General features: G+C 57.8%; 2 long non-coding RNA genes and 18 pseudogenes across 3 annotated transcripts; all 20 read right to left on the bottom strand.

The window, feature by feature from the left end:
- Positions 1 to 3,427: 3,427 nt before the first annotated feature.
- LOC122688760 lies at positions 3,428 to 3,546 on the bottom strand (annotated as a pseudogene).
- A 6,290-nt stretch (positions 3,547 to 9,836) lies between these two features.
- LOC122688759 lies at positions 9,837 to 9,955 on the bottom strand (annotated as a pseudogene).
- Positions 9,956 to 16,236: 6,281 nt separating this feature from the next.
- LOC122688758 lies at positions 16,237 to 16,355 on the bottom strand (annotated as a pseudogene).
- Positions 16,356 to 22,635: 6,280 nt separating this feature from the next.
- LOC122688756 lies at positions 22,636 to 22,754 on the bottom strand (annotated as a pseudogene).
- A 6,287-nt stretch (positions 22,755 to 29,041) lies between these two features.
- On the bottom strand, positions 29,042 to 29,160 carry LOC122688755 (annotated as a pseudogene).
- A 6,284-nt stretch (positions 29,161 to 35,444) lies between these two features.
- On the bottom strand, positions 35,445 to 35,563 carry LOC122688754 (annotated as a pseudogene).
- A 6,277-nt stretch (positions 35,564 to 41,840) lies between these two features.
- On the bottom strand, positions 41,841 to 41,959 carry LOC122688752 (annotated as a pseudogene).
- Positions 41,960 to 48,234: 6,275 nt separating this feature from the next.
- LOC122688751 lies at positions 48,235 to 48,353 on the bottom strand (annotated as a pseudogene).
- A 6,275-nt stretch (positions 48,354 to 54,628) lies between these two features.
- Positions 54,629 to 54,747, bottom strand: LOC122688750 (annotated as a pseudogene).
- A 6,279-nt stretch (positions 54,748 to 61,026) lies between these two features.
- Positions 61,027 to 61,145, bottom strand: LOC122688749 (annotated as a pseudogene).
- A 6,279-nt stretch (positions 61,146 to 67,424) lies between these two features.
- LOC122688748 lies at positions 67,425 to 67,543 on the bottom strand (annotated as a pseudogene).
- A 2,189-nt stretch (positions 67,544 to 69,732) lies between these two features.
- Positions 69,733 to 88,852, bottom strand: LOC122688486. Of its 2 annotated transcripts, XR_006339473.1 has the most exons (5): positions 88,788 to 88,852; positions 81,069 to 81,154; positions 76,072 to 76,154; positions 74,710 to 74,795; positions 69,733 to 69,776 (listed from the first exon to the last, which is right to left on the bottom strand). It is a non-coding gene; the product is annotated as an uncharacterized LOC122688486 (long non-coding RNA). The 2 variants fall into 2 exon arrangements; XR_006339472.1 differs by lacking the exon at positions 69,733 to 69,776 and having other exon boundaries at positions 74,701 to 74,795.
- LOC122688747 lies at positions 73,800 to 73,918 on the bottom strand (annotated as a pseudogene).
- On the bottom strand, positions 80,169 to 80,287 carry LOC122688746 (annotated as a pseudogene).
- LOC122688745 lies at positions 86,525 to 86,643 on the bottom strand (annotated as a pseudogene).
- Positions 88,853 to 92,892: 4,040 nt separating the features above from the next.
- On the bottom strand, positions 92,893 to 93,011 carry LOC122688744 (annotated as a pseudogene).
- Positions 93,012 to 95,193: 2,182 nt separating this feature from the next.
- LOC122688487 lies at positions 95,194 to 107,937 on the bottom strand. Its single transcript, XR_006339474.1, has 3 exons — positions 107,873 to 107,937; positions 100,152 to 100,237; positions 95,194 to 95,237 (listed from the first exon to the last, which is right to left on the bottom strand). It is a non-coding gene; the product is annotated as an uncharacterized LOC122688487 (long non-coding RNA).
- LOC122688743 lies at positions 99,252 to 99,370 on the bottom strand (annotated as a pseudogene).
- Positions 105,611 to 105,729, bottom strand: LOC122688741 (annotated as a pseudogene).
- Positions 107,938 to 111,968: 4,031 nt separating the features above from the next.
- On the bottom strand, positions 111,969 to 112,087 carry LOC122688740 (annotated as a pseudogene).
- Between the last annotated feature and the right edge of the window lie 5,257 nt (positions 112,088 to 117,344).

Raw genomic sequence — 117,344 nt, 5'->3', positions numbered from 1 at the left:
AGAAGTCCTTTTTCGAAAAGTTACAAAAAAGAAAAAAGGCGGAAAATTATGCCAATAAGGCACCACATGATGATGCAAAAAGATGGATACAGACAAGGAAAGAAGGAATAAAAACTAAGCATTATGCTAATGGGAAACCATCATGCAAGTTAATTCGGGGGGAGGGGGGAACCTAATGGAAAACACTTGCTTCTATGCCATAAACCATCTTCGAATTCAGGTTTCATTGGATTTTTCACGATAAACGTTTCATCACCTATACGTTGGCTTGTCGTCTACTTTGTGCAAAAGCCTGGAGCTCCTAACTACTAGGGGGTCTCCCATCCAAGTACTAACTAACCCTGCTTAGTTTCCCAGATCAGAAGACATCTGGCCCGTTCAGGGTGGTATGATCTCATCAGAGGGAGGCGGCTGGCGCCAGGCGCCTTCAAAGCCCTGCGCTGCGCCTCCCTCTCGCTCTGACGTGCCGGTCGAGCCGGCCCGGGCCGCACCTTTCCACGGGGCGCGCGCTGCACTTGAGCCGCACGACCAACGACCGAACTCGGGCCGGCCAGGCCCGGCAGCCCGGCCGACGCCGCCCCGTCCCCGCACACCGCCGCCCTGGCAAGCAAGCCTGGCCCGGCCCGGGGGCCCGGAGGGTTGCCGGGACCACGAGCGGCCGGTCAGGCGTGCAGGCCTGGGCTGCGGGTTGGCGTGAGGGGCGCGGAGGTCTGGGCGCCCACCCACCCTGGGCCTCTCCAGGCCCGCCCCCCGCTCGGGTCCCCCACCCACCCCTCCGGATCGCTGCTCAGGCCCAAGTGGCCCCAGAGGTGTCTGGCTTGCGGGCGGGCCGGCCGCCGCCGGCGACTGGAGCGCGGCAGCCCCGCCCCTTCGCCCGACCGCGGCCCCCCCTTGTCCCCACGCCGCCCGCCAAGCACAGGACCTTCCTGAGAGAGCGGACGAGCGACAGGCAGGGGCACGGACACGGACACACACACACACACTCGCACGCACCCAGGCCAAGGGAGACAGCCGGCCGGCGCAAGCTCCTCAGCCACAGCCAGACCCACAGCGCCTGTGAGAGGCCGGGGGTCAGGAGACTCAGAGGCAGAAAGAGATGAAGGTTCAGAGACAGACTCCCAGACGGCGAGAGGGAGATGAAGACAGACACGCGCGCGGACACACACACACACACACACACACACACAGAGGTGGAGACAGACAGAGGGAGACAGACCGACTGACAGAAGGCAAACGGGAGACAGACACGGGAGAGAGGATGGCATCCGATCCGAGACAGACACACTGGCACAACCGTGACCACCCCAGAGAGAGGCCCTGCGGAAGAAGCCGCTTCCCCAAGGGAGGGGGCGTTCCCTTGGGGCGGCCCAGGCTGGACGCGGTGCCCTGGGGCTGGCAGTCCCCCGTGGGGTCCCCAAGACTTCCTCGCAGCTGAAGTCTCAAAGGTCCCCTTCAGCTTGGCTCCCTAAGGCAAGACCCAGCCCCCGCCCCCAGACCAGAGGGTGAGTGTGTGAGAGTGTGTGTGTGAGGGTGTCGGTGGGCGAGGCTGTGGTCAGGCCGACTGGGGGCCGGGTGCATACCCACGATGGACGGGGGAGGGTGTGGAGGCGTGGGGGTGGGGCTGGGGGTGGGGAATCTGTGTGGTCCTCTTGCTGTCTCTCTCTCCCTCTTTCTTCTTCTTCTTTTTTTTTTAAAAGGTAAGATGCTTTTATTGAAATATTGGGAATATTCTCTGTACAGCAGCAGTCTCACTGAGAGGCAGTTTTGCCTCCCAAGTAACATTTGACAATGGTTGAAGACATTCTTGATTGTTAAATCTTGGGGAGGGGTGTTATGAGTATCTCATGGGTAAAAGACACAAATGAAAAATACTTCGGTTCAATTCTAAACACAGAGAATGTGCCAAATTCTCAAGAAACATTGTTCATACACTTAATTGACTTAATTTCCAAGGTCCTTATGCCTAGAGTAAGTAATCCAGAAACCACACCGTTTCTCGCCTGGCTTTACGCGGGACACGTGGGAGAACAAAAAGTAAGGTTTCACTCCATTCAATGACCTTAGTTTTCTCAGATGCAGTTTTCATAAGCTCACAAACTCCCGACCCACTCACCCTCCCCTGGGGTTGCAAATCTCTCCTTGGAGAAGCCAAAACAAAGAAAGCCCAATCCCGCACGGTGATCAGCGAAGTGCTGAGGAAACCCTCCCTCGGGGTTTCAAGGCGCTGCTCCCGCAGAGGGCCTGCCCACCTAATCACTGCCGGGCAAATGAAGGAGTCCAACCTGCTCGAGAAACGCTCACTCAAGGGAGGCTTTGACCGCCAGAGCCCCGGGCCCAGACCCCACAGAGAGCAATCCCTCCTCAGAGCCTCAAGGGCCAGGCCTCGGGGCCCGCTCCCCCAGGGCAGAAGGTGCGCGCTAGGGCGCGAGACTGGGGCGCCGAGAGGGCCTGGGACGCCCCGCGCACCCGCCCACCCGCCCTCCCAGAGTGGAGGAGGAGCCCGCCGGTCTCCGGCCTCCACCACCCCGGCCCCCGACTTACCGCGGTGCGCTGGGGGAGGGGAAGTGTCAGGAGTGAGGGGCTAGGCCGCACCACCACCCGCCGCTCAGAGAGCAGCGCGCGGCCGCCACGAAACCGTCGCCGCCGCCGTCTCCAGCACCGATACCGACCGCCGCCGCTCCGGGCGCAGCGCGTAGGGGGCCCGACTGCGTCGCACGCCGCCCGCCCGCCGTCAGAGGCTCGCTGCGCGCGCTCCGCCCTCGCTGTCTGTGCATTGGCTGACGCCGCCGCCACTCTACCTACATCCGCCCTGTTCTTCACTGGACCACGGGGCTTTTGAAACCGAACGTGAGGGTTGTGAGGGTGGTCTCTGCCAGACTAGGACTCTCTCCCCTCTTTCTGAGTCTCCCTTCCCTGTGCTTTGCAGCTCTTCACCTGTCCTGGGCGGGGTGTGTCTCTGTGTGTGTCTTTGTGTGTCTGTGTGTGTGTCTGTGTGTGTGTGTGTGTGTGTGTGTGTGTGTGTGCGCGCGCGCGAACGGTCGCCTGGGAGTACCAGGCTGGGGCTCGGGCTGGGGCAGCCCCCGGGATTGCCTGAGGCATGCCAAGGGAGCCCCAGATGGAGACCCGACTGTCATCTGGTTTCCTGGAAGCCAAATCCGGAGGCAAGCCAGGCCTGCGGCGGGAGTCGGGGCCCCGGCCACCCACCGGGGGAGGGGCTGGGGCTGCGGGGACCCAAGAGTTGGGCTGCTGCTGTCTTCGAGGGCCGCCGGCAGGCCGGCTGGCCGGCCGGCTGGAAGGCAGGCGACGGCTCTGAGCGCGCCGGGTGCGAGGGGCCAGGGGCAGGTGGGGCGAGGGGCCAGGGGCAGGTGGGGCTCGGGGCGGCCAACCGCGCCGGGGGAGCCAGGGCTAAAGGACAGGGGAGGCAGGAAGCCTACAGCACCCGGTATTCCCAGGCGGTCTCCCACCCAAGTACTAACCAGGCCAGACCCTGCTTCGCTTCCCAGATCAGACAAGATCTGGCGCGTTCAGGGTGGTATGGCCCTAGACGGAGGTGGCTGCAGCCAGGCGCCTTAAGAACCTTAAGAACCCTGCGTTGCGCCTCCCTTTCGGTCTGACTTGCCTGCCGGTCAGGCCAGCCGGCCACACCTCTCCAAGGGCCGCGGGCTGCACTTGAGCCGCACGACCTGCGACCGGACTCCGGTCGGCCAGGGCCGGCAGCCCGGCGGCCGCCCGACGCCGCCCGGCCTCCGCACACCGCCAAGCCCGGCCAGAACCCGCCTGGCCCGGCCCGGGGCCCCGGAGGGCTTCCTGGACCCCGAGTGGCCGGCTGGCCGTGCATGCCTGGGCCTGGGGTTGGGGTGAGGGGCGCGGAGGTCTCGGCGCCCTCCCGCCCTGGGCCTCTCCAGGCCCGCCCCCTGTCGGCGCCCGCGCCCACCCCCACCCCCCGCCCCACTCGCCTTCCAGGCTCAGGGCCACGTGGCCCCGGAGGTGTCTGATTCGGGCCCGCCGCGGACCGCGGCCCTCGGTCCTCTGAGCCTCCCGCGGGCGTAGGCGTAGCGCAGCCGGGGCCCTGAGTGCCCATCCTGCCCGCCACCTGCCCAGGGCCCAAACCCACCGCGAGCCACCTGCGCGGTCCACCCCAGTGCCTCAGCCCCACCCCTTCGCCCCACCGCGGCCCCCCTTGTCCCCACGCCGCCCGCCAAGCACGGGACCTTCCTGAGGGCCTTCACACTCTTCCTTAAAGAGTTCTACGTGAATTGAAGACAGGATCTACTGGATTGTCACCAACTGCTAAAACAGACAGACAACAGTTACTTTGATCCTTCTTGCCTTACTGTGAGCTGTGATGGTAGGGAACCTCATGGCTGCTGCACTCAACGCTTTCATTCATTCTCTTGTTTCAAAACAGGGATTCATTGAGCTGCATGGGAGATGAATTCTGTCATTAGAAACGTTGCCACCAGGCTTAAGAAATATATTTATAACTCATTTCTTTCAGGAAACAGGTTTCAAGATCTCCATCAGAAGTCTTTTATTAAGATAAATCACAGCTTTGTCAGTTTCTCCAGAAGTACTCTTATTTTTCACTCCCAAGGAGAAGCGCACTAATAGAACTAAATGAACCTAGTAGGTTATTTTCTCTCTAATGGCACCTGTCTTTATTCATAGGAGTCCGGTCTACGTATTTCCTGGGCTTCCCTGGTGGCTCAGGTGGTGAAGAATCTGTCTGCAATGCAGGAGCCCTGGGTTCCACGGCTGGGTTGAGACGATCGCCTGGAGAAGGGAATGACGACCTCTTCCAGTATTCTTGCCTAGAGAATTCCACGGACAGGGGAACTTGGAAGGCTACATAGTCCATGGAGTCACAAAGACTCGGACACAACGGAGCAACTAATACACGTATTTTTTACTATTTGCTTCGTAGAAGCAATCGTTCATAGCCTTTTATAGCACTTTCTAAAGAACGTGTGGTGCCTTTTTCTTTGTTGTAAGCTGCACTAGGTCTTGGTTGCCACACATGGGATCTTTAATTGTGGCGGGCAAACTCTTACTTGCAGTGTATGGGATCTAGTTCACTGGCCAGAGATGGAACCCAGGCCCCTGCATTGAGAGCAGCCACTGGATGACCAGGGAAGCCCTCTAAAGAACTCTTCAAGTGCAACTTTCCGGATGTTCGCAGCAGCTCCGGGCAGTCCTAGTGATGACACTGCTCTGCACTCTCGAGCCCGTGTCCTCCCCGAGGGACACAGGGGCCAAGCGAGCAGACAGATGCTACCCCAGCGTCAGACCGCAGGGCCAGACTGGCTGTGTAAACTCCCTTCCAGTGATGTCCTCTTTTTACCGTTCCTCTGGTAAATTCAGTACTGCTTTCCTTGGAGCGTGTGTTTAAAAAGGAAATCCTAGATGTGTTCCAACATTACTGCCCACTTTGAGGTGGATTGATATCTACCTAGGACTTGTTTATTAAACCCACCTGCCTGAGTACTGTGACTTGATTGGAGTTTTCTTGAAGTCACTCCTGAAGCATTGTGATGGTTTTGTCTGACATTAATAGATTTTTAAAAATGATACGTGTTGGCGTATGGCTATGAAGAAAGGGGAGAATCTGTTGCTATTGCAAACCAATTATGGAGGCAACTTAAAAAGGAAATCTGAATTGTAACTGTGTTTCTATTTATGTAAAATACGGTCCTTACCTTGCAGTCTGTAGTTGATGTGCACAGACACAGCAGTGGCTCGCGGGTTGCTCTTCTGCCATCTTCCTGTCCTCCTTCAGTCCCTGCATGTGTATAGGAACTTCAGTGAGATAATGGGGCATTTAACAGAGATTGCTCTGCGCAACACTGTCTTTAGTGTTTCTATTTTAAATTTGCTAGGCTGTTAATTTATATGCAAATAAAAGACACAATAAGAGAGTTCTGTGCCTATTGTGTATACGTAACCTGAAAGTAAATGCAGGATATTGATCCCAGAGGGAAAATAAGTTAAGAGCGTCTGCGTTCAAAGATGTTTGAAAGTTCTTATTTCAGGCTGAACCGTTGTTGGTGACCCGTGAAAGTCGCTCAGTCATGTCTGACTCTGCGAACGCAGGGACTATACAGTCCGTGGAATTCTCCAGGCCCGAATACTAGAGTGGGTAGCCGTTCCCTTCTCCAGGGGGTCTCTGCAACCCAGGGATGGAACCCAGGTCTCCTGCATGCCAGGTGGATTCTTCACCAGCTGAGCCACCAGGGAAGCCTGAACACTTATCAGCAGTTAAGGATTTCACAAATGCTAGATTGGAAAGATAAAATAATAATTCTGCTACATTAAAACAGATTTTCTTAAGTTCAAATTTTTTCAATGCAGTTGTAGGGAAGAAGTCTTTCCCCCTTATGGACATATCAGTATGTTAATGCCTAAGAAGTCCTTTTTCGAAAAGTTACAAAAAAGAAAAAAGGCGGAAAATTATGCCAATAAGGCACCACATGATGATGCAAAAAGATGGATACAGACAAGGAAAGAAGGAATAAAAACTAAGCATTATGCTAATGGGAAACCATCATGCAAGTTAATTCGGGGGGAGGGGGGAACCTAATGGAAAACACTTGCTTCTATGCCATAAACCATCTTCGAATTCAGGTTTCATTGGATTTTTCACGATAAACGTTTCATCACCTATACGTTGGCTTGTCGTCTACTTTGTGCAAAAGCCTGGAGCTCCTAACTACTAGGGGGTCTCCCATCCAAGTACTAACTAACCCTGCTTAGTTTCCCAGATCAGAAGACATCTGGCCCGTTCAGGGTGGTATGATCTCATCAGAGGGAGGCGGCTGGCGCCAGGCGCCTTCAAAGCCCTGCGCTGCGCCTCCCTCTCGCTCTGACGTGCCGGTCGAGCCGGCCCGGGCCGCACCTTTCCACGGGGCGCGCGCTGCACTTGAGCCGCACGACCAACGACCGAACTCGGGCCGGCCAGGCCCGGCAGCCCGGCCGACGCCGCCCCGTCCCCGCACACCGCCGCCCTGGCAAGCAAGCCTGGCCCGGCCCGGGGGCCCGGAGGGTTGCCGGGACCACGAGCGGCCGGTCAGGCGTGCAGGCCTGGGCTGCGGGTTGGCGTGAGGGGCGCGGAGGTCTGGGCGCCCACCCACCCTGGGCCTCTCCAGGCCCGCCCCCCGCTCGGGTCCCCCACCCACCCCTCCGGATCGCTGCTCAGGCCCAAGTGGCCCCGGAGGTGTCTGGCCTGCGGGCGGGCCGGCCGCCGCCGGCGACTGGAGCGCGGCAGCCCCGCCCCTTCGCCCGACCGCGGCCCCCCCTTGTCCCCACGCCGCCCGCCAAGCACAGGACCTTCCTGAGAGAGCGGACGAGCGACAGGCAGGGGCACGGACACGGACACACACACACACACTCGCACGCACCCAGGCCAAGGGAGACAGCCGGCCGGCGCAAGCTCCTCAGCCACAGCCAGACCCACAGCGCCTGTGAGAGGCCGGGGGTCAGGAGACTCAGAGGCAGAAAGAGATGAAGGTTCAGAGACAGACTCCCAGACGGCGAGAGGGAGATGAAGACAGACACGCGCGCGGACACACACACACACACACACACACACACACACACACACAGAGGTGGAGACAGACAGAGGGAGACAGACCGACTGACAGAAGGCAAACGGGAGACAGACACGGGAGAGAGGATGGCATCCGATCCGAGACAGACACACTGGCACAACCGTGACCACCCCAGAGAGAGGCCCTGCGGAAGAAGCCGCTTCCCCAAGGGAGGGGGCGTTCCCTTGGGGCGGCCCAGGCTGGACGCGGTGCCCTGGGGCTGGCAGTCCCCCGTGGGGTCCCCAAGACTTCCTCGCAGCTGAAGTCTCAAAGGTCCCCTTCAGCTTGGCTCCCTAAGGCAAGACCCAGCCCCCGCCCCCAGACCAGAGGGTGAGTGTGTGAGAGTGTGTGTGTGAGGGTGTCGGTGGGCGAGGCTGTGGTCAGGCCGACTGGGGGCCGGGTGCATACCCACGATGGACGGGGGAGGGTGTGGAGGCGTGGGGGTGGGGCTGGGGGTGGGGAATCTGTGTGGTCCTCTTGCTGTCTCTCTCTCCCTCTTTCTTCTTCTTCTTTTTTTTTTAAAAGGTAAGATGCTTTTATTGAAATATTGGGAATATTCTCTGTACAGCAGCAGTCTCACTGAGAGGCAGTTTTGCCTCCCAAGTAACATTTGACAATGGTTGAAGACATTCTTGATTGTTAAATCTTGGGGAGGGGTGGTATGAGTATCTCATGGGTAAAAGACACAAATGAAAAATACTTCGGTTCAATTCTAAACACAGAGAATGTGCCAAATTCTCAAGAAACATTGTTCATACACTTAATTGACTTAATTTCCAAGGTCCTTATGCCTAGAGTAAGTAATCCAGAAACCACACCGTTTCTCGCCTGGCTTTACGCGGGACACGTGGGAGAACAAAAAGTAAGGTTTCACTCCATTCAATGACCTTAGTTTTCTCAGATGCAGTTTTCATAAGCTCACAAACTCCCGACCCACTCACCCTCCCCTGGGGTTGCAAATCTCTCCTTGGAGAAGCCAAAACAAAGAAAGCCCAATCCCGCACGGTGATCAGCGAAGTGCTGAGGAAACCCTCCCTCGGGGTTTCAAGGCGCTGCTCCCGCAGAGGGCCTGCCCACCTAATCACTGCCGGGCAAATGAAGGAGTCCAACCTGCTCGAGAAACGCTCACTCAAGGGAGGCTTTGACCGCCAGAGCCCCGGGCCCAGACCCCACAGAGAGCAATCCCTCCTCAGAGCCTCAAGGGCCAGGCCTCGGGGCCCGCTCCCCCAGGGCAGAAGGTGCGCGCTAGGGCGCGAGACTGGGGCGCCGAGAGGGCCTGGGACGCCCCGCGCACCCGCCCACCCGCCCTCCCAGAGTGGAGGAGGAGCCCGCCGGTCTCCGGCCTCCACCACCCCGGCCCCCGACTTACCGCGGTGCGCTGGGGGAGGGGAAGTGTCAGGAGTGAGGGGCTAGGCCGCACCACCACCCGCCGCTCAGAGAGCAGCGCGCGGCCGCCACGAAACCGTCGCCGCCGCCGTCTCCAGCACCGATACCGACCGCCGCCGCTCCGGGCGCAGCGCGTAGGGGGCCCGACTGCGTCGCACGCCGCCCGCCCGCCTTCAGAGGCTCGCTGCGCGCGCTCCGCCCTCGCTGTCTGTGCATTGGCAGACGCCGCCGCCACTCTACCTACATCCGCCCTGTTCTTCACTGGACCACGGGGCTTTTGAAACCGAACGTGAGGGTTGTGAGGGTGGTCTCTGCCAGACTAGGACTCTCTCCCCTCTTTCTGAGTCTCCCTTCCCTGTGCTTTGCAGCTCTTCACCTGTCCTGGGCGGGGTGTGTCTCTGTGTGTGTCTTTGTGTGTCTGTGTGTGTGTCTGTGTGTGTGTGTGTGTGTGTGTGTGTGTGTGCGCGCGCGCGAACGGTCGCCTGGGAGTACCAGGCTGGGGCTCGGGCTGGGGCAGCCCCCGGGATTGCCTGAGGCATGCCAAGGGAGCCCCAGATGGAGACCCGACTGTCATCTGGTTTCCTGGAAGCCAAATCCGGAGGCAAGCCAGGCCTGCGGCGGGAGTCGGGGCCCCGGCCACCCACCGGGGGAGGGGCTGGGGCTGTGGGGACCCAAGAGTTGGGCTGCTGCTGTCTTCGAGGGCCGCCGGCAGGCCGGCTGGCCGGCCGGCTGGAAGGCAGGCGACGGCTCTGAGCGCGCCGGGTGCGAGGGGCCAGGGGCAGGTGGGGCGAGGGGCCAGGGGCAGGTGGGGCTCGGGGCGGCCAACCGCGCCGGGGGAGCCAGGGCTAAAGGACAGGGGAGGCAGGAAGCCTACAGCACCCGGTATTCCCAGGCGGTCTCCCACCCAAGTACTAACCAGGCCAGACCCTGCTTCGCTTCCCAGATCAGACAAGATCTGGCGCGTTCAGGGTGGTATGGCCCTAGACGGAGGTGGCTGCAGCCAGGCGCCTTAAGAACCTTAAGAACCCTGCGTTGCGCCTCCCTTTTGGTCTGACTTGCCTGCCGGTCAGGCCAGCCGGCCACACCTCTCCAAGGGCCGCGGGCTGCACTTGAGCCGCACGACCTGCGACCGGACTCCGGTCGGCCAGGGCCGGCAGCCCGGCGGCCGCCTGACGCCGCCCGGCCTCCGCACACCGCCAAGCCCGGCCAGAACCCGCCTGGCCCGGCCCGGGGCCCCGGAGGGCTTCCTGGACCCCGAGTGGCCGGCTGGCCGTGCATGCCTGGGCCTGGGGTTGGGGTGAGGGGCGCGGAGGTCTCGGCGCCCTCCCGCCCTGGGCCTCTCCAGGCCCGCCCCCTGTCGGCGCCCGCGCCCACCCCCACCCCCCGCCCCACTCGCCTTCCAGGCTCAGGGCCACGTGGCCCCGGAGGTGTCTGATTCGGGCCCGCCGCGGACCGCGGCCCTCGGTCCTCTGAGCCTCCCGCGGGCGTAGGCGTAGCGCAGCCGGGGCCCTGAGTGCCCATCCTGCCCGCCACCTGCCCAGGGCCCAAACCCACCGCGAGCCACCTGCGCGGTCCACCCCAGTGCCTCAGCCCCACCCCTTCGCCCCACCGCGGCCCCCCTTGTCCCCACGCCGCCCGCCAAGCACGGGACCTTCCTGAGGGCCTTCACACTCTTCCTTAAAGAGTTCTACGTGAATTGAAGACAGGATCTACTGGATTGTCACCAACTGCTAAAACAGACAGACAACAGTTACTTTGATCCTTCTTGCCTTACTGTGAGCTGTGATGGTAGGGAACCTCATGGCTGCTGCACTCAACGCTTTCATTCATTCTCTTGTTTCAAAACAGGGATTCATTGAGCTGCATGGGAGATGAATTCTGTCATTAGAAACGTTGCCACCAGGCTTAAGAAATATATTTATAACTCATTTCTTTCAGGAAACAGGTTTCAAGATCTCCATCAGAAGTCTTTTATTAAGATAAATCACAGCTTTGTCAGTTTCTCCAGAAGTACTCTTATTTTTCACTCCCAAGGAGAAGCGCACTAATAGAACTAAATGAACCTAGTAGGTTATTTTCTCTCTAATGGCACCTGTCTTTATTCATAGGAGTCCGGTCTACGTATTTCCTGGGCTTCCCTGGTGGCTCAGGTGGTGAAGAATCTGTCTGCAATGCAGGAGCCCTGGGTTCCACGGCTGGGTTGAGACGATCGCCTAGAGAAGGGAATGACGACCTCTTCCAGTATTCTTGCCTAGAGAATTCCACGGACAGGGGAACTTGGAAGGCTACATAGTCCATGCAGTCACAAAGACTCGGACACAACTGAGCAACTAATACACGTATTTCTTACTATTTGCTTCGAAGAAGCAATCGTTCATAGCCTTTTATAGCACTTTCTAAAGAACGTGTGGTGCCTTTTTCTTTGTTGTAAGCTGCACTAGGTCTTGGTTGCCACACATGGGATCTTTAATTGTGGCGTGCAAACTCTTACTTGCAGTGTATGGGATCTAGTTCACTGGCCAGAGATGGAACCCAGGCCCCTGCATTGGGAGCAGCCACTGGATGACCAGGGAAGCCCTCTAAAGAACTCTTCAAGTGCAACTTTCCGGATGTTCGCAGCAGCTCCGGGCAGTCCTAGTGATGATACTGTTCTGCACTCTCGAGCCCGTGTCCTCCCCGAGGGACACAGGGGCCAAGCGAGCAGATAGATGCTACCCCAGCGTCAGACCGCAGGGCCAGACTGGCTGTGTAAACTCCCTTCCAGTGATGTCCTCTTTTCACCGTTCCTCTGGTAAATTCAGTACTGCTTTCCTTGGAGCGTGTGTTTAAAAAGGAAATCCTAGATGTGTTCCAACATTACTGCCCACTTTGAGGTGGATTGATATCTACCTAGGACTTGTTTATTAAACCCACCTGCCTGAGTACTGTGACTTGACTGGAGTTTTCTTGAAGTCACTCCTGAAGCATTGTGATGGTTTTGTCTGACATTAATAGATTTTTAAAAATGATACGTGTTGGCGTATGGCTATGAAGAAAGGGGAGAATCTGTTGCTATTGCAAACCAATTATGGAGGCAACTTAAAAAGGAAATCTGAATTGTAACTGTGTTTCTATTTATGTAAAATACGGTCCTTACCTTGCAGTCTGTAGTTGATGTGCACAGACACAGCAGTGGCTCGCGGGTTGCTCTTCTGCCATCTTCCTGTCCTCCTTCAGTCCCTGCATGTGTATAGGAACTTCAGTGAGATAATGGGGCATTTAACAGAGATTGCTCTGCGCAACACTGTCTTTAGTGTTTCTATTTTAAATTTGCTAGGCTGTTAATTTATATGCAAATAAAAGACACAATAAGAGAGTTCTGTGCCTATTGTGTATACGTAACCTGAAAGTAAATGCAGGATATTGATCCCAGAGGGAAAATAAGTTAAGAGCGTCTGCGTTCAAAGATGTTTGAAAGTTCTTATTTCAGGCTGAACCGTTGTTGGTGACCCGTGAAAGTCGCTCAGTCATGTCTGACTCTGCGAACGCAGGGACTATACAGTCCGTGGAATTCTCCAGGCCCGAATACTAGAGTGGGTAGCCGTTCCCTTCTCCAGGGGGTCTCTGCAACCCAGGGATGGAACCCAGGTCTCCTGCATGCCAGGTGGATTCTTCACCAGCTGAGCCACCAGGGAAGCCTGAACACTTATCAGCAGTTAAGGATTTCACAAATGCTAGATTGGAAAGATAAAATAATAATTCTGCTACATTAAAACAGATTTTCTTAAGTTCAAATTTTTTCAATGCAGTTGTAGGGAAGAAGTCTTTCCCCCTTATGGACATATCAGTATGTTAATGCCTAAGAAGTCCTTTTTCGAAAAGTTACAAAAAAGAAAAAAGGCGGAAAATTATGCCAATAAGGCACCACATGATGATGCAAAAAGATGGATACAGACAAGGAAAGAAGGAATAAAAACTAAGCATTATGCTAATGGGAAACCATCATGCAAGTTAATTCGGGGGGAGGGGGGAACCTAATGGAAAACACTTGCTTCTATGCCATAAACCATCTTCGAATTCAGGTTTCATTGGATTTTTCACGATAAACGTTTCATCACCTATACGTTGGCTTGTCGTCTACTTTGTGCAAAAGCCTGGAGCTCCTAACTACTAGGGGGTCTCCCATCCAAGTACTAACTAACCCTGCTTAGTTTCCCAGATCAGAAGACATCTGGCCCGTTCAGGGTGGTATGATCTCATCAGAGGGAGGCGGCTGGCGCCAGGCGCCTTCAAAGCCCTGCGCTGCGCCTCCCTCTCGCTCTGACGTGCCGGTCGAGCCGGCCCGGGCCGCACCTTTCCACGGGGCGCGCGCTGCACTTGAGCCGCACGACCAACGACCGAACTCGGGCCGGCCAGGCCCGGCAGCCCGGCCGACGCCGCCCCGTCCCCGCACACCGCCGCCCTGGCAAGCAAGCCTGGCCCGGCCCGGGGGCCCGGAGGGTTGCCGGGACCACGAGCGGCCGGTCAGGCGTGCAGGCCTGGGCTGCGGGTTGGCGTGAGGGGCGCGGAGGTCTGGGCGCCCACCCACCCTGGGCCTCTCCAGGCCCGCCCCCCGCTCGGGTCCCCCACCCACCCCTCCGGATCGCTGCTCAGGCCCAAGTGGCCCCAGAGGTGTCTGGCTTGCGGGCGGGCCGGCCGCCGCCGGCGACTGGAGCGCGGCAGCCCCGCCCCTTCGCCCGACCGCGGCCCCCCCTTGTCCCCACGCCGCCCGCCAAGCACAGGACCTTCCTGAGAGAGCGGACGAGCGACAGGCAGGGGCACGGACACGGACACACACACACACACTCGCACGCACCCAGGCCAAGGGAGACAGCCGGCCGGCGCAAGCTCCTCAGCCACAGCCAGACCCACAGCGCCTGTGAGAGGCCGCGGGTCAGGAGACTCAGAGGCAGAAAGAGATGAAGGTTCAGAGACAGACTCCCAGACGGCGAGAGGGAGATGAAGACAGACACGCGCGCGGACACACACACACACACACACACACACACACACACACACACACACACACAGAGGTGGAGACAGACAGAGGGAGACAGACCGACTGACAGAAGGCAAACGGGAGACAGACACGGGAGAGAGGATGGCATCCGATCCGAGACAGACACACTGGCACAACCGTGACCACCCCAGAGAGAGGCCCTGCGGAAGAAGCCGCTTCCCCAAGGGAGGGGGCGTTCCCTTGGGGCGGCCCAGGCTGGACGCGGTGCCCTGGGGCTGGCAGTCCCCCGTGGGGTCCCCAAGACTTCCTCGCAGCCGAAGTCTCAAAGGTCCCCTTCAGCTTGGCTCCCTAAGGCAAGACCCAGCCCCCGCCCCCAGACCAGAGGGTGAGTGTGTGAGAGTGTGTGTGTGAGGGTGTCGGTGGGCGAGGCTGTGGTCAGGCCGACTGGGGGCCGGGTGCATACCCACGATGGACGGGGGAGGGTGTGGAGGCGTGGGGGTGGGGCTGGGGGTGGGGAATCTGTGTGGTCCTCTTGCTGTCTCTCTCTCCCTCTTTCTTCTTCTTTTTTTTAAAGGTAAGATGTTTTTATTGAAATATTGGGACTATTCTCTGTACAGCAGCAGTCTCACTGAGAGGCAGTTTTGCCTCCCAAGTAACATTTGACAATGTTTGAAGACATTCTTGATTGTTAAATCTTGGGGAGGGGTGTTATGAGTATCTCATGGGTAAAAGACACAAATGAACAATACTTCGGTTCAATTCTAAACACAGAGAATGTGCCAAATTCTCAAGAAACATTGTTCATACACTTAATTGACTTAATTTCCAAGGTCCTTATGCCTAGAGTAAGTAATCCAGAAACCACACCGTTTCTCGCCTGGCTTTACGCGGGACACGTGGGAGAACAAAAAGTAAGGTTTCACTCCATTCAATGACCTTAGTTTTCTCAGATGCAGTTTTCATAAGCTCACAAACTCCCGACCCACTCACCCTCCCCTGGGGTTGCAAATCTCTCCTTGGAGAAGCCAAAACAAAGAAAGCCCAATCCCGCACGGTGATCAGCGAAGTGCTGAGGAAACCCTCCCTCGGGGTTTCAAGGCGCTGCTCCCGCAGAGGGCCTGCCCACCTAATCACTGCCGGGCAAATGAAGGAGTCCAACCTGCTCGAGAAACGCTCACTCAAGGGAGGCTTTGACCGCCAGAGCCCCGGGCCCAGACCCCACAGAGAGCAATCCCTCCTCAGAGCCTCAAGGGCCAGGCCTCGGGGCCCGCTCCCCCAGGGCAGAAGGTGCGCGCTAGGGCGCGAGACTGGGGCGCCGAGAGGGCCTGGGACGCCCCGCGCACCCGCCCACCCGCCCTCCCAGAGTGGAGGAGGAGCCCGCCGGTCTCCGGCCTCCACCACCCCGGCCCCCGACTTACCGCGGTGCGCTGGGGGAGGGGAAGTGTCAGGAGTGAGGGGCTAGGCCGCACCACCACCCGCCGCTCAGAGAGCAGCGCGCGGCCGCCACGAAACCGTCGCCGCCGCCGTCTCCAGCACCGATACCGACCGCCGCCGCTCCGGGCGCAGCGCGTAGGGGACCCGACTGCGTCGCACGCCGCCCGCCCGCCTTCAGAGGCTCGCTGCGCGCGCTCCGCCCTCGCTGTCTGTGCATTGGCTGACTCCGCCGCCACTGTACCTACATCCGCCCTGTTCTTCACTGGACCACGGGTCTTTTGAAACCGAACGTGAGGGTTGTGAGGGTTGTCTCTGCCAGACTAGGACTCTCTCCCCTCTTTCTGAGTCTCCCTTCCCTGTGCTTTGCAGCTCTTTACCTGTCCAGGGCAGGGTGTGTCTGTGTGTTTCTGTGTGTGTCTTTGTGTGTGTCTTTGTGTGTCTCTGTCTGTGTGTGTGTGTGTGTGTGTGTGTGTGTGTGCGCGCGAACGGTCGCCTGGGAGTACCGGGCTGGGGCTCGGGCTGGGGCAGCCCCCGGGATTGCCTGAGGCATGCCAAGGGAGCCCCAGATGGAGACCCGACTGTCATCTGGTTTCCTGGAAGCCAAATCCGGAGGCAACCCAGGCCTGCGGCGGGAGTCGGGGCCCCGGCCACCCACCGGGGGAGGGGCTGGGGCTGCGGGGACCCAAGAGTTGGGCCGCTGCTGTCTTCGAGGGCCGCCGGCAGGCCGGCTGGCCGGCCTGCTGGAAGGCAGGCGACGGCTCTGAGCGCGCCGGGTGCGAGGGGCCAGGGGCAGGTGGGGCTCGGGGCGGCCAACCGCGCCGGGGGAGCCAGGGCTAAAGGACAGGGGAGGCAGGAAGCCTACAGCACCCGGTATTCCCAGGCGGTCTCCCACCCAAGTACTAACCAGGCCAGACCCTGCTTCGCTTCCCAGATCAGACAAGATCTGGCGCGTTCAGGGTGGTATGGCCCTAGACGGAGGTGGCTGCAGCCAGGCGCCTTAAGAACCTTAAGAACCCTGCGTTGCGCCTCCCTTTTGGTCTGACTTGCCTGCCGGTCAGGCCAGCCGGCCACACCTCTCCAAGGGCCGCGGGCTGCACTTGAGCCGCACGACCTGCGACCGGACTCCGGTCGGCCAGGGCCGGCAGCCCGGCGGCCGCCCGACGCCGCCCGGCCTCCGCACACCGCCAAGCCCGGCCAGAACCCGCCTGGCCCGGCCCGGGGCCCCGGAGGGCTTCCTGGACCCCGAGTGGCCGGCTGGCCGTGCATGCCTGGGCCTGGGGTTGGGGTGAGGGGCGCGGAGGTCTCGGCGCCCTCCCGCCCTGGGCCTCTCCAGGCCCGCCCCCTGTCGGCGCCCGCGCCCACCCCCACCCCCCGCCCCACTCGCCTTCCAGGCTCAGGGCCACGTGGCCCCGGAGGTGTCTGATTCGGGCCCGCCGCGGACCGCGGCCCTCGGTCCTCTGAGCCTCCCGCGGGCGTAGGCGTAGCGCAGCCGGGGCCCTGAGTGCCCATCCTGCCCGCCACCTGCCCAGGGCCCAAACCCACCGCGAGCCACCTGCGCGGTCCACCCCAGTGCCTCAGCCCCACCCCTTCGCCCCACCGCGGCCCCCCTTGTCCCCACGCCGCCCGCCAAGCACGGGACCTTCCTGAGGGCCTTCACACTCTTCCTTAAAGAGTTCTACGTGAATTGAAGACAGGATCTACTGGATTGTCACCAACTGCTAAAACAGACAGACAACAGTTACTTTGATCCTTCTTGCCTTACTGTGAGCTGTGATGGTAGGGAACCTCATGGCTGCTGCACTCAACGCTTTCATTCATTCTCTTGTTTCAAAACAGGGATTCATTGAGCTGCATGGGAGATGAATTCTGTCATTAGAAACGTTGCCACCAGGCTTAAGAAATATATTTATAACTCATTTCTTTCAGGAAACAGGTTTCAAGATCTCCATCAGAAGTCTTTTATTAAGATAAATCACAGCTTTGTCAGTTTCTCCAGAAGTACTCTTATTTTTCACTCCCAAGGAGAAGCGCACTAATAGAACTAAATGAACCTAGTAGGTTATTTTCTCTCTAATGGCACCTGTCTTTATTCATAGGAGTCCGGTCTACGTATTTCCTGGGCTTCCCTGGTGGCTCAGGTGGTGAAGAATCTGTCTGCAATGCAGGAGCCCTGGGTTCCACGGCTGGGTTGAGACGATCGCCTGGAGAAGGGAATGACGACCTCTTCCAGTATTCTTGCCTAGAGAATTCCACGGACAGGGGAACTTGGAAGGCTACATAGTCCATGGAGTCACAAAGACTCGGACACAACGGAGCAACTAATACACGTATTTTTTACTATTTGCTTCGTAGAAGCAATCGTTCATAGCCTTTTATAGCACTTTCTAAAGAACGTGTGGTGCCTTTTTCTTTGTTGTAAGCTGCACTAGGTCTTGGTTGCCACACATGGGATCTTTAATTGTGGCGTGCAAACTCTTACTTGCAGTGTATGTGATCTAGTTCACTGGCCAGAGATGGAACCCAGGCCCCTGCATTGGGAGCAGCCACTGGATGACCAGGGAAGCCCTCTAAAGAACTCTTCAAGTGCAACTTTCCGGATGTTCGCAGCAGCTCCGGGCAGTCCTAGTGATGACACTGTTCTGCACTCTCGAGCCCGTGTCCTCCCCGAGGGACACAGGGGCCAAGCGAGCAGACAGATGCCACCCCAGCGTCAGACCGCAGGGCCAGACTGGCTGTGTAAACTCCCTTCCAGTGATGTCCTCTTTTCACCGTTCCTCTGGTAAATTCAGTACTGCTTTCCTTGGAGCATGTGTTTAAAAAGGAAATCCTAGATGTGTTCCAACATTACTGCCCACTTTGAGGTGGATTGATATCTACCTAGGACTTGTTTATTAAACCCACCTGCCTGAGTACTGTGACTTGACTGGAGTTTTCTTGAAGTCACTCCTGAAGCATTGTGATGGTTTTGTCTGACATTAATAGATTTTTAAAAATGATACGTGTTGGCGTATGGCTATGAAGAAAGGGGAGAATCTGTTGCTATTGCAAACCAATTATGGAGGCAACTTAAAAAGGAAATCTGAATTGTAACTGTGTTTCTATTTATGTAAAATACGGTCCTTACCTTGCAGTCTGTAGTTGATGTGCACAGACACAGCAGTGGCTCGCGGGTTGCTCTTCTGCCATCTTCCTGTCCTCCTTCAGTCCCTGCATGTGTATAGGAACTTCAGTGAGATAATGGGGCATTTAACAGAGATTGCTCTGCGCAACACTGTCTTTAGTGTTTCTATTTTAAATTTGCTAGGCTGTTAATTTATATGCAAATAAAAGACACAATAAGAGAGTTCTGTGCCTATTGTGTATACGTAACCTGAAAGTAAATGCAGGATATTGATCCCAGAGGGAAAATAAGTTAAGAGCGTCTGCGTTCAAAGATGTTTGAAAGTTCTTATTTCAGGCTGAACCGTTGTTGGTGACCCGTGAAAGTCGCTCAGTCATGTCTGACTCTGCGAACGCAGGGACTATACAGTCCGTGGAATTCTCCAGGCCCGAATACTAGAGTGGGTAGCCGTTCCCTTCTCCAGGGGGTCTCTGCAACCCAGGGATGGAACCCAGGTCTCCTGCATGCCAGGTGGATTCTTCACCAGCTGAGCCACCAGGGAAGCCTGAACACTTATCAGCAGTTAAGGATTTCACAAATGCTAGATTGGAAAGATAAAATAATAATTCTGCTACATTAAAACAGATTTTCTTAAGTTCAAATTTTTTCAATGCAGTTGTAGGGAAGAAGTCTTTCCCCCTTATGGACATATCAGTATGTTAATGCCTAAGAAGTCCTTTTTCGAAAAGTTACAAAAAAGAAAAAAGGCGGAAAATTATGCCAATAAGGCACCACATGATGATGCAAAAAGATGGATACAGACAAGGAAAGAAGGAATAAAAACTAAGCATTATGCTAATGGGAAACCATCATGCAAGTTAATTCGGGGGGAGGGGGGAACCTAATGGAAAACACTTGCTTCTATGCCATAAACCATCTTCGAATTCAGGTTTCATTGGATTTTTCACGATAAACGTTTCATCACCTATACGTTGGCTTGTCGTCTACTTTGTGCAAAAGCCTGGAGCTCCTAACTACTAGGGGGTCTCCCATCCAAGTACTAACTAACCCTGCTTAGTTTCCCAGATCAGAAGACATCTGGCCCGTTCAGGGTGGTATGATCTCATCAGAGGGAGGCGGCTGGCGCCAGGCGCCTTCAAAGCCCTGCGCTGCGCCTCCCTCTCGCTCTGACGTGCCGGTCGAGCCGGCCCGGGCCGCACCTTTCCACGGGGCGCGCGCTGCACTTGAGCCGCACGACCAACGACCGAACTCGGGCCGGCCAGGCCCGGCAGCCCGGCCGACGCCGCCCCGTCCCCGCACACCGCCGCCCTGGCAAGCAAGCCTGGCCCGGCCCGGGGGCCCGGAGGGTTGCCGGGACCACGAGCGGCCGGTCAGGCGTGCAGGCCTGGGCTGCGGGTTGGCGTGAGGGGCGCGGAGGTCTGGGCGCCCACCCACCCTGGGCCTCTCCAGGCCCGCCCCCCGCTCGGGTCCCCCACCCACCCCTCCGGATCGCTGCTCAGGCCCAAGTGGCCCCAGAGGTGTCTGGCTTGCGGGCGGGCCGGCCGCCGCCGGCGACTGGAGCGCGGCAGCCCCGCCCCTTCGCCCGACCGCGGCCCCCCCTTGTCCCCACGCCGCCCGCCAAGCACAGGACCTTCCTGAGAGAGCGGACGAGCGACAGGCAGGGGCACGGACACGGACACACACACACACACTCGCACGCACCCAGGCCAAGGGAGACAGCCGGCCGGCGCAAGCTCCTCAGCCAGAGCCAGACCCACAGCGCCTGTGAGAGGCCGCGGGTCAGGAGACTCAGAGGCAGAAAGAGATGAAGGTTCAGAGACAGACTCCCAGACGGCGAGAGGGAGATGAAGACAGACACGCGCGCGGACACACACACACACACACACACACACACAGAGGTGGAGACAGACAGAGGGAGACAGACCGACTGACAGAAGGCAAACGGGAGACAGACACGGGAGAGAGGATGGCATCCGATCCGAGACAGACACACTGGCACAACCGTGACCACCCCAGAGAGAGGCCCTGCGGAAGAAGCCGCTTCCCCAAGGGAGGGGGCGTTCCCTTGGGGCGGCCCAGGCTGGACGCGGTGCCCTGGGGCTGGCAGTCCCCCGTGGGGTCCCCAAGACTTCCTCGCAGCTGAAGTCTCAAAGGTCCCCTTCAGCTTGGCTCCCTAAGGCAAGACCCAGCCCCCGCCCCCAGACCAGAGGGTGAGTGTGTGAGAGTGTGTGTGTGAGGGTGTCGGTGGGCGAGGCTGTGGTCAGGCCGACCGGGGGCCGGGTGCATACCCACGATGGACGGGGGAGGGTGTGGAGGCGTGGGGGTGGGGCTGGGGGTGGGGAATCTGTGTGGTCCTCTTGCTGTCTCTCTCTCCCTCTTTCTTCTTCTTCTTTTTTTTTTAAAAGGTAAGATGCTTTTATTGAAATATTGGGAATATTCTCTGTACAGCAGCAGTCTCACTGAGAGGCAGTTTTGCCTCCCAAGTAACATTTGACAATGGTTGAAGACATTCTTGATTGTTAAATCTTGGGGAGGGGTGTTATGAGTATCTCATGGGTAAAAGACACAAATGAAAAATACTTCGGTTCAATTCTAAACACAGAGAATGTGCCAAATTCTCAAGAAACATTGTTCATACACTTAATTGACTTAATTTCCAAGGTCCTTATGCCTAGAGTAAGTAATCCAGAAACCACACCGTTTCTCGCCTGGCTTTACGCGGGACACGTGGGAGAACAAAAAGTAAGGTTTCACTCCATTCAATGACCTTAGTTTTCTCAGATGCAGTTTTCATAAGCTCACAAACTCCCGACCCACTCACCCTCCCCTGGGGTTGCAAATCTCTCCTTGGAGAAGCCAAAACAAAGAAAGCCCAATCCCGCACGGTGATCAGCGAAGTGCTGAGGAAACCCTCCCTCGGGGTTTCAAGGCGCTGCTCCCGCAGAGGGCCTGCCCACCTAATCACTGCCGGGCAAATGAAGGAGTCCAACCTGCTCGAGAAACGCTCACTCAAGGGAGGCTTTGACCGCCAGAGCCCCGGGCCCAGACCCCACAGAGAGCAATCCCTCCTCAGAGCCTCAAGGGCCAGGCCTCGGGGCCCGCTCCCCCAGGGCAGAAGGTGCGCGCTAGGGCGCGAGACTGGGGCGCCGAGAGGGCCTGGGACGCCCCGCGCACCCGCCCACCCGCCCTCCCAGAGTGGAGGAGGAGCCCGCCGGTCTCCGGCCTCCACCACCCCGGCCCCCGACTTACCGCGGTGCGCTGGGGGAGGGGAAGTGTCAGGAGTGAGGGGCTAGGCCGCACCACCACCCGCCGCTCAGAGAGCAGCGCGCGGCCGCCACGAAACCGTCGCCGCCGCCGTCTCCAGCACCGATACCGACCGCCGCCGCTCCGGGCGCAGCGCGTAGGGGGCCCGACTGCGTCGCACGCCGCCCGCCCGCCGTCAGAGGCTCGCTGCGCGCGCTCCGCCCTCGCTGTCTGTGCATTGGCAGACGCCGCCGCCACTCTACCTACATCCGCCCTGTTCTTCACTGGACCACGGGGCTTTTGAAACCGAACGTGAGGGTTGTGAGGGTGGTCTCTGCCAGACTAGGACTCTCTCCCCTCTTTCTGAGTCTCCCTTCCCTGTGCTTTGCAGCTCTTCACCTGTCCTGGGCGGGGTGTGTCTCTGTGTGTGTGTGTGTGTGTCTGTGTGTGTGTCTGTGTGTGTGTGTGTGTGTGTGTGTGTGTGTGCGCGCGCGCGAACGGTCGCCTGGGAGTACCAGGCTGGGGCTCGGGCTGGGGCAGCCCCCGGGATTGCCTGAGGCATGCCAAGGGAGCCCCAGATGGAGACCCGACTGTCATCTGGTTTCCTGGAAGCCAAATCCGGAGGCAACCCAGGCCTGCGGCGGGAGTCGGGGCCCCGGCCACCCACCGGGGGAGGGGCTGGGGCTGCGGGGACCCAAGAGTTGGGCTGCTGCTGTCTTCGAGGGCCGCCGGCAGGCCGGCTGGCCGGCCGGCTGGAAGGCAGGCGACGGCTCTGAGCGCGCCGGGTGCGAGGGGCCAGGGGCAGGTGGGGCGAGGGGCCAGGGGCAGGTGGGGCTCGGGGCGGCCAACCGCGCCGGGGGAGCCAGGGCTAAAGGACAGGGGAGGCAGGAAGCCTACAGCACCCGGTATTCCCAGGCGGTCTCCCACCCAAGTACTAACCAGGCCAGACCCTGCTTCGCTTCCCAGATCAGACAAGATCTGGCGCGTTCAGGGTGGTATGGCCCTAGACGGAGGTGGCTGCAGCCAGGCGCCTTAAGAACCTTAAGAACCCTGCGTTGCGCCTCCCTTTTGGTCTGACTTGCCTGCCGGTCAGGCCAGCCGGCCACACCTCTCCAAGGGCCGCGGGCTGCACTTGAGCCGCACGACCTGCGACCGGACTCCGGTCGGCCAGGGCCGGCAGCCCGGCGGCCGCCCGACGCCGCCCGGCCTCCGCACACCGCCAAGCCCGGCCAGAACCCGCCTGGCCCGGCCCGGGGCCCCGGAGGGCTTCCTGGACCCCGAGTGGCCGGCTGGCCGTGCATGCCTGGGCCTGGGGTTGGGGTGAGGGGCGCGGAGGTCTCGGCGCCCTCCCGCCCTGGGCCTCTCCAGGCCCGCCCCCTGTCGGCGCCCGCGCCCACCCCCACCCCCCCGCCCCACTCGCCTTCCAGGCTCAGGGCCACGTGGCCCCGGAGGTGTCTGATTCGGGCCCGCCGCGGACCGCGGCCCTCGGTCCTCTGAGCCTCCCGCGGGCGTAGGCGTAGCGCAGCCGGGGCCCTGAGTGCCCATCCTGCCCGGCACCTGCCCAGGGCCCAAACCCACCGCGAGCCACCTGCGCGGTCCACCCCAGCGCCTCAGCCCCACCCCTTCGCCCCACCGCGGCCCCCCTTGTCCCCACGCCGCCCGCCAAGCACGGGACCTTCCTGAGGGCCTTCACACTCTTCCTTAAAGAGTTCTACGTGAATTGAAGACAGGATCTACTGGATTGTCACCAACTGCTAAAACAGACAGACAACAGTTACTTTGATCCTTCTTGCCTTACTGTGAGCTGTGATGGTAGGGAACCTCATGGCTGCTGCACTCAACGCTTTCATTCATTCTCTTGTTTCAAAACAGGGATTCATTGAGCTGCATGGGAGATGAATTCTGTCATTAGAAACGTTGCCACCAGGCTTAAGAAATATATTTATAACTCATTTCTTTCAGGAAACAGGTTTCAAGATCTCCATCAGAAGTCTTTTATTAAGATAAATCACAGCTTTGTCAGTTTCTCCAGAAGTACTCTTATTTTTCACTCCCAAGGAGAAGCGCACTAATAGAACTAAATGAACCTAGTAGGTTATTTTCTCTCTAATGGCACCTGTCTTTATTCATAGGAGTCCGGTCTACGTATTTCCTGGGCTTCCCTGGTGGCTCAGGTGGTGAAGAATCTGTCTGCAATGCAGGAGCCCTGGGTTCCACGGCTGGGTTGAGACGATCGCCTAGAGAAGGGAATGACGACCTCTTCCAGTATTCTTGCCTAGAGAATTCCACGGACAGGGGAACTTGGAAGGCTACATAGTCCATGGAGTCACAAAGACTCGGACACAACGGAGCAACTAATACACGTATTTTTTACTATTTGCTTCGTAGAAGCAATCGTTCATAGCCTTTTATAGCACTTTCTAAAGAACGTGTGGTGCCTTTTTCTTTGTTGTAAGCTGCACTAGGTCTTGGTTGCCACACATGGGATCTTTAATTGTGGCGTGCAAACTCTTACTTGCAGTGTATGGGATCTAGTTCACTGGCCAGAGATGGAACCCAGGCCCCTGCATTGGGAGCAGCCACTGGATGACCAGGGAAGCCCTCTAAAGAACTCTTCAAGTGCAACTTTCCGGATGTTCGCAGCAGCTCCGGGCAGTCCTAGTGATGATACTGTTCTGCACTCTCGAGCCCGTGTCCTCCCCGAGGGACACAGGGGCCAAGCGAGCAGACAGATGCTACCCCAGCGTCAGACCGCAGGGCCAGACTGGCTGTGTAAACTCCCTTCCAGTGATGTCCTCTTTTCACCGTTCCTCTGGTAAATTCAGTACTGCTTTCCTTGGAGCGTGTGTTTAAAAAGGAAATCCTAGATGTGTTCCAACATTACTGCCCACTTTGAGGTGGATTGATATCTACCTAGGACTTGTTTATTAAACCCACCTGCCTGAGTACTGTGACTTGACTGGAGTTTTCTTGAAGTCACTCCTGAAGCATTGTGATGGTTTTGTCTGACATTAATAGATTTTTAAAAATGATACGTGTTGGCGTATGGCTATGAAGAAAGGGGAGAATCTGTTGCTATTGCAAACCAATTATGGAGGCAACTTAAAAAGGAAATCGGAATTGTAACTGTGTTTCTATTTATGTAAAATACGGTCCTTACCTTGCAGTCTGTAGTTGATGTGCACAGACACAGCAGTGGCTCGCGGGTTGCTCTTCTGCCATCTTCCTGTCCTCCTTCAGTCCCTGCATGTGTATAGGAACTTCAGTGAGATAATGGGGCATTTAACAGAGATTGCTCTGCGCAACACTGTCTTTAGTGTTTCTATTTTAAATTTGCTAGGCTGTTAATTTATATGCAAATAAAAGACACAATAAGAGAGTTCTGTGCCTATTGTGTATACGTAACCTGAAAGTAAATGCAGGATATTGATCCCAGAGGGAAAATAAGTTAAGAGCGTCTGCGTTCAAAGATGTTTGAAAGTTCTTATTTCAGGCTGAACCGTTGTTGGTGACCCGTGAAAGTCGCTCAGTCATGTCTGACTCTGCGAACGCAGGGACTATACAGTCCGTGGAATTCTCCAGGCCCGAATACTAGAGTGGGTAGCCGTTCCCTTCTCCAGGGGGTCTCTGCAACCCAGGGATGGAACCCAGGTCTCCTGCATGCCAGGTGGATTCTTCACCAGCTGAGCCACCAGGGAAGCCTGAACACTTATCAGCAGTTAAGGATTTCACAAATGCTAGATTGGAAAGATAAAATAATAATTCTGCTACATTAAAACAGATTTTCTTAAGTTCAAATTTTTTCAATGCAGTTGTAGGGAAGAAGTCTTTCCCCCTTATGGACATATCAGTATGTTAATGCCTAAGAAGTCCTTTTTCGAAAAGTTACAAAAAAGAAAAAAGGCGGAAAATTATGCCAATAAGGCACCACATGATGATGCAAAAAGATGGATACAGACAAGGAAAGAAGGAATAAAAACTAAGCATTATGCTAATGGGAAACCATCATGCAAGTTAATTCGGGGGGAGGGGGGAACCTAATGGAAAACACTTGCTTCTATGCCATAAACCATCTTCGAATTCAGGTTTCATTGGATTTTTCACGATAAACGTTTCATCACCTATACGTTGGCTTGTCGTCTACTTTGTGCAAAAGCCTGGAGCTCCTAACTACTAGGGGGTCTCCCATCCAAGTACTAACTAACCCTGCTTAGTTTCCCAGATCAGAAGACATCTGGCCCGTTCAGGGTGGTATGATCTCATCAGAGGGAGGCGGCTGGCGCCAGGCGCCTTCAAAGCCCTGCGCTGCGCCTCCCTCTCGCTCTGACGTGCCGGTCGAGCCGGCCCGGGCCGCACCTTTCCACGGGGCGCGCGCTGCACTTGAGCCGCACGACCAACGACCGAACTCGGGCCGGCCAGGCCCGGCAGCCCGGCCGACGCCGCCCCCGTCCCCCGCACACCGCCGCCCTGGCAAGCAAGCCTGGCCCGGCCCGGGGGCCCGGAGGGTTGCCGGGACCACGAGCGGCCGGTCAGGCGTGCAGGCCTGGGCTGCGGGTTGGCGTGAGGGGCGCGGAGGTCTGGGCGCCCACCCACCCTGGGCCTCTCCAGGCCCGCCCCCCGCTCGGGTCCCCCACCCACCCCTCCGGATCGCTGCTCAGGCCCAAGTGGCCCCAGAGGTGTCTGGCTTGCGGGCGGGCCGGCCGCCGCCGGCGACTGGAGCGCGGCAGCCCCGCCCCTTCGCCCGACCGCGGCCCCCCCTTGTCCCCACGCCGCCCGCCAAGCACAGGACCTTCCTGAGAGAGCGGACGAGCGACAGGCAGGGGCACGGACACGGACACACACACACACACTCGCACGCACCCAGGCCAAGGGAGACAGCCGGCCGGCGCAAGCTCCTCAGCCACAGCCAGACCCACAGCGCCTGTGAGAGGCCGGGGGTCAGGAGACTCAGAGGCAGAAAGAGATGAAGGTTCAGAGACAGACTCCCAGACGGCGAGAGGGAGATGAAGACAGACACGCGCGCGGACACACACACACACACACACACACACACAGAGGTGGAGACAGACAGAGGGAGACAGACCGACTGACAGAAGGCAAACGGGAGACAGACACGGGAGAGAGGATGGCATCCGATCCGAGACAGACACACTGGCACAACCGTGACCACCCCAGAGAGAGGCCCTGCGGAAGAAGCCGCTTCCCCAAGGGAGGGGGCGTTCCCTTGGGGCGGCCCAGGCTGGACGCGGTGCCCTGGGGCTGGCAGTCCCCCGTGGGGTCCCCAAGACTTCCTCGCAGCTGAAGTCTCAAAGGTCCCCTTCAGCTTGGCTCCCTAAGGCAAGACCCAGCCCCCGCCCCCAGACCAGAGGGTGAGTGTGTGAGAGTGTGTGTGTGAGGGTGTCGGTGGGCGAGGCTGTGGTCAGGCCGACCGGGGGCCGGGTGCATACCCACGATGGACGGGGGAGGGTGTGGAGGCGTGGGGGTGGGGCTGGGGGTGGGGAATCTGTGTGGTCCTCTTGCTGTCTCTCTCTCCCTCTTTCTTCTTCTTCTTTTTTTTTTAAAAGGTAAGATGCTTTTATTGAAATATTGGGAATATTCTCTGTACAGCAGCAGTCTCACTGAGAGGCAGTTTTGCCTCCCAAGTAACATTTGACAATGGTTGAAGACATTCTTGATTGTTAAATCTTGGGGAGGGGTGTTATGAGTATCTCATGGGTAAAAGACACAAATGAAAAATACTTCGGTTCAATTCTAAACACAGAGAATGTGCCAAATTCTCAAGAAACATTGTTCATACACTTAATTGACTTAATTTCCAAGGTCCTTATGCCTAGAGTAAGTAATCCAGAAACCACACCGTTTCTCGCCTGGCTTTACGCGGGACACGTGGGAGAACAAAAAGTAAGGTTTCACTCCATTCAATGACCTTAGTTTTCTCAGATGCAGTTTTCATAAGCTCACAAACTCCCGACCCACTCACCCTCCCCTGGGGTTGCAAATCTCTCCTTGGAGAAGCCAAAACAAAGAAAGCCCAATCCCGCACGGTGATCAGCGAAGTGCTGAGGAAACCCTCCCTCGGGGTTTCAAGGCGCTGCTCCCGCAGAGGGCCTGCCCACCTAATCACTGCCGGGCAAATGAAGGAGTCCAACCTGCTCGAGAAACGCTCACTCAAGGGAGGCTTTGACCGCCAGAGCCCCGGGCCCAGACCCCACAGAGAGCAATCCCTCCTCAGAGCCTCAAGGGCCAGGCCTCGGGGCCCGCTCCCCCAGGGCAGAAGGTGCGCGCTAGGGCGCGAGACTGGGGCGCCGAGAGGGCCTGGGACGCCCCGCGCACCCGCCCACCCGCCCTCCCAGAGTGGAGGAGGAGCCCGCCGGTCTCCGGCCTCCACCACCCCCGGCCCCCGACTTACCGCGGTGCGCTGGGGGAGGGGAAGTGTCAGGAGTGAGGGGCTAGGCCGCACCACCACCCGCCGCTCAGAGAGCAGCGCGCGGCCGCCACGAAACCGTCGCCGCCGCCGTCTCCAGCACCGATACCGACCGCCGCCGCTCCGGGCGCAGCGCGTAGGGGGCCCGACTGCGTCGCACGCCGCCCCGCCCGCCGTCAGAGGCTCGCTGCGCGCGCTCCGCCCTCGCTGTCTGTGCATTGGCTGACGCCGCCGCCACTCTACCTACATCCGCCCTGTTCTTCACTGGACCACGGGGCTTTTGAAACCGAACGTGAGGGTTGTGAGGGTGGTCTCTGCCAGACTAGGACTCTCTCCCCTCTTTCTGAGTCTCCCTTCCCTGTGCTTTGCAGCTCTTCACCTGTCCTGGGCGGGGTGTGTCTCTGTGTGTGTCTTTGTGTGTCTGTGTGTGTGTCTGTGTGTGTGTGTGTGTGTGTGTGTGTGTGTGTGCGCGCGCGCGAACGGTCGCCTGGGAGTACCAGGCTGGGGCTCGGGCTGGGGCAGCCCCCGGGATTGCCTGAGGCATGCCAAGGGAGCCCCAGATGGAGACCCGACTGTCATCTGGTTTCCTGGAAGCCAAATCCGGAGGCAAGCCAGGCCTGCGGCGGGAGTCGGGGCCCCGGCCACCCACCGGGGGAGGGGCTGGGGCTGCGGGGACCCAAGAGTTGGGCTGCTGCTGTCTTCGAGGGCCGCCGGCAGGCCGGCTGGCCGGCCGGCTGGAAGGCAGGCGACGGCTCTGAGCGCGCCGGGTGCGAGGGGCCAGGGGCAGGTGGGGCGAGGGGCCAGGGGCAGGTGGGGCTCGGGGCGGCCAACCGCGCCGGGGGAGCCAGGGCTAAAGGACAGGGGAGGCAGGAAGCCTACAGCACCCGGTATTCCCAGGCGGTCTCCCACCCAAGTACTAACCAGGCCAGACCCTGCTTCGCTTCCCAGATCAGACAAGATCTGGCGCGTTCAGGGTGGTATGGCCCTAGACGGAGGTGGCTGCAGCCAGGCGCCTTAAGAACCTTAAGAACCCTGCGTTGCGCCTCCCTTTTGGTCTGACTTGCCTGCCGGTCAGGCCAGCCGGCCACACCTCTCCAAGGGCCGCGGGCTGCACTTGAGCCGCACGACCTGCGACCGGACTCCGGTCGGCCAGGGCCGGCAGCCCGGCGGCCGCCCGACGCCGCCCGGCCTCCGCACACCGCCAAGCCCGGCCAGAACCCGCCTGGCCCGGCCCGGGGCCCCGGAGGGCTTCCTGGACCCCGAGTGGCCGGCTGGCCGTGCATGCCTGGGCCTGGGGTTGGGGTGAGGGGCGCGGAGGTCTCGGCGCCCTCCCCGCCCTGGGCCTCTCCAGGCCCGCCCCCCTGTCGGCGCCCGCGCCCACCCCCACCCCCCGCCCCACTCGCCTTCCAGGCTCAGGGCCACGTGGCCCCGGAGGTGTCTGATTCGGGCCCGCCGCGGACCGCGGCCCTCGGTCCTCTGAGCCTCCCGCGGGCGTAGGCGTAGCGCAGCCGGGGCCCTGAGTGCCCATCCTGCCCGGCACCTGCCCAGGGCCCAAACCCACCGCGAGCCACCTGCGCGGTCCACCCCAGTGCCTCAGCCCCACCCCTTCGCCCCACCGCGGCCCCCCTTGTCCCCACGCCGCCCGCCAAGCACGGGACCTTCCTGAGGGCCTTCACACTCTTCCTTAAAGAGTTCTACGTGAATTGAAGACAGGATCTACTGGATTGTCACCAACTGCTAAAACAGACAGACAACAGTTACTTTGATCCTTCTTGCCTTACTGTGAGCTGTGATGGTAGGGAACCTCATGGCTGCTGCACTCAACGCTTTCATTCATTCTCTTGTTTCAAAACAGGGATTCATTGAGCTGCATGGGAGATGAATTCTGTCATTAGAAACGTTGCCACCAGGCTTAAGAAATATATTTATAACTCATTTCTTTCAGGAAACAGGTTTCAAGATCTCCATCAGAAGTCTTTTATTAAGATAAATCACAGCTTTGTCAGTTTCTCCAGAAGTACTCTTATTTTTCACTCCCAAGGAGAAGCGCACTAATAGAACTAAATGAACCTAGTAGGTTATTTTCTCTCTAATGGCACCTGTCTTTATTCATAGGAGTCCGGTCTACGTATTTCCTGGGCTTCCCTGGTGGCTCAGGTGGTGAAGAATCTGTCTGCAATGCAGGAGCCCTGGGTTCCACGGCTGGGTTGAGACGATCGCCTAGAGAAGGGAATGACGACCTCTTCCAGTATTCTTGCCTAGAGAATTCCACGGACAGGGGAACTTGGAAGGCTACATAGTCCATGGAGTCACAAAGACTCGGACACAACGGAGCAACTAATACACGTATTTTTTACTATTTGCTTCGTAGAAGCAATCGTTCATAGCCTTTTATAGCACTTTCTAAAGAACGTGTGGTGCCTTTTTCTTTGTTGTAAGCTGCACTAGGTCTTGGTTGCCACACATGGGATCTTTAATTGTGGCGTGCAAACTCTTACTTGCAGTGTATGGGATCTAGTTCACTGGCCAGAGATGGAACCCAGGCCCCTGCATTGGGAGCAGCCACTGGATGACCAGGGAAGCCCTCTAAAGAACTCTTCAAGTGCAACTTTCTGGATGTTCGCAGCAGCTCCGGGCAGTCCTAGTGATGATACTGTTCTGCACTCTCGAGCCCGTGTCCTCCCCGAGGGACACAGGGGCCAAGCGAGCAGACAGATGCTACCCCAGCGTCAGACCGCAGGGCCAGGCTGGCTGTGTAAACTCCCTTCCAGTGATGTCCTCTTTTCACCGTTCCTCTGGTAAATTCAGTACTGCTTTCCTTGGAGCGTGTGTTTAAAAAGGAAATCCTAGATGTGTTCCAACATTACTGCCCACTTTGAGGTGGATTGATATCTACCTAGGACTTGTTTATTAAACCCACCTGCCTGAGTACTGTGACTTGACTGGAGTTTTCTTGAAGTCACTCCTGAAGCATTGTGATGGTTTTGTCTGACATTAATAGATTTTTAAAAATGATACGTGTTGGCGTATGGCTATGAAGAAAGGGGAGAATCTGTTGCTATTGCAAACCAATTATGGAGGCAACTTAAAAAGGAAATCTGAATTGTAACTGTGTTTCTATTTATGTAAAATACGGTCCTTACCTTGCAGTCTGTAGTTGATGTGCACAGACACAGCAGTGGCTCGCGGGTTGCTCTTCTGCCATCTTCCTGTCCTCCTTCAGTCCCTGCATGTGTATAGGAACTTCAGTGAGATAATGGGGCATTTAACAGAGATTGCTCTGCGCAACACTGTCTTTAGTGTTTCTATTTTAAATTTGCTAGGCTGTTAATTTATATGCAAATAAAAGACACAATAAGAGAGTTCTGTGCCTATTGTGTATACGTAACCTGAAAGTAAATGCAGGATATTGATCCCAGAGGGAAAATAAGTTAAGAGCGTCTGCGTTCAAAGATGTTTGAAAGTTCTTATTTCAGGCTGAACCGTTGTTGGTGACCCGTGAAAGTCGCTCAGTCATGTCTGACTCTGCGAACGCAGGGACTATACAGTCCGTGGAATTCTCCAGGCCCGAATACTAGAGTGGGTAGCCGTTCCCTTCTCCAGGGGGTCTCTGCAACCCAGGGATGGAACCCAGGTCTCCTGCATGCCAGGTGGATTCTTCACCAGCTGAGCCACCAGGGAAGCCTGAACACTTATCAGCAGTTAAGGATTTCACAAATGCTAGATTGGAAAGATAAAATAATAATTCTGCTACATTAAAACAGATTTTCTTAAGTTCAAATTTTTTCAATGCAGTTGTAGGGAAGAAGTCTTTCCCCCTTATGGACATATCAGTATGTTAATGCCTAAGAAGTCCTTTTTCGAAAAGTTACAAAAAAGAAAAAAGGCGGAAAATTATGCCAATAAGGCACCACATGATGATGCAAAAAGATGGATACAGACAAGGAAAGAAGGAATAAAAACTAAGCATTATGCTAATGGGAAACCATCATGCAAGTTAATTCGGGGGGAGGGGGGAACCTAATGGAAAACACTTGCTTCTATGCCATAAACCATCTTCGAATTCAGGTTTCATTGGATTTTTCACGATAAACGTTTCATCACCTATACGTTGGCTTGTCGTCTACTTTGTGCAAAAGCCTGGAGCTCCTAACTACTAGGGGGTCTCCCATCCAAGTACTAACTAACCCTGCTTAGTTTCCCAGATCAGAAGACATCTGGCCCGTTCAGGGTGGTATGATCTCATCAGAGGGAGGCGGCTGGCGCCAGGCGCCTTCAAAGCCCTGCGCTGCGCCTCCCTCTCGCTCTGACGTGCCGGTCGAGCCGGCCCGGGCCGCACCTTTCCACGGGGCGCGCGCTGCACTTGAGCCGCACGACCAACGACCGAACTCGGGCCGGCCAGGCCCGGCAGCCCGGCCGACGCCGCCCCGTCCCCGCACACCGCCGCCCTGGCAAGCAAGCCTGGCCCGGCCCGGGGGCCCGGAGGGTTGCCGGGACCACGAGCGGCCGGTCAGGCGTGCAGGCCTGGGCTGCGGGTTGGCGTGAGGGGCGCGGAGGTCTGGGCGCCCACCCACCCTGGGCCTCTCCAGGCCCGCCCCCCGCTCGGGTCCCCCACCCACCCCTCCGGATCGCTGCTCAGGCCCAAGTGGCCCCAGAGGTGTCTGGCTTGCGGGCGGGCCGGCCGCCGCCGGCGACTGGAGCGCGGCAGCCCCGCCCCTTCGCCCGACCGCGGCCCCCCCTTGTCCCCACGCCGCCCGCCAAGCACAGGACCTTCCTGAGAGAGCGGACGAGCGACAGGCAGGGGCACGGACACGGACACACACACACACACTCGCACGCACCCAGGCCAAGGGAGACAGCCGGCCGGCGCAAGCTCCTCAGCCACAGCCAGACCCACAGCGCCTGTGAGAGGCCGGGGGTCAGGAGACTCAGAGGCAGAAAGAGATGAAGGTTCAGAGACAGACTCCCAGACGGCGAGAGGGAGATGAAGACAGACACGCGCGCGGACACACACACACACACACACACACACACAGAGGTGGAGACAGACAGAGGGAGACAGACCGACTGACAGAAGGCAAACGGGAGACAGACACGGGAGAGAGGATGGCATCCGATCCGAGACAGACACACTGGCACAACCGTGACCACCCCAGAGAGAGGCCCTGCGGAAGAAGCCGCTTCCCCAAGGGAGGGGGCGTTCCCTTGGGGCGGCCCAGGCTGGACGCGGTGCCCTGGGGCTGGCAGTCCCCCGTGGGGTCCCCAAGACTTCCTCGCAGCTGAAGTCTCAAAGGTCCCCTTCAGCTTGGCTCCCTAAGGCAAGACCCAGCCCCCGCCCCCAGACCAGAGGGTGAGTGTGTGAGAGTGTGTGTGTGAGGGTGTCGGTGGGCGAGGCTGTGGTCAGGCCGACTGGGGGCCGGGTGCATACCCACGATGGACGGGGGAGGGTGTGGAGGCGTGGGGGTGGGGCTGGGGGTGGGGAATCTGTGTGGTCCTCTTGCTGTCTCTCTCTCCCTCTTTCTTCTTCTTCTTTTTTTTTTAAAAGGTAAGATGCTTTTATTGAAATATTGGGAATATTCTCTGTACAGCAGCAGTCTCACTGAGAGGCAGTTTTGCCTCCCAAGTAACATTTGACAATGGTTGAAGACATTCTTGATTGTTAAATCTTGGGGAGGGGTGTTATGAGTATCTCATGGGTAAAAGACACAAATGAAAAATACTTCGGTTCAATTCTAAACACAGAGAATGTGCCAAATTCTCAAGAAACATTGTTCATACACTTAATTGACTTAATTTCCAAGGTCCTTATGCCTAGAGTAAGTAATCCAGAAACCACACCGTTTCTCGCCTGGCTTTACGCGGGACACGTGGGAGAACAAAAAGTAAGGTTTCACTCCATTCAATGACCTTAGTTTTCTCAGATGCAGTTTTCATAAGCTCACAAACTCCCGACCCACTCACCCTCCCCTGGGGTTGCAAATCTCTCCTTGGAGAAGCCAAAACAAAGAAAGCCCAATCCCGCACGGTGATCAGCGAAGTGCTGAGGAAACCGTCCCTCGGGGTTTCAAGGCGCTGCTCCCGCAGAGGGCCTGCCCACCTAATCACTGCCGGGCAAATGAAGGAGTCCAACCTGCTCGAGAAACGCTCACTCAAGGGAGGCTTTGACCGCCAGAGCCCCGGGCCCAGACCCCACAGAGAGCAATCCCTCCTCAGAGCCTCAAGGGCCAGGCCTCGGGGCCCGCTCCCCCAGGGCAGAAGGTGCGCGCTAGGGCGCGAGACTGGGGCGCCGAGAGGGCCTGGGACGCCCCGCGCACCCGCCCACCCGCCCTCCCAGAGTGGAGGAGGAGCCCGCCGGTCTCCGGCCTCCACCACCCCGGCCCCCGACTTACCGCGGTGCGCTGGGGGAGGGGAAGTGTCAGGAGTGAGGGGCTAGGCCGCACCACCACCCGCCGCTCAGAGAGCAGCGCGCGGCCGCCACGAAACCGTCGCCGCCGCCGTCTCCAGCACCGATACCGACCGCCGCCGCTCCGGGCGCAGCGCGTAGGGGGCCCGACTGCGTCGCACGCCGCCCGCCCGCCGTCAGAGGCTCGCTGCGCGCGCTCCGCCCTCGCTGTCTGTGCATTGGCAGACGCCGCCGCCACTCTACCTACATCCGCCCTGTTCTTCACTGGACCACGGGGCTTTTGAAACCGAACGTGAGGGTTGTGAGGGTGGTCTCTGCCAGACTAGGACTCTCTCCCCTCTTTCTGAGTCTCCCTTCCCTGTGCTTTGCAGCTCTTCACCTGTCCTGGGCGGGGTGTGTCTCTGTGTGTGTCTTTGTGTGTCTGTGTGTGTGTCTGTGTGTGTGTGTGTGTGTGTGTGTGTGTGTGTGCGCGCGCGCGAACGGTCGCCTGGGAGTACCAGGCTGGGGCTCGGGCTGGGGCAGCCCCCGGGATTGCCTGAGGCATGCCAAGGGAGCCCCAGATGGAGACCCGACTGTCATCTGGTTTCCTGGAAGCCAAATCCGGAGGCAACCCAGGCCTGCGGCGGGAGTCGGGGCCCCGGCCACCCACCGGGGGAGGGGCTGGGGCTGCGGGGACCCAAGAGTTGGGCTGCTGCTGTCTTCGAGGGCCGCCGGCAGGCCGGCTGGCCGGCCGGCTGGAAGGCAGGCGACGGCTCTGAGCGCGCCGGGTGCGAGGGGCCAGGGGCAGGTGGGGCGAGGGGCCAGGGGCAGGTGGGGCTCGGGGCGGCCAACCGCGCCGGGGGAGCCAGGGCTAAAGGACAGGGGAGGCAGGAAGCCTACAGCACCCGGTATTCCCAGGCGGTCTCCCACCCAAGTACTAACCAGGCCAGACCCTGCTTCGCTTCCCAGATCAGACAAGATCTGGCGCGTTCAGGGTGGTATGGCCCTAGACGGAGGTGGCTGCAGCCAGGCGCCTTAAGAACCTTAAGAACCCTGCGTTGCGCCTCCCTTTTGGTCTGACTTGCCTGCCGGTCAGGCCAGCCGGCCACACCTCTCCAAGGGCCGCGGGCTGCACTTGAGCCGCACGACCTGCGACCGGACTCCGGTCGGCCAGGGCCGGCAGCCCGGCGGCCGCCCGACGCCGCCCGGCCTCCGCACACCGCCAAGCCCGGCCAGAACCCGCCTGGCCCGGCCCGGGGCCCCGGAGGGCTTCCTGGACCCCGAGTGGCCGGCTGGCCGTGCATGCCTGGGCCTGGGGTTGGGGTGAGGGGCGCGGAGGTCTCGGCGCCCTCCCGCCCTGGGCCTCTCCAGGCCCGCCCCCTGTCGGCGCCCGCGCCCACCCCCACCCCCCGCCCCACTCGCCTTCCAGGCTCAGGGCCACGTGGCCCCGGAGGTGTCTGATTCGGGCCCGCCGCGGACCGCGGCCCTCGGTCCTCTGAGCCTCCCGCGGGCGTAGGCGTAGCGCAGCCGGGGCCCTGAGTGCCCATCCTGCCCGGCACCTGCCCAGGGCCCAAACCCACCGCGAGCCACCTGCGCGGTCCACCCCAGTGCCTCAGCCCCACCCCTTCGCCCCACCGCGGCCCCCCTTGTCCCCACGCCGCCCGCCAAGCACGGGACCTTCCTGAGGGCCTTCACACTCTTCCTTAAAGAGTTCTACGTGAATTGAAGACAGGATCTACTGGATTGTCACCAACTGCTAAAACAGACAGACAACAGTTACTTTGATCCTTCTTGCCTTACTGTGAGCTGTGATGGTAGGGAACCTCATGGCTGCTGCACTCAACGCTTTCATTCATTCTCTTGTTTCAAAACAGGGATTCATTGAGCTGCATGGGAGATGAATTCTGTCATTAGAAACGTTGCCACCAGGCTTAAGAAATATATTTATAACTCATTTCTTTCAGGAAACAGGTTTCAAGATCTCCATCAGAAGTCTTTTATTAAGATAAATCACAGCTTTGTCAGTTTCTCCAGAAGTACTCTTATTTTTCACTCCCAAGGAGAAGCGCACTAATAGAACTAAATGAACCTAGTAGGTTATTTTCTCTCTAATGGCACCTGTCTTTATTCATAGGAGTCCGGTCTACGTATTTCCTGGGCTTCCCTGGTGGCTCAGGTGGTGAAGAATCTGTCTGCAATGCAGGAGCCCTGGGTTCCACGGCTGGGTTGAGACGATCGCCTAGAGAAGGGAATGACGACCTCTTCCAGTATTCTTGCCTAGAGAATTCCACGGACAGGGGAACTTGGAAGGCTACATAGTCCATGGAGTCACAAAGACTCGGACACAACGGAGCAACTAATACACGTATTTCTTACTATTTGCTTCGTAGAAGCAATCGTTCATAGCCTTTTATAGCACTTTCTAAAGAACGTGTGGTGCCTTTTTCTTTGTTGTAAGCTGCACTAGGTCTTGGTTGCCACACATGGGATCTTTAATTGTGGCGTGCAAACTCTTACTTGCAGTGTATGGGATCTAGTTCACTGGCCAGAGATGGAACCCAGGCCCCTGCATTGGGAGCAGCCACTGGATGACCAGGGAAGCCCTCTAAAGAACTCTTCAAGTGCAACTTTCCGGATGTTCGCAGCAGCTCCGGGCAGTCCTAGTGATGATACTGTTCTGCACTCTCGAGCCCGTGTCCTCCCCGAGGGACACAGGGGCCAAGCGAGCAGACAGATGCTACCCCAGCGTCAGACCGCAGGGCCAGGCTGGCTGTGTAAACTCCCTTCCAGTGATGTCCTCTTTTCACCGTTCCTCTGGTAAATTCAGTACTGCTTTCCTTGGAGCGTGTGTTTAAAAAGGAAATCCTAGATGTGTTCCAACATTACTGCCCACTTTGAGGTGGATTGATATCTACCTAGGACTTGTTTATTAAACCCACCTGCCTGAGTACTGTGACTTGACTGGAGTTTTCTTGAAGTCACTCCTGAAGCATTGTGATGGTTTTGTCTGACATTAATAGATTTTTAAAAATGATACGTGTTGGCGTATGGCTATGAAGAAAGGGGAGAATCTGTTGCTATTGCAAACCAATTATGGAGGCAACTTAAAAAGGAAATCTGAATTGTAACTGTGTTTCTATTTATGTAAAATACGGTCCTTACCTTGCAGTCTGTAGTTGATGTGCACAGACACAGCAGTGGCTCGCGGGTTGCTCTTCTGCCATCTTCCTGTCCTCCTTCAGTCCCTGCATGTGTATAGGAACTTCAGTGAGATAATGGGGCATTTAACAGAGATTGCTCTGCGCAACACTGTCTTTAGTGTTTCTATTTTAAATTTGCTAGGCTGTTAATTTATATGCAAATAAAAGACACAATAAGAGAGTTCTGTGCCTATTGTGTATACGTAACCTGAAAGTAAATGCAGGATATTGATCCCAGAGGGAAAATAAGTTAAGAGCGTCTGCGTTCAAAGATGTTTGAAAGTTCTTATTTCAGGCTGAACCGTTGTTGGTGACCCGTGAAAGTCGCTCAGTCATGTCTGACTCTGCGAACGCAGGGACTATACAGTCCGTGGAATTCTCCAGGCCCGAATACTAGAGTGGGTAGCCGTTCCCTTCTCCAGGGGGTCTCTGCAACCCAGGGATGGAACCCAGGTCTCCTGCATGCCAGGTGGATTCTTCACCAGCTGAGCCACCAGGGAAGCCTGAACACTTATCAGCAGTTAAGGATTTCACAAATGCTAGATTGGAAAGATAAAATAATAATTCTGCTACATTAAAACAGATTTTCTTAAGTTCAAATTTTTTCAATGCAGTTGTAGGGAAGAAGTCTTTCCCCCTTATGGACATATCAGTATGTTAATGCCTAAGAAGTCCTTTTTCGAAAAGTTACAAAAAAGAAAAAAGGCGGAAAATTATGCCAATAAGGCACCACATGATGATGCAAAAAGATGGATACAGACAAGGAAAGAAGGAATAAAAACTAAGCATTATGCTAATGGGAAACCATCATGCAAGTTAATTCGGGGGGAGGGGGGAACCTAATGGAAAACACTTGCTTCTATGCCATAAACCATCTTCGAATTCAGGTTTCATTGGATTTTTCACGATAAACGTTTCATCACCTATACGTTGGCTTGTCGTCTACTTTGTGCAAAAGCCTGGAGCTCCTAACTACTAGGGGGTCTCCCATCCAAGTACTAACTAACCCTGCTTAGTTTCCCAGATCAGAAGACATCTGGCCCGTTCAGGGTGGTATGATCTCATCAGAGGGAGGCGGCTGGCGCCAGGCGCCTTCAAAGCCCTGCGCTGCGCCTCCCTCTCGCTCTGACGTGCCGGTCGAGCCGGCCCGGGCCGCACCTTTCCACGGGGCGCGCGCTGCACTTGAGCCGCACGACCAACGACCGAACTCGGGCCGGCCAGGCCCGGCAGCCCGGCCGACGCCGCCCCGTCCCCGCACACCGCCGCCCTGGCAAGCAAGCCTGGCCCGGCCCGGGGGCCCGGAGGGTTGCCGGGACCACGAGCGGCCGGTCAGGCGTGCAGGCCTGGGCTGCGGGTTGGCGTGAGGGGCGCGGAGGTCTGGGCGCCCACCCACCCTGGGCCTCTCCAGGCCCGCCCCCCGCTCGGGTCCCCCACCCACCCCTCCGGATCGCTGCTCAGGCCCAAGTGGCCCCAGAGGTGTCTGGCTTGCGGGCGGGCCGGCCGCCGCCGGCGACTGGAGCGCGGCAGCCCCGCCCCTTCGCCCGACCGCGGCCCCCCCTTGTCCCCACGCCGCCCGCCAAGCACAGGACCTTCCTGAGAGAGCGGACGAGCGACAGGCAGGGGCACGGACACGGACACACACACACACACTCGCACGCACCCAGGCCAAGGGAGACAGCCGGCCGGCGCAAGCTCCTCAGCCACAGCCAGACCCACAGCGCCTGTGAGAGGCCGGGGGTCAGGAGACTCAGAGGCAGAAAGAGATGAAGGTTCAGAGACAGACTCCCAGACGGCGAGAGGGAGATGAAGACAGACACGCGCGCGGACACACACACACACACACACACACACACAGAGGTGGAGACAGACAGAGGGAGACAGACCGACTGACAGAAGGCAAACGGGAGACAGACACGGGAGAGAGGATGGCATCCGATCCGAGACAGACACACTGGCACAACCGTGACCACCCCAGAGAGAGGCCCTGCGGAAGAAGCCGCTTCCCCAAGGGAGGGGGCGTTCCCTTGGGGCGGCCCAGGCTGGACGCGGTGCCCTGGGGCTGGCAGTCCCCCGTGGGGTCCCCAAGACTTCCTCGCAGCTGAAGTCTCAAAGGTCCCCTTCAGCTTGGCTCCCTAAGGCAAGACCCAGCCCCCGCCCCCAGACCAGAGGGTGAGTGTGTGAGAGTGTGTGTGTGAGGGTGTCGGTGGGCGAGGCTGTGGTCAGGCCGACTGGGGGCCGGGTGCATACCCACGATGGACGGGGGAGGGTGTGGAGGCGTGGGGGTGGGGCTGGGGGTGGGGAATCTGTGTGGTCCTCTTGCTGTCTCTCTCTCCCTCTTTCTTCTTCTTCTTTTTTTTTTAAAAGGTAAGATGCTTTTATTGAAATATTGGGAATATTCTCTGTACAGCAGCAGTCTCACTGAGAGGCAGTTTTGCCTCCCAAGTAACATTTGACAATGGTTGAAGACATTCTTGATTGTTAAATCTTGGGGAGGGGTGGTATGAGTATCTCATGGGTAAAAGACACAAATGAAAAATACTTCGGTTCAATTCTAAACACAGAGAATGTGCCAAATTCTCAAGAAACATTGTTCATACACTTAATTGACTTAATTTCCAAGGTCCTTATGCCTAGAGTAAGTAATCCAGAAACCACACCGTTTCTCGCCTGGCTTTACGCGGGACACGTGGGAGAACAAAAAGTAAGGTTTCACTCCATTCAATGACCTTAGTTTTCTCAGATGCAGTTTTCATAAGCTCACAAACTCCCGACCCACTCACCCTCCCCTGGGGTTGCAAATCTCTCCTTGGAGAAGCCAAAACAAAGAAAGCCCAATCCCGCACGGTGATCAGCGAAGTGCTGAGGAAACCCTCCCTCGGGGTTTCAAGGCGCTGCTCCCGCAGAGGGCCTGCCCACCTAATCACTGCCGGGCAAATGAAGGAGTCCAACCTGCTCGAGAAACGCTCACTCAAGGGAGGCTTTGACCGCCAGAGCCCCGGGCCCAGACCCCACAGAGAGCAATCCCTCCTCAGAGCCTCAAGGGCCAGGCCTCGGGGCCCGCTCCCCCAGGGCAGAAGGTGCGCGCTAGGGCGCGAGACTGGGGCGCCGAGAGGGCCTGGGACGCCCCGCGCACCCGCCCCCCCGCCCTCCCAGAGTGGAGGAGGAGCCCGCCGGTCTCCGGCCTCCACCACCCCGGCCCCCGACTTACCGCGGTGCGCTGGGGGAGGGGAAGTGTCAGGAGTGAGGGGCTAGGCCGCACCACCACCCGCCGCTCAGAGAGCAGCGCGCGGCCGCCACGAAACCGTCGCCGCCGCCGTCTCCAGCACCGATACCGACCGCCGCTCCGGGCGCAGCGCGTAGGGGGCCCGACTGCGTCGCACGCCGCCCGCCCGCCGTCAGAGGCTCGCTGCGCGCGCTCCGCCCTCGCTGTCTGTGCATTGGCTGACGCCGCCGCCACTCTACCTACATCCGCCCTGTTCTTCACTGGACCACGGGGCTTTTGAAACCGAACGTGAGGGTTGTGAGGGTGGTCTCTGCCAGACTAGGACTCTCTCCCCTCTTTCTGAGTCTCCCTTCCCTGTGCTTTGCAGCTCTTCACCTGTCCTGGGCGGGGTGTGTCTCTGTGTGTGTCTTTGTGTGTCTGTGTGTGTGTCTGTGTGTGTGTGTGTGTGTGTGTGTGTGTGTGCGCGCGCGCGAACGGTCGCCTGGGAGTACCAGGCTGGGGCTCGGGCTGGGGCAGCCCCCGGGATTGCCTGAGGCATGCCAAGGGAGCCCCAGATGGAGACCCGACTGTCATCTGGTTTCCTGGAAGCCAAATCCGGAGGCAACCCAGGCCTGCGGCGGGAGTCGGGGCCCCGGCCACCCACCGGGGGAGGGGCTGGGGCTGCGGGGACCCAAGAGTTGGGCTGCTGCTGTCTTCGAGGGCCGCCGGCAGGCCGGCTGGCCGGCCGGCTGGAAGGCAGGCGACGGCTCTGAGCGCGCCGGGTGCGAGGGGCCAGGGGCAGGTGGGGCGAGGGGCCAGGGGCAGGTGGGGCTCGGGGCGGCCAACCGCGCCGGGGGAGCCAGGGCTAAAGGACAGGGGAGGCAGGAAGCCTACAGCACCCGGTATTCCCAGGCGGTCTCCCACCCAAGTACTAACCAGGCCAGACCCTGCTTCGCTTCCCAGATCAGACAAGATCTGGCGCGTTCAGGGTGGTATGGCCCTAGACGGAGGTGGCTGCAGCCAGGCGCCTTAAGAACCTTAAGAACCCTGCGTTGCGCCTCCCTTTTGGTCTGACTTGCCTGCCGGTCAGGCCAGCCGGCCACACCTCTCCAAGGGCCGCGGGCTGCACTTGAGCCGCACGACCTGCGACCGGACTCCGGTCGGCCAGGGCCGGCAGCCCGGCGGCCGCCCGACGCCGCCCGGCCTCCGCACACCGCCAAGCCCGGCCAGAACCCGCCTGGCCCGGCCCGGGGCCCCGGAGGGCTTCCTGGACCCCGAGTGGCCGGCTGGCCGTGCATGCCTGGGCCTGGGGTTGGGGTGAGGGGCGCGGAGGTCTCGGCGCCCTCCCGCCCTGGGCCTCTCCAGGCCCGCCCCCTGTCGGCGCCCGCGCCCACCCCCACCCCCCGCCCCACTCGCCTTCCAGGCTCAGGGCCACGTGGCCCCGGAGGTGTCTGATTCGGGCCCGCCGCGGACCGCGGCCCTCGGTCCTCTGAGCCTCCCGCGGGCGTAGGCGTAGCGCAGCCGGGGCCCTGAGTGCCCATCCTGCCCGGCACCTGCCCAGGGCCCAAACCCACCGCGAGCCACCTGCGCGGTCCACCCCAGTGCCTCAGCCCCACCCCTTCGCCCCACCGCGGCCCCCCTTGTCCCCACGCCGCCCGCCAAGCACGGGACCTTCCTGAGGGCCTTCACACTCTTCCTTAAAGAGTTCTACGTGAATTGAAGACAGGATCTACTGGATTGTCACCAACTGCTAAAACAGACAGACAACAGTTACTTTGATCCTTCTTGCCTTACTGTGAGCTGTGATGGTAGGGAACCTCATGGCTGCTGCACTCAACGCTTTCATTCATTCTCTTGTTTCAAAACAGGGATTCATTGAGCTGCATGGGAGATGAATTCTGTCATTAGAAACGTTGCCACCAGGCTTAAGAAATATATTTATAACTCATTTCTTTCAGGAAACAGGTTTCAAGATCTCCATCAGAAGTCTTTTATTAAGATAAATCACAGCTTTGTCAGTTTCTCCAGAAGTACTCTTATTTTTCACTCCCAAGGAGAAGCGCACTAATAGAACTAAATGAACCTAGTAGGTTATTTTCTCTCTAATGGCACCTGTCTTTATTCATAGGAGTCCGGTCTACGTATTTCCTGGGCTTCCCTGGTGGCTCAGGTGGTGAAGAATCTGTCTGCAATGCAGGAGCCCTGGGTTCCACGGCTGGGTTGAGACGATCGCCTGGAGAAGGGAATGACGACCTCTTCCAGTATTCTTGCCTAGAGAATTCCACGGACAGGGGAACTTGGAAGGCTACATAGTCCATGGAGTCACAAAGACTCGGACACAACGGAGCAACTAATACACGTATTTTTTACTATTTGCTTCGTAGAAGCAATCGTTCATAGCCTTTTATAGCACTTTCTAAAGAACGTGTGGTGCCTTTTTCTTTGTTGTAAGCTGCACTAGGTCTTGGTTGCCACACATGGGATCTTTAATTGTGGCGTGCAAACTCTTACTTGCAGTGTATGGGATCTAGTTCACTGGCCAGAGATGGAACCCAGGCCCCTGCATTGGGAGCAGCCACTGGATGACCAGGGAAGCCCTCTAAAGAACTCTTCAAGTGCAACTTTCTGGATGTTCGCAGCAGCTCCGGGCAGTCCTGGTGATGACACTGCTCTGCACTCTCGAGCCCGTGTCCTCCCCGAGGGACACAGGGGCCAAGCGAGCAGACAGATGCTACCCCAGCGTCAGACCGCAGGGCCAGACTGGCTGTGTGAACTCCCGTCCAGTGATGTCCTCTTTTTACCGTTCCTCTGGTAAATTCAGTACTGCTTTCCTTGGAGCGTGTGTTTAAAAAGGAAATCCTAGATGTGTTCCAACATTACTGCCCACTTTGAGGTGGATTGATATCTACCTAGGACTTGTTTATTAAACCCACCTGCCTGAGTACTGTGACTTGACTGGAGTTTTCTTGAAGTCACTCCTGAAGCATTGTGATGGTTTTGTCTGACATTAATAGATTTTTAAAAATGATACGTGTTGGCGTATGGCTATGAAGAAAGGGGAGAATCTGTTGCTATTGCAAACCAATTATGGAGGCAACTTAAAAAGGAAATCGGAATTGTAACTGTGTTTCTATTTATGTAAAATACGGTCCTTACCTTGCAGTCTGTAGTTGATGTGCACAGACACAGCAGTGGCTCGCGGGTTGCTCTTCTGCCATCTTCCTGTCCTCCTTCAGTCCCTGCATGTGTATAGGAACTTCAGTGAGATAATGGGGCATTTAACAGAGATTGCTCTGCGCAACACTGTCTTTAGTGTTTCTATTTTAAATTTGCTAGGCTGTTAATTTATATGCAAATAAAAGACACAATAAGAGAGTTCTGTGCCTATTGTGTATACGTAACCTGAAAGTAAATGCAGGATATTGATCCCAGAGGGAAAATAAGTTAAGAGCGTCTGCGTTCAAAGATGTTTGAAAGTTCTTATTTCAGGCTGAACCGTTGTTGGTGACCCGTGAAAGTCGCTCAGTCATGTCTGACTCTGCGAACGCAGGGACTATACAGTCCGTGGAATTCTCCAGGCCCGAATACTAGAGTGGGTAGCCGTTCCCTTCTCCAGGGGGTCTCTGCAACCCAGGGATGGAACCCAGGTCTCCTGCATGCCAGGTGGATTCTTCACCAGCTGAGCCACCAGGGAAGCCTGAACACTTATCAGCAGTTAAGGATTTCACAAATGCTAGATTGGAAAGATAAAATAATAATTCTGCTACATTAAAACAGATTTTCTTAAGTTCAAATTTTTTCAATGCAGTTGTAGGGAAGAAGTCTTTCCCCCTTATGGACATATCAGTATGTTAATGCCTAAGAAGTCCTTTTTCGAAAAGTTACAAAAAAGAAAAAAGGCGGAAAATTATGCCAATAAGGCACCACATGATGATGCAAAAAGATGGATACAGACAAGGAAAGAAGGAATAAAAACTAAGCATTATGCTAATGGGAAACCATCATGCAACTTAATTCGGGGGGAGGGGGGAACCTAATGGAAAACACTTGCTTCTATGCCATAAACCATCTTCGAATTCAGGTTTCATTGGATTTTTCACGATAAACGTTTCATCACCTATACGTTGGCTTGTCGTCTACTTTGTGCAAAAGCCTGGAGCTCCTAACTACTAGGGGGTCTCCCATCCAAGTACTAACTAACCCTGCTTAGTTTCCCAGATCAGAAGACATCTGGCCCGTTCAGGGTGGTATGATCTCATCAGAGGGAGGCGGCTGGCGCCAGGCGCCTTCAAAGCCCTGCGCTGCGCCTCCCTCTCGCTCTGACGTGCCGGTCGAGCCGGCCCGGGCCGCACCTTTCCACGGGGCGCGCGCTGCACTTGAGCCGCACGACCAGCGACCGAACTCGGGCCGGCCAGGCCCGGCAGCCCGGCCGACGCCGCCCCGTCCCCGCACACCGCCGCCCTGGCAAGCAAGCCTGGCCCGGCCCGGGGGCCCGGAGGGTTGCCGGGACCACGAGCGGCCGGTCAGGCGTGCAGGCCTGGGCTGCGGGTTGGCGTGAGGGGCGCGGAGGTCTGGGCGCCCACCCACCCTGGGCCTCTCCAGGCCCGCCCCCCGCTCGGGTCCCCCACCCACCCCTCCGGATCGCTGCTCAGGCCCAAGTGGCCCCAGAGGTGTCTGGCTTGCGGGCGGGCCGGCCGCCGCCGGCGACTGGAGCGCGGCAGCCCCGCCCCTTCGCCCGACCGCGGCCCCCTCTTGTCCCCACGCCGCCCGCCAAGCACAGGACCTTCCTGAGAGAGCGGACGAGCGACAGGCAGGGGCACGGACACGGACACACACACACACACTCGCACGCACCCAGGCCAAGGGAGACAGCCGGCCGGCGCAAGCTCCTCAGCCACAGCCAGACCCACAGCGCCTGTGAGAGGCCGGGGGTCAGGAGACTCAGAGGCAGAAAGAGATGAAGGTTCAGAGACAGACTCCCAGACGGCCAGAGGGAGATGAAGACAGACACGCGCGCGGACACACACACACACACACACACACACACAGAGGTGGAGACAGACAGAGGGAGACAGACCGACTGACAGAAGGCAAACGGGAGACAGACACGGGAGAGAGGATGGCATCCGATCCGAGACAGACACACTGGCACAACCGTGACCACCCCAGAGAGAGGCCCTGCGGAAGAAGCCGCTTCCCCAAGGGAGGGGGCGTTCCCTTGGGGCGGCCCAGGCTGGACGCGGTGCCCTGGGGCTGGCAGTCCCCCGTGGGGTCCCCAAGACTTCCTCGCAGCTGAAGTCTCAAAGGTCCCCTTCAGCTTGGCTCCCTAAGGCAAGACCCAGCCCCCGCCCCCAGACCAGAGGGTGAGTGTGTGAGAGTGTGTGTGTGAGGGTGTCGGTGGGCGAGGCTGTGGTCAGGCCGACTGGGGGCCGGGTGCATACCCACGATGGACGGGGGAGGGTGTGGAGGCGTGGGGGTGGGGCTGGGGGTGGGGAATCTGTGTGGTCCTCTTGCTGTCTCTCTCTCCCTCTTTCTTCTTCTTCTTTTTTTTTTAAAAGGTAAGATGCTTTTATTGAAATATTGGGAATATTCTCTGTACAGCAGCAGTCTCACTGAGAGGCAGTTTTGCCTCCCAAGTAACATTTGACAATGGTTGAAGACATTCTTGATTGTTAAATCTTGGGGAGGGGTGTTATGAGTATCTCATGGGTAAAAGACACAAATGAAAAATACTTCGGTTCAATTCTAAACACAGAGAATGTGCCAAATTCTCAAGAAACATTGTTCATACACTTAATTGACTTAATTTCCAAGGTCCTTATGCCTAGAGTAAGTAATCCAGAAACCACACCGTTTCTCGCCTGGCTTTACGCGGGACACGTGGGAGAACAAAAAGTAAGGTTTCACTCCATTCAATGACCTTAGTTTTCTCAGATGCAGTTTTCATAAGCTCACAAACTCCCGACCCACTCACCCTCCCCTGGGGTTGCAAATCTCTCCTTGGAGAAGCCAAAACAAAGAAAGCCCAATCCCGCACGGTGATCAGCGAAGTGCTGAGGAAACCCTCCCTCGGGGTTTCAAGGCGCTGCTCCCGCAGAGGGCCTGCCCACCTAATCACTGCCGGGCAAATGAAGGAGTCCAACCTGCTCGAGAAACGCTCACTCAAGGGAGGCTTTGACCGCCAGAGCCCCGGGCCCAGACCCCACAGAGAGCAATCCCTCCTCAGAGCCTCAAGGGCCAGGCCTCGGGGCCCGCTCCCCCAGGGCAGAAGGTGCGCGCTAGGGCGCGAGACTGGGGCGCCGAGAGGGCCTGGGACGCCCCGCGCACCCGCCCACCCGCCCTCCCAGAGTGGAGGAGGAGCCCGCCGGTCTCCGGCCTCCACCACCCCGGCCCCCGACTTACCGCGGTGCGCTGGGGGAGGGGAAGTGTCAGGAGTGAGGGGCTAGGCCGCACCACCACCCGCCGCTCAGAGAGCAGCGCGCGGCCGCCACGAAACCGTCGCCGCCGCCGTCTCCAGCACCGATACCGACCGCCGCTCCGGGCGCAGCGCGTAGGGGGCCCGACTGCGTCGCACGCCGCCCGCCCGCCTTCAGAGGCTCGCTGCGCGCGCTCCGCCCTCGCTGTCTGTGCATTGGCTGACGCCGCCGCCACTCTACCTACATCCGCCCTGTTCTTCACTGGACCACGGGGCTTTTGAAACCGAACGTGAGGGTTGTGAGGGTGGTCTCTGCCAGACTAGGACTCTCTCCCCTCTTTCTGAGTCTCCCTTCCCTGTGCTTTGCAGCTCTTCACCTGTCCTGGGCGGGGTGTGTCTCTGTGTGTGTCTTTGTGTGTCTGTGTGTGTGTCTGTGTGTGTGTGTGTGTGTGTGTGTGTGTGCGCGCGCGCGAACGGTCGCCTGGGAGTACCAAGCTGGGGCTCGGGCTGGGGCAGCCCCCGGGATTGCCTGAGGCATGCCAAGGGAGCCCCAGATGGAGACCCGACTGTCATCTGGTTTCCTGGAAGCCAAATCCGGAGGCAAGCCAGGCCTGCGGCGGGAGTCGGGGCCCCGGCCACCCACCGGGGGAGGGGCTGGGGCTGCGGGGACCCAAGAGTTGGGCTGCTGCTGTCTTCGAGGGCCGCCGGCAGGCCGGCTGGCCGGCCGGCTGGAAGGCAGGCGACGGCTCTGAGCGCGCCGGGTGCGAGGGGCCAGGGGCAGGTGGGGCGGGGGGCCAGGGGCAGGTGGGGCTCGGGGCGGCCAACCGCGCCGGGGGAGCCAGGGCTAAAGGACAGGGGAGGCAGGAAGCCTACAGCACCCGGTATTCCCAGGCGGTCTCCCACCCAAGTACTAACCAGGCCAGACCCTGCTTCGCTTCCCAGATCAGACAAGATCTGGCGCGTTCAGGGTGGTATGGCCCTAGACGGAGGTGGCTGCAGCCAGGCGCCTTAAGAACCTTAAGAACCCTGCGTTGCGCCTCCCTTTCGGTCTGACTTGCCTGCCGGTCAGGCCAGCCGGCCACACCTCTCCAAGGGCCGCGGGCTGCACTTGAGCCGCACGACCTGCGACCGGACTCCGGTCGGCCAGGGCCGGCAGCCCGGCGGCCGCCCGACGCCGCCCGGCCTCCGCACACCGCCAAGCCCGGCCAGAACCCGCCTGGCCCGGCCCGGGGCCCCGGAGGGCTTCCTGGACCCCGAGTGGCCGGCTGGCCGTGCATGCCTGGGCCTGGGGTTGGGGTGAGGGGCGCGGAGGTCTCGGCGCCCTCCCGCCCTGGGCCTCTCCAGGCCCGCCCCCTGTCGGCGCCCGCGCCCACCCCCACCCCCCGCCCCACTCGCCTTCCAGGCTCAGGGCCACGTGGCCCCGGAGGTGTCTGATTCGGGCCCGCCGCGGACCGCGGCCCTCGGTCCTCTGAGCCTCCCGCGGGCGTAGGCGTAGCGCAGCCGGGGCCCTGAGTGCCCATCCTGCCCGGCACCTGCCCAGGGCCCAAACCCACCGCGAGCCACCTGCGCGGTCCACCCCAGTGCCTCAGCCCCACCCCTTCGCCCCACCGCGGCCCCCCTTGTCCCCACGCCGCCCGCCAAGCACGGGACCTTCCTGAGGGCCTTCACACTCTTCCTTAAAGAGTTCTACGTGAATTGAAGACAGGATCTACTGGATTGTCACCAACTGCTAAAACAGACAGACAACAGTTACTTTGATCCTTCTTGCCTTACTGTGAGCTGTGATGGTAGGGAACCTCATGGCTGCTGCACTCAACGCTTTCATTCATTCTCTTGTTTCAAAACAGGGATTCATTGAGCTGCATGGGAGATGAATTCTGTCATTAGAAACGTTGCCACCAGGCTTAAGAAATATATTTATAACTCATTTCTTTCAGGAAACAGGTTTCAAGATCTCCATCAGAAGTCTTTTATTAAGATAAATCACAGCTTTGTCAGTTTCTCCAGAAGTACTCTTATTTTTCACTCCCAAGGAGAAGCGCACTAATAGAACTAAATGAACCTAGTAGGTTATTTTCTCTCTAATGGCACCTGTCTTTATTCATAGGAGTCCGGTCTACGTATTTCCTGGGCTTCCCTGGTGGCTCAGGTGGTGAAGAATCTGTCTGCAATGCAGGAGCCCTGGGTTCCACGGCTGGGTTGAGACGATCGCCTGGAGAAGGGAATGACGACCTCTTCCAGTATTCTTGCCTAGAGAATTCCACGGACAGGGGAACTTGGAAGGCTACATAGTCCATGGAGTCACAAAGACTCGGACACAACGGAGCAACTAATACACGTATTTTTTACTATTTGCTTCGTAGAAGCAATCGTTCATAGCCTTTTATAGCACTTTCTAAAGAACGTGTGGTGCCTTTTTCTTTGTTGTAAGCTGCACTAGGTCTTGGTTGCCACACATGGGATCTTTAATTGTGGCGTGCAAACTCTTACTTGCAGTGTATGGGATCTAGTTCACTGGCCAGAGATGGAACCCAGGCCCCTGCATTGGGAGCAGCCACTGGATGACCAGGGAAGCCCTCTAAAGAACTCTTCAAGTGCAACTTTCTGGATGTTCGCAGCAGCTCCGGGCAGTCCTAGTGATGACACTGCTCTGCACTCTCGAGCCCGTGTCCTCCCCGAGGGACACAGGGGCCAAGCGAGCAGACAGATGCTACCCCAGCGTCAGACCGCAGGGCCAGACTGGCTGTGCGAACTCCCTTCCAGTGATGTCCTCTTTTCACCGTTCCTCTGGTAAATTCAGTACTGCTTTCCTTGGAGCGTGTGTTTAAAAAGGAAATCCTAGATGTGTTCCAACATTACTGCCCACTTTGAGGTGGATTGATATCTACCTAGGACTTGTTTATTAAACCCACCTGCCTGAGTACTGTGACTTGACTGGAGTTTTCTTGAAGTCACTCCTGAAGCATTGTGATGGTTTTGTCTGACATTAATAGATTTTTAAAAATGATACGTGTTGGCGTATGGCTATGAAGAAAGGGGAGAATCTGTTGCTATTGCAAACCAATTATGGAGGCAACTTAAAAAGGAAATCTGAATTGTAACTGTGTTTCTATTTATGTAAAATACGGTCCTTACCTTGCAGTCTGTAGTTGATGTGCACAGACACAGCAGTGGCTCGCGGGTTGCTCTTCTGCCATCTTCCTGTCCTCCTTCAGTCCCTGCATGTGTATAGGAACTTCAGTGAGATAATGGGGCATTTAACAGAGATTGCTCTGCGCAACACTGTCTTTAGTGTTTCTATTTTAAATTTGCTAGGCTGTTAATTTATATGCAAATAAAAGACACAATAAGAGAGTTCTGTGCCTATTGTGTATACGTAACCTGAAAGTAAATGCAGGATATTGATCCCAGAGGGAAAATAAGTTAAGAGCGTCTGCGTTCAAAGATGTTTGAAAGTTCTTATTTCAGGCTGAACCGTTGTTGGTGACCCGTGAAAGTCGCTCAGTCATGTCTGACTCTGCGAACGCAGGGACTATACAGTCCGTGGAATTCTCCAGGCCCGAATACTAGAGTGGGTAGCCGTTCCCTTCTCCAGGGGGTCTCTGCAACCCAGGGATGGAACCCAGGTCTCCTGCATGCCAGGTGGATTCTTCACCAGCTGAGCCACCAGGGAAGCCTGAACACTTATCAGCAGTTAAGGATTTCACAAATGCTAGATTGGAAAGATAAAATAATAATTCTGCTACATTAAAACAGATTTTCTTAAGTTCAAATTTTTTCAATGCAGTTGTAGGGAAGAAGTCTTTCCCCCTTATGGACATATCAGTATGTTAATGCCTAAGAAGTCCTTTTTCGAAAAGTTACAAAAAAGAAAAAAGGCGGAAAATTATGCCAATAAGGCACCACATGATGATGCAAAAAGATGGATACAGACAAGGAAAGAAGGAATAAAAACTAAGCATTATGCTAATGGGAAACCATCATGCAACTTAATTCGGGGGGAGGGGGGAACCTAATGGAAAACACTTGCTTCTATGCCATAAACCATCTTCGAATTCAGGTTTCATTGGATTTTTCACGATAAACGTTTCATCACCTATACGTTGGCTTGTCGTCTACTTTGTGCAAAAGCCTGGAGCTCCTAACTACTAGGGGGTCTCCCATCCAAGTACTAACTAACCCTGCTTAGTTTCCCAGATCAGAAGACATCTGGCCCGTTCAGGGTGGTATGATCTCATCAGAGGGAGGCGGCTGGCGCCAGGCGCCTTCAAAGCCCTGCGCTGCGCCTCCCTCTCGCTCTGACGTGCCGGTCGAGCCGGCCCGGGCCGCACCTTTCCACGGGGCGCGCGCTGCACTTGAGCCGCACGACCAGCGACCGAACTCGGGCCGGCCAGGCCCGGCAGCCCGGCCGACGCCGCCCCGTCCCCGCACACCGCCGCCCTGGCAAGCAAGCCTGGCCCGGCCCGGGGGCCCGGAGGGTTGCCGGGACCACGAGCGGCCGGTCAGGCGTGCAGGCCTGGGCTGCGGGTTGGCGTGAGGGGCGCGGAGGTCTGGGCGCCCACCCACCCTGGGCCTCTCCAGGCCCGCCCCCCGCTCGGGTCCCCCACCCACCCCTCCGGATCGCTGCTCAGGCCCAAGTGGCCCCAGAGGTGTCTGGCTTGCGGGCGGGCCGGCCGCCGCCGGCGACTGGAGCGCGGCAGCCCCGCCCCTTCGCCCGACCGCGGCCCCCTCTTGTCCCCACGCCGCCCGCCAAGCACAGGACCTTCCTGAGAGAGCGGACGAGCGACAGGCAGGGGCACGGACACGGACACACACACACACACTCGCACGCACCCAGGCCAAGGGAGACAGCCGGCCGGCGCAAGCTCCTCAGCCACAGCCAGACCCACAGCGCCTGTGAGAGGCCGGGGGTCAGGAGACTCAGAGGCAGAAAGAGATGAAGGTTCAGAGACAGACTCCCAGACGGCGAGAGGGAGATGAAGACAGACACGCGCGCGGACACACACACACACACACACACACACACAGAGGTGGAGACAGACAGAGGGAGACAGACCGACTGACAGAAGGCAAACGGGAGACAGACACGGGAGAGAGGATGGCATCCGATCCGAGACAGACACACTGGCACAACCGTGACCACCCCAGAGAGAGGCCCTGCGGAAGAAGCCGCTTCCCCAAGGGAGGGGGCGTTCCCTTGGGGCGGCCCAGGCTGGACGCGGTGCCCTGGGGCTGGCAGTCCCCCGTGGGGTCCCCAAGACTTCCTCGCAGCTGAAGTCTCAAAGGTCCCCTTCAGCTTGGCTCCCTAAGGCAAGACCCAGCCCCCGCCCCCAGACCAGAGGGTGAGTGTGTGAGAGTGTGTGTGTGAGGGTGTCGGTGGGCGAGGCTGTGGTCAGGCCGACTGGGGGCCGGGTGCATACCCACGATGGACGGGGGAGGGTGTGGAGGCGTGGGGGTGGGGCTGGGGGTGGGGAATCTGTGTGGTCCTCTTGCTGTCTCTCTCTCCCTCTTTCTTCTTCTTCTTTTTTTTTTAAAAGGTAAGATGCTTTTATTGAAATATTGGGAATATTCTCTGTACAGCAGCAGTCTCACTGAGAGGCAGTTTTGCCTCCCAAGTAACATTTGACAATGGTTGAAGACATTCTTGATTGTTAAATCTTGGGGAGGGGTGTTATGAGTATCTCATGGGTAAAAGACACAAATGAAAAATACTTCGGTTCAATTCTAAACACAGAGAATGTGCCAAATTCTCAAGAAACATTGTTCATACACTTAATTGACTTAATTTCCAAGGTCCTTATGCCTAGAGTAAGTAATCCAGAAACCACACCGTTTCTCGCCTGGCTTTACGCGGGACACGTGGGAGAACAAAAAGTAAGGTTTCACTCCATTCAATGACCTTAGTTTTCTCAGATGCAGTTTTCATAAGCTCACAAACTCCCGACCCACTCACCCTCTCCTGGGGTTGCAAATCTCTCCTTGGAGAAGCCAAAACAAAGAAAGCCCAATCCCGCACGGTGATCAGCGAAGTGCTGAGGAAACCGTCCCTCGGGGTTTCAAGGCGCTGCTCCCGCAGAGGGCCTGCCCACCTAATCACTGCCGGGCAAATGAAGGAGTCCAACCTGCTCGAGAAACGCTCACTCAAGGGAGGCTTTGACCGCCAGAGCCCCGGGCCCAGACCCCACAGAGAGCAATCCCTCCTCAGAGCCTCAAGGGCCAGGCCTCGGGGCCCGCTCCCCCAGGGCAGAAGGTGCGCGCTAGGGCGCGAGACTGGGGCGCCGAGAGGGCCTGGGACGCCCCGCGCACCCGCCCACCCGCCCTCCCAGAGTGGAGGAGGAGCCCGCCGGTCTCCGGCCTCCACCACCCCGGCCCCCGACTTACCGCGGTGCGCTGGGGGAGGGGAAGTGTCAGGAGTGAGGGGCTAGGCCGCACCACCACCCGCCGCTCAGAGAGCAGCGCGCGGCCGCCACGAAACCGTCGCCGCCGCCGTCTCCAGCACCGATACCGACCGCCGCTCCGGGCGCAGCGCGTAGGGGGCCCGACTGCGTCGCACGCCGCCCGCCCGCCTTCAGAGGCTCGCTGCGCGCGCTCCGCCCTCGCTGTCTGTGCATTGGCTGACGCCGCCGCCACTCTACCTACATCCGCCCTGTTCTTCACTGGACCACGGGGCTTTTGAAACCGAACGTGAGGGTTGTGAGGGTGGTCTCTGCCAGACTAGGACTCTCTCCCCTCTTTCTGAGTCTCCCTTCCCTGTGCTTTGCAGCTCTTCACCTGTCCTGGGCGGGGTGTGTCTCTGTGTGTGTCTTTGTGTGTCTGTGTGTGTGTCTGTGTGTGTGTGTGTGTGTGTGTGTGTGTGCGCGCGCGCGAACGGTCGCCTGGGAGTACCAAGCTGGGGCTCGGGCTGGGGCAGCCCCCGGGATTGCCTGAGGCATGCCAAGGGAGCCCCAGATGGAGACCCGACTGTCATCTGGTTTCCTGGAAGCCAAATCCGGAGGCAAGCCAGGCCTGCGGCGGGAGTCGGGGCCCCGGCCACCCACCGGGGGAGGGGCTGGGGCTGCGGGGACCCAAGAGTTGGGCTGCTGCTGTCTTCGAGGGCCGCCGGCAGGCCGGCTGGCCGGCCGGCTGGAAGGCAGGCGACGGCTCTGAGCGCGCCGGGTGCGAGGGGCCAGGGGCGGGGGGGGCGAGGGGCCAGGGGCAGGTGGGGCTCGGGGCGGCCAACCGCGCCGGGGGAGCCAGGGCTAAAGGACAGGGGAGGCAGGAAGCCTACAGCACCCGGTATTCCCAGGCGGTCTCCCACCCAAGTACTAACCAGGCCAGACCCTGCTTCGCTTCCCAGATCAGACAAGATCTGGCGCGTTCAGGGTGGTATGGCCCTAGACGGAGGTGGCTGCAGCCAGGCGCCTTAAGAACCTTAAGAACCCTGCGTTGCGCCTCCCTTTTGGTCTGACTTGCCTGCCGGTCAGGCCAGCCGGCCACACCTCTCCAAGGGCCGCGGGCTGCACTTGAGCCGCACGACCTGCGACCGGACTCCGGTCGGCCAGGGCCGGCAGCCCGGCGGCCGCCCGACGCCGCCCGGCCTCCGCACACCGCCAAGCCCGGCCAGAACCCGCCTGGCCCGGCCCGGGGCCCCGGAGGGCTTCCTGGACCCCGAGTGGCCGGCTGGCCGTGCATGCCTGGGCCTGGGGTTGGGGTGAGGGGCGCGGAGGTCTCGGCGCCCTCCCGCCCTGGGCCTCTCCAGGCCCGCCCCCTGTCGGCGCCCGCGCCCACCCCCACCCCCCGCCCCACTCGCCTTCCAGGCTCAGGGCCACGTGGCCCCGGAGGTGTCTGATTCGGGCCCGCCGCGGACCGCGGCCCTCGGTCCTCTGAGCCTCCCGCGGGCGTAGGCGTAGCGCAGCCGGGGCCCTGAGTGCCCATCCTGCCCGGCACCTGCCCAGGGCCCAAACCCACCGCGAGCCACCTGCGCGGTCCACCCCAGTGCCTCAGCCCCACCCCTTCGCCCCACCGCGGCCCCCCTTGTCCCCACGCCGCCCGCCAAGCACGGGACCTTCCTGAGGGCCTTCACACTCTTCCTTAAAGAGTTCTACGTGAATTGAAGACAGGATCTACTGGATTGTCACCAACTGCTAAAACAGACAGACAACAGTTACTTTGATCCTTCTTGCCTTACTGTGAGCTGTGATGGTAGGGAACCTCATGGCTGCTGCACTCAACGCTTTCATTCATTCTCTTGTTTCAAAACAGGGATTCATTGAGCTGCATGGGAGATGAATTCTGTCATTAGAAACGTTGCCACCAGGCTTAAGAAATATATTTATAACTCATTTCTTTCAGGAAACAGGTTTCAAGATCTCCATCAGAAGTCTTTTATTAAGATAAATCACAGCTTTGTCAGTTTCTCCAGAAGTACTCTTATTTTTCACTCCCAAGGAGAAGCGCACTAATAGAACTAAATGAACCTAGTAGGTTATTTTCTCTCTAATGGCACCTGTCTTTATTCATAGGAGTCCGGTCTACGTATTTCCTGGGCTTCCCTGGTGGCTCAGGTGGTGAAGAATCTGTCTGCAATGCAGGAGCCCTGGGTTCCACGGCTGGGTTGAGACGATCGCCTGGAGAAGGGAATGACGACCTCTTCCAGTATTCTTGCCTAGAGAATTCCACGGACAGGGGAACTTGGAAGGCTACATAGTCCATGGAGTCACAAAGACTCGGACACAACGGAGCAACTAATACACGTATTTTTTACTATTTGCTTCGTAGAAGCAATCGTTCATAGCCTTTTATAGCACTTTCTAAAGAACGTGTGGTGCCTTTTTCTTTGTTGTAAGCTGCACTAGGTCTTGGTTGCCACACATGGGATCTTTAATTGTGGCGTGCAAACTCTTACTTGCAGTGTATGGGATCTAGTTCACTGGCCAGAGATGGAACCCAGGCCCCTGCATTGGGAGCAGCCACTGGATGACCAGGGAAGCCCTCTAAAGAACTCTTCAAGTGCAACTTTCTGGATGTTCGCAGCAGCTCCGGGCAGTCCTAGTGATGACACTGCTCTGCACTCTCGAGCCCGTGTCCTCCCCGAGGGACACAGGGGCCAAGCGAGCAGACAGATGCTACCCCAGCGTCAGACCGCAGGGCCAGACTGGCTGTGTGAACTCCCGTCCAGTGATGTCCTCTTTTCACCGTTCCTCTGGTAAATTCAGTACTGCTTTCCTTGGAGCGTGTGTTTAAAAAGGAAATCCTAGATGTGTTCCAACATTACTGCCCACTTTGAGGTGGATTGATATCTACCTAGGACTTGTTTATTAAACCCACCTGCCTGAGTACTGTGACTTGACTGGAGTTTTCTTGAAGTCACTCCTGAAGCATTGTGATGGTTTTGTCTGACATTAATAGATTTTTAAAAATGATACGTGTTGGCGTATGGCTATGAAGAAAGGGGAGAATCTGTTGCTATTGCAAACCAATTATGGAGGCAACTTAAAAAGGAAATCTGAATTGTAACTGTGTTTCTATTTATGTAAAATACGGTCCTTACCTTGCAGTCTGTAGTTGATGTGCACAGACACAGCAGTGGCTCGCGGGTTGCTCTTCTGCCATCTTCCTGTCCTCCTTCAGTCCCTGCATGTGTATAGGAACTTCAGTGAGATAATGGGGCATTTAACAGAGATTGCTCTGCGCAACACTGTCTTTAGTGTTTCTATTTTAAATTTGCTAGGCTGTTAATTTATATGCAAATAAAAGACACAATAAGAGAGTTCTGTGCCTATTGTGTATACGTAACCTGAAAGTAAATGCAGGATATTGATCCCAGAGGGAAAATAAGTTAAGAGCGTCTGCGTTCAAAGATGTTTGAAAGTTCTTATTTCAGGCTGAACCGTTGTTGGTGACCCGTGAAAGTCGCTCAGTCATGTCTGACTCTGCGAACGCAGGGACTATACAGTCCGTGGAATTCTCCAGGCCCGAATACTAGAGTGGGTAGCCGTTCCCTTCTCCAGGGGGTCTCTGCAACCCAGGGATGGAACCCAGGTCTCCTGCATGCCAGGTGGATTCTTCACCAGCTGAGCCACCAGGGAAGCCTGAACACTTATCAGCAGTTAAGGATTTCACAAATGCTAGATTGGAAAGATAAAATAATAATTCTGCTACATTAAAACAGATTTTCTTAAGTTCAAATTTTTTCAATGCAGTTGTAGGGAAGAAGTCTTTCCCCCTTATGGACATATCAGTATGTTAATGCCTAAGAAGTCCTTTTTCGAAAAGTTACAAAAAAGAAAAAAGGCGGAAAATTATGCCAATAAGGCACCACATGATGATGCAAAAAGATGGATACAGACAAGGAAAGAAGGAATAAAAACTAAGCATTATGCTAATGGGAAACCATCATGCAAGTTAATTCGGGGGGAGGGGGGAACCTAATGGAAAACACTTGCTTCTATGCCATAAACCATCTTCGAATTCAGGTTTCATTGGATTTTTCACGATAAACGTTTCATCACCTATACGTTGGCTTGTCGTCTACTTTGTGCAAAAGCCTGGAGCTCCTAACTACTAGGGGGTCTCCCATCCAAGTACTAACTAACCCTGCTTAGTTTCCCAGATCAGAAGACATCTGGCCCGTTCAGGGTGGTATGATCTCATCAGAGGGAGGCGGCTGGCGCCAGGCGCCTTCAAAGCCCTGCGCTGCGCCTCCCTCTCGCTCTGACGTGCCGGTCGAGCCGGCCCGGGCCGCACCTTTCCACGGGGCGCGCGCTGCACTTGAGCCGCACGACCAACGACCGAACTCGGGCCGGCCAGGCCCGGCAGCCCGGCCGACGCCGCCCCGTCCCCGCACACCGCCGCCCTGGCAAGCAAGCCTGGCCCGGCCCGGGGGCCCGGAGGGTTGCCGGGACCACGAGCGGCCGGTCAGGCGTGCAGGCCTGGGCTGCGGGTTGGCGTGAGGGGCGCGGAGGTCTGGGCGCCCACCCACCCTGGGCCTCTCCAGGCCCGCCCCCCGCTCGGGTCCCCCACCCACCCCTCCGGATCGCTGCTCAGGCCCAAGTGGCCCCAGAGGTGTCTGGCTTGCGGGCGGGCCGGCCGCCGCCGGCGACTGGAGCGCGGCAGCCCCGCCCCTTCGCCCGACCGCGGCCCCCCCTTGTCCCCACGCCGCCCGCCAAGCACAGGACCTTCCTGAGAGAGCGGACGAGCGACAGGCAGGGGCACGGACACGGACACACACACACACACTCGCACGCACCCAGGCCAAGGGAGACAGCCGGCCGGCGCAAGCTCCTCAGCCACAGCCAGACCCACAGCGCCTGTGAGAGGCCGGGGGTCAGGAGACTCAGAGGCAGAAAGAGATGAAGGTTCAGAGACAGACTCCCAGACGGCGAGAGGGAGATGAAGACAGACACGCGCGCGGACACACACACACACACACACACACACACAGAGGTGGAGACAGACAGAGGGAGACAGACCGACTGACAGAAGGCAAACGGGAGACAGACACGGGAGAGAGGATGGCATCCGATCCGAGACAGACACACTGGCACAACCGTGACCACCCCAGAGAGAGGCCCTGCGGAAGAAGCCGCTTCCCCAAGGGAGGGGGCGTTCCCTTGGGGCGGCCCAGGCTGGACGCGGTGCCCTGGGGCTGGCAGTCCCCCGTGGGGTCCCCAAGACTTCCTCGCAGCTGAAGTCTCAAAGGTCCCCTTCAGCTTGGCTCCCTAAGGCAAGACCCAGCCCCCGCCCCCAGACCAGAGGGTGAGTGTGTGAGAGTGTGTGTGTGAGGGTGTCGGTGGGCGAGGCTGTGGTCAGGCCGACTGGGGGCCGGGTGCATACCCACGATGGACGGGGGAGGGTGTGGAGGCGTGGGGGTGGGGCTGGGGGTGGGGAATCTGTGTGGTCCTCTTGCTGTCTCTCTCTCCCTCTTTCTTCTTCTTCTTTTTTTTTTAAAAGGTAAGATGCTTTTATTGAAATATTGGGAATATTCTCTGTACAGCAGCAGTCTCACTGAGAGGCAGTTTTGCCTCCCAAGTAACATTTGACAATGGTTGAAGACATTCTTGATTGTTAAATCTTGGGGAGGGGTGTTATGAGTATCTCATGGGTAAAAGACACAAATGAAAAATACTTCGGTTCAATTCTAAACACAGAGAATGTGCCAAATTCTCAAGAAACATTGTTCATACACTTAATTGACTTAATTTCCAAGGTCCTTATGCCTAGAGTAAGTAATCCAGAAACCACACCGTTTCTCGCCTGGCTTTACGCGGGACACGTGGGAGAACAAAAAGTAAGGTTTCACTCCATTCAATGACCTTCGTTTTCTCAGATGCAGTTTTCATAAGCTCACAAACTCCCGACCCACTCACCCTCCCCTGGGGTTGCAAATCTCTCCTTGGAGAAGCCAAAACAAAGAAAGCCCAATCCCGCACGGTGATCAGCGAAGTGCTGAGGAAACCCTCCCTCGGGGTTTCAAGGCGCTGCTCCCGCAGAGGGCCTGCCCACCTAATCACTGCCGGGCAAATGAAGGAGTCCAACCTGCTCGAGAAACGCTCACTCAAGGGAGGCTTTGACCGCCAGAGCCCCGGGCCCAGACCCCACAGAGAGCAATCCCTCCTCAGAGCCTCAAGGGCCAGGCCTCGGGGCCCGCTCCCCCAGGGCAGAAGGTGCGCGCTAGGGCGCGAGACTGGGGCGCCGAGAGGGCCTGGGACGCCCCGCGCACCCGCCCACCCGCCCTCCCAGAGTGGAGGAGGAGCCCGCCGGTCTCCGGCCTCCACCACCCCGGCCCCCGACTTACCGCGGTGCGCTGGGGGAGGGGAAGTGTCAGGAGTGAGGGGCTAGGCCGCACCACCACCCGCCGCTCAGAGAGCAGCGCGCGGCCGCCACGAAACCGTCGCCGCCGCCGTCTCCAGCACCGATACCGACCGCCGCTCCGGGCGCAGCGCGTAGGGGGCCCGACTGCGTCGCACGCCGCCCGCCCGCCTTCAGAGGCTCGCTGCGCGCGCTCCGCCCTCGCTGTCTGTGCATTGGCAGACGCCGCCGCCACTCTACCTACATCCGCCCTGTTCTTCACTGGACCACGGGGCTTTTGAAACCGAACGTGAGGGTTGTGAGGGTGGTCTCTGCCAGACTAGGACTCTCTCCCCTCTTTCTGAGTCTCCCTTCCCTGTGCTTTGCAGCTCTTCACCTGTCGTGGGCGGGGTGTGTCTCTGTGTGTGTCTTTGTGTGTCTGTGTGTGTGTCTGTGTGTGTGTGTCTGTGTGTGTGTGTGTGTGTGCGCGCGCGCGAACGGTCGCCTGGGAGTACCAGGCTGGGGCTCGGGCTGGGGCAGCCCCCGGGATTGCCTGAGGCATGCCAAGGGAGCCCCAGATGGAGACCCGACTGTCATCTGGTTTCCTGGAAGCCAAATCCGGAGGCAACCCAGGCCTGCGGCGGGAGTCGGGGCCCCGGCCACCCACCGGGGGAGGGGCTGGGGCTGCGGGGACCCAAGAGTTGGGCTGCTGCTGTCTTCGAGGGCCGCCGGCAGGCCGGCTGGCCGGCCGGCTGGAAGGCAGGCGACGGCTCTGAGCGCGCCGGGTGCGAGGGGCCAGGGGCAGGTGGGGCGAGGGGCCAGGGGCAGGTGGGGCTCGGGGCGGCCAACCGCGCCGGGGGAGGCAGGGCTAAAGGACAGGGGAGGCAGGAAGCCTACAGCACCCGGTATTCCCAGGCGGTCTCCCACCCAAGTACTAACCAGGCCAGACCCTGCTTCGCTTCCCAGATCAGACAAGATCTGGCGCGTTCAGGGTGGTATGGCCCTAGACGGAGGTGGCTGCAGCCAGGCGCCTTAAGAACCTTAAGAACCCTGCGTTGCGCCTCCCTTTTGGTCTGACTTGCCTGCCGGTCAGGCCAGCCGGCCACACCTCTCCAAGGGCCGCGGGCTGCACTTGAGCCGCACGACCTGCGACCGGACTCCGGTCGGCCAGGGCCGGCAGCCCGGCGGCCGCCCGACGCCGCCCGGCCTCCGCACACCGCCAAGCCCGGCCAGAACCCGCCTGGCCCGGCCCGGGGCCCCGGAGGGCTTCCTGGACCCCGAGTGGCCGGCTGGCCGTGCATGCCTGGGCCTGGGGTTGGGGTGAGGGGCGCGGAGGTCTCGGCGCCCTCCCGCCCTGGGCCTCTCCAGGCCCGCCCCCTGTCGGCGCCCGCGCCCACCCCCACCCCCCGCCCCACTCGCCTTCCAGGCTCAGGGCCACGTGGCCCCGGAGGTGTCTGATTCGGGCCCGCCGCGCACCGCGGCCCTCGGTCCTCTGAGCCTCCCGCGGGCGTAGGCGTAGCGCAGCCGGGGCCCTGAGTGCCCATCCTGCCCGGCACCTGCCCAGGGCCCAAACCCACCGCGAGCCACCTGCGCGGTCCACCCCAGTGCCTCAGCCCCACCCCTTCGCCCCACCGCGGCCCCCCTTGTCCCCACGCCGCCCGCCAAGCACGGGACCTTCCTGAGGGCCTTCACACTCTTCCTTAAAGAGTTCTACGTGAATTGAAGACAGGATCTACTGGATTGTCACCAACTGCTAAAACAGACAGACAACAGTTACTTTGATCCTTCTTGCCTTACTGTGAGCTGTGATGGTAGGGAACCTCATGGCTGCTGCACTCAACGCTTTCATTCATTCTCTTGTTTCAAAACAGGGATTCATTGAGCTGCATGGGAGATGAATTCTGTCATTAGAAACGTTGCCACCAGGCTTAAGAAATATATTTATAACTCATTTCTTTCAGGAAACAGGTTTCAAGATCTCCATCAGAAGTCTTTTATTAAGATAAATCACAGCTTTGTCAGTTTCTCCAGAAGTACTCTTATTTTTCACTCCCAAGGAGAAGCGCACTAATAGAACTAAATGAACCTAGTAGGTTATTTTCTCTCTAATGGCACCTGTCTTTATTCATAGGAGTCCGGTCTACGTATTTCCTGGGCTTCCCTGGTGGCTCAGGTGGTGAAGAATCTGTCTGCAATGCAGGAGCCCTGGGTTCCACGGCTGGGTTGAGACGATCGCCTGGAGAAGGGAATGACGACCTCTTCCAGTATTCTTGCCTAGAGAATTCCACGGACAGGGGAACTTGGAAGGCTACATAGTCCATGGAGTCACAAAGACTCGGACACAACGGAGCAACTAATACACGTATTTTTTACTATTTGCTTCGTAGAAGCAATCGTTCATAGCCTTTTATAGCACTTTCTAAAGAACGTGTGGTGCCTTTTTCTTTGTTGTAAGCTGCACTAGGTCTTGGTTGCCACACATGGGATCTTTAATTGTGGCGTGCAAACTCTTACTTGCAGTGTATGGGATCTAGTTCACTGGCCAGAGATGGAACCCAGGCCCCTGCATTGGGAGCAGCCACTGGATGACCAGGGAAGCCCTCTAAAGAACTCTTCAAGTGCAACTTCCTGGATGTTCGCAGCAGCTCCGGGCAGTCCTAGTGATGACACTGCTCTGCACTCTCGAGCCCGTGTCCTCCCCGAGGGACACAGGGGCCAAGCGAGCAGACAGATGCTACCCCAGCGTCAGACCGCAGGGCCAGACTGGCTGTGTGAACTCCCGTCCAGTGATGTCCTCTTTTCACCGTTCCTCTGGTAAATTCAGTACTGCTTTCCTTGGAGCGTGTGTTTAAAAAGGAAATCCTAGATGTGTTCCAACATTACTGCCCACTTTGAGGTGGATTGATATCTACCTAGGACTTGTTTATTAAACCCACCTGCCTGAGTACTGTGACTTGACTGGAGTTTTCTTGAAGTCACTCCTGAAGCATTGTGATGGTTTTGTCTGACATTAATAGATTTTTAAAAATGATACGTGTTGGCGTATGGCTATGAAGAAAGGGGAGAATCTGTTGCTATTGCAAACCAATTATGGAGGCAACTTAAAAAGGAAATCGGAATTGTAACTGTGTTTCTATTTATGTAAAATACGGTCCTTACCTTGCAGTCTGTAGTTGATGTGCACAGACACAGCAGTGGCTCGCGGGTTGCTCTTCTGCCATCTTCCTGTCCTCCTTCAGTCCCTGCATGTGTATAGGAACTTCAGTGAGATAATGGGGCATTTAACAGAGATTGCTCTGCGCAACACTGTCTTTAGTGTTTCTATTTTAAATTTGCTAGGCTGTTAATTTATATGCAAATAAAAGACACAATAAGAGAGTTCTGTGCCTATTGTGTATACGTAACCTGAAAGTAAATGCAGGATATTGATCCCAGAGGGAAAATAAGTTAAGAGCGTCTGCGTTCAAAGATGTTTGAAAGTTCTTATTTCAGGCTGAACCGTTGTTGGTGACCCGTGAAAGTCGCTCAGTCATGTCTGACTCTGCGAACGCAGGGACTATACAGTCCGTGGAATTCTCCAGGCCCGAATACTAGAGTGGGTAGCCGTTCCCTTCTCCAGGGGGTCTCTGCAACCCAGGGATGGAACCCAGGTCTCCTGCATGCCAGGTGGATTCTTCACCAGCTGAGCCACCAGGGAAGCCTGAACACTTATCAGCAGTTAAGGATTTCACAAATGCTAGATTGGAAAGATAAAATAATAATTCTGCTACATTAAAACAGATTTTCTTAAGTTCAAATTTTTTCAATGCAGTTGTAGGGAAGAAGTCTTTCCCCCTTATGGACATATCAGTATGTTAATGCCTAAGAAGTCCTTTTTCGAAAAGTTACAAAAAAGAAAAAAGGCGGAAAATTATGCCAATAAGGCACCACATGATGATGCAAAAAGATGGATACAGACAAGGAAAGAAGGAATAAAAACTAAGCATTATGCTAATGGGAAACCATCATGCAAGTTAATTCGGGGGGCGGGGGGAACCTAATGGAAAACACTTGCTTCTATGCCATAAACCATCTTCGAATTCAGGTTTCATTGGATTTTTCACGATAAACGTTTCATCACCTATACGTTGGCTTGTCGTCTACTTTGTGCAAAAGCCTGGAGCTCCTAACTACTAGGGGGTCTCCCATCCAAGTACTAACTAACCCTGCTTAGTTTCCCAGATCAGAAGACATCTGGCCCGTTCAGGGTGGTATGATCTCATCAGAGGGAGGCGGCTGGCGCCAGGCGCCTTCAAAGCCCTGCGCTGCGCCTCCCTCTCGCTCTGACGTGCCGGTCGAGCCGGCCCGGGCCGCACCTTTCCACGGGGCGCGCGCTGCACTTGAGCCGCACGACCAACGACCGAACTCGGGCCGGCCAGGCCCGGCAGCCCGGCCGACGCCGCCCCGTCCCCGCACACCGCCGCCCTGGCAAGCAAGCCTGGCCCGGCCCGGGGGCCCGGAGGGTTGCCGGGACCACGAGCGGCCGGTCAGGCGTGCAGGCCTGGGCTGCGGGTTGGCGTGAGGGGCGCGGAGGTCTGGGCGCCCACCCACCCTGGGCCTCTCCAGGCCCGCCCCCCGCTCGGGTCCCCCACCCACCCCTCCGGATCGCTGCTCAGGCCCAAGTGGCCCCAGAGGTGTCTGGCTTGCGGGCGGGCCGGCCGCCGCCGGCGACTGGAGCGCGGCAGCCCCGCCCCTTCGCCCGACCGCGGCCCCCCCTTGTCCCCACGCCGCCCGCCAAGCACAGGACCTTCCTGAGAGAGCGGACGAGCGACAGGCAGGGGCACGGACACGGACACACACACACACACTCGCACGCACCCAGGCCAAGGGAGACAGCCGGCCGGCGCAAGCTCCTCAGCCACAGCCAGACCCACAGCGCCTGTGAGAGGCCGGGGGTCAGGAGACTCAGAGGCAGAAAGAGATGAAGGTTCAGAGACAGACTCCCAGACGGCGAGAGGGAGATGAAGACAGACACGCGCGCGGACACACACACACACACACACACACACACAGAGGTGGAGACAGACAGAGGGAGACAGACCGACTGACAGAAGGCAAACGGGAGACAGACACGGGAGAGAGGATGGCATCCGATCCGAGACAGACACACTGGCACAACCGTGACCACCCCAGAGAGAGGCCCTGCGGAAGAAGCCGCTTCCCCAAGGGAGGGGGCGTTCCCTTGGGGCGGCCCAGGCTGGACGCGGTGCCCTGGGGCTGGCAGTCCCCCGTGGGGTCCCCAAGACTTCCTCGCAGCTGAAGTCTCAAAGGTCCCCTTCAGCTTGGCTCCCTAAGGCAAGACCCAGCCCCCGCCCCCAGACCAGAGGGTGAGTGTGTGAGAGTGTGTGTGTGAGGGTGTCGGTGGGCGAGGCTGTGGTCAGGCCGACTGGGGGCCGGGTGCATACCCACGATGGACGGGGGAGGGTGTGGAGGCGTGGGGGTGGGGCTGGGGGTGGGGAATCTGTGTGGTCCTCTTGCTGTCTCTCTCTCCCTCTTTCTTCTTCTTCTTTTTTTTTTAAAAGGTAAGATGCTTTTATTGAAATATTGGGAATATTCTCTGTACAGCAGCAGTCTCACTGAGAGGCAGTTTTGCCTCCCAAGTAACATTTGACAATGGTTGAAGACATTCTTGATTGTTAAATCTTGGGGAGGGGTGTTATGAGTATCTCATGGGTAAAAGACACAAATGAAAAATACTTCGGTTCAATTCTAAACACAGAGAATGTGCCAAATTCTCAAGAAACATTGTTCATACACTTAATTGACTTAATTTCCAAGGTCCTTATGCCTAGAGTAAGTAATCCAGAAACCACACCGTTTCTCGCCTGGCTTTACGCGGGACACGTGGGAGAACAAAAAGTAAGGTTTCACTCCATTCAATGACCTTAGTTTTCTCAGATGCAGTTTTCATAAGCTCACAAACTCCCGACCCACTCACCCTCCCCTGGGGTTGCAAATCTCTCCTTGGAGAAGCCAAAACAAAGAAAGCCCAATCCCGCACGGTGATCAGCGAAGTGCTGAGGAAACCGTCCCTCGGGGTTTCAAGGCGCTGCTCCCGCAGAGGGCCTGCCCACCTAATCACTGCCGGGCAAATGAAGGAGTCCAACCTGCTCGAGAAACGCTCACTCAAGGGAGGCTTTGACCGCCAGAGCCCCGGGCCCAGACCCCACAGAGAGCAATCCCTCCTCAGAGCCTCAAGGGCCAGGCCTCGGGGCCCGCTCCCCCAGGGCAGAAGGTGCGCGCTAGGGCGCGAGACTGGGGCGCCGAGAGGGCCTGGGACGCCCCGCGCACCCGCCCACCCGCCCTCCCAGAGTGGAGGAGGAGCCCGCCGGTCTCCGGCCTCCACCACCCCGGCCCCCGACTTACCGCGGTGCGCTGGGGGAGGGGAAGTGTCAGGAGTGAGGGGCTAGGCCGCACCACCACCCGCCGCTCAGAGAGCAGCGCGCGGCCGCCACGAAACCGTCGCCGCCGCCATCTCCAGCACCGATACCGACCGCCGCTCCGGGCGCAGCGCGTAGGGGGCCCGACTGCGTCGCACGCCGCCCGCCCGCCTTCAGAGGCTCGCTGCGCGCGCTCCGCCCTCGCTGTCTGTGCATTGGCAGACGCCGCCGCCACTCTACCTACATCCGCCCTGTTCTTCACTGGACCACGGGGCTTTTGAAACCGAACGTGAGGGTTGTGAGGGTGGTCTCTGCCAGACTAGGACTCTCTCCCCTCTTTCTGAGTCTCCCTTCCCTGTGCTTTGCAGCTCTTCACCTGTCCTGGGCGGGGTGTGTCTCTGTGTGTGTCTTTGTGTGTCTGTGTGTGTGTGTGTGTGTGTGTGTGTGTGTGTGTGTGTGTGTGTGCGCGCGCGCGAACGGTCGCCTGGGAGTACCAGGCTGGGGCTCGGGCTGGGGCAGCCCCCGGGATTGCCTGAGGCATGCCAAGGGAGCCCCAGATGGAGACCCGACTGTCATCTGGTTTCCTGGAAGCCAAATCCGGAGGCAACCCAGGCCTGCGGCGGGAGTCGGGGCCCCGGCCACCCACCGGGGGAGGGGCTGGGGCTGCGGGGACCCAAGAGTTGGGCTGCTGCTGTCTTCGAGGGCCGCCGGCAGGCCGGCTGGCCGGCCGGCTGGAAGGCAGGCGACGGCTCTGAGCGCGCCGGGTGCGAGGGGCCAGGGGCAGGTGGGGCGAGGGGCCAGGGGCAGGTGGGGCTCGGGGCGGCCAACCGCGCCGGGGGAGGCAGGGCTAAAGGACAGGGGAGGCAGGAAGCCTACAGCACCCGGTATTCCCAGGCGGTCTCCCACCCAAGTACTAACCAGGCCAGACCCTGCTTCGCTTCCCAGATCAGACAAGATCTGGCGCGTTCAGGGTGGTATGGCCCTAGACGGAGGTGGCTGCAGCCAGGCGCCTTAAGAACCTTAAGAACCCTGCGTTGCGCCTCCCTTTTGGTCTGACTTGCCTGCCGGTCAGGCCAGCCGGCCACACCTCTCCAAGGGCCGCGGGCTGCACTTGAGCCGCACGACCTGCGACCGGACTCCGGTCGGCCAGGGCCGGCAGCCCGGCGGCCGCCCGACGCCGCCCGGCCTCCGCACACCGCCAAGCCCGGCCAGAACCCGCCTGGCCCGGCCCGGGGCCCCGGAGGGCTTCCTGGACCCCGAGTGGCCGGCTGGCCGTGCATGCCTGGGCCTGGGGTTGGGGTGAGGGGCGCGGAGGTCTCGGCGCCCTCCCGCCCTGGGCCTCTCCAGGCCCGCCCCCTGTCGGCGCCCGCGCCCACCCCCACCCCCCGCCCCACTCGCCTTCCAGGCTCAGGGCCACGTGGCCCCGGAGGTGTCTGATTCGGGCCCGCCGCGGACCGCGGCCCTCGGTCCTCTGAGCCTCCCGCGGGCGTAGGCGTAGCGCAGCCGGGGCCCTGAGTGCCCATCCTGCCCGGCACCTGCCCAGGGCCCAAACCCACCGCGAGCCACCTGCGCGGTCCACCCCAGTGCCTCAGCCCCACCCCTTCGCCCCACCGCGGCCCCCCTTGTCCCCACGCCGCCCGCCAAGCACGGGACCTTCCTGAGGGCCTTCACACTCTTCCTTAAAGAGTTCTACGTGAATTGAAGACAGGATCTACTGGATTGTCACCAACTGCTAAAACAGACAGACAACAGTTACTTTGATCCTTCTTGCCTTACTGTGAGCTGTGATGGTAGGGAACCTCATGGCTGCTGCACTCAACGCTTTCATTCATTCTCTTGTTTCAAAACAGGGATTCATTGAGCTGCATGGGAGATGAATTCTGTCATTAGAAACGTTGCCACCAGGCTTAAGAAATATATTTATAACTCATTTCTTTCAGGAAACAGGTTTCAAGATCTCCATCAGAAGTCTTTTATTAAGATAAATCACAGCTTTGTCAGTTTCTCCAGAAGTACTCTTATTTTTCACTCCCAAGGAGAAGCGCACTAATAGAACTAAATGAACCTAGTAGGTTATTTTCTCTCTAATGGCACCTGTCTTTATTCATAGGAGTCCGGTCTACGTATTTCCTGGGCTTCCCTGGTGGCTCAGGTGGTGAAGAATCTGTCTGCAATGCAGGAGCCCTGGGTTCCACGGCTGGGTTGAGACGATCGCCTGGAGAAGGGAATGGCGACCTCTTCCAGTATTCTCGCCTAGAGAATTCCACGGACAGGGGAACTTGGAAGGCTACATAGTCCATGGAGTCACAAAGACTCGGACACAACGGAGCAACTAATACACGTATTTTTTACTATTTGCTTCGTAGAAGCAATCGTTCATAGCCTTTTATAGCACTTTCTAAAGAACGTGTGGTGCCTTTTTCTTTGTTGTAAGCTGCACTAGGTCTTGGTTGCCACACATGGGATCTTTAATTGTGGCGGGCAAACTCTTACTTGCAGTGTATGGGATCTAGTTCACTGGCCAGAGATGGAACCCAGGCCCCTGCATTGAGAGCAGCCACTGGATGACCAGGGAAGCCCTCTAAAGAACTCTTCAAGTGCAACTTTCCGGATGTTCGCAGCAGCTCCGGGCAGTCCTAGTGATGACACTGCTCTGCACTCTCGAGCCCGTGTCCTCCCCGAGGGACACAGGGGCCAAGCGAGCAGACAGATGCTACCCCAGCGTCAGACCGCAGGGCCAGACTGGCTGTGTAAACTCCCTTCCAGTGATGTCCTCTTTTTACCGTTCCTCTGGTAAATTCAGTACTGCTTTCCTTGGAGCGTGTGTTTAAAAAGGAAATCCTAGATGTGTTCCAACATTACTGCCCACTTTGAGGTGGATTGATATCTACCTAGGACTTGTTTATTAAACCCACCTGCCTGAGTACTGTGACTTGACTGGAGTTTTCTTGAAGTCACTCCTGAAGCATTGTGATGATTTTGTCTGACATTAATAGATTTTTAAAAATGATACGTGTTGGCGTATGGCTATGAAGAAAGGGGAGAATCTGTTGCTATTGCAAACCAATTATGGAGGCAACTTAAAAAGGAAATCTGAATTGTAACTGTGTTTCTATTTATGTAAAATACGGTCCTTACCTTGCAGTCTGTAGTTGATGTGCACAGACACAGCAGTGGCTCGCGGGTTGCTCTTCTGCCATCTTCCTGTCCTCCTTCAGTCCCTGCATGTGTATAGGAACTTCAGTGAGATAATGGGGCATTTAACAGAGATTGCTCTGCGCAACACTGTCTTTAGTGTTTCTATTTTAAATTTGCTAGGCTGTTAATTTATATGCAAATAAAAGACACAATAAGAGAGTTCTGTGCCTATTGTGTATACGTAACCTGAAAGTAAATGCAGGATATTGATCCCAGAGGGAAAATAAGTTAAGAGCGTCTGCGTTCAAAGATGTTTGAAAGTTCTTATTTCAGGCTGAACCGTTGTTGGTGACCCGTGAAAGTCGCTCAGTCATGTCTGACTCTGCGAACGCAGGGACTATACAGTCCGTGGAATTCTCCAGGCCCGAATACTAGAGTGGGTAGCCGTTCCCTTCTCCAGGGGGTCTCTGCAACCCAGGGATGGAACCCAGGTCTCCTGCATGCCAGGTGGATTCTTCACCAGCTGAGCCACCAGGGAAGCCTGAACACTTATCAGCAGTTAAGGATTTCACAAATGCTAGATTGGAAAGATAAAATAATAATTCTGCTACATTAAAACAGATTTTCTTAAGTTCAAATTTTTTCAATGCAGTTGTAGGGAAGAAGTCTTTCCCCCTTATGGACATATCAGTATGTTAATGCCTAAGAAGTCCTTTTTCGAAAAGTTACAAAAAAGAAAAAAGGCGGAAAATTATGCCAATAAGGCACCACATGATGATGCAAAAAGATGGATACAGACAAGGAAAGAAGGAATAAAAACTAAGCATTATGCTAATGGGAAACCATCATGCAAGTTAATTCGGGGGGAGGGGGGAACCTAATGGAAAACACTTGCTTCTATGCCATAAACCATCTTCGAATTCAGGTTTCATTGGATTTTTCACGATAAACGTTTCATCACCTATACGTTGGCTTGTCGTCTACTTTGTGCAAAAGCCTGGAGCTCCTAACTACTAGGGGGTCTCCCATCCAAGTACTAACTAACCCTGCTTAGTTTCCCAGATCAGAAGACATCTGGCCCGTTCAGGGTGGTATGATCTCATCAGAGGGAGGCGGCTGGCGCCAGGCGCCTTCAAAGCCCTGCGCTGCGCCTCCCTCTCGCTCTGACGTGCCGGTCGAGCCGGCCCGGGCCGCACCTTTCCACGGGGCGCGCGCTGCACTTGAGCCGCACGACCAACGACCGAACTCGGGCCGGCCAGGCCCGGCAGCCCGGCCGACGCCGCCCCGTCCCCGCACACCGCCGCCCTGGCAAGCAAGCCTGGCCCGGCCCGGGGGCCCGGAGGGTTGCCGGGACCACGAGCGGCCGGTCAGGCGTGCAGGCCTGGGCTGCGGGTTGGCGTGAGGGGCGCGGAGGTCTGGGCGCCCACCCACCCTGGGCCTCTCCAGGCCCGCCCCCCGCTCGGGTCCCCCACCCACCCCTCCGGATCGCTGCTCAGGCCCAAGTGGCCCCAGAGGTGTCTGGCTTGCGGGCGGGCCGGCCGCCGCCGGCGACTGGAGCGCGGCAGCCCCGCCCCTTCGCCCGACCGCGGCCCCCCCTTGTCCCCACGCCGCCCGCCAAGCACAGGACCTTCCTGAGAGAGCGGACGAGCGACAGGCAGGGGCACGGACACGGACACACACACACACACTCGCACGCACCCAGGCCAAGGGAGACAGCCGGCCGGCGCAAGCTCCTCAGCCACAGCCAGACCCACAGCGCCTGTGAGAGGCCGGGGGTCAGGAGACTCAGAGGCAGAAAGAGATGAAGGTTCAGAGACAGACTCCCAGACGGCGAGAGGGAGATGAAGACAGACACGCGCGCGGACACACACACACACACACACACACACACACACACAGAGGTGGAGACAGACAGAGGGAGACAGACCGACTGACAGAAGGCAAACGGGAGACAGACACGGGAGAGAGGATGGCATCCGATCCGAGACAGACACACTGGCACAACCGTGACCACCCCAGAGAGAGGCCCTGCGGAAGAAGCCGCTTCCCCAAGGGAGGGGGCGTTCCCTTGGGGCGGCCCAGGCTGGACGCGGTGCCCTGGGGCTGGCAGTCCCCCGTGGGGTCCCCAAGACTTCCTCGCAGCTGAAGTCTCAAAGGTCCCCTTCAGCTTGGCTCCCTAAGGCAAGACCCAGCCCCCGCCCCCAGACCAGAGGGTGAGTGTGTGAGAGTGTGTGTGTGAGGGTGTCGGTGGGCGAGGCTGTGGTCAGGCCGACTGGGGGCCGGGTGCATACCCACGATGGACGGGGGAGGGTGTGGAGGCGTGGGGGTGGGGCTGGGGGTGGGGAATCTGTGTGGTCCTCTTGCTGTCTCTCTCTCCCTCTTTCTTCTTCTTCTTTTTTTTTTAAAAGGTAAGATGCTTTTATTGAAATATTGGGAATATTCTCTGTACAGCAGCAGTCTCACTGAGAGGCAGTTTTGCCTCCCAAGTAACATTTGACAATGGTTGAAGACATTCTTGATTGTTAAATCTTGGGGAGGGGTGTTATGAGTATCTCATGGGTAAAAGACACAAATGAAAAATACTTCGGTTCAATTCTAAACACAGAGAATGTGCCAAATTCTCAAGAAACATTGTTCATACACTTAATTGACTTAATTTCCAAGGTCCTTATGCCTAGAGTAAGTAATCCAGAAACCACACCGTTTCTCGCCTGGCTTTACGCGGGACACGTGGGAGAACAAAAAGTAAGGTTTCACTCCATTCAATGACCTTAGTTTTCTCAGATGCAGTTTTCATAAGCTCACAAACTCCCGACCCACTCACCCTCCCCTGGGGTTGCAAATCTCTCCTTGGAGAAGCCAAAACAAAGAAAGCCCAATCCCGCACGGTGATCAGCGAAGTGCTGAGGAAACCCTCCCTCGGGGTTTCAAGGCGCTGCTCCCGCAGAGGGCCTGCCCACCTAATCACTGCCGGGCAAATGAAGGAGTCCAACCTGCTCGAGAAACGCTCACTCAAGGGAGGCTTTGACCGCCAGAGCCCCGGGCCCAGACCCCACAGAGAGCAATCCCTCCTCAGAGCCTCAAGGGCCAGGCCTCGGGGCCCGCTCCCCCAGGGCAGAAGGTGCGCGCTAGGGCGCGAGACTGGGGCGCCGAGAGGGCCTGGGACGCCCCGCGCACCCCCCCCCCCCCCCCCCCCAGAGTGGAGGAGGAGCCCGCCGGTCTCCGGCCTCCACCACCCCGGCCCCCGACTTACCGCGGTGCGCTGGGGGAGGGGAAGTGTCAGGAGTGAGGGGCTAGGCCGCACCACCACCCGCCGCTCAGAGAGCAGCGCGCGGCCGCCACGAAACCGTCGCCGCCGCCGTCTCCAGCACCGATACCGACCGCCGCCGCTCCGGGCGCAGCGCGTAGGGGGCCCGACTGCGTCGCACGCCGCCCGCCCGCCGTCAGAGGCTCGCTGCGCGCGCTCCGCCCTCGCTGTCTGTGCATTGGCTGACTCCGCCACCACTCTATCTACATCCGCCCTGTTCTTCACTGGACCACGGGGCTTTTGAAACCGAACGTGAGGTTTGTGAGGGTTGTCTCTGCCAGACTAGGACTCTCTCCCCTCTTTCTGAGTCTCCCTTCCCTGTGCTTTGCAGCTCTTTACCTGTCCGGGGCGGGGTGTGTCTGTGTGTTTCTGTGTGTGTCTTTGTGTGTCTCTGTCTCTGTGTGTCTGTGTGTGTGCGCGCGCGCGCGAACGGTCGCCTGGGAGTACCAGGCTGGGGCTCGGGCTGGGGCAGCCCCCGGGATTGCCTGAGGCATGCCAAGGGAGCCCCAGATGGAGACCCGACTGTCATCTGGTTTCCTGGAAGCCAAATCCGGAGGCAACCCAGGCCTGCGGCGGGAGTCGGGGCCCCGGCCACCCACCGGGGGAGGGACTGGGGCTGCGGGGACCCAAGAGTTGGGCCGCTGCTGTCTTCGAGGGCCGCCGGCAGGCCGGCTGGCCGGCCGGCTGGAAGGCAGGCGACGGCTCTGAGCGCGCCGGGTGCGAGGGGCCAGGGGCAGGTGGGGCTCGGGGCGGCCAACCGCGCCGGGGGAGCCAGGGCTAAAGGACAGGGGAGGCAGGAAGCCTACAGCACCCGGTATTCCCAGGCGGTCTCCCACCCAAGTACTAACCAGGCCAGACCCTGCTTCGCTTCCCAGATCAGACAAGATCTGGCGCGTTCAGGGTGGTATGGCCCTAGACGGAGGTGGCTGCAGCCAGGCGCCTTAAGAACCTTAAGAACCCTGCCTTGCGCCTCCCTTTCGGTCTGACTTGCCTGCCGGTCAGGCCAGCCGGCCACACCTCTCCAAGGGCCGCGGGCTGCACTTGAGCCGCACGACCTGCGACCGGACTCCGGTCGGCCAGGGCCGGCAGCCCGGCGGCCGCCCGACGCCGCCCGGCCTCCGCACACCGCCAAGCCCGGCCAGAACCCGCCTGGCCCGGCCCGGGGCCCCGGAGGGCTTCCTGGACCCCGAGTGGCCGGCTGGCCGTGCATGCCTGGGCCTGGGGTTGGGGTGAGGGGCGCGGAGGTCTCGGCGCCCTCCCGCCCTGGGCCTCTCCAGGCCCGCCCCCCTGTCGGCGCCCGCGCCCCACCCCCAACCCCCCGCCCCACTCGCCTTCCAGGCTCAGGGCCACGTGGCCCCGGAGGTGTCTGATTCGGGCCCGCCGCGGACCGCGGCCCTCGGTCCTCTGAGCCTCCCGCGGGCGTAGGCGTAGCGCAGCCGGGGCCCTGAGTGCCCATCCTGCCCGGCACCTGCCCAGGGCCCAAACCCACCGCGAGCCACCTGCGCGGTCCACCCCAGCGCCTCAGCCCCACCCCTTCGCCCCACTGCGGCGCCCCTTGTCCCCACGCCGCCCGCCAAGCACGGGACCTTCCTGAGGGCCTTCAGACTCTTCCTTAAAGAGTTCTACGTGAATTGAAGACAGGATCTACTGGATGGTAACCAACTGCTAAAACAGACAGACAACAGTTACTTTGATCCTTCTTGCCTTACTGTGAGCTGTGACGGTAGGGAATCTCATGGCTGCTGAACTCAACGCTTTCATTCATTCTCTTGTTTCAAAACAGGGACTCATTGAGCTGCATGGGAGATGAATTCTGTCATTAGAAACGTTGCCACCAGGCTTAAGAAATATATTTATAACTCATTTCTTTCAGGAAGCAGGTTTCAAGATCTCCATCAGAAGTCTTTTATTAAGATAAATCACAGCTTTGTCAGGTTCTCCAGAAGTACTCTTATTTTTAACTCCCAAGGAGAAGCGCAATAATAGAACTAAATGAACCTAGTAGGTTATTTTCTCTCTAATGGCACCTGTCTTTATTCATAGGAGTCCGGTCTACGTATTTCCTGGGCTTCCCTGGTGGCTCAGGTGGTGAAGAATCTGTCTGCAATGCAGGAGCCCTGGGTTCCACGGCTGGGTTGAGACGATCGCCTGGAGAAGGGAATGGCGACCTCTTCCAGTATTCTCGCCTAGAGAATTCCACGGACAGGGGAACTTGGAAGGCTACATAGTCCATGGAGTCACAAAGACTCGGACACAACTGAGCAACTAATACACGTATTTTTTACTATTTGCTTCGTAGAAGCAATCGTTCATAGCCTTTGATAGCACTTTCTGAAGAACGTGTGGTGCCTTTTTCTTTGTTGTAAGCTGCACTAGGTCTTGGTTGCCACACATGGGATCTTTAATTGTGGCGTGCAAACTCTTACTTGCAGTGTATGGGATCTAGTTCACTGGCCAGAGATGGAACCCAGGCCCCTGCATTGGGAGCAGCCACTGGATGACCAGGGAAGCCCTCTAAAGAACTCTTCAAGTGCAACTTTCTGGATGTTCGCAGCAGCTCCGGGCAGTCCTAGTGATGATACTGTTCTGCACTCTCGAGCCCGTGTCCTCCCCGAGGGACACAGGGGCCAAGCGAGCAGATAGATGCTACCCCAGCGTCAGACCGCAGGGCCAGACTGGCTGTGTAAACTCCCGTCCAGTGATGTCCTCTTTTTACCGTTCCTCTGGTAAATTCAGTACTGCTTTCCTTGGAGCGTGTGTTTAAAAAGGAAATCCTAGATGTGTTCCAACATTACTGCCCACTTTGAGGTGGATTGATATCTACCTAGGACTTGTTTATTAAACCCACCTGCCTGAGTACTGTGACTTGACTGGAGTTTTCTTGAAGTCACTCCTGAAGCATTGTGATGGTTTTGTCTGACATTAATAGATTTTTAAAAATGATACGTGTTGGCGTATGGCTACGAAGAAAGGGGAGAATCTGTTGCTATTGCAAACCAATTATGGAGGCAACTTAAAAAGGAAATCTGAATTGTAACTGTGTTTCTATTTATGTAAAATACGGTCCTTACCTTGCAGTCTGTAGTTGATGCGCACAGACACAGCAGTGGCTCGCGGGTTGCTCTTCTGCCATCTTCCTGTCCTCCTTCAGTCCCTGCATGTGTATAGGAACTTCAGTGAGATAATGGGGCATTTAACAGAGACTGCTCTGCAAAACACTGTCTTTAGTGTTTCTATTTTAAATTTGCTAGGATGTTAATTTATATGCAAATAAAAGACACAATAAGAGAGTTCTGTGCCTATTGTGTATACGTAACCTGAAAGTAAATGCAGGATATTGATCCCAGAGGGAAAATAAGTTAGAGCGTCTGTGTTCAAAGATTTTTGACAGTTCTTATTTCAGGCTGAACCGTTGTTGGTGACCCGTGAAAGTCGCTCAGTCATGTCTGACTCTGCGAACGCAGGGACTATACAGTCCATGGAATTCTCCAGGCCCGAATACTAGCGTGGGTAGCCGTTCCCTTCTCCAGGGGGTCTCTGCAACCCAGGGATCGAACCCAGGTCTCCTGCAGGCCAGGTGGATTCTTCACCAGCTGAGCCACCAGGGAAGCCTGAACACTTATCAGCAGTTAAGGATTTCACAAATGCTAGATTGGAAAGATAAAATAATAATTCTGCTACATTAAAACAGATTTTTTTAAGTTCAAATTTTTTCAATGCAGTTGTAGGGAAGAAGTCTTTCCCCCTTATGGACATATCAGTATGTTAATGCCTAAGAAGTCCTTTTTCGAAAAGTTACAAAAAAGACAAAAGGCGGAAAATTATGCCAATAAGGCACCACATGATGATGCAAAAAGATGGATACAGACAAGGAAAGAAGGAATAAAAACTAAGCATTATGCTAATGGGAAACCATCATGCAAGTTAATTCGGGGGGCGGGGGGAACCTAATGGAAAACACTTGCTTCTATGCCATAAACCATCTTCGAATTCAGGTTTCATTGGATTTTTCACGATAAACGTTTCATCACCTATACGTTGGCTTGTCGTCTACTTTGTGCAAAAGCCTGGAGCTCCTAACTACTAGGGGGTCTCCCATCCAAGTACTAACTAACCCTGCTTAGTTTCCCAGATCAGAAGACATCTGGCCCGTTCTGGGTGGTATGATCTCATCAGAGGGAGGCGGCTGGCGCCAGGCGCCTTCAAAGCCCTGCGCTGCGCCTCCCTCTCGCTCTGACGTGCCGGTCGAGCCAGCCCGGGCCGCACCTTTCCACGGGGCGCGCGCTGCACTTGAGCCGCACGACCAGCGACCGAACTCGGGCCGGCCAGGCCCGGCAGCCCGGCCGACGCCGCCCCGTCCCCGCACACCGCCACCCTGGCAAGCAAGCCTGGCCCGGCCCGGGGGCCCGGAGGGTTGCCGGGACCACGAGAGGCCGGTCAGGCGTGAAGGCCTGGGCTGCGGGTTGGCGTGAGGGGCGCGGAGGTCTGGGCGCCCACCCACCCTGGGCCTCTCCAGGCCCGCCCCCCGCTCGGGTCCCCCACCCACCCCTCCGGATCGCTGCTCAGGCCCAAGTGGCCCCAGAGGTGTCTGGCTTGCGGGCGGGCCGGCCGCCGCCGGCGACTGGAGCGCGGCAGCCCCGCCCCTTCGCCCGACCGCGGCCCCCCCTTGTCCCCACGCCGCCCGCCAAGCACAGGACCTTCCTGAGAGAGCGGACGAGCGACAGGCAGGGGCACGGACACGGACACACACACAGACACTCGCACGCACCCAGGCCAAGGGAGACAGCCGGCCGGCGCAAGCTCCTCAGCCAGAGCCAGACCCACAGCGCCTGTGAGAGGCCGGGGGTCAGGAGACTCAGAGGCAGAAAGAGATGAAGGTTCAGAGACAGACTCCCAGACGGCCAGAGGGAGATGAAGACAGACACGCGCGCGGACACACACACACACACACACACACACACACACACACACACACACACACACACACACACGTGGAGACAGACAGAGGGAGACAGACACGGGAGAGAGGATGGCATCCGATCCGAGACAGACACACTGGCACAACCGTGACCACCCCAGAGAGAGGCCCTGCGGAAGAAGCCGCTTCCCCAAGGGAGGGGGCGTTCCCTTGGGGCGGCCCAGGCTGGACGCGGTGCCCCGGGGCTGGCAGTCTCCCGTGGGGTCCCCAAGACTTCCTCGCAGCCGAAGTCTCAAAGGTCCCCTTCAGCTTGGCTCCCTAAGGCAAGACCCAGCCCCCGCCCCCAGACCAGAGGGTGAGTGTGTGAGAGTGTGTGTGTGAGTGTGTCGGTGGGCGAGGCTGTGGTCAGGCCGACTGGGGGCCGGGTGCATACCCACGATGGACGGGGGAGGGTGTGGAGGCGTGGGGGTGGGGCTGGGGGTGGGGAACCTGTGTGGTCCTCTTGCTGTCTCTCTCTCCCTCTTTCTTCTTCTTCTTTTTTTTAAAGGTAAGATGTTTTTATTGAAATATTGGGACTATTCTCTGTACAGCAGCAGTCTCACTGAGAGGCAGTTTTGCCTCCCAAGTAACATTTGACAATGTTTGAAGACATTCTTGATTGTTAAATCTTGGGGAGGGGTGGTATGAGTATCTCCTGGGTAAAAGACACAAATGAAAAATACTTCGGTTCAATTCTAAACACAGAGAATGTGCCAAATTCTCAAGAAACATTGTTCATACACTTCATTGACTTAATTTCCAAGGTCCTTATGCCTAGAGTAAGTAATCCAGAAACCACACCGTTTCTCGCCTAGCTTTACGCGGGACACGTGGGAGAACAAAAAGTAAGGTTTCACTCCATTCAATGACCTTAGTTTTCTCAGATGCAGTTTTCATAAGCTCACAAACTCCCGACCCACTCACCCTCCCCTGGGGTTGCAAATCTCTCCTTGGAGAAGCCAAAACAAAGAAAGCCCAATCCCGCACGGTGATCAGCGAAGTGCTGAGGAAACCCTCCCTCGGGATTTCAAGGCGCTGCTCCCGCAGAGGGCCTGCCCACCTAACCACTGCCGGGCAAATGAAGGAGTCCAACCTGCTCGAGAAACGCTCACTCAAGGGAGGCTCTGACGCCAGAGCCCCGGGCCCAGACCCCACAGAGAGCAATCCCTCCTCAGAGCCTCAGGGGCCAGGCCTCGGGGCCCGCTCCCTCAGGGCAGAAGGCGCGCGCTAGGGCGCGAGACTGGGGCGCCGAGAGGGCCTGGGACGCCCCGCGCACCCGCCCACCCGCCCTCCCAGAGTGGAGGAGGAGCCCGCCGGTCTCCGGCCTCCACCACCCCGGCCCCCGACTTACCGCGGTGCGCTGGGGGAGGGGAAGTGTCAGGAGTGAGGGGCTAGGCCGCACCACCACCCGCCGCTCAGAGAGCAGCGCGCGGCCGCCACGAAACCGTCGCCGCCGCCGTCTCCAGCACCGATACCGACCGCCGCCGCTCCGGGCGCAGCGCGTAGGGGGCCCGACTGCGTCGCACGCCGCCCGCCCGCCTTCAGAGGCTCGCTGCGCGCGCTCCACCCTCGCTGTCTGTGCATTGGCAGACGCCGCCGCCACTCTATCTACATCCGCCCTGTTCTTCACTGGACCACGGGGCTTTTGAAACCGAACGTGAGGGTTGTGAGGGTTGTCTCTGCCAGACTAGGACTCTCTCCCCTCTTTCTGAGTCTCCCTTCCCTGTGCTTTGCAGCTCTTCACCTGTCCGGGGCGGGGTGTGTCTGTGTGTTTCTGTGTGTGTCTTTGTGTGTCTCTGTCTCTGTGTGTGTGTGTGTGAGTGTGTGTGTGTGTGTGTGTGTGTGCACGCGCGCGAACGGTCGCCTGGGAGTACTGGGCTGGGGCTCGGGCTGGGGCAGCCCCCGGGATTGCCTGAGGCATGCCAAGGGAGCCCCAGATGGAGACCCGACTGTCATCTGGTTTCCTGGAAGCCAAATCCGGAGGCAACCCAGGCCTGCGGCGGGAGTCGGGGCCCCGGCCACCCACCGGCGGAGGGGCTGGGGCTGCGGGGACCCAAGAGTTGGGCTGCTGCTGTCTTCGAGGGCCGCCGGCAGGCCGGCTGGCCGGCCGGCTGGAAGGCAGGCGACGGCTCTGAGGGGCCAGGGGCAGGTGGGGCTCGGGGCGGCCAACCGCGCCGGGGGAGCCAGGGCTAAAGCACAGGGGAGGCAGGAAGCCTACAGCACCCGGTATTCCCAGGCGGTCTCCCACCCAAGTACTAACCAGGCCAGACCCTGCTTCGCTTCCCAGATCAGACAAGATCTGGCGCGTTCAGGGTGGTATGGCCCTAGACGGAGGTGGCTGCAGCCAGGCGCCTTAAGAACCTTAAGAACCCTGCCTTGCGCCTCCCTTTCGGTCTGACTTGCCTGCCGGTCAGGCCAGCCGGCCACACCTCTCCAAGGGCCGCGGGCTGCACTTGAGCCGCACGACCTGCGACCGGACTCCGGTCGGCCAGGGCCGGCAGCCCGGCGGCCGCCCGACGCCGCCCAGCCTCCGCACACCGCCAAGCCCGGCCAGAACCCGCCTGGCCCGGCCCGGGGCCCCGGAGGGCTTCCTGGACCCCGAGTGGCCGGCTGGCCGTGCATGCCTGGGCCTGGGGTTGGGGTGAGGGGCGCGGAGGTCTCGGCGCCCTCCCGCCCTGGGCCTCTCCAGGCCCGCCCCCTGTCGGCGCCCGCGCCCACGCCCCGCCCCACTGGCCATCCAGGCTCAGGGCCACGTGGCCCCGGAGGTGTCTGATTCGGGCCCGCCGCGGACCGCGGCCCTCGGTCCTCTGAGCCTCCCGCGGCGTAGGCATAGCGCAGCCGGGGCCCTGAGCGCCCATCCTGCCCGGCACCTGCCCGGGGCCCAAACCCACCGCGAGCCCCCGGCGCCGTCCACCCGAGCGCCTCAGCCCCGCCCCTTCGCCCCACCGCGGCCCCCCTTGTCCCCACGCCGCCCGCCAAGCACGGGACCTTCCTGAGGGCCTTCAGACTCTTCCTTAAAGAGTTCTACGTGAATTGAAGACAGGATCTACTGGATGGTAACCAACTGCTAAAACAGACAGACAACAGTTACTTTGATCCTTCTTGCCTTACTGTGAGCTGTGACGGTAGGGAATCTCATGGCTGCTGAACTCAACGCTTTCATTCATTCTCTTGTTTCAAAACAGGGACTCATTGAGCTGCATGGGAGATGAATTCTGTCATTAGAAACGTTGCCACCAGGCTTAAGAAATATATTTATAACTCATTTCTTTCAGGAAACAGGTTTCAAGATCTCCATCAGAAGTCTTTTATTAAGATAAATCACAGCTTTGTCAGTTTCTCCAGAAGTACTCTTATTTTTAACTCCCAAGGAGAAGCGCAATAATAGAACTAAATGAACCTAGTAGGTTATTTTCTCTCTAATGGCACCTGTCTTTATTCATAGGAGTCCGGTCTACGTATTTCCTGGGCTTCCCTGGTGGCTCAGGTGGTGAAGAATCTGTCTGCAATGCAGGAGCCCTGGGTTCCACGGCTGGGTTGAGACGATCGCCTGGAGAAGGGAATGGCGACCTCTTCCAGTATTCTCGCCTAGAGAATTCCACGGACAGGGGAACTTGGAAGGCTACATAGTCCATGGAGTCACAAAGACTCGGACACAACTGAGCAACTAATACACGTATTTTTTACTATTTGCTTCGAAGAAGCAATCGTTCATAGCCTTTTATAGCACTTTCTAAAGAACGTGTGGTGCCTTTTTCTTTGTTGTAAGCTGCACTAGGTCTTGGTTGCCACACATGGGATCTTTAATTGTGGCGTGCAAACTCTTACTTGCAGTGTATGGGATCTAGTTCACTGGCCAGAGATGGAACCCAGGCCCCTGCATTGGGAGCAGCCACTGGATGACCAGGGAAGCCCTCTAAAGAACTCTTCAAGTGCAACTTTCTGGATGTTCGCAGCAGCTCCGGGCAGTCCTAGTGATGATACTGTTCTGCACCCTCGAGCCCGTGTCCTCCCCGAGGGACACAGGGGCCAAGCGAGCAGATAGATGCGACCCCAGCGTCAGACCGCAGGGCCAGACTGGCTGTGTAAACTCCCTTCCAGTGATGTCCTCTTTTTACCGTTCCTCTGGTAAATTCAGTACTGTTTTCCTTGGAGCATGTGTTTAAAAAGGAAATCCTAGATGTGTTCCAACATTACTGCCCACTTTGAGGTGGATTGATATCTACCTAGGACTTGTTTATTAAACCCACCTGCCTGAGTACTGTGACTTGACTGGAGTTTTCTTGAAGTCACTCCTGAAGCATTGTGATGGTTTTGTCTGACATGAATAGATTTTTAAAAATGATACGTGTTGGCGTATGGCTACGAAGAAAGGGGAGAATCTGTTGCTATTGCAAACCAATTATGGAGGCAACTTAAAAAGGAAATCTGAATTGTAACTGTGTTTCTATTTATGTAAAATACGGTCCTTACCTTGCAGTCTGTAGTTGATGCCCACAGACACAGCAGTGGCTCGCGGGTTGCTCTTCTGCCATCTTCCTGTCCTCCTTCAGTCCCTGCATGTGTATAGGAACTTCAGTGAGATAATGGGGCATTTAACAGAGACTGCTCTGCGCAACACTGTCTTTAGTGTTTCTATTTTAAATTTGCTAGGCTGTTAATTTATATGCAAATAAAAGACACAATAAGAGAGTTCTGTGCCTATTGTGTATACGTAACCTGAAAGTAAATGCAGGATATTGATCCCAGAGGGAAAATAAGTTAGAGCGTCTGTGTTCAAAGATTTTTGAAAGTTCTTATTTCAGGCTGAACCGTTGTTGGTGACCCGTGAAAGTCGCTCAGTCATGTCTGACTCTGCGAACGCAGGGACTATACAGTCCATGGAATTCTCCAGGCCCGAATACTAGAGTGGGTAGCCGTTCCCTTCTCCAGGGGGTCTCTGCAACCCAGGGATCGAACCCAGGTCTCCTGCATGCCAGGTGGATTCTTCACCAGCTGAGCCACCAGGGAAGCCTGAACACTTATCAGCAGTTAAGGATTTCACAAATGCTAGATTGGAAAGATAAAATAATAATTCTGCTACATTAAAACAGATTTTCTTAAGTTCAAATTTTTTCAATGCAGTTGTAGGGAAGAAGTCTTTCCCCCTTATGGACATATCAGTATGTTAATGCCTAAGAAGTCCTTTTTCGAAAAGTTACAAAAAAGACAAAAGGCGGAAAATTATGCCAATAAGGCACCACATGATGATGCAAAAAGATGGATACAGACAAGGAAAGAAGGAATAAAAACTAAGCATTATGCTAATGGGAAACCATCATGCAAGTTAATTCGGGGGGGCGGGGGGAACCTAATGGAAAACACTTGCTTCTATGCCATAAACCATCTTCGAATTCAGGTTTCATTGGATTTTTCACGATAAACGTTTCATCACCTATACGTTGGCTTGTCGTCTACTTTGTGCAAAAGCCTGGAGCTCCTAACTACTAGGGGGTCTCCCATCCAAGTACTAACTAACCCTGCTTAGTTTCCCAGATCAGAAGACATCTGGCCCGTTCAGGGTGGTATGATCTCATCAGAGGGAGGCGGCTGGCGCCAGGCGCCTTCAAAGCCCTGCGCTGCGCCTCCCTCTCGCTCTGACGTGCCGGTCGAGCCAGCCCGGGCCGCACCTTTCCACGGGGCGCGCGCTGCACTTGAGCCGCACGACCAGCGACCGAACTCGGGCCGGCCAGGCCCGGCAGCCCGGCCGACGCCGCCCCGTCCCCGCACACCGCCACCCTGGCAAGCAAGCCTGGCCCGGCCCGGGGGCCCGGAGGGTTGCCGGGACCACGAGCGGCCGGTTAGGCGTGCAGGCCTGGGCTGCGGGTTGGCGTGAGGGGCGCGGAGGTCTGGGCGCCCACCCACCCTGGGCCTCTCCAGGCCCGCCCCCCGCTCGGGTCCCCCACCCACCCCTCCGGATCGCTGCTCAGGCCCAAGTGGCCCCAGAGGTGTCTGGCTTGCGGGCGGGCCGGCCGCCGCCTGCGACTGGAGCGCGGCAGCCCCGCCCCTTCGCCCGACCGCGGCCCCCCCTTGTCCCCACGCCGCCCGCCAAGCACAGGACCTTCCTGAGAGAGCGGACGAGCGACAGGCAGGGGCACGGACACGGACACACACACAGACACTCGCACGCACCCAGGCCAAGGGAGACAGCCGGCCGGCGCAAGCTCCTCAGCCAGAGCCAGACCCACAGCGCCTGTGAGAGGCCGGGGGTCAGGAGACTCAGAGGCAGAAAGAGATGAAGGTTCAGAGACAGACTCCCAGACGGCCAGAGGGAGATGAAGACAGACACGCGCGCGGAGACACACACACACACACACACACACACACACACACACACACACACACACACGTGGAGACAGACAGAGGGAGACAGACACGGGAGAGAGGATGGCATCCGATCCGAGACACACACACTGGCACAACCGTGACCACCCCAGAGAGAGGCCCTGCGGAAGAAGCCGCTTCCCCAAGGGAGGGGGCGTTCCCTTGGGGCGGCCCAGGCTGGACGCGGTGCCCCGGGGCTGGCAGTCCCCCGTGGGGTCCCCAAGACTTCCTCGCAGCCGAAGTCTCAAAGGTCCCCTTCAGCTTGGCTCCCTAAGGCAAGACCCAGCCCCCGCCCCCAGACCAGAGGGTGAGTGTGTGAGAGTGTGTGTGTGAGGGTGTCGGTGGGCGAGGCTGTGGTCAGGCCGACCGGGGGCCGGGTGCATACCCACGATGGACGGGGGAGGGTGTGGAGGCGTGGGGGTGGGGCTGGGGGTGGGGAACCTGTGTGGTCCTCTTGCTGTCTCTCTCTCCCTCTTTCTTCTTCTTCTTTTTTTTAAAGGTAAGATGTTTTTATTGAAATATTGGGACTATTCTCTGTACAGCAGCAGTCTCACTGAGAGGCAGTTTTGCCTCCCAAGTAACATTTGACAATGTTTGAAGACATTCTTGATTGTTAAATCTTGGGGAGGGGTGGTATGAGTATCTCCTGGGTAAAAGACACAAATGAAAAATACTTCGGTTCAATTCTAAACACAGAGAATGTGCCAAATTCTCAAGAAACATTGTTCATACACTTCATTGACTTAATTTCCAAGGTCCTTATGCCTAGAGTAAGTAATCCAGAAACCACACCGTTTCTCGCCTAGCTTTACGCGGGACACGTGGGAGAACAAAAAGTAAGGTTTCACTCCATTCAATGACCTTAGTTTTCTCAGATGCAGTTTTCATAAGCTCACAAACTCCCGACCCACTCACCCTCCCCTGGGGTTGCAAATCTCTCCTTGGAGAAGCCAAAACAAAGAAAGCCCAATCCCGCACGGTGATCAGCGAAGTGCTGGGGAAACCCTCCCTCGGGATTTCAAGGCGCTGCTCCCGCAGAGGGCCTGCCCACCTAACCACTGCCGGGCAAATGAAGGAGTCCAACCTGCTCGAGAAACGCTCACTCAAGGGAGGCTCTGACGCCAGAGCCCCGGGCCCAGACCCCACAGAGAGCAATCCCTCCTCAGAGCCTCAGGGGCCAGGCCTCGGGGCCCGCTCCCTCAGGGCAGAAGGTGCGCGCTAGGGCGCGAGACTGGGGCGCCGAGAGGGCCTGGGACGCCCCGCGCACCCGCCCACCCGCCCTCCCAGAGTGGAGGAGGAGCCCGCCGGTCTCCGGCCTCCACCACCCCGGCCCCCGACTTACCGCGGTGCGCTGGGGGAGGGGAAGTGTCAGGAGTGAGGGGCTAGGCCGCACCACCACCCGCCGCTCAGAGAGCAGCGCGCGGCCGCCACGAAACCGTCGCCGCCGCCGTCTCCAGCACCGATACCGACCGCCTCCGCTCCGGGCGCAGCGCGTAGGGGGCCCGACTGCGTCGCACGCCGCCCGCCCGCCTTCAGAGGCTCGCTGCGCGCGCTCCACCCTCGCTGTCTGTGCATTGGCAGACGCCGCCGCCACTCTATCTACATCCGCCCTGTTCTTCACTGGACCACGGGGCTTTTGAAACCGAACGTGAGGGTTGTGAGGGTTGTCTCTGCCAGACTAGGACTCTCTCCCCTCTTTCTGAGTCTCCCTTCCCTGTGCTTTGCAGCTCTTCACCTGTCCGGGGCGGGGTGTGTCTGTGTGTTTCTGTGTGTGTCTTTGTGTGTCTCTGTCTCTGTGTGTGTGTGTGTGAGTGTGTGTGTGTGTGTGTGTGTGTGTGCACGCGCGCGAACGGTCGCCTGGGAGTACTGGGCTGGGGCTCGGGCTGGGGCAGCCCCCGGGATTGCCTGAGGCATGCCAAGGGAGCCCCAGATGGAGACCCGACTGTCATCTGGTTTCCTGGAAGCCAAATCCGGAGGCAACCCAGGCCTGCGGCGGGAGTCGGGGCCCCGGCCACCCACCGGCGGAGGGGCTGGGGCTGCGGGGACCCAAGAGTTGGGCTGCTGCTGTGTTCGAGGGCCGCCGGCAGGCCGGCTGGCCGGCCGGCTGGAAGGCAGGCGACGGCTCTGAGGGGCCAGGGGCAGGTGGGGCTCGGGGCGGCCAACCGCGCCGGGGGAGCCAGGGCTAAAGGACAGGGGAGGCAGGAAGCCTACAGCACCCGGTATTCCCAGGCGGTCTCCCACCCAAGTACTAACCAGGCCAGACCCTGCTTCGCTTCCCAGATCAGACAAGATCTGGCGCGTTCAGGGTGGTATGGCCCTAGACGGAGGTGGCTGCAGCCAGGCGCCTTAAGAACCTTAAGAACCCTGCCTTGCGCCTCCCTTTCGGTCTGACTTGCCTGCCGGTCAGGCCAGCCGGCCACACCTCTCCAAGGGCCGCGGGCTGCACTTGAGCCGCACGACCTGCGACCGGACTCCGGTCGGCCAGGGCCGGCAGCCCGGCGGCCGCCCGACGCCGCCCAGCCTCCGCACACCGCCAAGCCCGGCCAGAACCCGCCTGGCCCGGCCCGGGGCCCCGGAGGGCTTCCTGGACCCCGAGTGGCCGGCTGGCCGTGCATGCCTGGGCCTGGGGTTGGGGTGAGGGGCGCGGAGGTCTCGGCGCCCTCCCGCCCTGGGCCTCTCCAGGCCCGCCCCCTGTCGGCGCCCGCGCCCACCCCCCCGCCCCACTGGCCATCCAGGCTCAGGGCCACGTGGCCCCGGAGGTGTCTGATTCGGGCCCGCCGCGGACCGCGGCCCTCGGTCCTCTGAGCCTCCCGCGGCGTAGGCATAGCGCAGCCGGGGCCCTGAGCGCCCATCCTGCCCGGCACCTGCCCGGGGCCCAAACCCACCGCGAGCCCCCGGCGCCGTCCACCCGAGCGCCTCAGCCCCGCCCCTTCGCCCCACCGCGGCCCCCCTTGTCCCCACGCCGCCCGCCAAGCACGGGACCTTCCTGAGGGCCTTCAGACTCTTCCTTAAAGAGTTCTACGTGAATTGAAGACAGGATCTACTGGATGGTAACCAACTGCTAAAACAGACAGACAACAGTTACTTTGATCCTTCTTGCCTTACTGTGAGCTGTGACGGTAGGGAACCTCATGGCTGCTGAACTCAACGCTTTCATTCATTCTCTTGTTTCAAAACAGGGACTCATTGAGCTGCATGGGAGATGAATTCTGTCATTAGAAACGTTGCCACCAGGCTTAAGAAATATATTTATAACTCATTTCTTTCAGGAAACAGGTTTCAAGATCTCCATCAGAAGTCTTTTATTAAGATAAATCACAGCTTTGTCAGGTTCTCCAGAAGTACTCTTATTTTTAACTCCCAAGGAGAAGCGCAATAATAGAACTAAATGAACCTAGTAGGTTATTTTCTCTCTAATGGCACCTGTCTTTATTCATAGGAGTCCGGTCTACGTATTTCCTGGGCTTCCCTGGTGGCTCAGGTGGTGAAGAATCTGTCTGCAATGCAGGAGCCCTGGGTTCCACGGCTGGGTTGAGACGATCGCCTGGAGAAGGGAATGGCGACCTCTTCCAGTATTCTCGCCTAGAGAATTCCACGGACAGGGGAACTTGGAAGGCTACATAGTCCATGGAGTCACAAAGACTCGGACACAACTGAGCAACTAATACACGTATTTTTTACTATTTGCTTCGAAGAAGCAATCGTTCATAGCCTTTTATAGCACTTTCTAAAGAACGTGTGGTGCCTTTTTCTTTGTTGTAAGCTGCACTAGGTCTTGGTTGCCACACATGGGATCTTTAATTGTGGCGTGCAAACTCTTACTTGCAGTGTATGGGATCTAGTTCACTGGCCAGAGATGGAACCCAGGCCCCTGCATTGGGAGCAGCCACTGGATGCCCAGGGAAGCCCTCTAAAGAACTCTTCAAGTGCAACTTTCTGGATGTTCGCAGCAGCTCCGGGCAGTCCTAGTGATGATACTGTTCTGCACTCTCGAGCCCGTGTCCTCCCCGAGGGACACAGGGGCCAAGCGAGCAGATAGATGCCACCCCAGCGTCAGACCGCAGGGCCAGACTGGCTGTGTAAACTCCCTTCCAGTGATGTCCTCTTTTTACCGTTCCTCTGGTAAATTCAGTACTGCTTTCCTTGGAGCGTGTGTTTAAAAAGGAAATCCTAGATGTGTTCCAACATTACTGCCCACTTTGAGGTGGACTGATATCTACCTAGGACTTGTTTATTAAACCCACCTGCCTGAGTACTGTGACTTGACTGGAGTTTTCTTGAAGTCACTCCTGAAGCATTGTGATGGTTTTGTCTGACATTAATAGATTTTTAAAAATGATACGTGTTGGCGTATGGCTACGAAGAAAGGGGAGAATCTGTTGCTATTGCAAACCAATTATGGAGGCAACTTAAAAAGGAAATCTGAATTGTAACTGTGTTTCTATTTATGTAAAATACGGTCCTTACCTTGCAGTCTGTAGTTGATGCGCACAGACACAGCAGTGGCTCGCGGGTTGCTCTTCTGCCATCTTCCTGTCCTCCTTCAGTCCCTGCATGTGTATAGGAACTTCAGTGAGATAATGGGGCATTTAACAGAGATTGCTCTGCGCAACACTGTCTTTAGTGTTTCTATTTTAAATTTGCTAGGCTGTTAATTTATATGCAAATAAAAGACACAATAAGAGAGTTCTGTGCCTATTGTGTATACGTAACCTGAAAGTAAATGCAGGATATTGATCCCAGAGGGAAAATAAGTTAGAGCGTCTGTGTTCAAAGATTTTTGAAAGTTCTTATTTCAGGCTGAACCGTTGTTGGTGACCCGTGAAAGTCGCTCAGTCATGTCTGACTCTGCGAACGCAGGGACTATACAGTCCATGGAATTCTCCAGGCCCGAATACTAGAGTGGGTAGCCGTTCCCTTCTCCAGGGGGTCTCTGCAACCCAGGGATCGAACCCAGGTCTCCTGCATGCCAGGTGGATTCTTCACCAGCTGAGCCACCAGGGAAGCCTGAACACTTATCAGCAGTTAAGGATTTCACAAATGCTAGATTGGAAAGATAAAATAATAATTCTGCTACATTAAAACAGATTTTCTTAAGTTCAAATTTTTTCAATGCAGTTGTAGGGAAGAAGTCTTTCCCCCTTATGGACATATCAGTATGTTAATGCCTAAGAAGTCCTTTTTCGAAAAGTTACAAAAAAGACAAAAGGCGGAAAATTATGCCAATAAGGCACCACATGATGATGCAAAAAGATGGATACAGACAAGGAAAGAAGGAATAAAAACTAAGCATTATGCTAATGGGAAACCATCATGCAAGTTAATTCGGGGGGGCGGGGGGAACCTAATGGAAAACACTTGCTTCTATGCCATAAACCATCTTCGAATTCAGGTTTCATTGGATTTTTCACGATAAACGTTTCATCACCTATACGTTGGCTTGTCGTCTACTTTGTGCAAAAGCCTGGAGCTCCTAACTACTAGGGGGTCTCCCATCCAAGTACTAACTAACCCTGCTTAGTTTCCCAGATCAGAAGACATCTGGCCCGTTCAGGGTGGTATGATCTCATCAGAGGGAGGCGGCTGGCGCCAGGCGCCTTCAAAGCCCTGCGCTGCGCCTCCCTCTCGCTCTGACGTGCCGGTCGAGCCAGCCCGGGCCGCACCTTTCCACGGGGCGCGCGCTGCACTTGAGCTGCACGACCAGCGACCGAACTCGGGCCGGCCAGGCCCGGCAGCCCGGCCGACGCCGCCCCGTCCCCGCACACCGCCACCCTGGCAAGCAAGCCTGGCCCGGCCCGGGGGCCCGGAGGGTTGCCGGGACCACGAGCGGCCGGTTAGGCGTGCAGGCCTGGGCTGCGGGTTGGCGTGAGGGGCGCGGAGGTCTGGGCGCCCACCCACCCTGGGCCTCTCCAGGCCCGCCCCCCGCTCGGGTCCCCCACCCACCCCTCCGGATCGCTGCTCAGGCCCAAGTGGCCCCAGAGGTGTCTGGCTTGCGGGCGGGCCGGCCGCCGCCTGCGACTGGAGCGCGGCAGCCCCGCCCCTTCGCCCGACCGCGGCCCCCCCTTGTCCCCACGCCGCCCGCCAAGCACAGGACCTTCCTGAGAGAGCGGACGAGCGACAGGCAGGGGCACGGACACGGACACACACACAGACACTCGCACGCACCCAGGCCAAGGGAGACAGCCGGCCGGCGCAAGCTCCTCAGCCAGAGCCAGACCCACAGCGCCTGTGAGAGGCCGGGGGTCAGGAGACTCAGAGGCAGAAAGAGATGAAGGTTCAGAGACAGACTCCCAGACGGCCAGAGGGAGATGAAGACAGACACGCGCGCGGAGACACACACACACACACACACACACACACACACACACACACACACACACGTGGAGACAGACAGAGGGAGACAGACACGGGAGAGAGGATGGCATCCGATCCGAGACAGACACACTGGCACAACCGTGACCACCCCAGAGAGAGGCCCTGCGGAAGAAGCCGCTTCCCCAAGGGAGGGGGCGTTCCCTTGGGGCGGCCCAGGCTGGACGCGGTGCCCCGGGGCTGGCAGTCCCCCGTGGGGTCCCCAAGACTTCCTCGCAGCCGAAGTCTCAAAGGTCCCCTTCAGCTTGGCTCCCTAAGGCAAGACCCAGCCCCCGCCCCCAGACCAGAGGGTGAGTGTGTGAGAGTGTGTGTGTGAGGGTGTCGGTGGGCGAGGCTGTGGTCAGGCCGACCGGGGGCCGGGTGCATACCCACGATGGACGGGGGAGGGTGTGGAGGCGTGGGGGGGGGGCTGGGGGTGGGGAACCTGTGTGGTCCTCTTGCTGTCTCTCTCTCCCTCTTTCTTCTTCTTCTTTTTTTTAAAGGTAAGATGTTTTTATTGAAATATTGGGACTATTCTCTGTACAGCAGCAGTCTCACTGAGAGGCAGTTTTGCCTCCCAAGTAACATTTGACAATGTTTGAAGACATTCTTGATTGTTAAATCTTGGGGAGGGGTGGTATGAGTATCTCCTGGGTAAAAGACACAAATGAAAAATACTTCGGTTCAATTCTAAACACAGAGAATGTGCCAAATTCTCAAGAAACATTGTTCATACACTTCATTGACTTAATTTCCAAGGTCCTTATGCCTAGAGTAAGTAATCCAGAAACCACACCGTTTCTCGCCTAGCTTTACGCGGGACACGTGGGAGAACAAAAAGTAAGGTTTCACTCCATTCAATGACCTTAGTTTTCTCAGATGCAGTTTTCATAAGCTCACAAACTCCCGACCCACTCACCCTCCCCTGGGGTTGCAAATCTCTCCTTGGAGAAGCCAAAACAAAGAAAGCCCAATCCCGCACGGTGATCAGCGAAGTGCTGAGGAAACCCTCCCTCGGGATTTCAAGGCGCTGCTCCCGCAGAGGGCCTGCCCACCTAACCACTGCCGGGCAAATGAAGGAGTCCAACCTGCTCGAGAAACGCTCACTCAAGGGAGGCTCTGACGCCAGAGCCCCGGGCCCAGACCCCACAGAGAGCAATCCCTCCTCAGAGCCTCAGGGGCCAGGCCTCGGGGCCCGCTCCCTCAGGGCAGAAGGTGCGCGCTAGGGCGCGAGACTGGGGCGCCGAGAGGGCCTGGGACGCCCCGCGCACCCGCCCACCCGCCCTCCCAGAGTGGAGGAGGAGCCCGCCGGTCTCCGGCCTCCACCACCCCGGCCCCCGACTTACCGCGGTGCGCTGGGGGAGGGGAAGTGTCAGGAGTGAGGGGCTAGGCCGCACCACCACCCGCCGCTCAGAGAGCAGCGCGCGGCCGCCACGAAACCGTCGCCGCCGCCGTCTCCAGCACCGATACCGACCGCCGCCGCTCCGGGCGCAGCGCGTAGGGGGCCCGACTGCGTCGCACGCCGCCCGCCCGCCTTCAGAGGCTCGCTGCGCGGGCTCCGCCCTCGCTGTCTGTGCATTGGCTGACTCCGCCACCACTCTATCTACATCCGCCCTGTTCTTCACTGGACCACGGGGCTTTTGAAACCGAACGTGAGGGTTGTGAGGGTTGTCTCTGCCAGACTAGGACTCTCTCCCCTCTTTCTGAGTCTCCCTTCCCTGTGCTTTGCAGCTCTTCACCTGTCCGGGGCGGGGTGTGTCTGTGTGTTTCTGTGTGTGTCTTTGTGTGTCTCTGTCTCTGTGTGTGAGTGTGTGTGTGTGTGTGTGTGTGTGTGTGTGTGTGTGTGTGTGTGCACGCGCGCGAACGGTCGCCTGGGAGTACTGGGCTGGGGCTCGGGCTGGGGCAGCCCCCGGGATTGCCTGAGGCATGCCAAGGGAGCCCCAGATGGAGACCCGACTGTCATCTGGTTTCCTGGAAGCCAAATCCGGAGGCAACCCAGGCCTGCGGCGGGAGTCGGGGCCCCGGCCACCCACCGGCGGAGGGGCTGGGGCTGCGGGGACCCAAGAGTTGGGCTGCTGCTGTGTTCGAGGGCCGCCGGCAGGCCGGCTGGAAGGCAGGCGACGGCTCTGAGCGCGCCGGGTGCGAGGGGCCAGGGGCAGGTGGGGCTCGGGGCGGCCAACCGCGCCGGGGGAGCCAGGGCTAAAGGACAGGGGAGGCAGGAAGCCTACAGCACCCGGTATTCCCAGGCGGTCTCCCACCCAAGTACTAACCAGGCCAGACCCTGCTTCGCTTCCCAGATCAGACAAGATCTGGCGCGTTCAGGGTGGTATGGCCCTAGACGGAGGTGGCTGCAGCCAGGCGCCTTAAGAACCTTAAGAACCCTGCCTTGCGCCTCCCTTTCGGTCTGACTTGCCTGCCGGTCAGGCCAGCCGGCCACACCTCTCCAAGGGCCGCGGGCTGTACTTGAGCCGCACGACCTGCGACCGGACTCCGGTCGGCCAGGGCCGGCAGCCCGGCGGCCGCCCGACGCCGCCCAGCCTCCGCACACCGCCAAGCCCGGCCAGAACCCGCCTGGCCCGGCCCGGGGCCCCGGAGGGCTTCCTGGACCCCGAGTGGCCGGCTGGCCGTGCATGCCTGGGCCTGGGGTTGGGGTGAGGGGCGCGGAGGTCTCGGCGCCCTCCCGCCCTGGGCCTCTCCAGGCCCGCCCCCTGTCGGCGCCCGCGCCCACCCCCCGCCCCACTGGCCATCCAGGCTCAGGGCCACGTGGCCCCGGAGGTGTCTGATTCGGGCCCGCCGCGGACCGCGGCCCTCGGTCCTCTGAGCCTCCCGCGGCGTAGGCATAGCGCAGCCGGGGCCCTGAGCGCCCATCCTGCCCGGCACCTGCCCGGGGCCCAAACCCACCGCGAGCCCCCGGCGCCGTCCACCCGAGCGCCTCAGCCCCGCCCCTTCGCCCCACCGCGGCCCCCCTTGTCCCCACGCCGCCCGCCAAGCACGGGACCTTCCTGAGGGCCTTCAGACTCTTCCTTAAAGAGTTCTACGTGAATTGAAGACAGGATCTACTGGATGGTAACCAACTGCTAAAACAGACAGACAACAGTTACTTTGATCCTTCTTGCCTTACTGTGAGCTGTGACGGTAGGGAACCTCATGGCTGCTGAACTCAACGCTTTCATTCATTCTCTTGTTTCAAAACAGGGACTCACTGAGCTGCATGGGAGATGAATTCTGTCATTAGAAACGTTGCCACCAGGCTTAAGAAATATATTTATAACTCATTTCTTTCAGGAAACAGGTTTCAAGATCTCCATCAGAAGTCTTTTATTAAGATAAATCACAGCTTTGTCAGGTTCTCCAGAAGTACTCTTATTTTTAACTCCCAAGGAGAAGCGCAATAATAGAACTAAATGAACCTAGTAGGTTATTTTCTCTCTAATGGCACCTGTCTTTATTCATAGGAGTCCGGTCTACGTATTTCCTGGGCTTCCCTGGTGGCTCAGGTGGTGAAGAATCTGTCTGCAATGCAGGAGCCCTGGGTTCCACGGCTGGGTTGAGACGATCGCCTGGAGAAGGGAATGGCGACCTCTTCCAGTATTCTCGCCTAGAGAATTCCACGGACAGGGGAACTTGGAAGGCTACATAGTCCATGGAGTCACAAAGACTCGGACACAACTGAGCAACTAATACACGTATTTTTTACTATTTGCTTCGAAGAAGCAATCGTTCATAGCCTTTTATAGCACTTTCTAAAGAACGTGTGGTGCCTTTTTCTTTGTTGTAAGCTGCACTAGGTCTTGGTTGCCACACATGGGATCTTTAATTGTGGCGTGCAAACTCTTACTTGCAGTGTATGGGATCTAGTTCACTGGCCAGAGATGGAACCCAGGCCCCTGCATTGGGAGCAGCCACTGGATGCCCAGGGAAGCCCTCTAAAGAACTCTTCAAGTGCAACTTTCTGGATGTTCGCAGCAGCTCCGGGCAGTCCTAGTGATGATACTGTTCTGCACTCTCGAGCCCGTGTCCTCCCCGAGGGACACAGGGGCCAAGCGAGCAGACAGATGCTACCCCAGCGTCAGACCGCAGGGCCAGACTGGCTGTGTAAACTCCCGTCCAGTGATGTCCTCTTTTTACCGTTCCTCTGGTAAATTCAGTACTGTTTTCCTTGGAGCATGTGTTTAAAAAGGAAATCCTAGATGTGTTCCAACATTACTGCCCACTTTGAGGTGGACTGATATCTACCTAGGACTTGTTTATTAAACCCACCTGCCTGAGTACTGTGACTTGACTGGAGTTTTCTTGAAGTCACTCCTGAAGCATTGTGATGGTTTTGTCTGACATTAATAGATTTTTAAAAATGATACGTGTTGGCGTATGGCTACGAAGAAAGGGGAGAATCTGTTGCTATTGCAAACCAATTATGGAGGCAACTTAAAAAGGAAATCTGAATTGTAACTGTGTTTCTATTTATGTAAAATACGGTCCTTACCTTGCAGTCTGTAGTTGATGCGCACAGACACAGCAGTGGCTCGCGGGTTGCTCTTCTGCCATCTTCCTGTCCTCCTTCAGTCCCTGCATGTGTATAGGAACTTCAGTGAGATAATGGGGCATTTAACAGAGACTGCTCTGCGCAACACTGTCTTTAGTGTTTCTATTTTAAATTTGCTAGGCTGTTAATTTATATGCAAATAAAAGACACAATAAGAGAGTTCTGTGCCTATTGTGTATACGTAACCTGAAAGTAAATGCAGGATATTGATCCCAGAGGGAAAATAAGTTAGAGCGTCTGTGTTCAAAGATTTTTGACAGTTCTTATTTCAGGCTGAACCGTTGTTGGTGACCCGTGAAAGTCGCTCAGTCATGTCTGACTCTGCGAACGCAGGGACTATACAGTCCATGGAATTCTCCAGGCCCGAATACTAGAGTGGGTAGCCGTTCCCTTCTCCAGGGGGTCTCTGCAACCCAGGGATCGAACCCAGGTCTCCTGCATGCCAGGTGGATTCTTCACCAGCTGAGCCACCAGGGAAGCCTGAACACTTATCAGCAGTTAAGGATTTCACAAATGCTAGATTGGAAAGATAAAATAATAATTCTGCTACATTAAAACAGATTTTTTTAAGTTCAAATTTTTTCAATGCAGTTGTAGGGAAGAAGTCTTTCCCCCTTATGGACATATCAGTATGTTAATGCCTAAGAAGTCCTTTTTCGAAAAGTTACAAAAAAGACAAAAGGCGGAAAATTATGCCAATAAGGCACCACATGATGATGCAAAAAGATGGATACAGACAAGGAAAGAAGGAATAAAAACTAAGCATTATGCTAATGGGAAACCATCATGCAAGTTAATTCGGGGGGCGGGGGGAACCTAATGGAAAACACTTGCTTCTATGCCATAAACCATCTTCGAATTCAGGTTTCATTGGATTTTTCACGATAAACGTTTCATCACCTATACGTTGGCTTGTCGTCTACTTTGTGCAAAAGCCTGGAGCTCCTAACTACTAGGGGGTCTCCCATCCAAGTACTAACTAACCCTGCTTAGTTTCCCAGATCAGAAGACATCTGGCCCGTTCTGGGTGGTATGATCTCATCAGAGGGAGGCGGCTGGCGCCAGGCGCCTTCAAAGCCCTGCGCTGCGCCTCCCTCTCGCTCTGACGTGCCGGTCGAGCCAGCCCGGGCCGCACCTTTCCACGGGGCGCGCGCTGCACTTGAGCCGCACGACCAGCGACCGAACTCGGGCCGGCCAGGCCCGGCAGCCCGGCCGACGCCGCCCCGTCCCCGCACACCGCCACCCTGGCAAGCAAGCCTGGCCCGGCCCGGGGGCCCGGAGGGTTGCCGGGACCACGAGAGGCCGGTCAGGCGTGAAGGCCTGGGCTGCGGGTTGGCGTGAGGGGTGCGGAGGTCTGGGCGCCCACCCACCCTGGGCCTCTCCAGGCCCGCCCCCCGCTCGGGTCCCCCACCCACCCCTCCGGATCGCTGCTCAGGCCCAAGTGGCCCCAGAGGTGTCTGGCTTGCGGGCGGGCCGGCCGCCGCCGGCGACTGGAGCGCGGCAGCCCCGCCCCTTCGCCCGACCGCGGCCCCCCCTTGTCCCCACGCCGCCCGCCAAGCACAGGACCTTCCTGAGAGAGCGGACGAGCGACAGGCAGGGGCACGGACACGGACACACACACAGACACTCGCACGCACCCAGGCCAAGGGAGACAGCCGGCCGGCGCAAGCTCCTCAGCCAGAGCCAGACCCACAGCGCCTGTGAGAGGCCGGGGGTCAGGAGACTCAGAGGCAGAAAGAGATGAAGGTTCAGAGACAGACTCCCAGACGGCCAGAGGGAGATGAAGACAGACACGCGCGCGGAGACACACACACACACACACACACACACACACACACACACACACACACACACACACACGTGGAGACAGACAGAGGGAGACAGACACGGGAGAGAGGATGGCATCCGATCCGAGACAGACACACTGGCACAACCGTGACCACCCCAGAGAGAGGCCCTGCGGAAGAAGCCGCTTCCCCAAGGGAGGGGGCGTTCCCTTGGGGCGGCCCAGGCTGGACGCGGTGCCCCGGGGCTGGCAGTCCCCCGTGGGGTCCCCAAGACTTCCTCGCAGCCGAAGTCTCAAAGGTCCCCTTCAGCTTGGCTCCCTAAGGCAAGACCCAGCCCCCGCCCCCAGACCAGAGGGTGAGTGTGTGAGAGTGTGTGTGTGAGGGTGTCGGTGGGCGAGGCTGTGGTCAGGCCGACCGGGGGCCGGGTGCATACCCACGATGGACGGGGGAGGGTGTGGAGGCGTGGGGGTGGGGCTGGGGGTGGGGAACCTGTGTGGTCCTCTTGCTGTCTCTCTCTCCCTCTTTCTTCTTCTTCTTTTTTTTAAAGGTAAGATGTTTTTATTGAAATATTGGGACTATTCTCTGTACAGCAGCAGTCTCACTGAGAGGCAGTTTTGCCTCCCAAGTAACATTTGACAATGTTTGAAGACATTCTTGATTGTTAAATCTTGGGGAGGGGTGGTATGAGTATCTCCTGGGTAAAAGACACAAATGAAAAATACTTCGGTTCAATTCTAAACACAGAGAATGTGCCAAATTCTCAAGAAACATTGTTCATACACTTCATTGACTTAATTTCCAAGGTCCTTATGCCTAGAGTAAGTAATCCAGAAACCACACCGTTTCTCGCCTAGCTTTACGCGGGACACGTGGGAGAACAAAAAGTAAGGTTTCACTCCATTCAATGACCTTAGTTTTCTCAGATGCAGTTTTCATAAGCTCACAAACTCCCGACCCACTCACCCTCCCCTGGGGTTGCAAATCTCTCCTTGGAGAAGCCAAAACAAAGAAAGCCCAATCCCGCACGGTGATCAGCGAAGTGCTGAGGAAACCCTCCCTCGGGATTTCAAGGCGCTGCTCCCGCAGAGGGCCTGCCCACCTAACCACTGCCGGGCAAATGAAGGAGTCCAACCTGCTCGAGAAACGCTCACTCAAGGGAGGCTCTGACGCCAGAGCCCCGGGCCCAGACCCCACAGAGAGCAATCCCTCCTCAGAGCCTCAGGGGCCAGGCCTCGGGGCCCGCTCCCTCAGGGCAGAAGGCGCGCGCTAGGGCGCGAGACTGGGGCGCCGAGAGGGCCTGGGACGCCCCGCGCACCCGCCCACCCGCCCTCCCAGAGTGGAGGAGGAGCCCGCCGGTCTCCGGCCTCCACCACCCCGGCCCCCGACTTACCGCGGTGCGCTGGGGGAGGGGAAGTGTCAGGAGTGAGGGGCTAGGCCGCACCACCACCCGCCGCTCAGAGAGCAGCGCGCGGCCGCCACGAAACCGTCGCCGCCGCCGTCTCCAGCACCGATACCGACCGCCGCCGCTCCGGGCGCAGCGCGTAGGGGGCCCGACTGCGTCGCACGCCGCCCGCCCGCCTTCAGAGGCTCGCTGCGCGCGCTCCACCCTCGCTGTCTGTGCATTGGCAGACGCCGCCGCCACTCTATCTACATCCGCCCTGTTCTTCACTGGACCACGGGGCTTTTGAAACCGAACGTGAGGGTTGTGAGGGTTGTCTCTGCCAGACTAGGACTCTCTCCCCTCTTTCTGAGTCTCCCTTCCCTGTGCTTTGCAGCTCTTCACCTGTCCGGGGCGGGGTGTGTCTGTGTGTTTCTGTGTGTGTCTTTGTGTGTCTCTGTCTCTGTGTGTGTGTGTGTGAGTGTGTGTGTGTGTGTGTGTGTGTGCACGCGCGCGAACGGTCGCCTGGGAGTACTGGGCTGGGGCTCGGGCTGGGGCAGCCCCCGGGATTGCCTGAGGCATGCCAAGGGAGCCCCAGATGGAGACCCGACTGTCATCTGGTTTCCTGGAAGCCAAATCCGGAGGCAACCCAGGCCTGCGGCGGGAGTCGGGGCCCCGGCCACCCACCGGCGGAGGGGCTGGGGCTGCGGGGACCCAAGAGTTGGGCTGCTGCTGTGTTCGAGGGCCGCCGGCAGGCCGGCTGGCCGGCCGGCTGGAAGGCAGGCGACGGCTCTGAGGGGCCAGGGGCAGGTGGGGCTCGGGGCGGCCAACCGCGCCGGGGGAGCCAGGGCTAAAGCACAGGGGAGGCAGGAAGCCTACAGCACCCGGTATTCCCAGGCGGTCTCCCACCCAAGTACTAACCAGGCCAGACCCTGCTTCGCTTCCCAGATCAGACAAGATCTGGCGCGTTCAGGGTGGTATGGCCCTAGACGGAGGTGGCTGCAGCCAGGCGCCTTAAGAACCTTAAGAACCCTGCCTTGCGCCTCCCTTTCGGTCTGACTTGCCTGCCGGTCAGGCCAGCCGGCCACACCTCTCCAAGGGCCGCGGGCTGCACTTGAGCCGCACGACCTGCGACCGGACTCCGGTCGGCCAGGGCCGGCAGCCCGGCGGCCGCCCGACGCCGCCCAGCCTCCGCACACCGCCAAGCCCGGCCAGAACCCGCCTGGCCCGGCCCGGGGCCCCGGAGGGCTTCCTGGACCCCGAGTGGCCGGCTGGCCGTGCATGCCTGGGCCTGGGGTTGGGGTGAGGGGCGCGGAGGTCTCGGCGCCCTCCCGCCCTGGGCCTCTCCAGGCCCGCCCCCTGTCGGCGCCCGCGCCCACGCCCCGCCCCACTGGCCATCCAGGCTCAGGGCCACGTGGCCCCGGAGGTGTCTGATTCGGGCCCGCCGCGGACCGCGGCCCTCGGTCCTCTGAGCCTCCCGCGGCGTAGGCATAGCGCAGCCGGGGCCCTGAGCGCCCATCCTGCCCGGCACCTGCCCGGGGCCCAAACCCACCGCGAGCCCCCGGCGCCGTCCACCCGAGCGCCTCAGCCCCGCCCCTTCGCCCCACCGCGGCCCCCCTTGTCCCCACGCCGCCCGCCAAGCACGGGACCTTCCTGAGGGCCTTCAGACTCTTCCTTAAAGAGTTCTACGTGAATTGAAGACAGGATCTACTGGATGGTAACCAACTGCTAAAACAGACAGACAACAGTTACTTTGATCCTTCTTGCCTTACTGTGAGCTGTGACGGTAGGGAATCTCATGGCTGCTGAACTCAACGCTTTCATTCATTCTCTTGTTTCAAAACAGGGACTCATTGAGCTGCATGGGAGATGAATTCTGTCATTAGAAACGTTGCCACCAGGCTTAAGAAATATATTTATAACTCATTTCTTTCAGGAAACAGGTTTCAAGATCTCCATCAGAAGTCTTTTATTAAGATAAATCACAGCTTTGTCAGGTTCTCCAGAAGTACTCTTATTTTTAACTCCCAAGGAGAAGCGCAATAATAGAACTAAATGAACCTAGTAGGTTATTTTCTCTCTAATGGCACCTGTCTTTATTCATAGGAGTCCGGTCTACGTATTTCCTGGGCTTCCCTGGTGGCTCAGGTGGTGAAGAATCTGTCTGCAATGCAGGAGCCCTGGGTTCCACGGCTGGGTTGAGACGATCGCCTGGAGAAGGGAATGGCGACCTCTTCCAGTATTCTCGCCTAGAGAATTCCACGGACAGGGGAACTTGGAAGGCTACATAGTCCATGGAGTCACAAAGACTCGGACACAACTGAGCAACTAATACACGTATTTTTTACTATTTGCTTCGAAGAAGCAATCGTTCATAGCCTTTTATAGCACTTTCTAAAGAACGTGTGGTGCCTTTTTCTTTGTTGTAAGCTGCACTAGGTCTTGGTTGCCACACATGGGATCTTTAATTGTGGCGTGCAAACTCTTACTTGCAGTGTATGGGATCTAGTTCACTGGCCAGAGATGGAACCCAGGCCCCTGCATTGGGAGCAGCCACTGGATGCCCAGGGAAGCCCTCTAAAGAACTCTTCAAGTGCAACTTTCTGGATGTTCGCAGCAGCTCCGGGCAGTCCTAGTGATGATACTGTTCTGCACCCTCGAGCCCGTGTCCTCCCCGAGGGACACAGGGGCCAAGCGAGCAGATAGATGCGACCCCAGCGTCAGACCGCAGGGCCAGACTGGCTGTGTAAACTCCCTTCCAGTGATGTCCTCTTTTTACCGTTCCTCTGGTAAATTCAGTACTGTTTTCCTTGGAGCATGTGTTTAAAAAGGAAATCCTAGATGTGTTCCAACATTACTGCCCACTTTGAGGTGGACTGATATCTACCTAGGACTTGTTTATTAAACCCACCTGCCTGAGTACTGTGACTTGACTGGAGTTTTCTTGAAGTCACTCCTGAAGCATTGTGATGGTTTTGTCTGACATGAATAGATTTTTAAAAATGATACGTGTTGGCGTATGGCTACGAAGAAAGGGGAGAATCTGTTGCTATTGCAAACCAATTATGGAGGCAACTTAAAAAGGAAATCTGAATTGTAACTGTGTTTCTATTTATGTAAAATACGGTCCTTACCTTGCAGTCTGTAGTTGATGCCCACAGACACAGCAGTGGCTCGCGGGTTGCTCTTCTGCCATCTTCCTGTCCTCCTTCAGTCCCTGCATGTGTATAGGAACTTCAGTGAGATAATGGGGCATTTAACAGAGACTGCTCTGCGCAACACTGTCTTTAGTGTTTCTATTTTAAATTTGCTAGGCTGTTAATTTATATGCAAATAAAAGACACAATAAGAGAGTTCTGTGCCTATTGTGTATACGTAACCTGAAAGTAAATGCAGGATATTGATCCCAGAGGGAAAATAAGTTAGAGCGTCTGTGTTCAAAGATTTTTGAAAGTTCTTATTTCAGGCTGAACCGTTGTTGGTGACCCGTGAAAGTCGCTCAGTCATGTCTGACTCTGCGAACGCAGGGACTATACAGTCCATGGAATTCTCCAGGCCCGAATACTAGAGTGGGTAGCCGTTCCCTTCTCCAGGGGGTCTCTGCAACCCAGGGATCGAACCCAGGTCTCCTGCATGCCAGGTGGATTCTTCACCAGCTGAGCCACCAGGGAAGCCTGAACACTTATCAGCAGTTAAGGATTTCACAAATGCTAGATTGGAAAGATAAAATAATAATTCTGCTACATTAAAACAGATTTTCTTAAGTTCAAATTTTTTCAATGCAGTTGTAGGGAAGAAGTCTTTCCCCCTTATGGACATATCAGTATGTTAATGCCTAAGAAGTCCTTTTTCGAAAAGTTACAAAAAAGACAAAAGGCGGAAAATTATGCCAATAAGGCACCACATGATGATGCAAAAAGATGGATACAGACAAGGAAAGAAGGAATAAAAACTAAGCATTATGCTAATGGGAAACCATCATGCAAGTTAATTCGGGGGGGCGGGGGGAACCTAATGGAAAACACTTGCTTCTATGCCATAAACCATCTTCGAATTCAGGTTTCATTGGATTTTTCACGATAAACGTTTCATCACCTATACGTTGGCTTGTCGTCTACTTTGTGCAAAAGCCTGGAGCTCCTAACTACTAGGGGGTCTCCCATCCAAGTACTAACTAACCCTGCTTAGTTTCCCAGATCAGAAGACATCTGGCCCGTTCAGGGTGGTATGATCTCATCAGAGGGAGGCGGCTGGCGCCAGGCGCCTTCAAAGCCCTGCGCTGCGCCTCCCTCTCGCTCTGACGTGCCGGTCGAGCCAGCCCGGGCCGCACCTTTCCACGGGGCGCGCGCTGCACTTGAGCCGCACGACCAGCGACCGAACTCGGGCCGGCCAGGCCCGGCAGCCCGGCCGACGCCGCCCCGTCCCCGCACACCGCCACCCTGGCAAGCAAGCCTGGCCCGGCCCGGGGGCCCGGAGGGTTGCCGGGACCACGAGCGGCCGGTTAGGCGTGCAGGCCTGGGCTGCGGGTTGGCGTGAGGGGCGCGGAGGTCTGGGCGCCCACCCACCCTGGGCCTCTCCAGGCCCGCCCCCCGCTCGGGTCCCCCACCCACCCCTCCGGATCGCTGCTCAGGCCCAAGTGGCCCCAGAGGTGTCTGGCTTGCGGGCGGGCCGGCCGCCGCCTGCGACTGGAGCGCGGCAGCCCCGCCCCTTCGCCCGACCGCGGCCCCCCCTTGTCCCCACGCCGCCCGCCAAGCACAGGACCTTCCTGAGAGAGCGGACGAGCGACAGGCAGGGGCACGGACACGGACACACACACAGACACTCGCACGCACCCAGGCCAAGGGAGACAGCCGGCCGGCGCAAGCTCCTCAGCCAGAGCCAGACCCACAGCGCCTGTGAGAGGCCGGGGGTCAGGAGACTCAGAGGCAGAAAGAGATGAAGGTTCAGAGACAGACTCCCAGACGGCCAGAGGGAGATGAAGACAGACACGCGCGCGGAGACACACACACACACACACACACACACACACACACACACACACACACACACGTGGAGACAGACAGAGGGAGACAGACACGGGAGAGAGGATGGCATCCGATCCGAGACAGACACACTGGCACAACCGTGACCACCCCAGAGAGAGGCCCTGCGGAAGAAGCCGCTTCCCCAAGGGAGGGGGCGTTCCCTTGGGGCGGCCCAGGCTGGACGCGGTGCCCCGGGGCTGGCAGTCCCCCGTGGGGTCCCCAAGACTTCCTCGCAGCCGAAGTCTCAAAGGTCCCCTTCAGCTTGGCTCCCTAAGGCAAGACCCAGCCCCCGCCCCCAGACCAGAGGGTGAGTGTGTGAGAGTGTGTGTGTGAGGGTGTCGGTGGGCGAGGCTGTGGTCAGGCCGACCGGGGGCCGGGTGCATACCCACGATGGACGGGGGAGGGTGTGGAGGCGTGGGGGTGGGGCTGGGGGTGGGGAACCTGTGTGGTCCTCTTGCTGTCTCTCTCTCCCTCTTTCTTCTTCTTCTTTTTTTTAAAGGTAAGATGTTTTTATTGAAATATTGGGACTATTCTCTGTACAGCAGCAGTCTCACTGAGAGGCAGTTTTGCCTCCCAAGTAACATTTGACAATGTTTGAAGACATTCTTGATTGTTAAATCTTGGGGAGGGGTGGTATGAGTATCTCCTGGGTAAAAGACACAAATGAAAAATACTTCGGTTCAATTCTAAACACAGAGAATGTGCCAAATTCTCAAGAAACATTGTTCATACACTTCATTGACTTAATTTCCAAGGTCCTTATGCCTAGAGTAAGTAATCCAGAAACCACACCGTTTCTCGCCTAGCTTTACGCGGGACACGTGGGAGAACAAAAAGTAAGGTTTCACTCCATTCAATGACCTTAGTTTTCTCAGATGCAGTTTTCATAAGCTCACAAACTCCCGACCCACTCACCCTCCCCTGGGGTTGCAAATCTCTCCTTGGAGAAGCCAAAACAAAGAAAGCCCAATCCCGCACGGTGATCAGCGAAGTGCTGAGGAAACCCTCCCTCGGGATTTCAAGGCGCTGCTCCCGCAGAGGGCCTGCCCACCTAACCACTGCCGGGCAAATGAAGGAGTCCAACCTGCTCGAGAAACGCTCACTCAAGGGAGGCTCTGACGCCAGAGCCCCGGGCCCAGACCCCACAGAGAGCAATCCCTCCTCAGAGCCTCAGGGGCCAGGCCTCGGGGCCCGCTCCCTCAGGGCAGAAGGTGCGCGCTAGGGCGCGAGACTGGGGCGCCGAGAGGGCCTGGGACGCCCCGCGCACCCGCCCACCCGCCCTCCCAGAGTGGAGGAGGAGCCCGCCGGTCTCCGGCCTCCACCACCCCGGCCCCCGACTTACCGCGGTGCGCTGGGGGAGGGGAAGTGTCAGGAGTGAGGGGCTAGGCCGCACCACCACCCGCCGCTCAGACAGCAGCGCGCGGCCGCCACGAAACCGTCGCCGCCGCCGTCTCCAGCACCGATACCGACCGCCGCCGCTCCGGGCGCAGCGCGTAGGGGGCCCGACTGCGTCGCACGCCGCCCGCCCGCCTTCAGAGGCTCGCTGCGCGCGCTCCACCCTCGCTGTCTGTGCATTGGCAGACGCCGCCGCCACTCTATCTACATCCGCCCTGTTCTTCACTGGACCACGGGGCTTTTGAAACCGAACGTGAGGGTTGTGAGGGTTGTCTCTGCCAGACTAGGACTCTCTCCCCTCTTTCTGAGTCTCCCTTCCCTGTGCTTTGCAGCTCTTCACCTGTCCGGGGCGGGGTGTGTCTGTGTGTTTCTGTGTGTGTCTTTGTGTGTCTCTGTCTCTGTGTGTGTGTGTGTGAGTGTGTGTGTGTGTGTGTGTGTGTGTGCACGCGCGCGAACGGTCGCCTGGGAGTACTGGGCTGGGGCTCGGGCTGGGGCAGCCCCCGGGATTGCCTGAGGCATGCCAAGGGAGCCCCAGATGGAGACCCGACTGTCATCTGGTTTCCTGGAAGCCAAATCCGGAGGCAACCCAGGCCTGCGGCGGGAGTCGGGGCCCCGGCCACCCACCGGCGGAGGGGCTGGGGCTGCGGGGACCCAAGAGTTGGGCTGCTGCTGTGTTCGAGGGCCGCCGGCAGGCCGGCTGGAAGGCAGGCGACGGCTCTGAGCGCGCCGGGTGCGAGGGGCCAGGGGCAGGTGGGGCTCGGGGCGGCCAACCGCGCCGGGGGAGCCAGGGCTAAAGGACAGGGGAGGCAGGAAGCCTACAGCACCCGGTATTCCCAGGCGGTCTCCCACCCAAGTACTAACCAGGCCAGACCCTGCTTCGCTTCCCAGATCAGACAAGATCTGGCGCGTTCAGGGTGGTATGGCCCTAGACGGAGGTGGCTGCAGCCAGGCGCCTTAAGAACCTTAAGAACCCTGCCTTGCGCCTCCCTTTCGGTCTGACTTGCCTGCCGGTCAGGCCAGCCGGCCACACCTCTCCAAGGGCCGCGGGCTGTACTTGAGCCGCACGACCTGCGACCGGACTCCGGTCGGCCAGGGCCGGCAGCCCGGCGGCCGCCCGACGCCGCCCAGCCTCCGCACACCGCCAAGCCCGGCCAGAACCCGCCTGGCCCGGCCCGGGGCCCCGGAGGGCTTCCTGGACCCCGAGTGGCCGGCTGGCCGTGCATGCCTGGGCCTGGGGTTGGGGTGAGGGGCGCGGAGGTCTCGGCGCCCTCCCGCCCTGGGCCTCTCCAGGCCCGCCCCCTGTCGGCGCCCGCGCCCACCCCCCGCCCCACTGGCCATCCAGGCTCAGGGCCACGTGGCCCCGGAGGTGTCTGATTCGGGCCCGCCGCGGACCGCGGCCCTCGGTCCTCTGAGCCTCCCGCGGCGTAGGCATAGCGCAGCCGGGGCCCTGAGCGCCCATCCTGCCCGGCACCTGCCCGGGGCCCAAACCCACCGCGAGCCCCCGGCGCCGTCCACCCGAGCGCCTCAGCCCCGCCCCTTCGCCCCACCGCGGCCCCCCTTGTCCCCACGCCGCCCGCCAAGCACGGGACCTTCCTGAGGGCCTTCAGACTCTTCCTTAAAGAGTTCTACGTGAATTGAAGACAGGATCTACTGGATGGTAACCAACTGCTAAAACAGACAGACAACAGTTACTTTGATCCTTCTTGCCTTACTGTGAGCTGTGACGGTAGGGAACCTCATGGCTGCTGAACTCAACGCTTTCATTCATTCTCTTGTTTCAAAACAGGGACTCACTGAGCTGCATGGGAGATGAATTCTGTCATTAGAAACGTTGCCACCAGGCTTAAGAAATATATTTATAACTCATTTCTTTCAGGAAACAGGTTTCAAGATCTCCATCAGAAGTCTTTTATTAAGATAAATCACAGCTTTGTCAGGTTCTCCAGAAGTACTCTTATTTTTAACTCCCAAGGAGAAGCGCAATAATAGAACTAAATGAACCTAGTAGGTTATTTTCTCTCTAATGGCACCTGTCTTTATTCATAGGAGTCCGGTCTACGTATTTCCTGGGCTTCCCTGGTGGCTCAGGTGGTGAAGAATCTGTCTGCAATGCAGGAGCCCTGGGTTCCACGGCTGGGTTGAGACGATCGCCTGGAGAAGGGAATGGCGACCTCTTCCAGTATTCTCGCCTAGAGAATTCCACGGACAGGGGAACTTGGAAGGCTACATAGTCCATGGAGTCACAAAGACTCGGACACAACTGAGCAACTAATACACGTATTTTTTACTATTTGCTTCGAAGAAGCAATCGTTCATAGCCTTTTATAGCACTTTCTAAAGAACGTGTGGTGCCTTTTTCTTTGTTGTAAGCTGCACTAGGTCTTGGTTGCCACACATGGGATCTTTAATTGTGGCGTGCAAACTCTTACTTGCAGTGTATGGGATCTAGTTCACTGGCCAGAGATGGAACCCAGGCCCCTGCATTGGGAGCAGCCACTGGATGCCCAGGGAAGCCCTCTAAAGAACTCTTCAAGTGCAACTTTCTGGATGTTCGCAGCAGCTCCGGGCAGTCCTAGTGATGATGCTGTTCTGCACTCTCGAGCCCGTGTCCTCCCCGAGGGACACAGGGGCCAAGCGAGCAGATAGATGCTACCCCAGCGTCAGACCGCAGGGCCAGACTGGCTGTGTAAACTCCCTTCCAGTGATGTCCTCTTTTTACCGTTCCTCTGGTAAATTCAGTACTGTTTTCCTTGGAGCATGTGTTTAAAAAGGAAATCCTAGATGTGTTCCAACATTACTGCCCACTTTGAGGTGGACTGATATCTACCTAGGACTTGTTTATTAAACCCACCTGCCTGAGTACTGTGACTTGACTGGAGTTTTCTTGAAGTCACTCCTGAAGCATTGTGATGGTTTTGTCTGACATTAATAGATTTTTAAAAATGATACGTGTTGGCGTATGGCTATGAAGAAAGGGGAGAATCTGTTGCTATTGCAAACCAATTATGGAGGCAACTTAAAAAGGAAATCTGAATTGTAACTGTGTTTCTATTTATGTAAAATACGGTCCTTACCTTGCAGTCTGTAGTTGATGCGCACAGACACAGCAGTGGCTCGCGGGTTGCTCTTCTGCCATCTTCCTGTCCTCCTTCAGTCCCTGCATGTGTATAGGAACTTCAGTGAGATAATGGGGCATTTAACAGAGATTGCTCTGCGCAACACTGTCTTTAGTGTTTCTATTTTAAATTTGCTAGGCTGTTAATTTATATGCAAATAAAAGACACAATAAGAGAGTTCTGTGCCTATTGTGTATACGTAACCTGAAAGTAAATGCAGGATATTGATCCCAGAGGGAAAATAAGTTAGAGCGTCTGTGTTCAAAGATTTTTGAAAGTTCTTATTTCAGGCTGAACCGTTGTTGGTGACCCGTGAAAGTCGCTCAGTCATGTCTGACTCTGCGAACGCAGGGACTATACAGTCCATGGAATTCTCCAGGCCCGAATACTAGAGTGGGTAGCCGTTCCCTTCTCCAGGGGGTCTCTGCAACCCAGGGATCGAACCCAGGTCTCCTGCATGCCAGGTGGATTCTTCACCAGCTGAGCCACCAGGGAAGCCTGAACACTTATCAGCAGTTAAGGATTTCACAAATGCTAGATTGGAAAGATAAAATAATAATTCTGCTACATTAAAACAGATTTTCTTAAGTTCAAATTTTTTCAATGCAGTTGTAGGGAAGAAGTCTTTCCCCCTTATGGACATATCAGTATGTTAATGCCTAAGAAGTCCTTTTTCGAAAAGTTACAAAAAAGACAAAAGGCGGAAAATTATGCCAATAAGGCACCACATGATGATGCAAAAAGATGGATACAGACAAGGAAAGAAGGAATAAAAACTAAGCATTATGCTAATGGGAAACCATCATGCAAGTTAATTCGGGGGGGCGGGGGGAACCTAATGGAAAACACTTGCTTCTATGCCATAAACCATCTTCGAATTCAGGTTTCATTGGATTTTTCACGATAAACGTTTCATCACCTATACGTTGGCTTGTCGTCTACTTTGTGCAAAAGCCTGGAGCTCCTAACTACTAGGGGGTCTCCCATCCAAGTACTAACTAACCCTGCTTAGTTTCCCAGATCAGAAGACATCTGGCCCGTTCAGGGTGGTATGATCTCATCAGAGGGAGGCGGCTGGCGCCAGGCGCCTTCAAAGCCCTGCGCTGCGCCTCCCTCTCGCTCTGACGTGCCGGTCGAGCCAGCCCGGGCCGCACCTTTCCACGGGGCGCGCGCTGCACTTGAGCCGCACGACCAGCGACCGAACTCGGGCCGGCCAGGCCCGGCAGCCCGGCCGACGCCGCCCCGTCCCCGCACACCGCCACCCTGGCAAGCAAGCCTGGCCCGGCCCGGGGGCCCGGAGGGTTGCCGGGACCACGAGCGGCCGGTTAGGCGTGCAGGCCTGGGCTGCGGGTTGGCGTGAGGGGCGCGGAGGTCTGGGCGCCCACCCACCCTGGGCCTCTCCAGGCCCGCCCCCCGCTCGGGTCCCCCACCCACCCCTCCGGATCGCTGCTCAGGCCCAAGTGGCCCCAGAGGTGTCTGGCTTGCGGGCGGGCCGGCCGCCGCCGGCGACTGGAGCGCGGCAGCCCCGCCCCTTCGCCCGACCGCGGCCCCCCCTTGTCCCCACGCCGCCCGCCAAGCACAGGACCTTCCTGAGAGAGCGGACGAGCGACAGGCAGGGGCACGGACACGGACACACACACAGACACTCGCACGCACCCAGGCCAAGGGAGACAGCCGGCCGGCGCAAGCTCCTCAGCCAGAGCCAGACCCACAGCGCCTGTGAGAGGCCGGGGGTCAGGAGACTCAGAGGCAGAAAGAGATGAAGGTTCAGAGACAGACTCCCAGACGGCCAGAGGGAGATGAAGACAGACACACGCGCGGACACACACACACACACACACACACACACACACACACACACACAGGTGGAGACAGACAGAGGGAGACAGACACGGGAGAGAGGATGGCATCCGATCCGAGACAGACACACTGGCACAACCGTGACCACCCCAGAGAGAGGCCCTGCGGAAGAAGCCGCTTCCCCAAGGGAGGGGGCGTTCCCTTGGGGCGGCCCAGGCTGGACGCGGTGCCCCGGGGCTGGCAGTCCCCCGTGGGGTCCCCAAGACTTCCTCGCAGCCGAAGTCTCAAAGGTCCCCTTCAGCTTGGCTCCCTAAGGCAAGACCCAGCCCCCGCCCCCAGACCAGAGGGTGAGTGTGTGAGAGTGTGTGTGTGAGGGTGTCGGTGGGCGAGGCTGTGGTCAGGCCGACCGGGGGCCGGGTGCATACCCACGATGGACGGGGGAGGGTGTGGAGGCGTGGGGGTGGGGCTGGGGGTGGGGAACCTGTGTGGTCCTCTTGCTGTCTCTCTCTCCCTCTTTCTTCTTCTTCTTTTTTTTAAAGGTAAGATGTTTTTATTGAAATATTGGGACTATTCTCTGTACAGCAGCAGTCTCACTGAGAGGCAGTTTTGCCTCCCAAGTAACATTTGACAATGTTTGAAGACATTCTTGATTGTTAAATCTTGGGGAGGGGTGGTATGAGTATCTCCTGGGTAAAAGACACAAATGAAAAATACTTCGGTTCAATTCTAAACACAGAGAATGTGCCAAATTCTCAAGAAACATTGTTCATACACTTCATTGACTTAATTTCCAAGGTCCTTATGCCTAGAGTAAGTAATCCAGAAACCACACCGTTTCTCGCCTAGCTTTACGCGGGACACGTGGGAGAACAAAAAGTAAGGTTTCACTCCATTCAATGACCTTAGTTTTCTCAGATGCAGTTTTCATAAGCTCACAAACTCCCGACCCACTCACCCTCCCCTGGGGTTGCAAATCTCTCCTTGGAGAAGCCAAAACAAAGAAAGCCCAATCCCGCACGGTGATCAGCGAAGTGCTGAGGAAACCCTCCCTCGGGATTTCAAGGCGCTGCTCCCGCAGAGGGCCTGCCCACCTAACCACTGCCGGGCAAATGAAGGAGTCCAACCTGCTCGAGAAACGCTCACTCAAGGGAGGCTCTGACGCCAGAGCCCCGGGCCCAGACCCCACAGAGAGCAATCCCTCCTCAGAGCCTCAGGGGCCAGGCCTCGGGGCCCGCTCCCTCAGGGCAGAAGGTGCGCGATAGGGCGCGAGACTGGGGCGCCGAGAGGGCCTGGGACGCCCCGCGCACCCGCCCACCCGCCCTCCCAGAGTGGAGGAGGAGCCCGCCGGTCTCCGGCCTCCACCACCCCGGCCCCCGACTTACCGCGGTGCGCTGGGGGAGGGGAAGTGTCAGGAGTGAGGGGCTAGGCCGCACCACCACCCGCCGCTCAGAGAGCAGCGCGCGGCCGCCACGAAACCGTCGCCGCCGCCGTCTCCAGCACCGATACCGACCGCCGCCGCTCCGGGCGCAGCGCGTAGGGGGCCCGACTGCGTCGCACGCCGCCCGCCCGCCGTCAGAGGCTCGCTGCGCGGGCTCCGCCCTCGCTGTCTGTGCATTGGCTGACTCCGCCACCACTCTATCTACATCCGCCCTGTTCTTCACTGGACCACGGGGCTTTTGAAACCGAACGTGAGGGTTGTGAGGGTTGTCTCTGCCAGACTAGGACTCTCTCCCCTCTTTCTGAGTCTCCCTTCCCTGTGCTTTGCAGCTCTTCACCTGTCCGGGGCGGGGTGTGTCTGTGTGTTTCTGTGTGTGTCTTTGTGTGTCTCTGTCTCTGTGTGTGTGTGTGAGTGTGTGTGTGTGTGTGTGTGTGTGTGTGTGTGTGTGTGCACGCGCGCGAACGGTCGCCTGGGAGTACTGGGCTGGGGCTCGGGCTGGGGCAGCCCCCGGGATTGCCTGAGGCATGCCAAGGGAGCCCCAGATGGAGACCCGACTGTCATCTGGTTTCCTGGAAGCCAAATCCGGAGGCAACCCAGGCCTGCGGCGGGAGTCGGGGCCCCGGCCACCCACCGGCGGAGGGGCTGGGGCTGCGGGGACCCAAGAGTTGGGCTGCTGCTGTGTTCGAGGGCCGCCGGCAGGCCGGCTGGCCGGCCGGCTGGAAGGCAGGCGACGGCTCTGAGGGGCCAGGGGCAGGTGGGGCTCGGGGCGGCCAACCGCGCCGGCGGAGCCAGGGCTAAAGGACAGGGGAGGCAGGAAGCCTACAGCACCCGGTATTCCCAGGCGGTCTCCCACCCAAGTACTAACCAGGCCAGACCCTGCTTCGCTTCCCAGATCAGACAAGATCTGGCGCGTTCAGGGTGGTATGGCCCTAGACGGAGGTGGCTGCAGCCAGGCGCCTTAAGAACCTTAAGAACCCTGCCTTGCGCCTCCCTTTCGGTCTGACTTGCCTGCCGGTCAGGCCAGCCGGCCACACCTCTCCAAGGGCCGCGGGCTGTACTTGAGCCGCACGACCTGCGACCGGACTCCGGTCGGCCAGGGCCGGCAGCCCGGCGGCCGCCCGACGCCGCCCAGCCTCCGCACACCGCCAAGCCCGGCCAGAACCCGCCTGGCCCGGCCCGGGGCCCCGGAGGGCTTCCTGGACCCCGAGTGGCCGGCTGGCCGTGCATGCCTGGGCCTGGGGTTGGGGTGAGGGGCGCGGAGGTCTCGGCGCCCTCCCGCCCTGGGCCCCTCCAGGCCCGCCCCCTGTCGGCGCCCGCGCCCACCCCCCGCCCCACTGGCCATCCAGGCTCAGGGCCACGTGGCCCCGGAGGTGTCTGATTCGGGCCCGCCGCGGACCGCGGCCCTCGGTCCTCTGAGCCTCCCGCGGCGTAGGCATAGCGCAGCCGGGGCCCTGAGCGCCCATCCTGCCCGGCACCTGCCCGGGGCCCAAACCCACCGCGAGCCCCCGGCGCCGTCCACCCGAGCGCCTCAGCCCCGCCCCTTCGCCCCACCGCGGCCCCCCTTGTCCCCACGCCGCCCGCCAAGCACGGGACCTTCCTGAGGGCCTTCAGACTCTTCCTTAAAGAGTTCTACGTGAATTGAAGACAGGATCTACTGGATTGTCACCAACTGCTAAAACAGACAGACAACAGTTACTTTGATCCTTCTTGCCTTACTGTGAGCTGTGATGGTAGGGAACCTCATGGCTGCTGCACTCAACGCTTTCATTCATTCTCTTGTTTCAAAACAGGGACTCACTGAGCTGCATGGGAGATGAATTCTGTCATTAGAAACGTTGCCACCAGGCTTAAGAAATATATTTATAACTCATTTCTTTCAGGAAACAGGTTTCAAGATCTCCATCAGAAGTCTTTTATTAAGATAAATCACAGCTTTGTCAGGTTCTCCAGAAGTACTCTTATTTTTAACTCCCAAGGAGAAGCGCAATAATAGAACTAAATGAACCTAGTAGGTTATTTTCTCTCTAATGGCACCTGTCTTTATTCATAGGAGTCCGGTCTACGTATTTCCTGGGCTTCCCTGGTGGCTCAGGTGGTGAAGAATCTGTCTGCAATGCAGGAGCCCTGGGTTCCACGGCTGGGTTGAGACGATCGCCTGGAGAAGGGAATGGCGACCTCTTCCAGTATTCTCGCCTAGAGAATTCCACGGACAGGGGAACTTGGAAGGCTACATAGTCCATGGAGTCACAAAGACTCGGACACAACTGAGCAACTAATACACGTATTTTTTACTATTTGCTTCGAAGAAGCAATCGTTCATAGCCTTTTATAGCACTTTCTAAAGAACGTGTGGTGCCTTTTTCTTTGTTGTAAGCTGCACTAGGTCTTGGTTGCCACACATGGGATCTTTAATTGTGGCGTGCAAACTCTTACTTGCAGTGTATGGGATCTAGTTCACTGGCCAGAGATGGAACCCAGGCCCCTGCATTGGGAGCAGCCACTGGATGCCCAGGGAAGCCCTCTAAAGAACTCTTCAAGTGCAACTTTCTGGATGTTCGCAGCAGCTCCGGGCAGTCCTAGTGATGATACTGTTCTGCACTCTCGAGCCCGTGTCCTCCCCGAGGGACACAGGGGCCAAGCGAGCAGATAGATGCCACCCCAGCGTCAGACCGCAGGGCCAGACTGGCTGTGTAAACTCCCTTCCAGTGATGTCCTCTTTTTACCGTTCCTCTGGTAAATTCAGTACTGTTTTCCTTGGAGCATGTGTTTAAAAAGGAAATCCTAGATGTGTTCCAACATTACTGCCCACTTTGAGGTGGACTGATATCTACCTAGGACTTGTTTATTAAACCCACCTGCCTGAGTACTGTGACTTGACTGGAGTTTTCTTGAAGTCACTCCTGAAGCATTGTGATGGTTTTGTCTGACATTAATAGATTTTTAAAAATGATACGTGTTGGCGTATGGCTATGAAGAAAGGGGAGAATCTGTTGCTATTGCAAACCAATTATGGAGGCAACTTAAAAAGGAAATCTGAATTGTAACTGTGTTTCTATTTATGTAAAATACGGTCCTTACCTTGCAGTCTGTAGTTGATGCGCACAGACACAGCAGTGGCTCGCGGGTTGCTCTTCTGCCATCTTCCTGTCCTCCTTCAGTCCCTGCATGTGTATAGGAACTTCAGTGAGATAATGGGGCATTTAACAGAGATTGCTCTGCGCAACACTGTCTTTAGTGTTTCTATTTTAAATTTGCTAGGCTGTTAATTTATATGCAAATAAAAGACACAATAAGAGAGTTCTGTGCCTATTGTGTATACGTAACCTGAAAGTAAATGCAGGATATTGATCCCAGAGGGAAAATAAGTTAGAGCGTCTGTGTTCAAAGATTTTTGAAAGTTCTTATTTCAGGCTGAACCGTTGTTGGTGACCCGTGAAAGTCGCTCAGTCATGTCTGACTCTGCGAACGCAGGGACTATACAGTCCATGGAATTCTCCAGGCCCGAATACTAGAGTGGGTAGCCGTTCCCTTCTCCAGGGGGTCTCTGCAACCCAGGGATCGAACCCAGGTCTCCTGCATGCCAGGTGGATTCTTCACCAGCTGAGCCACCAGGGAAGCCTGAACACTTATCAGCAGTTAAGGATTTCACAAATGCTAGATTGGAAAGATAAAATAATAATTCTGCTACATTAAAACAGATTTTCTTAAGTTCAAATTTTTTCAATGCAGTTGTAGGGAAGAAGTCTTTCCCCCTTATGGACATATCAGTATGTTAATGCCTAAGAAGTCCTTTTTCGAAAAGTTACAAAAAAGACAAAAGGCGGAAAATTATGCCAATAAGGCACCACATGATGATGCAAAAAGATGGATACAGACAAGGAAAGAAGGAATAAAAACTAAGCATTATGCTAATGGGAAACCATCATGCAAGTTAATTCGGGGGGGCGGGGGGAACCTAATGGAAAACACTTGCTTCTATGCCATAAACCATCTTCGAATTCAGGTTTCATTGGATTTTTCACGATAAACGTTTCATCACCTATACGTTGGCTTGTCGTCTACTTTGTGCAAAAGCCTGGAGCTCCTAACTACTAGGGGGTCTCCCATCCAAGTACTAACTAACCCTGCTTAGTTTCCCAGATCAGAAGACATCTGGCCCGTTCAGGGTGGTATGATCTCATCAGAGGGAGGCGGCTGGCGCCAGGCGCCTTCAAAGCCCTGCGCTGCGCCTCCCTCTCGCTCTGACGTGCCGGTCGAGCCAGCCCGGGCCGCACCTTTCCACGGGGCGCGCGCTGCACTTGAGCCGCACGACCAGCGACCGAACTCGGGCCGGCCAGGCCCGGCAGCCCGGCCGACGCCGCCCCGTCCCCGCACACCGCCACCCTGGCAAGCAAGCCTGGCCCGGCCCGGGGGCCCGGAGGGTTGCCGGGACCACGAGCGGCCGGTTAGGCGTGCAGGCCTGGGCTGCGGGTTGGCGTGAGGGGCGCGGAGGTCTGGGCGCCCACCCACCCTGGGCCTCTCCAGGCCCGCCCCCCGCTCGGGTCCCCCACCCACCCCTCCGGATCGCTGCTCAGGCCCAAGTGGCCCCAGAGGTGTCTGGCTTGCGGGCGGGCCGGCCGCCGCCGGCGACTGGAGCGCGGCAGCCCCGCCCCTTCGCCCGACCGCGGCCCCCCCTTGTCCCCACGCCGCCCGCCAAGCACAGGACCTTCCTGAGAGAGCGGACGAGCGACAGGCAGGGGCACGGACACGGACACACACACAGACACTCGCACGCACCCAGGCCAAGGGAGACAGCCGGCCGGCGCAAGCTCCTCAGCCAGAGCCAGACCCACAGCGCCTGTGAGAGGCCGGGGGTCAGGAGACTCAGAGGCAGAAAGAGATGAAGGTTCAGAGACAGACTCCCAGACGGCCAGAGGGAGATGAAGACAGACACGCGCGCGGACACACACACACACACACACACACACACACACACACACACACACACACACACACACACACACACACACACACACAGGTGGAGACAGACAGAGGGAGACAGACACGGGAGAGAGGATGGCATCCGATCCGAGACAGACACACTGGCACAACCGTGACCACCCCAGAGAGAGGCCCTGCGGAAGAAGCCGCTTCCCCAAGGGAGGGGGCGTTCCCTTGGGGCGGCCCAGGCTGGACGCGGTGCCCCGGGGCTGGCAGTCCCCCGTGGGGTCCCCAAGACTTCCTCGCAGCCGAAGTCTCAAAGGTCCCCTTCAGCTTGGCGACCTAAGGCAAGACCCAGCCCCCGCCCCCAGACCAGAGGGTGAGTGTGTGAGAGTGTGTGTGTGAGGGTGTCGGTGGGCGAGGCTGTGGTCAGGCCGACCAGGGGCCGGGTGCATACCCACGATGGACGGGGGAGGGTGTGGAGGCGTGGGGGTGGGGCTGGGGGTGGGGAATCTGTGTGGTCCTCTTGCTGTCTCTCTCTCCCTCTTTCTTCTTCTTCTTTTTTTTGTAAAGGTAAGATGTTTTTATTGAAATATTGGGAATATTCTCTGTACAGCAGCAGTCTCACTGAGAGGCAGTTTTGCCTCCCAAGTAACATTTGACAATGGTTGAAGACATTCTTGATTGTTAAATCTTGGGGAGGGGTGGTATGAGTATCTCATGGGTAAAAGACACAAATGAAAAATACTTCGGTTCAATTCTAAACACAGAGAATGTGCCAAATTCTCAAGAAACATTGTTCATACACTTCATTGACTTAATTTCCAAGGTCCTTATGCCTAGAGTAAGTAATCCAGAAACCACACCGTTTCTCGCCTAGCTTTACGCGGGACACGTGGGAGAACAAAAAGTAAGGTTTCACTCCATTCAATGACCTTAGTTTTCTCAGATGCAGTTTTCATAAGCTCACAAACTCCCGACCCACTCACCCTCCCCTGGGGTTGCAAATCTCTCCTTGGAGAAGCCAAAACAAAGAAAGCCCAATCCCGCACGGTGATCAGCGAAGTGCTGAGGAAACCCTCCCTCGGGATTTCAAGGCGCTGCTCCCGCAGAGGGCCTGCCCACCTAACCACTGCCGGGCAAATGAAGGAGTCCAACCTGCTCGAGAAACGCTCACTCAAGGGAGGCTCTGACGCCAGAGCCCCGGGCCCAGACCCCACAGAGAGCAATCCCTCCTCAGAGCCTCAGGGGCCAGGCCTCGGGGCCCGCTCC

The sequence above is a fragment of the Cervus elaphus genome, chromosome 33 (genome assembly GCF_910594005.1).
Source record: "Cervus elaphus chromosome 33, mCerEla1.1, whole genome shotgun sequence".
Taxonomy (NCBI): domain Eukaryota; kingdom Metazoa; phylum Chordata; class Mammalia; order Artiodactyla; family Cervidae; genus Cervus; species Cervus elaphus.
The sequence above is the reverse complement of the archived record's forward strand: the minus strand, read 5'-3'. Positions and strand labels throughout refer to the sequence as shown.